At 35.8% G+C, this 144,179-nt stretch overlaps 1 protein-coding gene across 2 annotated transcripts; it reads right to left on the reverse strand.

Moving 5' to 3' along the window:
* Window positions 1–38,262: 38,262 nt before the first annotated feature.
* LOC112048331 (hemicentin-2-like) lies at window positions 38,263–113,807 on the reverse strand. 2 transcript variants are annotated; one of them, XM_024085820.2, is made up of 7 exons: window positions 113,594–113,807; window positions 99,409–99,576; window positions 84,272–84,408; window positions 73,596–73,806; window positions 67,259–67,358; window positions 58,393–58,550; window positions 38,263–44,052 (listed from the first exon to the last, which is right to left on the reverse strand). In XM_024085820.2, exons 2-7 carry the CDS (start codon window positions 99,446–99,448, stop codon window positions 43,790–43,792), a joined length of 909 nt encoding a protein of 302 aa, XP_023941588.2. In that variant the 5' UTR covers window positions 99,449–99,576; window positions 113,594–113,807; the 3' UTR covers window positions 38,263–43,789. The 2 variants fall into 2 exon arrangements, with proteins under 2 accessions (XP_023941588.2, XP_052742627.1); XM_052886667.1 differs by having other exon boundaries at window positions 99,409–99,651.
* Window positions 113,808–144,179: the final 30,372 nt, after the last annotated feature.

Here is a 144,179-nt window from a genome sequence, read left to right on the forward strand (position 1 = left end):
CTTACCTGAGTTAAGAGTAGGTACATAGCCTACATCATCATCATTATCAACCTATATTCGGCTCACTGCTGAGCTCGAGTCTCCTCTCAGAATGAGAGGGGTTAGGCCAATAGTCCACCACGCTGGCCCAATGCGGATTTTCAGACTTCACACACGCAGAGAATTATGAAAATTCTCAGGTATGCAGGTTTTCTTAATATGTTTTCCTTCACCGCTTGAGACACGTGATATTTAAATTCTTAATCAATCAATCAATCAATCAATTTATTTCTTTGCAGATACATGCATTATTTATACAGGTGGTCGGTAGATGTAGATGGTAAATGTATCTTGCCAATTAGGCATGCAAATTATTTATTAAGTATTTAATGATTTAAATGACAATTTCACCATTTAAAATTTACATCTTTTTAATTAAAATATGTATGAAAATAACAATAATATTAACTTAAATACTCATTTACACTGTAGAATGCCTGTTGAGTTAGGTATTTTGTACCACTTTAGTACTATTTGGATACTTATATATTTGGGTTTGAGTAAGGTATGTCGTGTCCCGGGTAGCGGTTATGGGTGATAAATAATAGTAGGCTCCACTGATAAAACACTTATATTGACTATCAGTTACAACGGTTAGGTAACGACTGGCGACAAACCGCCCGTATCGACTTCGTCATAATTACGAAAATGCTTAAGTAGCATTTTCATTTACAATCTATGTGTGTGTGACCACCACATCATTCCACCCCCTTTTTTTTTTTTTTTTTTTACAGAAAACAATGTATAGGTAGTATAGGGGTGTTTCATTCTTAACACTATAAGCACAATGCTGACAAAACGTTTCACGAGGAGCATACACTTGTTACACTTAAACTAATGAACTCTGTAAAGCTAACAACAAAAAAAAAATTTTAAACAAAAAAAAATATATAAATGACAATGTAAAATTTGTATAAGTGTAATATTATGTAAACAATTTTGTAGAACACCTTCAAATACAATTACTTTAAGCAGAATATGGTTTTTACTTTAACATTGCACAACTAATTTCTTAAAATTATAAACATGACGAAACAATTAACAATAATGCAACTAAGCATAACGTGCAGGTACGCGGCTGACGCGACCACTGCTCGTTGTTTTGCATTTTACACCGTTGGTATTATAAGGGACCGTACACACTGTGACTTTCTTTTTTAAAATCGGTTCCGTAGTTTTTGACGACATAGTATTTTGGGGATTATCGTTTTCCTCCAAAATATAAGCTGGTTTCAACCGATCTATAGAAACTATAACCTGACGTGTGGGTAATTGGACCTTAAAAACTTTCTCTGTCCTGCTAATTACTCGGTACGGACCGTCGTAAGGCGCTTGGAGAGGCTTACGCACCGCGTCGTTCCTGATAAATACTTTGTCACAAGTGTGTAAATCCTGGTGAACAAAAATTTTTCTCGAGTCTTTATTGACCCTTTTAACAGGTTTTAAATCATTAATTATACTTTTTAATTTGCTTACATAACTAGAGCTATCTAAAATGTTATCCTTACTTATATCATAAAATTCACCTGGCAGCCTAATACTTGTGCCGTATACCATTTCAGCACAACTAACATTAGTGTCTGCCCGTACAGCGGCTCTTAAACCTAGTAAAACGGTTGGTAGTTCTTCTACCCAACTTTTAGTTGACAGTCTAGCCATAAGTGCTGCTTTTAAAGATCTGTGCCACCGTTCTATCATCCCATTACTCTGCGGGTGATAAGCGGTAGTGCGGATCTTTTCAATACCCATAAGATTCATGAGTTGCTTGAAAAGATTACTCTCGAAACAACGACCTTGATCGGAAGTACACTTAAAAAATACTCCGAAACGCGTTATATAGTTTTCATAAAGAGCTTTGGCTACTACTTCAGCTGTGATTTCTTTAATTGGGACAGCTTCTGGCCAACGCGTACCTCTATCTATCATAGTCAAACAGTATCTATATCCCTCGGGTGATGTATTGAGAGGGCCTATTATGTCAATCATTAAGTGACTAAAACGATCTACTTTCTCGAAAGTACCTAAATCGGATACAGTATGTTTTTGAATCTTAGATCGTTGACATGGGATACAGGCCTTAGCCCATCTTCGGATATCTTTATTCATACCTACCCAAAAGTATCTATCTCTAACCATTTTGTTGGTAGCGCGAATACCCGGGTGACTTAAACTATGAATTGCATCGAAAGCGATACGTCTAAAACTTTCCGGTAAGTATGGTCGGGCCTTATTAGTCGATGTTTCGCAAACAACGCAACTATCGGTGCCTGGCATCACGATGTTTTTGTATTGTATTTTTTTCTTTAGTTCGCTTAACTCTTCGTCATCATTTTGTACACGTGCGAGTTCCGTGAAATCAATGACCGTAGGACAAACAATTTCTTCCACGCGGGACAAAGTGTCAGTTACTATGTTATCTAACCCGCTCACGTGGCGTATGTCCGTAGTGAATTCGCTAATGAACATTATCTGTCTAGCTCGCCTAGGTAGCTCTTTCACGCTACCTATCTTTGAAAAAACATAAATTAGAGGTCTATGGTCAGTATACACAATAAAATTACGACCTTCTATCATATATCGAAAGTGAGCTATCGCCGAATAAATGGCTAATAACTCTCGATCATAGGTACTATATTTCCTTTGTGCTTCCGAGAACTTTTTAGAAAAATAAGCAATAGGTTTCCATACGTTACCTTCTCTTTGCTGTAGAACCGCACCCATGCATGACTCTGAAGCATCCGTCATAAGCGCCAAAGGTTTGTCTATCGCAGGATACGTTAACGTCGCGGCGTCACTTAGGCTCTGTTTACACTGCTCAAACTGAGCGTTTGCTGAATCAGTCCAAGCGATTTTTGACTTATCTTTTTTTTTTGTATTCGTTAAATAGCGATCCAACTCAGACTGCTTTTCAGCGGCACCTGGTATGTGTGATCTATAGAAATTTAACATACCTAAAAATCTCCGGAGTTGGTCCACAGTAGCTGGCCTCGGAAACTCGATGATGGCTTTCACCTTCTCGTCGAGTGGACGAATCCCTTCCGTTGTTACTTCATGACCTAAAAACTCCAATTTTGTCTGTTCGAAACAACACTTTGATATATTCAGAGTAATACCGAACTTCTCTAAGCGACTAAATACTTCCTCTAAATGTTTTCTATGCTCGTCGACGTTGTTACTTGCAATTATTATATCATCTATATACACGAATAAAAAATCTAAGTCTGGGAGTACGCTATGACACATAAAACGCTGAAAACTTTGGCCAGCATTTCGAAGGCCAAAAGGAAGTCTGATGAACTCGAAAGCCCCGAAAGGGGTTGACACAGACGTCTTTTCAATGTCCATCTCGTTAACTGGTATGCAATTGTAAGCCCTGTTTATATCTAACCGTGAAAAAATTTTCTTACCAGCGAGCAAGTACGTGAAATCGCGTAACCTGGGTATAGGGTAACTATCAGGCTTAGTAATAGCATTTAAGCGCCTATAGTCACCACATGGCCTTATCTGCCCATTTTTTTTAAGCACTATATGCAGAGGGCTTGCCCACGCGCTTTTACTGGGTCTGCATATTCCCATTTCACACATTAACCGAAATTCCTCTTTAGCCTTAGCGTATCGGTCTGGCGGTAACGGTCTTGCTCGACATTGAACAGGCGGACCGTTCGTCTCGATGTGATGACAAACGCTATGCTTAGGAACTTCCTTAAAAGATACCGGTTTAGTTAAATCTGGATATTTAGCTAACAAACTATAATGTGGGTGTTGATTATGAATTGTAGTTATTGAACTTTCCATGCACTGTGACATACTAGCAATAACATTAAAATTTGTTACCTGATCCACTAGTTTCCGTTTACTAAAATCTACCACTAACTTATACTTAGTTAAAAAATCGGCTCCTATTATAGGCTGTCTAACGTCAGCAACTATAAATGTCCACCGAAATGCTCTCCTTAACTTTAAATTTAATACTAAACTATGCAACCCAAATGTCTTAATAGGTGTACCGTTCGCGGCATACAGTCTATAGTCCTCGCACGCTCTATTTTTCTCGCGCACTGCCCACCGGGGTAACACCGACACATTAGCACCACTATCTATTAAAAACCGTAATTTACTGTTTTCGTCAGTTATACACAAGCGGTAATTTATCGATGGGTCACAGCCTCCCGCCGCAGACAGGACCGAAGCTAGTTTTCCGCACTGCCAGTAGGTTGGTTCGATGTCTTCCACGTACACGTTTGAACACATTTGTGTGCTCGGGCTCTAAACTTATAGTGGTAGTAGCAAAGCCAGTCTGGATCTGCCGGTGTCCTCTTCCTGCTACCGCTAGTGTTGCGCGTACGTGGCGCGCCGTGTGACCGTGATCGGCTTCTCCCACCGCTACGCTGGGAATTTTCAATTTTTCTTAGTCGTTCGCCTAGCTTGTGGATCTCCGCTATGACATCTGGAGAATCACTCCTTGCACTCCGTACTGCGGCCACCCCCTGTATAGGCATTGCATTTTCTGTCACCTTGTCTGCCATTCTAAATTCCAATGTGTGAGTCGTTACGTGTTGCTACCCGTGCAAAATAACCGCTAATAAAACCGAGTCGGGTCACCACTTTTGTACCACTTTGGTACTATTTGGATACTTATATATTTGGGTTTGAGTAAGGTATGTCGTGTCCCGGGTAGCGGTTATGGGTGATAAATAATAGTAGGCTCCACTGATAAAACACTTATATTGACTATCAGTTACAACGGTTAGGTAACGACTGGCGACAAACCGCCCGTATCGACTTCGTCATAATTACGAAAATGCTTAAGTAGCATTTTCATTTACAATCTATGTGTGTGTGACCACCACAGGTATTTATATAAATTATTTTTAAAGCAATTTATATTCTTTTCTTTCCTAATTTCTTTTGGTAACTTATTAAAATGCACACAACTGAAAAATTGAAGGTGTATGCTCCGGACCGGATTTGAACCCACACCCTCCGGAATCGGAGGCAGAGGTCATATCCACTAGGCTGTCACGACATAGCCAACGCGTATTACAAAATCATGCCAATATTCGCCATAGTAATTAATTAGTCTCCAATATTTGTAGACATGCTCCCCGAGCGGGTAGCTGTAATCGATTTTACTACGGGTTATATTGCATATGGCTGACGAGTTATTTATAGCGATTAATTGCTCAAATTCCGAGCTGGTATAATTAAAACAGTGAACGTTAGAGAAGATTTATTAGTAGATGTTCAGTCATTAATTTCTAGGTAAAATAATTTTGTCCTGTTGCAAGTTAATATGAATTTGCCAAGGATTAACCGAATTCTGAACTATAAATACAGTGATAATAGCGATACAGACTAAACATTATAGATTCTATCCAATCTCTCGTGCTCAGTAGAGTTTACATAATTTATAAAGACAGTTCTACTTGGTTGTATTAGTTCAACACGGATTGCAGTATCATTTTCTGTCAAAGTGGCTGCGTTCTCTCTAATTCCCTATTACTTTTTATATCTATACTAGCAGACACCCGCGACTTCGTCCGCGTGGAATTTAATTTTTCACAAATCCCTCAGGAACCATGTTAATCCATGCTATAATATATCTCGATACCAAATTTCAGCTTATTCGGCTCGGTCGAGGCGTGAAAGAGTAACAAACATTCATGTCATCAAAATCATCAGTTTTCGCAACCCATGGACTTTTTCGAGATAAGAAGTAGCCTATGTGTTAATCCAGAGTAAAATCTATTTCCATTCCAAATTTTAACCAGATCGCGATCAGTAGTAGCGGCGTTAAAGAGTGCCAAACATCCAAACATACATACAAAATTTCGCGTTTATAATATTAGTAGAATAAATAAATAAAATTAAAGTGTCTACTTATAATTTTAAATTAACAACATTTCTCTAAATGCGTATTAATGTAAATACTGTAAAATTAATAAAAATTTGTGTCTATTAGTCTGCTTGTCCCGGCTATTCTTTGAAACGGCAGGACTGATTTTCTTAGTATTTTCACTGGCAAATAGCTAATGTTCTTCACTTCTTCTGGTGATGCATAGACATAGGCGTATATAGGGGGTAGTATTATATAGGGGGGGGGTAAGTTAAATTGAAACACTAGACTTTATACAGCATGTTAATTCTGTAAGCGTATCAGATTCTACGTACCGGTCCTTTGTGCTACTGTTTCGTCAGCTTAAACCGTTCCAGCTACTTATAGGATTATCAAAGTTTGTAACATTAATAAAGAAAATATTTCCAAAATAGTGTTATGACAAACAGAAGAGAACTGAATCTAGTTTTAAGTTGTATTTAATTAAACCTTGCTGTTGGTTCTACAATGGCAACCTCGCTTTGGCAAGCTCAGAGTTGGTCGACTGCCATTAGATGGACCGAGGACATCAAGCGAGTTGCTGGGAGCCGCTGGATTCTGGCGGCTCGAGATCGTTTAGTTTGGAAGTATAGCAAGCAGCCTCTGTCCAGCAGTGGACGGCCATCGGCTGTTTATAATGATGTGATGATGATGAATTAACCCTTTGAGCTTCCGTTTTCCTTATTATAAGCAACGCATTTTCAGTATAAATAAAGTGTAACTACGCATCTTTTGCGCAAGTGCGCTCTACTCGTACTTGTAGTCTGCATTGCCATTTACTATTTATTTGGGTTATAAATAGTTCGAAGAGCCGATGGACGTTGGGGTCCCAAAGTGCTGGAATGGCGACCCTGCACTAGTAAGCGCAGTGTTGGCCGACACCCCACCAGGTGGACTGACGACATAAAGCGAGTCGCAGGGATTCGCTGGATGCGGGTGGCTCGAGATCGTTTTGTTTGGAAGTCCATACAAGCAGCCTCTGTCCAGCAGTGGACATCCATCGGCTGATATGATGATGATGATGATGACGCTTCTTCTGCGCAAGTGCGTTCTACTCGTAGTTGTAGTCTGCATTGTCATTTAATATTTATTTGGGCGTGATTGCACTCAAGCGTTTATCGTTGCATCATCTTAAATAACACTGCACTTTATGTAAATAAAGTCACAGATGTCCGCTAGTCACATCACACTAAGGCGAAAGTTTGTGTGTAACTGTGAATGTGTGTAAGTGTGTGAGTGTGTAAGTATGTTTGTTCCTCTTTTACGCTGCGGCTACTGAAGCGATTTGACTGAAATTTTGAATGGAAATAGATTTTACTCTGGATTAACACATAGGCTACTTTTCATCCCGGAAAAATCTATGGTTCCCGCGGGATTTGTGAAAAACTAAATTCCACGCGGACGTCCGCTACTATAGTAAACTAAATAAAAAATAAAGAAATTATGCAAACTACTTTATTTGCATTTTTTTGGAAAAATTCTTGTGCACTAGTAGTGTTACATACCTATTAAAAATGCATTACTACTTTTCATTAACTTCGCAGTTTTATCTCTGAAATTCCGCCATGTATGAGGTAGTAAATATTAAGGTGCTACATGTTTCGCTGCCGTACATTTCTGCACAACTGTGTCACGGAGTGAATGAATGACGCTTTTCCTGAAACTTTTATGACCGTGTGAATGCTGACCGTTTGTTCTTCACGTTTGTATCCCACCGGTGTAACCACAAAGGTGCAAAACCTAAATTACTTGCGAAAATAGAGAGGAAAGTCAGTGTTTTATTTTATTAGTTGACTAGCTGACGCCGCGCGGTTTCACTCGGTCCTGTAGGAATACGGGGATAATATATAGCCTACACCGAAAAATGGGCTATCTAACACTGAAAGAATTTTCCAAATCGGATCAGTAGTTCCTGAGATTAGCGCGTCTAATCAAACGAACAAACAAACTCTTCAGCTTTATATTATTAGTATAGATACACCTACCTAGTATTAGTATAGATAGTTAAGATTAGTATAGATTGCCATTTTCAACTCTAATATAAAAAACTACACTAATATTATAAACAGAAAAAGTCTATGATATTATAGGGGTAATCTCTGAATCTACTAAACTGATTTGATAGATCATTTACCACTGGAAAGCCAGGTTATTTGTGAGAGTCATAAGCTATATTTTATTTCGATATTCTCACGTAAACGGGATCTACGCGGATGTAACCGCGGGGCATCGGCTAGTCTAAAATAAAATATTCATCCATTTTTCATTTTATTGTATTTATATAATGATATTCCATACTTGAGATGAGGCACTGAACTGAGGCGATCAAATGTGGAAAATTGACTTAATTTCATTTAGTCGCTTATTAAATAACGAACGTTATTTAAACAAATAAAACCTAAATACCGTCTAAAATGTGGAGATGTGTGTTGAGGAAGCTTAACAACTATATTTATAGATAAATATACAATGGAATTAAAGACAAAATTGTGCATGCGTGCTCAGTGGAGTCGCTAAATTCGGATAACTTTTTGCGGTGATTTTGGTGATTTTGTAGGGACGTAACCTATCTATAGTATAAAACTATCATTGATAATAGGTATGACAGCTCGAGACCGTGGTGTTTAGAATTCCAAGCAAATTAAATAGTGTACATCTAGTGGCTGTTAACGATGATGGTGATGATAATTGTGACTTCAAGTTATTTTAGTCTTGCATTCTAACCAAGTTCTGTTGGTATTAAATGTACTATATGTTACATTCAACATATTTTAATTGTTTCTTTTTGGTGATAAAAGTAACTACTAGAATTTTGTTATTTTTTAAACTGAGAGTTTATCAGCTTAAAAAATCACTCCATAGCTCCTTACTTAACCGTGGTAGGTTTTAACGCATGAGCTGACAAATCTTCAACTTTTACAAAGTGACAAAGGTATGACTATCACAGGATCATATAATCTTATCTGACTTAATATCTGTACTAATATAGCTGAAGAGTTTGTTTGTTTAAACGCGCTAATCTCAAGAACTACTGGTTCGATTTGAAAAATTCTTTCAGTGTTAGATAGCCCATTTATCGAGGAAGGCTATAGGCTATATAATTACTCCCATGTTCATTCTGGACATGGGAGTATAACAGGAACCACGCGGGAGAAATCGCGTGGCGTCAGCTAGTTTTAGAATATGAATAGAATTTGCATGTACGCCTCTCACCTTATTTTTAGTGCATTGATAGTAAATAGGTACATTTCTTTGTCTTACTTTTTTACTACATAGTTGTATTTGGTACACTCAGCTAAATAAAACGTTTATTACCATTAAACATATACATTTTATTTTGTAACTTTAGATCGTTCTCTGTAGAGTTATTATGCAGAGCTGACAATTTGACGCTGAATATATCAATGTTTCGATTGTTATTATCGCTACACGTTTTATCGCCCGCGTTCACTTTGTAGTACATACGGTTAAATGATTTACATCCGCGTACGTGATACATGTCTGTTTTTTACGCATATTGGCTTCAATCAAAGCCAATATTTTCTATACAGATTTCAATTTGTTCGCAGTTTTATCCATTGTATAAAAATAAAAAAAACTAGACCTTTTCTGAGAATACATGCTTTAAAGATGTATGAATTTCGATTAAAAACAATTAAATTAGTCGACATGGCAAAAGACATAACTTTTTTTCACTGTGGTAAGGTGGTTGCTAAACACGCCCAACTCTAGCACGCCATTTTTGAGTACGTAGAGTTCGAAAACAAGAAATAGAGCACACGGAAGTGATGAACCCCTATCAAAAAATAACTTGGTTCCATAAATGTTGGCAAGCGAAAGGGCGCTAAAATGCTCCATTGTATTATAGGCAGACGGGTGGGGATGAATAGGAGCAACAACGAAGGAACGATGCCTAAAAGACAACCCCTTTCCGAAGTAATATTCACATCGGTACCGGGAAGGAAGGCCGGTGAATGTTGGAGGTTTTAGTCCGTAGGGCACCGTGTATCGGTTAGGAATTCCGAAATCGAAGCAAGCTAAGAATGCCTAAGCATGTCAGTTACAAAATTATATAAATCAGAAATATCATCTATCAATCTATCAAATACTCGCAAAGAAAATAGCTAATCGTCATTTTTTTTTTCATTTTCACAATATTGTTGTGTATCATGTTTGCTAGTGTAATAACAGGCACATGGTGTTTAACACCCATTATTGGAAAACAGATACTATTGAATGGATTAAGAGAGATTTCTGAGAAAACTAAATGCAAAGTATGCTTCAGATAGTAAGTGGTTTTTAGTTTATTCTTAACTAAAGTTAAACTTTGAAGATACATAAACTTAACCCAAGTAAAGTTACCCTTAAAAGTTTTACAATACTGGTTTCTGTAAAACCAAGGCCGCGGAGCAAGAATAACAAAGAACGAACGGCTACGCGTTGTTTATATTGGAGCCACGCATCTACGACTCCTAGCATACATCGAAGCAATGCTCGTGCAAGTATAGCAAAGAACGCGCGTGCTAAGTGTTGCATATACTAAAACTACATATCTGCATCTCGTAGCGTACATTGAAGCTACGCTCGTGCAAGTATAGCAAGGATTGCGCGTGCTACGTGTTGCTTGTATTAAAGCTACGTATCTGTGACTTGTAGCGTACATCGAAGCTACGCTCGTGCAAGTATAGCAAAGAACGCGCGTGCTAGGTGTTGCATATACTAAAACTACGTATCTGCGACTCGTAGCCTACTTTGAAGCTACGCTCGTGCAAGTATAGCAAAGAACACGCGTACTAGATGTTGCATATAATAAAACTACGTATCTGCGACTCGTAGCGTACATAAAAGCTACGCTCGTGCAAGTATAGCAAGGAATGCGCGTGCTACGCGTTGCTTATATTGAAGCTACGCATCTAAGACTCCTGGCATACATCGAAGCTACGCTCGTGCAAGTATAACAAAGAACGCGCGTGCTACGTGTTGCTTATACTAAAAGCTACGTATCTGCGACTCGTAGCGTAATTCGAAGCTACGCGCGTACTACTCGAATATCAAAGGCACGCGCTTACACGTAGCGTATATTAAAGCTATGTAAGTGCTACTCGTAGCATATATTAAAGCTACGCGCATGCTAGTGTCACTTATGATAAAGCTTCGCTCGTGCTACATGTTTCATTTACGGACGCACGTGCCAAGTGTGCCTTAATTTACACTACGCGTAGTTAAATCGAGTTGATACTTTTATATTAATTGATTATGAAACACGGCTAAAACTCACGTGATTAGGTCGGAGTATGCCTGACTAGTTTCGAACCCATACGGGGCCCTTAGTCATGAGCTGGTCCTTGCTTCGCGGCACGATCCAAACTGCGAAGCGGCTGCGCGACGCGCTGCTGCTCGCATTGCGCGCGCGGAGAGGGGTTGAGTGGTGGGGAGTGAAGGTTCCGTTACACTCTCCGACGGTTCAATAATGTCATCTTCATTAGACTCGTCTTCTTTTAAGCAAACCTCCTGTTTGATACTTTTAAATATAAATGTTACGAATTCAAAATACTTAATAATAAGATAAAAAGTAATCAGAAGCGTTTATATGTGTTCATTGAGGGGAGATAGGATGAAATGGAAAGTTATGAGGATTATCATCATATATGATAATATATGATGACAGTCCTCAATTTATTATTAACAATTGTTACTGTCAGTTTCCTGTCATGATACGTTAATGTACCGACGTCGTATCATGACGTAGTATCATGACTAAATAGGACAAATATTTAAAATTGCTAACAGTATGAAAAGGAGTAAACTCCAATAAACTCCTAAAAGTACGAGTACAGTTTTCTTGCATTTGCAACCGTTTAGGTAAACCTTGTGAGGTAAGCCCTTGCATGTATTGCCTGGAACAAATAAACGTTCACTTCTCTGCGGGGACGGGTGGACGTGTGGCAGGAAGTCATTTGTCATCCGCTAGATATGTCGCTCAGCGTACGTGGTGTTTACCTCTCTCCGACCGATGTTTATTTGTATACTTTGCCCCAAATGGAATACGATTTCAAAATCTTTGTAGATCTCTGAGCTCGGATTCATTTTGATTTTGATGATAAATTTTGTGATGTCACTTCTTTGTTACGTATACTAAAACTAATGTATTATGACGTCTTTATTTATTTATTTTTTTGTGCAAATTCGAGCATATCTATTTATAGGGCATCCATGTGAAATTCAGTTTATTACAAATCTCGCGGAATCCACGGACATTTCCGGGATAAAAAGTAGCCTATGTTTCTCAATAACTTCCTCTATCTACCGTGTTAGCCTAGTGGATATGACCTCTGCCTTCGTATCGGAGAACGTAGGTTCGAATCCGGTCCGGGACATGCACCTCCAATTTTTCAGTTATGTGCATTTTAAGGAATTAAATATCACATGTCTTAAACGGTAAAAGAAAAAACATCGTGAGGGAAAATGCATACCTGAGAATATTCATCATTCTTTAAGTGTGTAAGGTCTGCTTATCCGTATTGGGCCAGCGTGGTGGACTAACCTAACCTAACCCTTTTCATTCTAAGAGGAGACTCGGGATCAACAGTGAGCCGAATATGGGTTGTTAATGATGATGATCTACCAGTAAAAGTTCCGTTTAAATTGGTTCAGCCATTCCGTAGATTAGCCAGACGAATTTCTTTTTTTGTTTTGATCGATTATCGTGAAATTAACTATAAACACAGTTAGGCTTCGGCCGTCACTAGTTACGACATTAGCGGCCAAAGAACTACCGCCAAGGGATTTAGGGCGGAAGGGCGTTATGGTACGATGTCGTATAGAAACCGAAAAGTATGGATTTTCATCCTACAAATTAAGTTGGCTGATGTCTGGTCTGGTGGCTATGACCGTTGCTACATTCGTCGTCGACAACGTTGAAAGCAGATAAAACATTTCACCTCAGGGACCATAACGAATTTGGACTATGCATGAGAGGCGGGCAGAAATTTTAAAGTCCTAAACAATCAATACTTCTGAATCTGGAATGTATGGCTGCACTGAGATATTGCAGTTATTTTGCTATTGTCCCGTATACGAGCTTCAAATTTTTTTTTTTTTTTAAATGTGTGTGTTGAAATAACACTTTCCTATTTCTGACTGTAGTATTTGCGGTTAACTGTTATTAAAATTAGATAGAATAATGTTATCGCTGTGTTACAACGACTTGCGGCTTCAGTGTGCTCTTGGCGTTCGAGCCGTCCACATCTCTTGTTGTGTAAATCTTTATGGGTTACTTGGGATAGGCGGGGAGAGTGACTTGAGTGGAAAAGGGGAGTGTTTGATATCAGTCAAAGGTACCTTTAACCCTACTCACATCGTTCACAAGTACGTGACTTCACTCAAGGTCATTCTCTGCCATTGTATGGTCTTATTTTGGTTACAGTTTGATTTGTTGATTAAGTTGACCTGACCAGTGTTGTCAATCATAACCTTTGTTCGACATCAGTTTTCTTAATTCTAACTCCACTAAAAATAATAATAGAGGATTACATATTTTCACCCTGGCTTTCGTTAGTCCAGTCTGACTTCTTAGTGGGTATGTTTTATAAAACAATGAATGTATGGGATTGTTTTATAAAACAATGAATGTATGAATTCAAATACGATAATGATCATAGACCACGACCACTGTACTCAGAGTGTGACCAGAAGAACTTAATATTTAAACCTGATAATTCAATACAGAGTACGTTGTTTCAGCAAACGTTGCAGAAAACGTTGTTGCAGTAGCAAATATTAAAGTACCTTAGCATTTTAAACTAGCTACAAACGAAGTTATAAATTTCTAGAACAAGTTTCTTTCTCTTTGGGTGAAAAGCCTTTTTTTCACTTCCCGCTGCGTGACTCATCCACTTATCTGCCTACTAAATATGAATATATACAACATGAATAAAATAAGAATAACTCATTTTTATAGTCGTAAATATAACGCGACATTTTTCTGAATATTATCGTATTAATAAGTAACCCGGACATAAATCAAAGTTGCACGCCCGAGCTCAGAACACTTAATTTTTACTTCGAAGTAGTTTTATATCTCAGGCTTAAAATTTAAGCCGAGTTTCTGAAGTTAGTTATAAAGTAGATCTTTATGAGGTAGGACAAAAATTAAGTTGACCACCAACTTCTCTTAAATAATTATGACGTAGCTGGTATCCATATCTTCTCGTATCATCATCATCTCCTTTCCCTTATTCCACTTAAGTGGGGTTAGAAAAATAATCTTAGCAGACTCAGAAGTGATTACAAAAATAAGAAAACTAATGTCGAACAAAGGTCGTCGTCATCAACCCATATTCGGCTCACTGCTGAGCTCGAGTCTCCTCTCAGAATGAGAGGGATAAGGCCAAATAGTCCACCACGCTGGCCCAATGTGGATTGGCAGACTTCACACACGCAGAGAATTGAGATAATTCTCTGGTATGCAGGTTTCCTCACGATGTTTTCCTTCACCGATTGAGACACGTGATATTTAATTTCTTAAAATGCACACAACTGAAGTTGGAGGTGCATGCCCCGGACCGGATTCGAACCCACACCCTCCGGAATCGGAGGCAGAGGTCATATCCACTGGGCTATCACGGCTCTCAAAGGAAAGAAGAACAAAGGTCACTTTGTTTAATTCACAACATTTGTCAGGACAACTTAGCTAACAAATAAAATTGTAACCAAAATAAGATCCTAGAATAGCAGAGAATGAGCTTGAGTGAAATCACGCACTTGTGAACGTTGTGTGTAGGGCTAAAGGCGCCTTTGACTGTTAACAAACACTCCCCTTTTCCACTCAAGTCACTTTCCCCGCCTATCCCAAGTAACCCATAAAGAATTACACAACAAGAGATGTGGACGGCTCGAACGCCACGAGCACACTGAAGCCGTCCGCAAGTCGTTGCAACGTGGCGATAACAATATGTCAATCTTTACAACTTTCGTACAAATGTGTTTGTAAAAAATACATTTTTACACGAACGAAGTCAAGCGCGTCCACTAGTTATACTATAAATGCAAATGTAAGTTTTTTTACAAACAACAAACAATGTTTGTTTCGCTTTCACGGATAAACCGCTGAACCGATTTTCTAAATGCTTTCACCAATATTATCAGCGAGTAACAAAGGTATATTATCCCCGTATTCTCTCGGAATTAGAAAATATGCGGGTAAAACCGCAGGGCTTCTTGTAGAACATAATGTTAGAAGCATGTTTTATATGAATCAATTTAAATCAAACATTGTCGACTGGCACCCTAAGTAAGCAAACTTTGTTATAATAAAACGTGTAAGTTAAAAGGAATTTCATGTAAGTTAATGGTTTAGGTAAAAACAGTGGTTTAGATGAATATAGTAATTAACCGTACATACCGTACCGTCATATGTGTACAGATTATATGTACAATGAGACAACCTCGATAAGTATGTATGTGCTTTGAACGGATCGATTTTTTGATGTTTTTTACAAATGAGCAGAGAATAATTTTCATTGGGATGACTTCCGTATTAGTTTAAGATTTTGTGTAAATTAAGTGAAATAAAACTTTCAACTTTTATTTCTAATATAATTTCCTAAGCCTAAGGCTTTTTTTATTCTTTACAAGTAAACCCTTGACCACAATTTCACCTGATGGTAAGTGATGTGTAATCTAAGATGGTAGCGGGCTAACGTGTTAGTAGTAGGAACACAATCCACACCCCTTTCGGTTTCTACTCGGCATCGCATCGAAACGCTAAATCGCTTAGCGGTACGTCTTTGTCGGTAGGGTGGTAAATAGCCACGGCCGAAGCCTCCCAACCAGCCAGACCTGGACTGATTAAGAAAATCTCAATCGGCCCAGCCGATCGGGATCGAACCCTGGACCTCCGTCTTGTAAATCCACCGCGCATACCACTGCGCCACCGTGTAAATATGTGGTTGCTGCCTACATTTTTTGCAAATATTAGATTCAATATTGATTCAATAAAACGAATTCTTCGAATGATGATGATTAAAATAAAAAGTATTTACTATTTTGATTAAATTTCATCATTCATCATTATCAACCCATATTCGGCTCACTGCTGAGCTCGAGTCTCCTCTCAGAATGAAAAGGCCAATAGTCCACGCTGATTGTTAGATTTCACTCACGCAAAAAATTTAGAAAATTCTCTGGTATGCAGGTTTCCTCACGATGTTTTTCCTTCACCGTTTGAAACACGTGATATTTAATTTTTTAAAATGCACACAGCTGAAAAGTTGGAGGTGCATGCATCGGACCGGATTCGAACCTACACCCTCTGGAATTTTTGTATTTTGAATTTAGCAAAAAGTGAGTATCGTACAAAGCCACAGAAAAAATAAATAAATATGGTAAGCGGTGGGATATACGAGTATTTTGCAGTTTTGATCCATAAAATAACAGTTTCCAATATTGGTACCAACGGCGATTAGTTTTTAAAAAGTTTTCAAAAATTTATGAGTATAACCGGTTATTTAAACGAGTAGTCCATGAAAAATAAAAATGTTCACAGCATTGTTTGAGTAGATCAAAGTTAATATTTAATAGATTGAAACACAGGGTGGTTTAAATTTTAGGGTTCTGTGGCACAAAAAGAAAAAACGGAAGCCTTCCTTCATCACTTTGTTGTCCGTCTCGTGGATGCTTGGAGGTATCGAATTGAAATTTGAACAATATACAGTGGTCTACGGTACTATGAAGTTTTAATAAAGTCAAACTTCTAAGATGGCGTCAAAAATAGATACGGCTGTGCTGTTTATCTAATAAAAAACGCATTTTTCGATACTCTCAAGGGATCATACTCATAGGGCACTTCACATTGACCTAAAACTATAAAATTTGGCAAGTAACATCATTATAGACCAAAAGTACAAGAAATAACCTCAAAACTATAATTGTAAATAAATCTTCGAAAAGTAGTTTGACGGCCTCCGTGGCGCAGTGGTATGCGCGGTGGATTTAATGACAGAGGTCCTGGGTTCGAATCCCGGCTGGACCGATTGAGGTTTTCTTAATTGGTCCAGGTCTAGCTGGAGACGTACCGCCAAGCGATTTAGCGTTCCGGTACGATGTCGTGTAGAAACCGAAAGGACTGTGGATTTTCATCCTCCTCCTAATAAGTTAGCCCGCTTCCATCTTGGATTACATCATCACATACCATCAGGTGAGATTGTAGTCAAGGGCTAACTTGTAAAGAATATTAAAAAAAAATAGTAGTGGGTGTGAATGCTCGACAAAAACTGGCAATTCGATTACTGAACTGTTTCTAATTATCCTACGTACAGAACCCTCAGTGGGCGAGCCCGACTCACACTTGTCCAGCTGTTTTAAGGTTTTTAGGTATTTCAACAAAAAAAAGGTCAAAGACTTTACTCTCTTTTTGATATAATTCCTGTTATACATTTAATGGCTATTAAAATATTTAGTTTAAACAAGCAATCGCGGTACATTGCCAAATTGCGTACGAAGCCATAATAATCCTATTAACAGAACGTGAACGGTTTATTTAAGCTTACAAAGTCACGAAACAAAAAAGGGCAAACCCAAAAGGAAGTTCAATAAAAGAAAAATAATTTCATTCCTTTTATGTACAGGCTTAGCGGAAATTTAACATTTCCGAGAGATCGAAACCAGCATCTTTGATTTATTACTTTGGATTTGTAACATTTGATACATTTTATGATTGACAGCCTCCGTGGCGCAGTGGTGTGCATGGTGGATGTACAAGACGGAGATCCTGGGTTCGATCCCCGGCTGGACCAATTGAGATTTCCTTAATTGGTCCAGGTCTAGCTAGTGGGACGCTTCGACCGTTTCTAGTTACCACTACTGTTAGTTATTGTTAGTTTCTAGTTACTGGCAAAAGACGTACCGCCAAGCGATTTAGTGTTCTGGTACGATGTCGTGTAGAAACCGAAATTACGACCTACGCCTAACAAGTTAGCTCGCTTCCATTTTAGATTGCATCATCAGTTATCATCAAATGATATTTTAGTGAAGATAAGAGCTAACTTGTAAACAATAAAAAAAGATTGTTTTTTTTATTCTTTACAAATTAGCCCTTGAGTACAATCTCACCTGATGGTAAGTGATGATGTAATCTTAGATGAAAGCGGGTTAACTTCTTAGGAGGAGGATGAAACTCTACAATCCTTTTGGTTTCTATCAGGTTTAGTTAATACTTGATTAATTTTGCAATCGAAAAATCTAATAAACGATAACTTTACCCAGATCCGACAAATCCAACGTGCATTTTACCACGAAACCGGAGCATCTTCAGAAGCTGTTGACTTCACAATGTTTAATTGCGCAGTGACGCTTTTATGCACAGACACAGAGGTGTAACATCACCAACTCTTTTATGGATTTTAGAATAGAACAGAACAGAATAGAACAGAATAGAAATCATTTATTTGTTAGCACAACACATAACTGATAATACATTTCGGTTTAAAGATATTTATTTCTCCAAAAAAGAACTTAACTTAGAGTTAACATATCGTCATTTTTGCAGACAGCATGCATTATTGTAATAAAATTTTAATTACATTGTTTTTTCAATATTTTGTCCAAGTTTGCGAGGATGTAGGATTTAATCGATTTCTTGAATGCTTTTATGTTATTTAACTCCTTAATGGAGTTTGGCAGATTGTTATATAACTGAGCACCCTCGCATAATATGTTTTTATTTCCATAGGTTTTTGTCCGTGGTCGCCAAATATTGATTTTATATTTATTCCTGAGATTGAGTTTGTTAGTCCTATGCTTAAATGTTATAGTAGAATGTAGTGTGTTGGTCATGATTTTTTTAATTATGAGACAGGTATTGTATGTGTATAGTTGCGAGATATTAAACAGTTTTGTTTTAGTGTAAAGATCTTTTGTTGGTGTGTAAAAATTGTAATGAAATAGTGTCTTGATTAATTTGTTTTGTGTGCGTTGTAATTTGTTAAGATGTGTCTGTGCAGCAGTTCCCCAAATTTCTATTAAGTATTCCAAATGTGGCTTTGCTACAGCGTTGTAGATAGTTTTTCTTACTTTGTACGTAATGCAATTCGATATTCTTCGTAAGACACCTGTTAGTGATGTTAATTTTGAAATTTGTTGATCAATATGAGAGTCCCAAATCAACTTGTCATCTATTATTAGGCCTAAATATTTTTCTGCATGAGATCTTTGAATTTTAATGTTGTTGATTGTAAGTGGGTTAAAATCTAGAATTTTTTTATTTTTAGCTTTGAATATCATGTAAGATGTTTTAGTAGTGTTGATTGTTAAAAGATTATACAAGAAAAATTGACTTAATTTGTCTAAATCACTTTGAGCTTGTGCAATTGCTTCATGAATAGAGTGTGCAAAGTAAAATAGGCACGTATCGTCTGCATAGAGGGTTAGCTGTCCTGATAGGTTAAGATTTATTATGTTATTAACATATATAAGGAAAAGTAATGGTCCTAAAATCGAGCCCTGAGGAACACCGCAAGTAACTAATTGAGAATTGCTTTTATTTTTAGATATTTGTACTATTTGTTTACGATTATTGAAATAAGAGGCAAAAACGGTTAGTGCAGTCCCAAGAACCCCGATGTTAGCTAGTTTTTGTAAGAGCTTTGGGTGGCTCACAGTATCGAATGCTTTTTTTAGGTCTATAAACACTCCTAAGCACACATGATTTCTATCTATATTAGTTTTTATTTTTGTAACTACGTCAATTGCTGCACATATTGTATTGGATTTTGGCCTAAACCCATATTGCTGTTCAATCAAAAAGTTTTTTTCATTTAAATATTTATTTAGTCTGTTATATATAACTCTTTCAAAAACTTTAGAGACTACGGGCAATACTGATATGGGTCTGTAATTGCTGGGATCGGATTTTGACCCAGCCTTATGGATTGGAGTGACTTTTGCAATTTTCAAGCTATCAGGAAAAACCCCGTCTGTAAGACACTTGTTAATACAATTTGCGAGACTTGAGGCAATTACATTTTTAAGGCATTTCAAGGCTTTTGAGGTGATTCCATCGATACCCGCACTTGTATTGCTGTCTAAGTTGTTGATAATGTTTTTTACTTCATTAGGACTACATGGCTCGAATTCACTTAAAGTTATATCATGATGATAAGATTCTTTGTACATAAGAGTATGAGTTAAATGTGCATGATATTTATGTGGAATGTTGTTAGCTAGTTCTGTACCTACAGTTAAAAAGAAATCATTAAATGTTTGACAAATTTTATCTCCATCTGTAATAATGCCAGATGAAGTGCTCAATTTTGGGGGTGCACAGTTATTTTTTATTTTATTTACAGCTAAAGTATTGATTAAGTCCCACATCTTTTTAGGTTTATTAAAACATTTTTTAAATTCCTCAGTGTAGTAGGTTTTTTGAGAGTCCTTAATCAATTCTTGCACACTTATTTTTTCAAGGTTATATTTGCTTTCATTTTTGCTATTTTCTTTTAGGCTTTTCCAGACAGTATTACGTCGGTCTATCGCTTTAATTATATCTTTATTAATCCAATCCTTCTGTGGCAGATTTAGTACTTTGCTCTTCACTATTTGGTTCTGTTTTACTTGTTGTTTTATATAGTTATCTATACATTCAAAATTTTCATTTATAGGAGGTTTAGTTTCTGAAGAACTCTTTTGTAAGCCATCGTAATCAAGAGCAGTATACTGAGCCCGCTGAAGTTCTTGTGGCGCACATCTGCATACTTCTACGTATAATTGTTTGTGATCGGATAAAGACGATTCTACAATTGACATCGTAAGGGTGTTATTTTTCAAATTAGTACAAACATGATCCAGGATGGTTTTAGTTGTAGATGTTTCACGAGTACAGTATTTTTTATCAATTTTATTTATTATGTCATAACCAGCTTCTTCTATAGTTCTTGTGTAGCTTACAATGTTGGTATTGGTGCTTAAGAGGTCTAGGTTGAAATCGCCAAACAATATTGTTCTGTTACGTTTTTGTAACTGCAAGGAATATGTTTCTAAAAAATTATTTACGTTTGACTCGCCAGGTTTATATATTCCGCCTATATTAAGGGCATATTTAGGTAAGTATATCCAAAGGTAATGATTTCCAGTCTCTGTTAGATTCTCTGTTATGTCATATGTAATGCTATTATGTAGGTATATGGATACCCCTCCGCCTTTACTAGTTGTCCTGTAGTTGTAAATGTGTGTATAGCACGGTAGTTGGATGACAAGCATCTTGGTCAGATCTAAGCCAAGTCTCGGTAAAAACAAGAACATGGAGTGATTTCGGCACTGATTTCAGAATACACTGGATTTCTTCAAACTTGCCTGACTTTCTAATACTTCGTAGGTTAGCATAGAAAAATTTTAATGACTTTGAATTTGCAGGTAAATCTTCATATTTTTGTATTAAATAGTGTGAGACGTAGTTGCTACCTATAGTGGTCGAATACTTCGTTAATTCACAGTGAACAGTACTGATTAATCGTTTTTTGATTTAATAATTTTAGGTACTCCCTGCACATACTTAATAATTAGATCGGTTTCCCCACTTTCTTTTCTTTTTTGCAACTCTAATGAAAGTTGATTCAAAAATGTTTTCTGAGATGGAGTTTGGTCAGCATACATACGAAAGCTGTCGGGCAGTTTCGATTTATTTCGTAGTAACTGTTTTGGAACGGCAGGCGAATCGAAACACACTTTTAGAGGCCGAATCTTCCCAGGGATATATTTTCCAAGACGTATAGTTTTCATAGGTTTAGGGCATTGTTCAGATAAGGTTTTAATAACATTAAATGTCTCGTTGTCATCATGAGTGCGCCGGGCAGCAAAGTTTTTGTTACATATTTCACTAATACCCACAATAATAACATTTTTCTCGCGGTCACAGCGGTCTTTGAGTTCGAGCATAAGGTCTTCGTAGGTAGGAGGAAGCGATTTTTTGCTCATAACGCTATTGGTTGCGGGATCGCCTGTCTGATTTAGTATATTATGTAACACTTTATTCTCCGATTTAATGTTTTCAATTTCTTGCTGTAGTGTGTTATATTTTGAGTTTAAGTTTTCGGTAGTTTTTTTTAAAGATTTTATTTCATTTGTTAGATCTGTAACCTCTTGCCGTATTACCAGCAAACTTTCATTTTGAGTGGCTGCGAATTCTTGAAAAAATTTCATAATTTCTCTGCGAAACTCGGCTAACTCCCTTTGAAGATCGTATTCAGTTGACCGATCCTTTCGTTTTCTAGGTCGCACGGCTTTTTGTGTATCTTCGTCGTCACAGTTTGATAAGTTCGAAGTAGAACCTCCGCCACCTCCTCCGCCGCCGCTTAAGAGATATCCGCTAAGCGTGGTTTGATGTGAACTCATCTTGTAAGCGGCACTCGGCACTCGGGCACACTCGGGTCTCGGTAACGCTCGCTTGCGCTGCTGGTCGTACGCGTCACTGCAGTAAGAGCGAGTCAAAAAATAGGAGCCGCGCTCGTTTACCCGAGGGGGTGAAGAGAGCAGTGTACGAGTGGCACTTCGTACGGAGTTGACAATAGCGTAAAACTATGAGATTCTATTTGCACTTTAAAGTCTATCAACACTAGTATCACTTTAGGCTACAGTAATTAAGTTTGATTTCAAAAATATTTATTAGGGATTTTTGTTTTTAATGCACACGTCCGCGCAGATTGAGCGATCGCGCGTTTTTATATCTTAAATCCCCCCACCAGGACGTGGACTGACGACATCAAGCGAGTCGCAGGGATTCGCTGGATGCAGGTAGCACAGTATCGTGATGTTTGGAAATCCCAACAAAAGGCCTGTCCTGCAGTGGACGTCCATCGTCTGATATGATGATGATGATGATCTTAAAACTATTTAATAGTAATACTAGAATATTATTGTTGTGCCAATAAAATGGACCTGACTCAGCTAATATAGTTGGGAGTACATCAGTACCCACAAAGTTGTTATTATGTGACCCGTATGAAGAAAGAACAGAATATAAACAGTTAGTCAGATATAAATAATTATATCACTAAAAAAATAAATTAAGTAAATTAAAAAAAAAAGAAAGAAAAAATCTTTATTAGAGCATTATGCCACACAACACAATTTAATCTTTAAATCGTCAGGACAATATCCTGTGTTGTGTGGCATAACCCAGTAAAGGGACCCAACTAAGCATAATGCTACTTAATCTTTAAATAAAAAGAGCATGCAGCACTGGTTTTCAGTTGGAACCGTTGACCAGATGCCGCACACAACAACCGTATTGACTAAAATAAACAATACAACTTAAACTTAAAATAATACATTACAGCTATCTAAAGTTAAAAAGGGAAAAACAATAAAACACCATAATAAAAAATAACAACGTGAGAATTAAAAAATTAAAAATAAAATTATATAGTTTATATAGTTTTAATGAAATTCATAACTCAATATGTTCGATACTGATGAATGTTTAAAAAATTTCAATTATGGTAATAAAAATGACGTCACATCTACAATAGTAGATGTGACGTCATACGGTTTAGCTTAGTTTAGTTGACTTGAAATTTTGATGAAAAATTTATCTATCGTTTAGAATCTAAACCACGTATGTAACATAATCGCAGCAAGCAAAACGTGAACGAAATTGAAGCGAACACAGACTCGAAACAAAAAGCAACGGAAATGATATATTGGCAGCAATTTTTGCGGAAATTTAATAGTTCCGTATATATGACCGGCAAAAAATTTCAAACTATTTTGTGTTCGAATATTTTAAATACATTAAGTTTTAGAATACGTTTAGAATTTGTCTATAAAATAACTAAAACAACCAAAACGAGTTGTTATTAGCTAATTATAATTAATTCTAAAATTATTCTTATTTTTATAGCATATTAATTGATTATGAAACACGGCTAAAACTCACGTGATATTAGGTCGGAGTATGCCCGACTAGTTTCGAACCCATACGGGGCCCTTAGTCATGAGCTGGTTCTTGCATCGCGGCACGATCCAAACTGCTGCTGCACGCATTGCGCGCGCGGAGAGGGGTTGAGTGGTGGGGAGTGAAGGTTCCATTACACTCTCCGACGGTTCATTAATGTCCTCTTCATTAGACTCGTCTTCTTGTAAGCAATCCGAACTAACGCTATCTTGTTCCAAGTTTGTTATATGTGGCAATTAAGGAAATAGCGGTTTCCACGCTGTCGGCAGCAACCATCCATGCTCCCGATTAAATTTCGGGTGACGACTAATTTCTATCGCTTCACGTATCTAACGAGGTACTAGAAACTTTTCCCTTGACAATACAGATCAGAGCCTTATCAATATAATGAGTCAGGTTGCAGGGAACCGTTGGATGCAGACGGCTTGAGACCGTAGTATTTGGAAGTTTATGCAAGAGGCCTATGTTCAGGCCTCGACGTGCATCTGCTCTTAATGATGATGCTGATGATTTTATAACGATGTTCTTATAGCTCTACAGAGTAGGTTTTGAATTTGTTTTTATTTCTCATTGCCTATAGTATGGCGTTAGACAGAGAGAATTTCAGACGAATTCAAAACGCATACTGTCGAGATAAGCCATCCTTTTATAGCTACTGATCAAAATATTTCACTGAATCCAGACGATCGTACGTATCGTACGTACGTTATCGTTTTCATAAGATACTGAAATGTACTCTTTCCTCTGCTCGTGTAAAAGGTGTAAAATTGATTAATGGGTATGGCACCCAACCTCTCTGTTTCACAGAGTTTTTAGAATTACAAGGTCAGATAAAAGCTCGTCTTTCCATCCAAATGTGCAAAAGAATTTTTCCTCTGAGATTTTTAGATACTAAAAAATACCTGAGACCTGATTTGAAATCTTTCAAATTAAAATGTATATTAATCAATTTAATCAGCAGACAACAAAAAGTGTAACACAAATACTAAGTAGCTGTCAAAAACTTGTTTGTAGTTTGATAACTTTTTAAAAATACACAGTGTTTTTTACCACATTTTTTTTTTGACCAATATTCCCATTCTCACCCACTTTGTTAAAATATTGTGTTAGTGTGACAATAGTTCAGTAGACTGATGGATTCCATGTCCTCTCGGTTTTGATTCTGTTTCCATTACCGTGGAGCTTTGTTAAAACTGGTAATATTGAAGATCTATTATATTACTAGCTGACGCCGCGCGGTTTCACTTGCGTGGATCCTATCTCCGTAAGAATATGGGAATAATATATAGCCTATAGCGTTCCTCGATAAATGGGCTATCTAACACTGAAAGAATTTTTCAAATCGGACTAGTAGTTCCTGAGATTTGTGCGTTCAATCAAATAAACAAAAAAACTCTTCAGCTTTATAATTATAATATTAGTATAGATTTAAGTAGTGAGTAATTATTATTCTTTTTAAATCAGTTCCATCAACTATTAATATAAAAACATACATACAGCCGAACGTAGAACCTCATCCTTTTTGGAAGTCGGTTAAAAATAATAATTTATGAAAAAAAGAGCTCTTAAGTAGTAATGTTTGAACTTCGAAATAAGCTTTAGCTAATTCTAAATTAAATAGAGTACTTAGCTACTACATTGTTACGAGCTTTTCGTGTTTCGGCACTGCAGTTAGCGTTGCGGTTTCTAATTAGAGACACAGTACTAATGATTTTCGAAAGATACCTATTTATATATTATTCTCTAATATATAAAATTCATTCATTCATTCATTCGAGGAGCCGTGATAGCCCAGTGGACATGACATGTGCCTCCGATTCCGGAGGGTGTGGGTTCGAACCCGGTCCGGGGCATGTACCTCCGACAATGGTGTGCATTTTAAGAAATTAAATATCACGTGTCTCAAACTGTGAAGGAGTGTGGTGAGGAAACCTGCATACCTGAGAATTTTCTTAATTTTCTACGTGTGTGAAGTCTACCTAAACGTATTGGACCAGCGTGGTGAACTATTGGCCTAACCCCTCTCATTCTGAGAGGAGACTCAAGCTCAGCAGTGAGCCGATTAAGGGTTGATAATGAAAAAAATTCAAAATTAAAAATTCATTTATTTTAAGTAGGCTCAGTTTACAAGCATTTTTGATACGTAACTTTTTTTTTGTTTTATTCTATACAAGTTAGCCCTTGACTACAATCTCACCTGATGGTACCTTGGCGGTACGTCTTTGCCGGTAGGTTAGTGACTGGCCACGGCCGAAGCCTCCCACCAGCCAGACCTGGATTTACAATCAAGAAAATCTCAATCTGCCCAGCCGGGGATCGAACCCAGGACCTCCGTCTTCCATCTCCGTCGTTTTACTATTTGTAAAGATTCTACCATCGGTTCGAAAGGCAGGTTCTGCTGAGAAGAAACCGGCAAGAAACTTAACAGTTGCTTTTTTTTTCAAAAATCATACAATGTTATTAAATATTTTTATTTTTAATAGATTATAATATACAATTAATGCCAACATTACAATTTCTTATAGTTTTACTTCCTGTGTGAAGGTGGAAGCTGATCCAACGGCCTCCAAGCAATGATGATGATAACATACTACAACCATGGACAGTCAACTACATAACACTAAAAGTTACTCTTCAAAAAATGGATTACAGTGATGAATATAGGAATGTAGTGAGTCTCAAAAACAGAGCAAAATAGCTAATTGTTCTGAGAGTACAATGGTTTTAATACAAAGAGAACATTGTTTGGTTAGCACTGGGTGTGTTACGGAACTGCAGATACCTACCTACCAGTGCTTCCAATTACATATTCATACTTAAAAGTATAAACATTAATATCTACTTAATTATTTTTACATAGTATAAAAGTCGTGCTCCACGTTTATTTTTATCCGCTAATTAAAGCCTCATTCGCACGAGTTTTTTTAACGGACGTTAAAAGCGTTCAAATACAACAAATGCGACACACAACAGAGTTTATAAAACACGACGCCCATATATCGAGCAGTGTTGCATTTTCAATTTCGGGCGTTAGAAATAGACCATAAATATTATTAGCAAACACTATCTTCACACACACCACACACAACCACACATACCCACACACAATTTACCAACGTTCACCACATACGTTTTAATGTGATTTTTTTATCTCTCTTTTTTATTATTTCCTTTTCTGTAATGTATTTTCAGATTGTGCTTTTTTATACTTGTTCTAACTATGGAAAATCTGTAGTTGGCTGTAACATACAGGAAATATTGTATAATTGTATTCTTGGTAAAGCTGTTGATTTTTCTTAAAAATAAATAAATAAAAATAAAAACGTTATAAAAGCATAAACGCTTGGTTTTAACGTATCGCTTTTTTAAGTCTCGTACGAATGAGGCCTAATCGTCTTGAAGTGGTTTTCGCTATGATAGATCTACTGTCATGTATAATATCAATAAAAAAAATTTAAACCTACGTTCAACTATACTTCCGCAGTAGGTACTACCTATGTTAACGAAATAGCTCAGCCAGGTAAGAAGTTAAAACGGCAATGGGCAGAGTACATAGTATAGCATAGTATGAAAGTCGATGGACATTGCCGGTGCCAAGGTGCTGGAATGACGACCCCGCACTACAAAGCTCGCTGTTGGTGGACCCCATCACTAGGTGGGCCAACGGCATAATTATGGAAATAATTATGCCTTATAGGGAAGTTTTATTACAGTGCTAATGACTATACTAGTATAAATGATAAAAAAAGCTTGGTGTTGAGTTGCACTATACGACTGAGTATTTAGTTCTAGATAACTTTGTAAAATGGTGGTAAACAAAAAAAAAAACCTTGGCTGAGTTTGTTGTGGGCTCTTCTCGGACTAAGGCGCTTTGGAACCCTCAATACTTTAATTTTAAGTTTTCGATTATACTTATCATTAAATCATGACATAACTTAACTTTACGTTTCGAAAGTGCTTGTAAAAAATGAATATTGAATTTTAACTGAATTGACATATATTTTAAGACTGTCTGCCTGAATATAATAGGTATAATTAAATTTAATAATTGTCTACTAAAATACATTTCGATATTACAAAAGAAGTTTCGAAGCGAAACGATATTAATATTATTGTTGTGTTAAGCACATCAAATAAAACTTTATTTATAAGATCTTTTGTAAAGTATCTTGGGAAATCTAAGTTTTATAGACGCTCACATACCTACATAAGTTCGAACCTTAAACACTGTCCAGAGATATATCATATTTCACAAAAAAGTTAACGATAAACGACATGTGAGACAGATGACCGATGATTCTTACTCACACGTCCTTCCATTTACACCAGGGAATTATTCCTGTTCGTTCTTGTTTTGAAAAATATTTTTTTCTTTTAGCATATAAACAGTTAATTGTTTGACCAAATAAAAAGTTATGGATAAAAATAAATTAAAATTTAATTATTTTTTTTTTCTACAAGTTAGCCCTTGACTACAATCTCACCTGTTGGTAAGTGATGATGCAATCTAAGATGGAAGCGGGCTAAGATGTTAGGAGTAGGATGAAATTCATGCTCATTTCGGTCTTCTAACCTCAATCGACCCAGCCGGGAATCGAACCCAGGACCTCCGTCTTATAAATTCACATGCGCCTCTCTGATCTACCAATAAATTGCTCGTATCGTTTCACTCCGAAACCGGAGCATCCTCAGATAATTTTGATTTTACAATGTTCAAAGTCAACAGAAATTGTTGCGAAGTGACTTGTACAAGGCCGGATAATACTAATAATGGAACTTTGTAAGAAAAACAGTTATGAACGGATTTTTAGTGTTTTTTTCCTGTGTTATAATCATTAATAACCTATATTCTGCTCACTGATGAGCACAAGTCTCCCTTCAGAATTAGAAAAGTTAATTATCTTGTGATTTTTTAATACATTTTTAATAGTGATTTTTTTTTGACTGGATTCGAACCTACACCCTCTAAATCGAAGACAGAGGTCTATGGGCAATAACGGCTCTCAAACCATCCTGTCCTGAGTAAAATATATTTAATTTGAGATTATGTTGAGCTGTTTATATTTCGAACCACTAAAATGAGCAACAAAGCAAAAAGCAAAAAGCAACTTAGGTAAAAATGTATACGGAAGATTTTGAAATAAAGCACGAACTTTACACCATAAATAATATCGAAAAGATTACTTTTAAAACTACTATTATGGTAAAAATAAAGTGCTTTCAAGTTGAAGCGCATTTTGATTTATGCGCGGGCACTTACTTGCTTGTTAATGCGAAATTATTATCGAAATTATGGGTCCGGCTACCTGTTTATGACGTTTAATTAATCTCCATAGTGAAGGAAAAACGTTTTCATATCGGCAAAAGCTGTTTTTTTTTATTCTACGAAGTAAGCTCTTGGCCATATGAGAATTTTCTTGGCCATATGAGAATTTTCTTTTATCATAACAATTGTCTGTTTTTGTTATAGTCTCTATCATAAAAGATGAAACTACCTTCCATATGATACCTCTTTCCTATGATTTAGGAAAGAGGATTTACCGTTGCTTTGCAATCCATCACAGTAAGAAAATAAATTACAAACATATTTCTGTTTTGCTAACATTTTTTAATTTACGCCTGTTAAATTCCTGTATTTTCAGTAAATCTAGTATTCTGCTAATACTAGATTTACTGAAAATGCCGCGCGATTTTACCCGCGTGATTCCCGTTCCCGTAGGAATACAGGGATAGTATATAGCATATAGCACTCGGGGATAGTGTAGCTTTCCAACAGTGAAAGAATTTTTCAAATCGGCCAGTAGTTTCAGAGTCTATTCAGTGCAAACAATCAATCAAATATAAAATAAATATAAATTTCTCCTGTCGCGATGTTTGTTATCAAACTCCTCCGAAATGATTTTTTATCAAATTTTGTGTGCATATTGGGTAGCTCAAAGAATCGGCTAACATTTAATTTGTATATATCTCTAAGTGATGAGGGTGGTTCACCCCAAAATTTTTACAAGCCGAAACAACGTCTGTGATTCAGCTAGTATTTTAATAACAACCACAAACAATCTTTCAAAAATAGAAGAGTCAAAAGAGGTAACAAGATAGGAGTATTTAAGTTACCACGATTCCAAAAACCAATTAAGGGTATAATAAATGTCGCGTTAAACGAGTATAAGCGTAAAAGTTAAAGTTCAGATTTGGAAATAGCACTGTATTTATATTTATCGAGTCCGGGGGCGGACGATACCCAGAGAACAAATGTTCGTATATGGGGAAAATATTTCAATGTTCGCTTTTTTTTCTAATTCTGGTTACGGCTCGGCAATATAAATGTATAGGTGATGTAATAATATGGATGATTTAATACGTCATCGAAATATAAAAAAGCTGGTATGTGTGATATGATTACGTCATCGAAATCTATAAATGACGCACGTGGTTACAAACATTTCTTATTGCGTAATGTATAAGTAAAGCATGTTTTTCAATTGTGTCAAAAATTATCACATCTATACTAATATTATAAAGCTGAAGAGTTTGTTTGTTTGTTTGATTGAACGCGCTAATCTCAGGAACTACTGGTCCGATTTTAAAAAAACTTTCAGTGTTAGATAGCCCATTTGTTGAGGATATTATCCCCGTATTCCTACGGGAACGGGAATCACGCAGGTAAAACCGCGCGGCGTCAGCTAGTATTTTATAATAGCCGTTATAATCCAGTGGATATGACCACTATTCTAATTTCGGAGGGTATGGGTTCGAATCAGGTCCGGGCATGCACCTCCAACTTATCAGTTTGTGCATTTCAAGAAATTAAATATCACGTGTCTCAAACGGAGAAGGAAAAACATTGTGAGGAAATCTGCACACCAGAGAATTTTCCTAATTCTCTGCCAATCCGCATTGGGCCAGCGTAGTGGCCTAAACCTGAGAGAAGACTCGAGCTCAGCAGTGAGCCGAATATGGGTTGATAATGATGATGATACCACATATTTGACCACTCAATCATGTCTAAATAGATACTTCCTTACCTTAGCCCAAAATCATGAAAATTGGTATGCAATATTTTATATCGTAAATAACAGGCTATGATGATTATGAATAAAAGTTTTAATTTTTTGGCCCTCTGGGGAACTCAGTTAATGGCAATGAGATTTTCATTAATTAAAAAAACTGTTTGAGTAAATCGTGCAAATGACAAACGCAAATTTTCATTATGACTACGAAGGGCAGAAACAACATGATACTATATCGAATGCCTGTGGGAAATCTACTCAAAATCCCGACATACAATGTTAACAACATTGATGATTCAATGCACCATCACTCGTTTATTAAATTGAATTAATAATTATTTTAGACTAGCGGACGACCGCGACTTCGTCCGCGTGGAAATCAGTGTTTCACTAACCTATTTCCATTTTTCAGCCTTCAGCCAAAAATTTCATTCAGCCAAATTGCTTCAGTAGCCGCTGGATAAAACAAACTTTCGCATTTATATACTAGTGTAATGTGACTAGTTGATGCTTGTAATTTTATCCACATGAAATTCGGATTCGGGTTATTTGTGTCTATTGGATTGTAATGTTCAGTTTATCCCCAATAAAGCTAAATGAAATGCGATTATTACAAGTATACCGGTTAGTTAACGAGTAGTGCGTAAACAGAGAAACATACTGATAAAAAAGAAACAAGCGATTTAGCGTTCCGGTACGATGTCGTGTAGAAACCGAAAGGAGTGTGGATTTTCATCCTCCTCCTAACAAGTTAGCCCGCTTCCATCTAAGATTACATCATCACTTACCATCAGGTGAGATTGTAGTCAAGGACTAACTTGTAAAGAATAAAAAAATAAAAAGAAAAAACAGCTGGTAAAATAACCCCAAATATTTTATTGATACAACTATCTTTTTTTCAAAAATATTTATGTACCCAGAGTTTCCTTTCAATTGTATTACAATTATGATCCTTAAAATGTTCGATCAACTTTTAATGAAAATATAAACTGTAATTGTATTGGGCAAAATAAGGCCCAGTTGTAAGTTACAGTGCCTATTATCTATACTGATGTTACATAGAGGTAAGTTTGTAGTATTGTAGAGGGTAATCTCAAGAACTACTAAACCGATTTTGAAAATTAATTTACCACTAGAAAACCACGTTTATTGTGAGTGTTATTCTACTATCCTACTAATATTATAAACGCGAATGTTTGTATGGATGTTTGGATGTTTGTTACTCTTTAACACCGCTACTACTGAAGCGATTTGGCTCAAATTTGGAATAGAAATGGATTACACATAGGCTACTTTTTATTCCGGAAAAATCCATGGTTCCCGAGAAATTTGTGAAAAACTAAATTCCACGCGGACCAAGTCGCGGGCGTCCGCTAGTCTATACTAATATTATAAAGAGGTAAAGTTTGTAAGTTTGTAAGTTTGTCACATTTTTTAAATGGGGTAATCTTCGGAACTACTGGTCCGATTTTAAAAATTCTTTCACCAGTAGAATGGTACATTATCGGGGAGTGCTATAGGCTATATTTTATATTGGTATCATATATATTAGTCGAGTTATCACAGTTTTTGTCATACAGGTCGGACTGAAAATCCTCCTTAACAGACTTATTCGCATGCGCTGCCTTAACTATTCTGTAAAATTGAAATTAATGTATGGCGACTTTATGTATCTTTAAAAGTTCTACAAAAAAGTCCGCGACACCATATATCTATCTTCTATATATTAGCAGATATAGTACCTTTTGTGTTTTAAAAATTATTAATTTTATATACTTAGGTTTACGTCATTATTTATACAACTAAACTTTAATCCTTATTAAAATAAATTATTTAATAATCACAAGGATATTATGGAGATAAGATTTGCCCTTTACAGTATGTTAATTACTTAAATAGTTTCGGAGATAATACAAAATTTCTAAAAGACGCAGAAATTCCGCTATATGACGCTCGGCGCTTTCATTTACGTAGTTCCCGTTCCCGTGCGAATATGGGGATCAAACATAGCCTATGACACTCGCAAATAACGTAGCTTTCTATTGGTAAAACAATTTTCCAAATCGGTCCAGTAGATCCAGAGGTTACCTCCTACAACCACACAAACTTTACCTCTTTATAATATTAGCATAGAAGTCTCTATTTCTCTTGGTCATACCACCACTCTCGAAGGACTGGACCGATTTTGCTAAGGGTAGGAGTAAGATAGTGAAGTTACAGGATAGGGTAGGGTACGGGTAGGGAAGCGTAGGGGTAGTGTAGGGGTCTACCCTGCCCCTTAGGGCCGGGTTTAGGGTAGTGGTAGGGTAGGGGTAGAGGTAGGGTAGTGGTAGGGTAGAGGTACGGGTAGGATAGGGAAGTGGTAGGGTAGGGGTAGGATAGGCGTGAGATAGGGGTACGGGTGGGATAGGGGTAGGAAAGGGATAGGGTACGGGGAGGGTAGGGGTAGGATGGGGGTAGGGTAGGAGTAGGTTTGGGGTAGGGTAGGGGTAGGGTAGGGGTAGGGTAGGGGTAGGGTAGATGTATGGGTTGGGTAAGGTTGGGGTAGTGGTAGGGTAGGGGTAGGGTAGGGTAGGGGTAGTAGTAAAGTTGACATCGAAATTTACGCGGACGAAGTCGCGGGCGTCCGCTAGTAGGTTATATTTATCTCCCTAGTAACTACGCGAGTGAAACATCAGCTAGTTATTTACTAACTTGATAAAAAATACAGCAATGATATAAGCCTAGATACTCGTATGTAGTTGTGTTAGGTATATATTCTCTCTCATATCACATTAAGCGTTACTTTCGATACATTTTTTATTTGCGGGCCAAAGGCAGGTAATACCGTGTTTCCCTTTCCACTTTTCATTTAGATACGCTTCGATTTCTTTCATCCCCTTTCCTCAATTCCCTTTCCATCTTTTATCCCAATTCCGCCCTACATTACTTAATATAATGATTTTCTTTTGTCTTTGTGTTTCTCTAATGACTGAGATTTGAATTCGTCTTTGTTTGATTTTGCCCACAATATTTTTAATGAGGCCGAATACAGTTTGTGGAATATTTGAGATCCTAATGGCCTTGAGGTTTTAAATTATTACAATATACTTTTTTATGTTGTATAGAGAGTATATGTGTTTGTTCGAATGTATCTGCTTAATGAATTATTTTATTTTACTCTTATTCATTCTTTTCTTTATATTCTACCTATTTATAGTTATTACCTATTATGGGTGTACTCGTTACACGGTTAAGAAACAATTTATTATGATAAAATTTTATACCATTAAACTTTTTTTCTTTAATTTTATACACTACTTAAATTTTTGCCTACACTAGGTAAGAGTCCCTAGGCCTTCAAATGTTATAGACAAAATATAATATTTCTCCAAATGAAATTTAAAATAGAGAAAATTTTGTTGAACAGCTCTAGGGAACACATGGACTTGTCAAAAATGCTTTTATAAACAACTAAAGTTGTAAGCTGCTCGGATTTCTATACAAATAAAATTGTAAGACAACTTGTTTTGATAATGTTGAGATATTTATGCTAGCTAAATTGCCTTCCAAAAAATTTAAATAAAATATAGTTTACATATATAGTCTGGCAAGTTCGTTGATAACACTCCCATGATATGCGGGCGACAGGGGGAAATAGTGCGCGGGTGTGAAATCGTACGTGCGGGAAAGTGACGTGCATCAGTCGTGGGTTTTTTATTCCTCACTACACGCCCCCCTGGCCCGCGCGGAACATCGGGAGTGTTACGAACGAAGTTGCCAAGCTTATGATGCGTTAGTTTATTTACTTACTAGCGGACGCCCGCGACTTCGTCCGCGTAAATTTCGATGTCAACTTTACTACTACCCCTACCCTACCCTACCCCTACCCTACCACTACCCCAACCTTACCCAACCCATACATCTACCCTACCCCTACCCTACCCCTACCCTACCCCTACCCTACCCCAAACCTACTCCTACCCTACCCCCATCCTACCCCTACCCTCCCCGTACCCTATCCCTTTCCTACCCCTATCCCACCCGTACCCCTATCTCACGCCTATCCTACCCCTACCCTACCACTTCCCTATCCTACCCGTACCTCTACCCTACCACTACCCTACCTCTACCCCTACCCTACCACTACCCTAAACCCGGCCCTAAGGGGCAGGGTAGACCCCTACACTACCCCTACGCTTCCCTACCCGTACCCTACCCTATCCTGTAACTTCACTATCTTACTCCTACCCTTAGCAAAATCGGTCCAGTCCTTCGAGAGTGGTGGTATGACCAAGAGAAATAGAGACTTCTATGCTAATATTATAAAGAGGTAAAGTTTGTGTGGTTGTAGGAGGTAACCTCTGGATCTACTGGACCGATTTGGAAAATTGTTTTACCAATAGAAAGCTACGTTATTTGCGAGTGTCATAGGCTATGTTTGATCCCCATATTCGCACGGGAACGGGAACTACGTAAATGAAAGCGCCGAGCGTCATATAGCGGAATTTCTGCGTCTTTTAGAAATTTTGTATTATCTCCGAAACTATTTAAGTAATTAACATACTGTAAAGGGCAAATCTTATCTCCATAATATCCTTGTGATTATTAAATAATTTATTTTAATAAGGATTAAAGTTTAGTTGTATAAATAATGACGTAAACCTAAGTATATAAAATTAATAATTTTTAAAACACAAAAGGTACTATATCTGCTAATATATAGAAGATAGATATATGGTGTCGCGGACTTTTTTGTAGAACTTTTAAAGATACATAAAGTCGCCATACATTAATTTCAATTTTACAGAATAGTTAAGGCAGCGCATGCGAATAAGTCTGTTAAGGAGGATTTTCAGTCCGACCTGTATGACAAAAACTGTGATAACTCGACTAATATATATGATACCAATATAAAATATAGCCTATAGCACTCCCCGATAATGTACCATTCTACTGGTGAAAGAATTTTTAAAATCGGACCAGTAGTTCCGAAGATTACCCCATTTAAAAAATGTGACAAACTTACAAACTTACAAACTTTACCTCTTTATAATATTAGTATAGATTTATAGCTAAGTATAGAAAGATAATCCAGTGAGGAGATTTTTTTTTTCGCACTATCTTTAGTTTTTAGAGTTTACTCGAGCAAAACAAAAAAGAAATTCAATATTATCGACAACAAAAGAAAGTAGTCCGTCAATTGTCATAAATTCCTATTTTCTAATCCACTAAATGTCTTTTTATCTAACCAATTTGTAGGACTGAACTCTTTCCATTTATTCATTAAAATGCGTATAGATAACATCACGAAATAATTTGCGTTAAAAAGGACATTTCGTTTAATTTGAAAGTTTATGGTCACTAAGCCGAACAAAGGGTATTAGATTATTTTGTTTGGGTTAGTTAAAAACTGCCATTAGGCTAGAGGGTAAAGTCACAAAATATGAAACTTTAGTCCCAACTCAATTTATTTATATTAAAGAGACCCGACTTTTACGCCGATATTATTTTTGTTTTTCAGTGTGTTCTAACAAAAATACAACAATTTTTTTACAAGTTAGCCCTTGACTACAATTTCACCTAATGGTTAGTGATGATGCAATTTAAAATGGAAGCAGGCTAACTTGCTAGGAGGAGGATGAAAATCCACACACATCCACCCTCCCACTCACCAAAGGGTGGTAACTAGCCTCGGCCGAAGCCGCCAGCCAGACCTGGACCAATTAAGAAACCTCAATCGGCCCAGCCGGGGATCAAACCCAGTATCTCCATCTTGTAAATTCACAGCGCATAACTAGTTAATAGTTTGTGCAAAACCAAAACTACGAGTCCGATTTTGATGCGAATTTCAGTAATGAATTTGTGGTTGATTCCTGAGAGAATTGTGAGGTAACGTTACGTTACGTTACGGAAGGTAATATTAGCATACTACATATTACAAAAACTCGATAAAGCTTGACCAATAAGTTCTGTAAAGAATAGTTATGTAGAAACACTGTATAAAATCTAAAAAGCAAATTCAAAAATTTTGGAGGAAAAACCCCGCCTGTAATAAGTTAATTGAAAAAGGATAAAACAATTTAAAAATCCCCGACTTAAAGAGACTATCCGTTAGGGTTGCCATTAAATAAATTAACGTTATGCAGGACCTCGTAATCCTTAGCTGAAAAGATTAAAGAACCACTGGACTAATGCAACAGATACCTACGAGCAGTTTAGGTTCCCGTAGGAATACCGAGTCTATGTTATTCGCTGATAATGAAGCTTTGTATTGGTGAAAGAATTTTCGAAATTAGTTTAGCGCTTAGTCTTGACACTTGAGTCACTTCATATTTAAAACTAGCAGACGTTGTTCTCGTTCCCGTAGGAATACGGATATAAATTTAGCCTATAGCACTCGGGGATAGTGTAGCTTCCCAACAATGGAAGACTATTTCAAATCGGTTCAGTAGTTACAGAGGCAATTCAAAACATACAAACAAACAATCAAATCTTTCCCGTTCATAGTATTATTATAGATATAAATATGGATTACGTATTTGGTATAGCAGTGGTATTGTTATGTTCATACTTACCCAATTTCATATCAGAAGGTAAGGTACATATAAAAACTGGGTCACACCACTCGACTCGTCGATTTCTACTCGTAGCTGTAAACTGCAAACTATCGAGTCATTCACTTGACTTAACTGTATCTAAAAGTTTATTAGAATTCAAAAATATTATTACAAATGTATTATCAACCTTCTTCAGTGTGAGTCTATTTTAACGGCCCTTTACAGTGCCAGGTTTTTTTACTTATAGTAGGTATAGGAGAGGAATATGGAGTTTACACCCACCACGTTGCCAAGGCCGTAGTGTGATAATGTTTTGACTATATTTTACCAATCACTATTTGTGTGACTAGTGGAAGTTTTCAATGTTTTCATACTATTGCGTTAACGTAAACGCGAATTTATATAGAATTGAAACAGTTGTGCAGTAGTGCCACTAGATGGCACTGTTTCAATTTCTTAGAAATTCGAATTTAGGTTAACTTGATCGTCACGGTATCAAACTGCCACTAGGCCCTCAGCTGTTAATAATAATGACAGGAAGCGACGGCTTTATCGTACTATCCGAGTCACGAATATAATTATCCAGTAAATATTTCTGTCGTTATGACTGTGCCGTTATCATTGTGAGATTTGTAAGATTTCTATCCCGTTTGATATTGTAGAAACTGCTCAAGCCTAGCTTAAGTGCTTTTTGTTCTGTGTTACAAACACAAGGAAGAAATTCTGAATCAAAGGCACTTCTAGAGGGTTTACTAGTAAGAAAAATATCGTAACTGCAATTAGTTATTTTTTTAAATTAGTCATTAAATAGTATAGTTTATATGAAGATGAATAATAAAGAAAACGAAACTATAATTATTAATATTTTATTTCTATATCATTATCCTTAAAAACAATATGTAACATAGTTAATTACTACTAAATTTGATAGTTTATTACACAACCCTTTTTTTCTACTTGTATTTAAAGACAGCTTCATATTAACATTCAACAGTAAACATTAGAGCCAATGCACAGAAAACAACGCTTTTAAGTATTGCATTTTATGCCGTAGAAAACAATATATTAATTTATAATACACGTATGAAAAACATTATAAAATCTCAGAGGATGTCGCTATTTCGAGACCGGAAATTTCCTTTTTTCCAAACAAACTATACCTTCGTTATACTTTACTGTTTCATTGGAGACAAATATTCTGATGGACCACAGTATAAAAGAGAACAAATATTACAATCTAATAAATTAACTGAAATGGCTATGTGGTTAGTTTGTACTCCGTATAACTGGGTGTGAGTGGATTATCAGCCAAATATCTCTATAACTTGCTTAAAGACCTTTACCTCGGTAGAACTGAGCAAGTTTTATATCAGAACGGGTATCCAAAGCTGCTCTAGGAGCGGAGAACAGAGTGTTAGTTAGTTCTCAAGGATATCCTTAACCCTACACCCATTGGTTACAAGTCCAGGGTCCAGCTTGAAATTTTTCTCTCTGCCAAACGATGAACCCCAAAACCGCATGGTGAATCCATGGATTGCTTTGATATTCGTCTCATAGTTAGCCTATATTTATAGACGTTTCTCAACATCGAACTTAAAGTCCAAGCAACTTGAGATCGTGATTTTGATGTTTAATTAAATGGTGAGGAACTCAATACAGGGAATCATGAACATGCTCTTGAGTTGGGTTTGTGAAGCACTAGCGATAGTTTATTTCTAGTCTCTTATCGCCATATTAGCATAATCTTTTAGCCATAAAGCGAAAACAAAATATAAACGAAAGTTATATTATATTTTCTGTGACATTATTTGCTTGCAGTAGTTGGATGTTTTTATGACCTGACAGTGTGAGCTTTAAAAACGCTTTTCTTGAAAGTTTACTTATAAGGAAAGTGCTTTAATTTTTAATATAGTTATGGTTCTTTTCTAAGCTGTTACAAGAAAATAGAGTAAGTATTACTTAGCTGTTACAAATAAGTAAGCACCAAGTGATAAAAGTCAATCATCAGAGAAAAGTTGAAATTTTGTCGCGCAGTGTAATTATTATAATATATTTGTAATCTTACTGATTTTTAACTTAAATAGACCTCGTATTGCGATACTAGTTTAAGAAATCTTGTACATAAAGCAGCTTGTTAATTTTACTGGTAATCTGAGTAGGTATCCTGTACATTAGCTCTGACTCAGTTGAAGAAAAAATTCATACACTCGTCCTTTAACTCCTAGCTCTCAAAAATGATATAAATATGTTTCAAGCTTATTTACAGTACAATATTTACATACCTTATAATATATTATTTACATTGAACGTAGTCTAAAATTACAATAAGGATTATATTTAAATCTATTCACAATATTACTATTTGTTACAATAGATAATAAACACGTATAAATAAAATTAGGTTACTATTATTTGTCTTTGACAATTCCAACAATATTGAGTCATACGGAAACTTCAACATTTATCAATATCAAGCTTCTATCGCTCGATCGCTTAGAGCGGGGACACACGATGCGTTGCGGCATTTCACTGATTCAGTGAAATCTTTGCGATGCGGCGCCGCAACGCATCGTGTGCCCCTGCTCTTACTTTATTCCCTTCATAAATAAATACAAAAACATTAAAATTAAACTACATTTAGGAAACAATCTAATATTTTTTACTAATAGCGCGAAACTTTAGCGTTACAATGTCATTTTGGTTGTAAAATTACCAACACAAATATTTTTAATAGGTACATCTTTTTCTAATGGATTTTATTAAATGTTAAAACAAAGTCAATTCGTAACTAAATTAAAATATAAAGTACACTACAACTACATTTAAATTAAACCAAGCTTTATAAGTTCTACGGTTAACCGTGATAAAAGCTCTGTATCCCCTTAAAGGGTCGGACTCTATTTCGTAAAGCTTTGAATTTGACCCCTTCCCAATGGTAAATTTTAAGACCTACTTCTAGTACAGACTTTTTGCTTTATTTGTAGAAAAAAATAAAAATTAAGCATGTTTAGACACGGCCAATATTCTATTTTTAATTAAAATATCCATAATTATTGGTAGATTCAATTTCAAAGTTATTAATTAAGCCGTGAATATAAAGTCTCTGCACCAAAAGGCAAAAAAAAAATAAGATTTTGTGCATTGAATAAAGTTTCCATATTTTTGACGCGTCAACGAGATAAAAACGTACTCGTAACGTGAAAAAAAAAACATTACTTAAACTTTCACAATAAAAATTTAGTACTAAAATATCTTTCTTCAGTGAAAAAAATACAGCTATATAAAAAAAAAACATTTTTATGTAGTAAGGACCGAGATTTGCAGACGTGTTTTTCTTTTTCTTCCAAGTCGTTTTACATTGTCTCGTAAATTCACTCGCAGATAGCAAGAGGCAAGGATAAATAAACGGAAAATAAAAGATAGAGCTCGGCTTTTGAGAAAATTCCTAAACAACTGGACTCTATCGACTAGATGTACCGTAGCGTGAGTGCCTTTGCACAGCACTTGAGGGCTGCATATTCACTGTAGAATGTACTTTACTGAGAACGTAACGGCCTATATGATCTAACTTTGCATTTAACAACAAAGTACACAGACTAATAAAGAGTAAAATGAATCGCACAATATTATACACTATATTGGAATAAGATTTTTATAATGTTGAGCTTCGAAGAGCTGATGGCCGTTGGCCCCGCACCAGAAAGCGCAGTGTTGTTCGACCCCCCACTAGGTGGAGTGACGACATCAAGCGAGTCGCAGGTATTCGCTGCCAATCCACATTGGGCCAGCGTCGTGGGCTATTTGGCCTAATCATTTTTATTCTGAGCGGAGATTCGACCACAGCAGTGAGCCGAATATGGGTTGATAACAAAAATGTTGAGGTAGAAATCGAACTCATGCGGGCTGGGTTGTGATGGCTTACGAAACGCTCCCATGGCCCAATCATCAGAGAACGAGTCGGAAGTCGAACACCGTGGGGTTTTAGTCGGTTGAAGTCTCACATAGTCTTGCCTCTTCGTGGCAAGAAGGTTTCCATGATTATTTCTGACATAAGATAAGGAAACAAACCCACGCAAAACAACACACAAAAATTAGAGAAGAATCATATCAAGAATAAGAGAAGAAGTAGAAGATCCACGAAGAAGAAGATCTAATCCTACGCCTAAGGCCTAAGCCCTCTCATTCTGAGAGGAGTTAGGCCAAATAATCACGAGAGAGACTCGAGCTCAGCCGAACATGATTTGTTAATGATGTAATTATTTTAAATATTAGCTCTTTTTCAGTTTCCGTACTGAGCATTTTAAAAATGCATATTTACCCAATTCTGTGGTTTCTTTCAGTTAAAAACGTTTTCAATTTTTTATTAATATCAATTAAAAACTTACCCGAGACTTGTTTGTATAGTGGCCATTAATTATTCAACTTCGTTCAGTCGTTATAAACTACTACACAGTAACAAAAAAGGAAAATTAAACTCAAAGCAGTACTTGCCACTACATGGGCTTTTACAATAATTATTAAAAAAGTAACAGATAAATTAACGAAAGAATTTTCGCTATAATATATAAATTACTAGCGAACGCCAGCGACTTCGTCCGCGTGGAATTCAATATTTCACAAATCCCGCGGGAACCATGGATTTTTATTTTCTTTTTTTTTTTACTGGCTGTGTTTCTATTGCCTTGTGATATAGGCTTGTTTAAACCATAATCTATGCCTTTCAGAGATTTGTTCGGATATTCTATAGTTATAAAACTATAAGTTATCCGATTTTTAACCCCCGACGCAAAAAGAGGGGTGTTTGACGTGTCTGTCTATCTGTCAGTCTGTCTATGGCACCATAGCTCCCAAACGGATGAAGCGATATCAATTTAGTTTTTTTCGTATTAAAGGTGACGTATGTCGAATGTTCTTAGAGATGTTTGATACAAATACATACATTTTTGTATTGTATTGTGTAATTAATAATTTCATGTTATTTATACAAATATGTTAAGATAGATATTTTATCAGATTTAAAGAATTTTGCATTGCAACATTACAATACAAAATTCTCTAAATTTAATAACGCGTCCAAACAAACGGAACGTGATGATTCCGAGTTTTTATTGTTTCCAATCGAGTTATTATGACTAGTCAGATATTTCGCATCCATTCTGTTTACTCAACTCGATGGGAAGGCAAATAACGTGGCAAAGAGTCCGACCGAAGGCTTAGCACGTAACACGTAAACTAAGCTTCTTATATAGAATATCAGCTAACGCCGGATCGGAATAATAGTATTGATTTTCTCTTAATCTTGCTACGGGATTAAGATCGGCGTAGTTTGCTGGAAAAACGAAAGAGAATAGGCGGCGAATAATCGTTTAAAGACTTTAGCCGCCAAAGTAAATGCGTACTAGAACGAGAGCTTGCAATGGTCAGACCTACCTCATTTTAGGAAGGCTGAAAAGTTTGTCAATTATCCTAATTACTTTAATTAATACGGTAGCCAATTAGTTGGACTGACTTTGGGAGGTAGCAGGTTTCAAGGTATAAAGCGTATTTTTTATATTTTCCGCGGAATAATATCAGAAATCATGTCTCTAATCCCCAATTACTGAGGTAAGCAATCTTTCGAAAAACACCATTGAAGTTTTTTTTTAGGACGACATAGTGCTGTGCTATACACCCGTTCTATTTATAGGTTACAGTTAAGCATGCTGTCTGGGTAGGGTACTGTAAATCTTACGTTGGAATACAGTTATTACTTATTTTTATTTTAAACCTGTCTCCAGCGGTTAAGTCTAGTCTAGGTTGCCTCGAAGTTATGGGTTTGTGGACTGGGGGCAAGATCCCTCATATTACCTCGGAAAAAAAATTGAGCAATCAAGGATCTAGACTCTTAAAAGCTACTTCCTTCAAAAGCCACTACGGTGAAAACTCCATATTTAAATCCACTTACTTAAGCTACTCGTTGGTATGCATGGGCCGCCGACAAACTGCTAGCCTCCCTAATAAAGAAATTAATCTGGCTATCGCAGGCCCTCGGTTCGAAATGCGTACCATTTATCTTATCAAAGACACTTATAATCAAAATTAATACCTCGAGCTTTTTAATCAGCTTATTGGGCTATTAGAAATTTCAATTAGTCGAGAACAATGTGTTTTTATTCTTAAAACTCATGTTATCGGAACTAGGTTTCAATTGAAATACGGAATAACTTTAATTAATAATAACGAAATATAATTTTTAATACATTTCATAATTTTACTAGCTATTGAATCGTTGTATTTCAAATACGTTACAAAGATCGTCCTCTTCTATTTATACATAAAGCAGCTTAAACTTATTATATTATTACATTTCTAATAAACCAAGTACTTACCGTGTAATTGGTCATCTCCCAGACCGTGTCCCGAAGTTACTGATGTGCCTAACAATACCTATGATACTTGCGATAAAATATAAGATGCTGTCGGATAATTGAAATATAATTAAGTAAACATTTTTAAGGAGAAAGCTCCGATGTTGATGAACCGAAGTTATGGTGGTAACGGTTGCCCAAAGTGTTGGATCAAATTGAAGCTTCGCTGGGCTGGAACTCTGCATGGCTGCTGGCCGCTCCCCACTCAATACGTGGACGATCACCGACGCAGATTCTGTGTAAAAAAAAGTTACATTAAGATCATCATCATCGACATATTTGAATAGTCCATTAAAGAGACAGTTATGGAGTTGATAGCCCAGGGGATATGACGTCTGCCTTCGATTCAGAGGGCGTGGGTTTTAATTAGGTCCATTGCATGCACCTTCAACGTTTCAGAAGAGCGCATTTTTTAAAAAATAGATATCATATTATGTCTCTAACGGTGGAGAAAAAACATTGTGAGGAAATCTGCATACCAGAAAATTTTTTCTATTCTCTAGGTGGGTGAAGTCTGACAGTCATTATCGGGCCATCGTGGATGACTTTTAGCCTAACCCCTCTTATTCTGACAGGAGACTCGTGCTCAACAGTGAGTCGAATATGTGTTGTTAATGATGAATGCAGGTTGGCAAGCTTTGAGATAATGTTTGACTCAGTGACAATAACTATGTATAAATATTAATATTAATGATAACATCCGGAAACGGCACCTTAATGAGCTCTCCAAAGCATGGTGTGTAACACTACCGACTGCCTAAAGTCAGCCACTGACGATCAAGTAATCTCACATGCCTGCATCGCTAACGGCTTGAAAGCCGATAAAACTGATCGTGTGTTGGTCGTGATGTGCATGACATCATGCCAATCGCGACCAACACACGATCAGTGTTATCAGATGTCAAGCCGTTAGTGCTGTAGGCATGTGAGATTACTTGATCGTCAGTGGCTGACATAACTCCAGTCTGCTACAAAGATTTGTTTTCAACAATATTGTACAATATTTTAAAGCCCGACTCTGAATCCAAACCCAAGCTATCATGATTCGAAGCTACACATACTACTGGACCATCAAGGCTATGTAAAATGTTAACCTTTACAGACTTGTATTTTCTCTTGTATCATAAGTACACTATAATCGTAAAATGAATTTTAATGTCTAAATACGTTAAAGTCTCAGTGGCAGTGGTTGTACTTTTTTATACCTTTACATTAGCCACTCTAACAAATTTGATGGTATCTTGAAATTCTCACAAACGCAACACCTGTGTAAGACGAATTCACTCCAAGTTTAACAAAGACGAAGTCGTATTTTCTATATTACATATATATATCTATATTTTACATGTCTGGCATGCAGTTTTATTAGTAGGCGTTTATCTATAATAATATTTTATTTTTGTATTCTATAAGGCATATTTTAAACTGGAGAATGTAGGGGAGATGTGGAGCATTTTTTTACATCAACATTATAGAAACTTGTAAAACGTTCTGTGACCGTAAGCCGTCATTTTGAAGTTTAACTGACTATAAGTTTCATACAAATAAAGATTAATCGAATATCAGCAAGTTTATTAAAATATTTAATTTTATAGAAAAAAAAATAAATGCTTTAGAATGGTTTATATATTTTACCGTTAAATTGTAAAATACGTTAGTTTTTAATCTCACTCGTGATATTATAATCTGCTGTCATATTGTAAACTGAAAATACTGATTACAATTTAACGTGTTATTTTTCCGTATATTATAATTTATCGGAAGTGAAACAGTTAAATTGTCATTCAGGATAAATTTACAATAGAATTACAAAAATATTACAGCGATCATAATAAAAATAGTAAAAAATTACAATGGAGAAGTTCTCTAATTTTTTTAAACACTGTTCTTCCATTAATAAAATGTTGTCATTGCTATCAATTGTTGTCAATGTTGTCAATCTAATGGTGACATATACACATAATTATCTTAATGTTTTGTGTTCTTATCGGGCGGATTTGGTCGCGCGAGGTTGAGCAGTTGCGCACTTAGGACGTGTCCTCTTTGACACGTTTGTCCAAATGCATAAAAATGCATAGTACGTGCAGCTAAAAACTAAATAAAACTCACAAGCTATATTAACACTAGTATAACGTCGCGGTTTCACCCACGTAGTTTCCGTTCCCGTAGGATTAAGGGATTTAATTATATTTAGCCTATAGGGGACAGTGTAGCTTTCAAACAGTGAAAGAATTTTTCAAATCGGTTCTGTAATTTCGGAGCATATTCGGCAAACAAACAATCAAATCTTTCCTCTTTATATTAGATCCTCAATAGTTCAATGGTAAGAGCGGTCGGACTCATCACTGAAGGGTGGTGGTTCGATCACCACCCACTCCTGATACAGTCTTTCCCGACTAGTTGAAGGGAAATGGGAATATTGGTCATATAAAAAAAAGATTTGTTAAAAAAAAAACTAAATATATGTGTAGATTACCTTGAATATTTCTATTAGATTAAGATTACAGTGATAAGGCTTTCCGAAGATTGTTTCAAAAGTCTCACTAAGACATGTGAGGCTCAATTGAGTCTCAAGTGCAGATAGCGCCGATGAGATACGGCACGTAAGCCTACGTATGCTCGAAATAAATATAAGAAGGCTCTTGTTGGAACAAAACTGTTGGGGATATTATTAAGTAAATATTTCTTTCTCGAATAATATTGCGGGATTTCGCTATTTAGAAATTGTTATTTACTTTACTTAAACATTCATGCAATCCATTTAAGCGATTACCTGATCGTTTTTGTGATTTCACGTCAAATTTATTTTAACCAGATTATATTATTTGGTCTTCGTAAACAGACTATTATACTCGTAGATCAAAAAGATCAATTTCTAAGCAGTACGTTTTTGCTTTTGAATGATTTAAAATAAGTGTTCTGGGCACTTTAAGTCTCAAGAATTCAAGATCTATCTAAAGCGTAGAGGAAATTAATATATATATTATATATTGGAACCCTCGTAACTTTAATTTTAAGTTTTCGAATAATTATTATCACCATTATCTTAAGTTTAATATTATTACCTGACGTTTCGAAAGAGCTTGCAAACTAAGCCTATTTGAAATAAATGAATTTTGACTTTGACTTAGACTTTTGACTTATTAATTTATATTCATTTACATAGATATAAGATCGGTAAATGCGCGTTTTATCTACGTTCTGTGACCTAGAGTCTATTTACCTATATTATAATTAAAAATCATAGACCAAATCCAAATGTGTATATATATAATGTGTGAGTGTGCGTGTGCATAGTTAAGAGTCAAGAGAGTCCTTCCTACCTAAATCCGGTTTTTTAGGATTGAACATTTTTTTTAGATTTACTGTAGGTACCAAATAACCAGAATTTGAGTTCTCTGCCACCTCTTTATATTTAAAAATGAATTTACATAAATTGTTAACCACAGTTGGTAAAGAACAATTTCAGCCAGAATTGTTAGAATATTATAAATTCCTAACTTGAATAGAGCTAGAAATCGAATAGAACAGTACAAACAAAATAATAATAATTATATCTGACCTATATCATTGTTCACAGTAACTCCCATACAAAGCTTTAACGCGATGAACCCGTATATGTATCCCTATTCAAGCTTCAAAGGGCAGGCTTTTATGTGACTTGCCCGAGGGGCTAAAAAAGTATGTTGTTGTGGTTTTGTTTTGCAATGTTTATTCTATATAATGGATGAATTATTTGTTTGAAATCATCAAAATCCGTTCAGAATTTGTTTAGGTAAATGAGTATCATATCCATCCACACATAACATATGTTTCTATGATAACATCATGCTCTTGTTATCGCCGGTCTGCCATTTTAGAACCTAACGGTTTGGCGCGTGACGATGGCAAGAGAACGAACGGCATGTCATATATGCCACGGAAGATGGGTAGGCCTTTGGTGTGGGACGTGACTTGCGTGGACGCTCTTGCGCCTTCACATCTTCCTGGTAATACTGATTCTCTGACCTAAATATAGGCCAGCCTTCTGGTCACGGGAGGCGTCGATTAATCGCTTGAGGGTCTCTGCTGCTGCTTCAGCAGAGACCCTCAAGCGGCGAAAATACAGCAACCTTATCGGAGTTCGTCGAAACGCTAGGTCCGTGGGGTCCGAGTACTCGCTTTCTTTTTAAAGAATTTGCAAAGCGATTAATCGACGCCTCCTGTGACCAGAAGGCTGGCCTATATTTAGGTCAGAGAATCTGTATTGCCATACAATGTGGCAATACTGACAGCCTTCTGGGCACTTTAACAATGATCATCGATTCCAGGAGAATCCTAACGACAGTCTGTAGATATAATTATATATGTCCTTTTATATTATCTTTATAATATTATTAGGTAATTCATTTAGTTAGGTAAATATTACTGTTTTAGTTGGTGTAAATAAGTGTAAAAACTATATAAGATATATTTTGCGAAGAATAACACAATACATCTCACAACCAACCCAACCATTGAATTCACTCGAACAAAGTTTTCACAATATTGAAGAGAATACGGCAATATTAGATTAAAAGCAATGTAATTAAAAATATCCTCTATTGTTTTGCTCGCGTAGGTACATTGACAGAACTATATAAATACTACACCAGCAATATTTCTGCAGTTCCAATGCAGTATCAAAACTGCACGTACAGCGAACTCTCTGTAAATCGTTCAATTAGTACAGTCTGTTCTATTGCGTACTAAACAAAAGGATATCTAAACTAAGTATAACATTATATAGAGGTAATGATTGTGAGGGGATGTGATTGAATTGATGGGCTCCGTGGCGCAGTGATGTGAGCGGTGGATTTCAAAAACGGAGGTCCTGGGTTCGATCACCAGCAGGAACGATTGAGGTTTTCTTAATTGGTCCAGGTCTGGCTGCTTCCGAAACGTCATAAAGTTTGCATCTTACTGGACGTTGGACGTACGTAGGTATTTTATTTTTTTTAAATATTTACTTTGTATATTTATTTGGTGTATAATAATGAAATGAAAAATGCTTTAAAGCACACCATAAAGAAAACAAAAACGCGGCCTTATCGTTAACAAACGATCTCTTACAGACAACCTAACGTAATGAAAGTGTTTTAAAAACAAAGTAGACTCAGTTTGTCATCAAAAACACTCAGACACTACAAACTAAACTAAGTAAAACCATGATTTTCATTTTTGCGATACGATTTTACAAACGCGCTGAGAAATATCGCAAAAGATTTACAGCGCACATTGCGATAATAAAATCACAATCTCGTCCATTTATCAATTCATACAACTTCATACTCTGCAATTTATTTTGCAACAATCGCGTCGTATTTGCGGCAAAACAACACAAATTTTAAAACGGTACTATATCTTCTCGTGTATGTTTTACCGTTAAATTGTAAAATACGTTAGTTTATAATCTCACTCGTGATATTATAATCTACCGTCATATTGTAAACTGAAAATACTGATGACAATTTAACGTGTTATTTTTCGGTACATTATAATCTATCGGAAGTGAAACTTGCCCCTGATTGGTCGGCTTTACAGCAGACCGTTCTGTGTCCATAGAGTTAGGAATAAAATACATATCTCAGTCAAATTAAATACTTCAAGAATTGTGACATCACATATTTATTTATTATGTACTAGCAGATGCCCGCGACTTCGTCCGCGTGAAAATCGATGTACATTTTCGAACCCTTAGCCCCTTCTATTTACATTTTCGAATTTTTTATATATGAAAAATACAAAATCATAACCCCTATACAATAAAGTGCGCTTTTTTTTGCTTGGGTAAAATGCCACGGTCTGTAGTCCCATCATAAGCCCCCGGCCGAAGTTTTTTGTGCTTGGGTAAATTGCCCAGCCTTAGCCACGGTCGGAGGCCCTATTACAAACCCCCGGCCGAAGGCCGGTGTACAATAAAGTGCCCAGCCGAAGGTCGCGCGTTTTTTTCGCTTGGGTGAAATGCCCAGCCATAGCCACGGTCGGAGGCCCTATTACAAACTCCCGGCCGAAGGCTGGACTACAAAACAGTGCGCGGCCGAAGGCCGCGCGTTCCGTGTTTTGTGCATCGGTAAAATACCTAGCCCTAGCCAAGATCAGAGGCCATATCACAAACCCCCGGCCGAAGGCCGGTATACAATAAAGTGCGCGGCCGAAGGCCGCGCGTTCCGTTTTTTGTGCATCGATAAAATGCCCAGCCGAAGCCACGATCAGAGGCCATATCAAAAACCCCCGGCCGAAGGCCGGCGTACAATAAAGTGCGCGGCCGAAGGCCGCGCGTTCCGTTTTTTGTGCATCGATTAAATGCCCAGCCGTAGCCACGAACAGAGGCCATATCACAAACCCCCGGCCGAAGGCCGGTGTCCAATAAAGTGCGCGGCCAAAGGCCGCGCGTTCCGTTTTTTGTGCATCGGTAAAATGCCCAGCCGTAGTGACGATCAGAGGCCATATCACTAACCCCCGGCCGAAGGCCGGTGTACAATAAAGTGCGCGGCCGAAGGCCGCGCGTTCCGTTTTTTGTGCATTGATAAAATGCCCAGCCGTAGCCACGAACAGAGGCCATATCACAAACCCCCGGCCGAAGGCCGGTGTACAATAAAGTGCGCGGCCGAAGGCCGCGCGTTTCGTTTTTTGTGCATCGGTAAAATGCCCAGCCGTAGCCACGATCAGAGGCCATATCACAAACCCCCGGCCGAAGGCCGCGCTTCTTTTTTGTTTGGGTAAAATACCCAGCCGTAGGCACGGTCGAAGGCTGTATCATATACTCCCGGCCGAAGGGCGGGCCACAACACAGTGCGCGGCCGAAGGCCGCGCGTTCCCTTTTTTGTGCTTGGGTAAAATACCCAGCCGTAACCACGGTCGGAGGCCCTATCATAAGCTCCCGGCCGAAGGCCGGTCTATAATAAAGTGCGCGGCCAAAGGCCGAGCGTTTTTTGTTCTTGGGTAAATTGACCAGGAAAAAAGGAGGACTTTTCATACAAACTTTTAAGTTCTATTTCACCGCCTTCACATTTTATTTTCGTTATAAAAAGTATACTTTATCCTGCTCCGTATTATATTCTCATACTGTGCTAAGTTTCATTTGAATTCATTCAGTAGTTTCAGCGTGATGCCCGGTCAACAAAAAATACGGACAGACAGACAGACAAGAAATCAAAATAATATTTTGTATCGATTGTATAATGCCCTCTAATAAAAACTTTTAAAATATCTTCTATGTACAGAATGTACAGAATTTGACAGAAGTATAGATTAGCTATTGCGCCAAATTCGTGCTATTTTTGTTTGTTGGCCGGCACTTTCATAAAGGCCCAAAATGAATGATCTTTTAGGTCAATCTAATATGAAGTTATTGCTTGAAACAGTAAAAAAACTTGCATACCATTATACGATAAAAAGCAGACAATGTAACTATTTAAACACAAAAAGAATTATCCAATTTGAACCTGAACTTTCAAGTAGTTCCTATGATTAGCTTGGCGCGTTCAACCAAATAAACAAACAAATTGGTCCGTTGAGTATAGAATATGTGCCTCAATATCGATATTACACAGTTTTAGTGGAAAACTCGTTTCTCCAAATAACGCCTGCGAATCAATTTGAGCAATCCGGTTTTTTCAAGATAACTTTTTTTCTATCTGTCCGATCTTAATGAAACAAAGCCTATATGTTGCCCTGAACTTTGCTTAATCTATTTGTGAAATCTGCATTAAAATCCGTTCAGTAGAACCAGAGAATAGCGCGAACATACAGACAGAAGGACAGACAGACAGACAGACAAGAAAATTAAAAAAAATATTTTTGTATTCTATTGCTCTTTTCTAATCGCCCTAACTTGATCTTAGTTAAATTTGGCCAAAGTACAGACACTCGATTTCTACTCTTTTATTATAGTATAGATAGATAGATAGATAGAAGATTATACCTAAAGACTGACCTAAGCCGAGTTATCATGGTCTAACTTAACCTAACCTAACTTTAGATTTGAGTGAATTATACTTATAATTAACAATAACAACATTTTACTAATGGAAGAACAGTGTTAAAAAGAATTAGAAAAACACACTGGCCACCCCTCTGATTTTCTTTCTTTTGCGTTTCTTTGATTTGTCCATTGTAATTTTTACTATTTTTATTATGCCTGCTGTAATATTTTTGTTAATCTATGGTAAATTTATCCTGATTGACAATTTAACGGTTTCACTTCCGATAGATTATAATATACCGAAAAATAACACGTTAAATTGTCATCAGTATTTTCAGTTCACAATATGACGGTAGATTATAATATCACAAGTGAGATTATAAACTAACGTATTTTACAATCTAACGGTGACATACGCGTATAGTTACGTTTCTGTAATGTGTATTATTATTATTTATTTTTTTTTTTATTACTTACAAGTTAGCCCTTGACTACAATCTCACCTGATGGTAAGTGATGATGCAGTCTAAGGTGGAAGCGGACTAACTTGTTAGGAGGAGGATGAAAATCCACACCCCTTTCGGTTTCTACACGGCATCGTACCGGAACGCTAAATCGCTTGGCGGTACGTCTTTGCCGGTAGGGTGGTAACTAGCCACGGCCGAAGCCTCCCACCAGCCAGACCTGGACAAATTAAGAAAATCTCAATCTGCCCAGCCGGGGATCGAACCCAGGACCTCCGTCTTGTAAATTCACCGCGCATACCACTGCGCCGCGGAGGCCGTCGAAATCTAATCGTGTGATATAAAATCGTTGTGCGCGCTACATCTTTAACCGACGCCCTGCGGTTTCACCCGCTTAGTTCCCTTTCCCGTGAGATTACGGGGATATAGCCCATGATACTCACAAATAACGTGGCTTTGTAGTAGTAAAAAACTTGCAGTCGTTTCACTAGACCTAATGATTACCTCCCTACAATACCACAAACTTAACCTCTTTATAATATTAGTATAGATTAAGTAAACGATTAACGATTAAATAAACGACAACGTTGCATTTTTAAATATAAATACGTCATTATTATAGGGATGCGTATGGGACTCATTTTAAGATCTATTTACAAAAGAAATATTATTTACTCCGAAAATATTCATTTTAGAACATATGTTCCTTGTACATTTTGAATTAATTTTTTTAAAGAATAGAAACCCTAGAGTTATGGGAAATACTCCCGAAAAACCTGTATATACCTATACGATAATAGTAGAAAAACTTCAGAGTATTTTGTAGTCAGTTAAAAAGTGCTCTGAGCCACTAATAATGAAGTTCTCTTCATGAATGACCAACTAGTTTCTGTAGTAAGGCTCTGAAGTTGACCGTACCGCGCACGTTGTATCTGCATTGCGTTACGAGGTTTCAATTTACTAACGGAATAGGTCAAGTTATCGTCACATGCAAATTACATTCCCGAGTTCCTTCAAATACAGACAAACAAATAACAATAATACCATGCCTATATTTGTTGCAGAATTTCGTACATTGATAGTTTACAGATTTTCAGAGGAAATTGTCTGGGTACATCGATATAAATCGATAGATGGGCCCCTCCATACTAAAGAACGCACAATTTTATGTCATTGCCCAAAGACGTGCACGCACATTTTATCTTAGTACGTAACAAGCGCATGCTGTGTGTGCACGTGGACTTAAAAAAATATTTACTGTTTTTTTTTTATTTTAATTCCTTAATTATGCCTTCGTGTTCATTTTGGAAGTGTAAAAACACACGCCACAACATGAATAAAGAGAAATGTGTTACGAGTGATGACGTACTCAATGTGCGAATCCAATGACAATTCCGCGATACTTTGAGGCCCATCTAACGATCTACGATCGATGTCTGGGTACATATGTTTTCTGTGCTATAAATTAAGTGTTTTTCGGATAGCATGGGTACGGTGACAGTCGCCTGTATGATGTTCATAATACGTAGTCTTATCGTTAATCGCGGAAAACTTTTATGAATGAAACTAGCTGTCACCCGCACAATCCTACATGAAACGATACAGTTCGTTTATTAAATAATTTTCATAAAATATCTGTGTTTTTGGTTTAGGTGCTCTGAGTTCGATTAACTCGGTACAGTTTACGATTTTATACCTTTTAAATTAGCTCAGGTTCGGTCTGGTGGTTATGGGCCTGCTAATGCATGTTTATGCAATTAAAACGCAATGGATTGTTAAAAAGATTTACTCAATCGAGGTTACAAAGACGTTAAAACTTAACTTTAAACTAAAAATTAAAGTTTTCAAAGCGTCTTGGCCCGGCCATATCTTTTCAATATGGCCAATATTCCCATTCTCCTCTAACTAATCGGGAAAGACTGTATTAGGAGCGGGTATGACAATAGACCAACGGGGCGGGGATCGAACCACCACCGACCACAATCCGACCGCTGTTACCGTTGAGCTATTGATGCTCTAATATCCTCTTGATATATAAAGGTATTTCGACTTTATTTCGATATACTTTTAACAAGGGGTGCAAAATAGAATAAATAGTTTCTGTTATTGTTATCAAATAACACAGTCTATTAAAAAATAAAATATTCAATTCGGTGTGTTATTGAATAGGGCTTTGTTTGTTTTGTTAACTAGTAACGACTTGTAAACTCGCGGTTTTCATCATAATAATACTAACATTTTTTTGGGTTAATAAATAGAACGATAACGGTCTGCTATCGGAAATATATATTTTTTTCAAAATATTTTTACTGACTTCGAATTATGCTGTTCTATGCTTGGCTCAATGTATGTTTGACGTGACAACGTCTTATAATTCGATAGAGCCCTCTGCACACTCGAAAAAAGTTGACGTCATGCGTTGTTCTAAGCCAAATCACTTCAGTAGCCGCAGCGTAAAAGAGGAACAAACATACACACTTACACACACACACACACATTTATGCACACAGTTTCGCCTTAATAAGTGTGATAGTGTGATGAAATGCTAAACTGAGCCGAGCTGAGAATTGAATCCAGGATATTTCTGTTGAACACAACACTATTTATTAACAAGCCTTACTTATGTAAAAATCGTGTAATCCAGTATACAAACTTTCACGCAGTTTGCAATATTTCAAACGTTTATGATTACGAGAGGCACTGGATAACACGCTATACCGGTCAGGGTTAATTAAACGTGTTGGACGAACACTACGCCGAGCACTATTCGTGGTGGATTTGGTGGAATTATTCCGTTTGTGACTTTACCAAATCTTGCATTTCGGCATATTGCAACCAATTTCCATTAACTTTGGTTAATAGCTTTCACGTATTTTACAGCTGCTTTACGTAGCAATCACGATGTTAATGGAACTATTGAGCTGGTTGTGAAACAATTAACGCACATGTTTCTAATTATTCATTATCTACCCATAATCGGCTCATATGAGTCTTCTCTCAGTATGAGAGGAGTTAGTCCAATAGTCCACCACGCTGGCCCAATGTGGATTGGCAAACTTCACACGCGCAGATAATTAATAATTATTTATAATATTATTAATAAGAAAAATCTCAGCTATGTAGGTTTCTCACGATGTTTTACTTCACCTTTTGGGACACGTGATATTTAATTTCTTAAAATGCACACAACTGAAAAGTTGGAGGTGCATGCCCCGGACCGGATTCGAACCCACCACCCTCCGGAATCGGAGGCAGAGGTCATATCCACTGGGCTGTCACGTATATCACGAGTATCTTACGAGTATGCACAAGATCCTAATTGATATCTTCTAAAATAATTAGAAACATGCGCGTTAATTGTTCGCTACCCCTTTTTTAAGTATTTTACCTTGTATGGACAGGAATAAATTTGATATATTTAAAGTTAATGTAGCCAACAATAACAATCTTGGTTTACATCCGATATTGGGAGTATTACGAACGAATTTGCCAAGCTAAAGTTATGAAGTTATTAAATTTGCGATGCGAATAATTGTAGTAATAAGCTGATATGAATTAGAGTTAAGTATGTGTACTGATTGTCAGGATAAGGATAAAATTGTGCAAAGTTAAAATAGTCAGGGTTTGCAGAAAAATAAATTAATATTACAATAGAACACGCAATTAATAAACCTTTCATTTCAGAATATCACAAACCAAGTTCCATTAACTTTAGGTAATAGGTTGTGCGTAATTTACAACACCATTATGTGTTGGTGCAAATCATGATGACGTTTATAAGCTAGTCATGAGCTCGTTATGAAACAATTAACGCACATGTTTCTAGTATTTAGCAGAAATTAGAATTGTATGAATGATCTTTATATTAACTAGAGGACGCCCGGGAATTTGTCCGTGTGGAATTCAGTTTTTCACAAATCCCGCGGGAACCACGGAATTTTCCGGGATGAAAGTAGCCTATGTGTTAATCCAGAGTAAAATCTATTTCCATTCCAAATGTACGCCAAATCGCTGCAGTAGCTACAGCACAAAGGAAGAACAAACATACACACTTACACACATACACAAACTTTTGCCTTTATAATATTAGTGTGACTAGAGGACGCCCGCGATTCCGTATTCGTGAAAATTCGAATTCTGACAAATCTCGGGGAAAAAATTACTTTTTCCAGATAAAAAGTATCTGATCCAGGGTACAACCTATCACTATTCCAAATTTTAGGCAAATCGGTTCAGTAGTTGCGGCGTAAAAAACAAACATACACTTACACACAAACATTCGCCTTTATAATATTAGTGGTTATACACACACAAAGTTTTCGTCATTTTCGCCTTTAAAAATTATCAGAAAACGTTAACATGCCTTTCCCGGGCCCTTTGCCTTTAACATATTCCTTGTAACAATTTAAATGTATAATATATTTACGAAAAAAGATAGAATTTACACAGATTTAATTACATAATATACCTAGGTTTCAACTATAACTTGCGTGATCTAAACATACTTGTAAAGTTAAAGGTATTCCACGTTTTTATTCCGAATGTACGTAGTATTTTTATATAACTGCCATGGAAACTCAATGATGAAGATTCATGTAATCAAAAATCAGAGAGCAAAGACACTTGTCACTTCAGCATTGTAAAATCTATTCAGTTTACGATGTAGGTACGAGCACATTTACACACAGCTGGTTCCCCCTTCAGTGAGGTAACTTGTTCAGTTGCTCGCCTTTGTCAATTGTCAGTGACTGCTTTATTCAATTCCCCGCGGGGGCTTCTACAATATGAAGCTGTTTTAAAAACAACTACTGTAAAAGTGAAACGAATATATATGTATATTGAATAACTTATACAAATATAAAAGTCCTGATAGACTTAAGCATTCACTTGTAACAGAACATCGAGCATTCGACGTGTTTATATTTGTCGAACTGAACAACTAGCCGAGCCAAGCGAGTCAAATATTGCTACGAACATCTTGACATTATTCTAGCGAACGCTCTATTCGATGTTTCCATTCCAAGCAAATCTGCTCGCTAGAGTACTCGCCAGAACGCTCAATAGCTCGCTAAAATGTACTCGTATTTTTCTGTGATGTAACATTCGCACGAATGCTTATTACAAGTGAATGCATTCAATGAAGAGACAGGGCGATAAAGAAAGAACCAGAGTAGGTGCCAGAAAACGAAACATTAAACAAAATTTCACGCCGATACAATTGACGGGCTTTTCGTAAACAAGCTAAATAAATATAATGTTCATAGTTCATAAGCTTAGATTTTATAAATTCTTTTACAAATGGAAAGCCTTATAGACATGGGCTATATTTTATCGTCGTATTCCTACGGGATATTTAATTTCTTAAAATGCACACAACTGAAAAGTTGGAGGTGCATGCCCCGGACCGGATTCGAACCCACACCCTCTGGAATCGGAAGCAGAGGTTATATCTATTGGGTTATCACGGCTTAAGAAATAAAATGTCACGTGTCTCAAACGGTGAAGGAAAATATCGTGAGGAAACCTACATACCAGAGAATTTTCTTAATTCTCTGCGTAAGTGAAGTCTGCCAATCCGCATTGGGCCAGCGTGGTGGACTATTGGCCTAGGCCCTCTCATTCTGAGAGGAGACTTGAGCTTAGCAGTGGGTTGCTGAATATGGGTTGATAACGACGATTCCTACGGGAACGAAAACTACGCGGCTGGTCTGCTAGTTCTTGTAGAAAAGAATATAAAAGTATACTCTTTTGACCTGAAGTCCTACGATTGTGTTTTGTGTACTCACTAGAACTGCTCGGTGCGCAAGTATAGTTGCCGGAGTAGTACGAATCAGCGCGCGCTATGTAGTGATGTGTATACTTGTGTAAGTATAAGTATTACCACGGCAACAGGACAACGTGGGTGGTCTGCTAGTTCTCGTAGAAAAGAAGTTTACTCTATTGACATGCAATCCCACGACTTCATTTTGTTTAGCACTCACCAGAATTGCTCGGTGACCAGGCACAGTTGCCAGAGTCGCGCGAAGCAGCGCGCGCTATGTAGTGATGTGTGTATTCTGTAAGTATTACCCCGGGAACGGGAAGTACGCGGGTGGTCTGGTAGTTCTCTTAGAAAAGAAGTATACTCTTTTGACCCGAAGTCCTATGAAAGTATTTGTGTACTCACCAGAACTGCTCGGTGCGCAGGTGTAGTTGCCGGAGTCGTGTGGAGCAGCGCGCGCTATGAGCAGCCTACTGGTGCGCGTCCGCTGCTCCGTCTCTACGCTGATGCCGCCACGCTGCGCGTAGTTGACGACTTGCTCACCCCGATACCAGTATATAAAACTGAAAAAAAAAAAATATTATAATTTTTATTACTCATTAGGTGGACTGACGGCATCAAGCGAGTGGCAGCGATTCGCTGGATGCAGGCGGTTCAGAACTGTGATGTTTGGAAGTCCTTACAAAAGGCCTATGTCCTGCATGATTATGATTATTCTTATATATCTAAGGCCTGAAAATAAATCAGGATTATATTTCACATGCTCATGCCATTAAATCTGAATGGAAGTAACATTTTATTTTTCTTATGACCGAAATTTTGTTTTTTTTTGATTTCATGAATGCACTTTATGACAACCATTCTGGACTAAGAACCAGTTAACCTAAAAGTTTGTTAGCTCAATCTTCTACTATTTATTTAGTTACTTTAGTAATACTTAGTACGGCAACAACTATGGAGTTTGAACCACGATTGTTTTAAAAGAAAACAGACCATCAATTGTCCAAATATAAAACCAAGTTACTGATATTCCGGTTTATTAGTATAATATACCTACTCGTACTAATGTTAGTGACTTTTAATTATCCTTATAGAATAAGAATTGAGTATTGTTTTAGGTTAATGTGATAAACAAATTAAATTCACAGTAAAGAAAATGTCACTTAGTCCTTACAAACTCATTCACTCATTCTGTAATTATTCAAATGATATAGGTACCTAATGAGCTACAAATTATTAAACATGAGAACAATCTCACAAAGGAGAGCCGTAACCTCCTGTCTAACAAGATTAATGTAGTAGACTAACCGTAATTTACTTGGTCATCATCAAAATTTCAACCGTAAAGTGGCTTTAGCAGTAAAACGCCTAAATGTCGAGATTACTCTGATGGGAGATCTTAATACTTATGTCGCAGATATACGAGTATTTAGTGACTTTGTGTGCGTAGTGAGTGCTTAAAATTTTAGTAGTCGTTGTCATTTTAAGTACACCTTTTGTGAAAGCTGGAAATCTTTAATATCTCAGTCACAGGTTGAGTGCTGTAGGTGTAGGTACCTAATTTACAAGTTTCTTGAAGGTAAAGACTAATTTTATGAGGCTTCAAAGCTGTTGGAAGTCGCGTGATATAACTTTTTTTTTGGTTTTTATTGCTATGTACAAGATTTAATAATTTAATTCGTTTGGATTTATTCATATTTTATGTTAGCTATGACGTGACACGGGTCTCAGCTGAAAATCAGCGCCGTGTATGCTTTTACGTAGTTCACGGCATAATTATACTGATCTGTACAGCTTTTCTTTTTAATTATTTGGGTTTTCTTTTTATTTATTAGGGTAGGTGTAACATTAAGATTTGTATAAATTAATTTCCTTTCTTTCTTCTAATATATAACATTTTGGTGTTACGGTGTTTGTTAGCAAATTCCTCCGAAACAGCTGGACCGATTTTTAAATAATTTTGTGTGCATATCGGGTTTGAAAATCGGCCAACATCTATTTTTCATATCCCTAAGTAAATATTTTATACGGTAAAACAATGTTTGCCGAATCAGCTAGTTGTATATAAATTTGTAATGTGCGTGGGCGGCTGAAAAGGTCACAAGAAATGCTATGCGTATAAGACCATTTATAGTTTTTTTTTTTAATTTAAAAATAGAAATCCGTGGCGCAATGGTGTGCGAGGTGGATTTACAAGACGGAGGTCCTGAGTTTGATCCCCAGCTGGGCCGATTGAGGTTTCCTTAATTGGTCCAAGTCTGGCTGGTGGGAGGCTTTGGCCGTAGCTAGTTAGCAACCTACCGACAAATGAGTACTGACAAGCGTTTTAGCGTTCCGGTACGATGTCGTGTAGAAACCGAAAGGGATGTGGATTTTCCTCCTCCTCCTCCTAACAAGTAAGCCCGCTTATATCTTAGATTGCATCATTACTTACCATCAGGTGAAATTGTAGTCAAGGGCTAACTTGTGAAGTAAAAAATCATATTTTATGTTAGCTGTGACTGTAATGTGCGTGGAAAGCTGAAAAGGTCACAAGAAATGCCATGCGTATAAGACTATTTTTAGTTTTTTTTTTCAATAATTTTGAAAATAGAATATCCACAGAGCATAACTGAATAGTTGCACAGTTGGCAGATATCTTTCCCTAATTGCATTAAAAGACTAGAATATTATACTTGAATAGCGGTCCAAAGTTGAACAAATTTGAAGAGACAAAGAGGCACGGCAAACAGTTCTTGTTGAAGCACTCCCATAATCTCATTCATACGAACCTCCTTTGTCTGGAGCCTTTCTACTCATTTGCCTATACATACGTTTAACCCCATTTCAAATACGCAAATGAATTTTGGATGAGACCATTTTCATAATATGAAGTTCATAAAAGAATTTTTAATATTTTTTTATGTGAAACGTATTTAGCCTACTTATTTTAATATTTCTTTTAAGTTAGTTGCGAAATTTAAAAAAATAAATATATTTTTGTCAATTTTTTTTTTATTCACTACAATCTCACCTGATGGTAAGTGATACAATTTTTAGTGAAGTCAAAGTACTAACAATATTTTGACTACTAATATCGTATGTTATGATAATGACCACTACAGACGACGTCCGAATGTGCTATCTGAGGTACGGGAGTATTACAACACCGAATAGCCAACTCCGGCTTGCTATTCAGAATTTCTCAGACGAAAGAATTTAACCGATAAAATTGATCGTGTGTTGTTTGATATTACAATTTTATTCTCCGGAAACGGTGACATATCAGTTTGATTTCAGTCGTCGTCATCAAGCCATATTCGGCTCACTGCTGAGCTCGAGTCTCCTCTCAGAATGAGAGGGGCAAGGCCATTGGTCCACCACGCTGGCCCAATGCGGATTAGTAGACTTCACACACGCAGAGAATTAAGATAATTCTCTGGTATGCAGGTTTCCTCACTATGTTTTCCTTCACCGTTTGAGACACGTGATATTTAATTTCTTAAAACGCACACAACTGAAAAGTTGGAGGTGCATGCCCCGGACCGGATTCGAACCCACATCCTCCGGAATCGGAGGCAGAGGTCATATCCTGGGCTATCACGGCTCTTCTGATTTCAGTATTACACGTAAAAAAATTACAAGTTTTCTATGTTTATGAAAAATAATACATCATGATATGATTAAAATCCAGCCACATATAAAAACCTTACAATAATGTGTCTTGTAAAAGTAATATTGTAATTCGAAAAAAAATAAATCTCACCCGCCATCAATAACGCGAACAGTTTCATTTTACTAAAACCCAATATATTTTTTCACGCAACCTATTTATTCCCGCATCCATAAACATGATAAGCTTATTTTCTGATAAAAGGGTCGGTCGGGGTCCCTAAGTGAGGCATTCTTTGCCTATCAGCATTTAATGGTACCGTGTGCCCGAGATCTTTCAGCGGAGGGACCTTAAATTTGAATATTGATGGGGTGATATGCCCCGTGAGAAACTTTGAAGGTAACTTTTTATTTCGGACACCTCATGATAGACCGGGAGCCTGCGATAGCCTGATATGCCCCATTGCAGGCTGAAAGTTTGTTAACACAATATGCTCCTACCATAGGTAAGTATGGCGTTTGGACCGTCTTGGCTTTGAAAGGTAGCACGTTTCGTGGCTTCCGATCCTCAATACTCTAATAGTAATGTAATTAGTATTGTAATTTTTTATATTATTTACAAGATGTTACAAAGAATCATGTCATCACTGACTTTAGCTTCATGACAATCCTTCGCTTTAAAGTTAAAAAAAACTTTAACGGGGTTTTTCGAAGGGCTGTCGCGAAGCCGTCTTTGTATGACTTAGTGAAGTCGCTGAAGTCGAATGTAAAGTCTTAGAACTAAGTGATCATTTCTCATTATACGCCGAGTAAAATATTAAAAAATACGCTGAATACTTGGATGGTTGAAGGTGTGAGCTCTTGAAACCTGCTATTTTCCAAAGCCACCGCAGTCTTAACTCCATAATTGGATAACTTACTTACCTACTTTACTTCTTGATATGCTAAAAAAACCTTCGGCTTTCCTAAAAATATTAGGTAAGTCAAGCCATCGCAGGCTCTCAGTACACGAGCTATTTACCTGGTTTGAACTATTATATTGAGTTCGTAAATATAAATAAAATAAAGGTAGATACTATCAAAGTGATTATGCTGATTTATTTCTTATTTTATGACAAAATTAATTTCAATAGATTTTACGGCAAAATGTGATTGTTGGTGTAACTTACTGTATTCAAATTGCAGCAAATAAAAAATATTTAGCGTATTATTATGTACCATCATCATTGGTGTCTTTCATTTAGTACCTTGCATACATTCATTATAAAAAATGCATGATTGTAAAGTTCAAACTCAGGGTAGTATTGTTGAAAATTTTTATTCATAAGCAACCAGTGTCTGTGACCCCATTCCGAAAGCTTACAGATTAAATTCCAGGTCATGGGAAATATTTCTCTTTGTGAAGCGCCGAGAGATTTTAAAGCGAATTTTAATTTCCTAATTCCCATTTAATCACTTTTTAAAGTGCTTAAATAAATTAATTAAAAAGCATAATTTTACGGTAGGTAAAACTAGTTCTCTGGTATAGTACGGCTTTACCCACCTTATTATGTATCTCGATGTGCCATTCAAATAATAAATCACTAGGTACAACGTTTTTTTCATCGTATTTTTGTTTATGCAATCATCTGACATCGTATTTTCAATGAAATGACACAAGTATCTTATATAACCCTATGAGGAACCCTAAAATACGAGGTAAGTAATCAGTCTTTCTTTCTTTCGAGATTTTTTTTTTTATTCTTTACAATTATTTTAAGTGATGATGCAATCTAAGATGGAAGCGGGCTTCTTAGGAGGAGGATGAAAATTCAACCCCTTCCGGTTTCTACACGGCATCGTGCCGGAACGCTAAATCGCTAGGCGGTACGTCTTTGCCGGTAGGGTGGTAACTAGCTACGGCTGAAGCTTCCCACCAGCCAATTCTCGGCAAAATTCTGAGCCTAGTGTTGAGCAGTTGATGGTGTAATACAAAGTTATTGTGTCATGTTAAGCAGTCAACTCGGTCATTATTATCATTAACATTTAACTTAAACTAATATTATAAAGCTGAAGAGATTGTTTGTTTCAACGTGCTAATCTCAGGAAAATCTGATCCGATTTGAAAAATTTATTCAGTCTTGGATACTCCTTTTTTGCGGAAGGCTATAGGCTATATATAATCCCCGTATTCCTACGGGAACGGGAACCACGTGGGTGAAACGGCGCGGCGTCAGCTAGTAGTAATAACAAACGTTATCAAGAACGACAAGATGTAAGCTCTTTACTCCACTAGCGGACGCCCGCGACTTCGTCCGCGTGGAATTTAGTTTTTTACAAATCCCTCGGGAAACATGGATTTTTCCGGGATAAAAAGTATCCTATGTGTTAATCCAGGCTATAATATATCTCAATACCAAATTTCAACTAATTCGGTTCAGTAGTCGAGGCGTGAAAGAGTAGCAAACATTCATATCATCAAAACCATCAGTTTTCGCAAATCTCGGGAAATCATGGATTTTTCGGGAAAAGTAGCATATGTGTTATTCTAGAGTAAAATCTATTTCCATTCCAAATTTCAGCCAAGTACTACTACACCTACTTCAATAGTAGCGGCGTTAAAGAGTAATAAACATCCAAACATACATCCAAACATCCATACAAACTTTCGCGTTTATAATGTTAGTAAGATATCTCGCACGGAGTGAGATCTGGTGCCGTAGTTGGCTGTTGAAGTTAATACCTAAAATATTTTAACAACATTTTATTGCAATTCGGCATTGCAAAGATGCTCCCAAAGGCAATGTTCCATTTAAACACGACATGGTAGGTATCTGTTTCGTCCTTTCATTACGCGAAAGCACTATCTGATGCAGGCGCACCCTTTTAGAGTGATGAGATAATTCAACTCATATGTAATCCGATGAGAGGACATGGAATTTGATTTATTAAAAATTCGCATCGTACACGCGACTGAGTTTAATATCCGCACAGTTTTAACGTTTTATTAAAAAAAAATCCATTAATTACTTCTCTTGATTGGGAATTTATTTTTGTTGAATTTTTCTTTAAACGTCAGATCTGTCATCTGTAATTATCAATATGGACTAAGAGCCAGCGGTAGTTAGATATACTTCATTTTATGAAGGCTGAAAGTTTGTAAGATAGGTCCTTTTATAGGTAAGTGCGATAGCCAATTAAAGAGTTTGGGTTGTGGTGGTTTTTAAAGGTTTCAAGGGATCATCAACCGTACAAGTATAAAGAGTATTTTTTCATCACCATCATCATGATTATCATCATCAACATCATCATCATCATCATCATCATTATTATCATCATCATCATCATCATTCGTCATCATATCAGCTGATGGACGTCCACTGCAGGACATAGGACTTTTGTAGGAACTTCACAATCATCACGCTCATAAGCCGCCTGCATCCAGCGAATCCCTGGGACTTGCCTGATGTCGTCAATCCACCTGGTCGGGGGTCGACCAACACTGCTTTTTCTGTTATGCGTATTTTATTTAAAATGAAAATCATGTCGCAGTCGTCAATCAATCATCTTCGCGTAAAACCTTTGAAAAACACCGTTAGAAATCAAAATTTAAGCGTGTCTAGCGAAGGGTTGCCACAAAACTAAGGCTGGTTTAAGAGTCACCCTGACCGGACGCTGACCTTCGGCGCTAACAGACGAAATGTATGAACTGTTAAGGAGCGTTTTAGAATAACACGTAGATATCAGCGCGTGCGGTGGTCGGCGCGCTACTCGCTGAGTTGTCAGGGCCGACGGTCAGCGTCCGGTCAGGGTGACTCTAAAACCAAAATAACGTTTTATACTTGGACAATTGAGGATCTGGACTTTTGAACGCGTGCTTTCTTGCACAGTCATCAGAGTCCGTACTCCATTATGCGCTACCGTACTTGCGCATGGTAGCAGCATGGACTGCCAAAATTATCAGCTTCCAAAAAATGAGGTAATCGTATATCTGGCAATCGCAGGCTGTCAATTTAATATGAAACAGCAAAATCTGTGAAGTATTTTTAATACGGCATGTTACAGAAGATCCAGATACGCTCCATACAAATAATCATTTATGCTGATTGCGATATGCTACAATGTATAACGATGACTATGATTTAATTTTATAAATATTTATTTTTTAAAAAGAGTATATATGTCGGCGAGTGACTTATTTGATCGATTAGCAAAATCTCCTTACCATACGCTATAGTTAATCTTGGTTTACATCTGATAGTATCAGCGCTGTCTTGATCAATATTGTAGTTAGAGGGTAGAACTGTATTAGTAGTGTTACTTTGTGTATTTGTGTTTTCACCTTTGATATATAAAGCTTAGAACCTGCTCTGAGACTAGGGCTTGTCTGAGTCTCCGTCATATATATTTTTTTAAAGTTACATAGGCCTTGCGCTTGACAACAATCAAGTCTGATGAAAGCAATAAGGTCTAAGATGCTTAAAATATGCTTATTCACTATTGAATTGAAGGTGCTTAAATACGTGTCAGGAAGTTTATAAATATTTTTTTTTATTATTTACCAGCTAGCCCTTGACTAGAATCTCACCTGATGGTAAGTGATGATGCAGTCTTAGATGGAAGCGGGCTAACTTAGCTAAGAAGAAGAAAATCTCAATCGGCCCAGCCGGGGATCGAGCCCAGGACCTCCGTCTTGTAAATCCACCGCGCATAACACTGCGTCACGGAGGTCGTCAAAATTATAAATATTTTAAAATACAATTTTATCTGTTGGTACACTATGACTCAAAGCTACTCTATTCAATGTATACTCAGAGGCACAGTTATCCGCCCTCTTTAATATGACACAAGTATATTAAAGTGGGCGGATAATTGTGCCTCTGTGTACATATCATGAAACCACCAGATAACCAAAGACCGTTCTGGTACTACCTACTTAGAAACAGGCCATTGCTATAGATTAAAGAAACTGGACTTCAGCCAAAACGGCTCACTACTCACGGCACCTCAGACGGCGTAGTTACTTAATATTATCAGGTGAGATAACTAAACTAACGCCTTCTTGAGGTTCTAGCTTTCATTTCTAGCTGTATTTACTTTTTTTTTCAATTCTAATGGTAAGACGAAGAGTGAGCTGTGATAACCCAGTGGATATGACTGTGTGTGGGCTCGAATCCGTTTTGGGCATGCACCTTCAACTTTTCAGTCAGTTGTGTGCATTTTAAGAAATTAAATATCACGTGTCTTAAACGGTGAAGGGAAAACATCGTGAGAAAACCTGCATACCAGAGAATTTTCTTAATTATCTGCGTGTGTGAAGTCTACCAATCCGCATTGTGCCAGCGTGGTGGACTATTGGCCTAACCCCTCTCATTCTGAGAGGAGACACGAGCTCAGCAGTGAGCCGAATATGGGCTGATATATTATTATTATTATTTAATGTCTACCATTAGCTCCGAAGTTAGTTCGGAAGGCAGACTAAAAAAACAACGCCAAGTCAAGTAAATGCGTACTCAACTATATTCAAGCCACCAAGCAGAACAAGATGCTCTTTTTCAGTTGAAGAAACCGTTTGAAAAAAAAAAGCATTTAATGCAGCTCTATTATTTGTGAATGCACCTCAAGTTTTTCAGCACCATTCATTATCGTAATGGAAAAGGTATGCCTTTATGCTCTTACATAAATGAAAATGTAAACTCACCTTGGCGGGTCCGGGGCGTGCTTCGCGACGCAAGTGAGATTGATATCCGAGCCCGCTCTCACGAATAGCTCCGGCCCAGATAAAATTTCAGCCTTCGACACTGTTGAAGGTAACACACTTTATTGATATAAACTACCTCCACGGTTATATTAGGATTGAACAGGTTGAAAGCATATTTCGTAAAAGGGTTCTATAAAAAGAATATGTGGTGGTGGTAGAATGGAATTAGATAACTATATTTCATGCGCTGTAGCATGGTGCGGGTGACAGTTCGTTTCACTCTTACAAGTTGCCATGATTCACGATAATAGTTCGTATTATGAATCGAATGAGAAATGAGGAGATCCGCAGAAGAACCAAAGTCACCGACATAGCTCAATATGAGTTGCGAAGTTGAAGTGGCAATGGGCGGGGCACATCGTTCGAAGAGCCGATGAACGTTGGGGTCCCAAAGTGCTGGAATGGCGACCCAGCGCTAGTAAGCGCAGTGTTGGTCGACCTCCCACCAGGTGAACTGACAACATCAAGCGAGTCGCAGGGATTCGCTGGATGCAGGTGGCTCAGTATCGTGATGTTTGGAAGTCACTACAAAAGGCCTATGTCCTGCAGTGGACGTCCATCGGCTGATGATGATGATGATGATGACAATTGTCACCGGCACGATGCTACAGCGTAAATTAATTAATTCACCTCTATCTATCTCTCTCTGTCAAACATGATAAGAAAGAGAAAAATATAGGCGAACTCAAAACTCGCACTTGCGAGTTATACAAAGCATCGTTACAGAATAAATTGATAGTGATCGTTATTGAATTTAACATTATCACTCTAAGCTCGCCAACCCGTACCGCAGCGTGGTGGGTTTTAGCTCCACATCCCTCTCTTTTAAGGGGCCTGGTCCTGTAGTGGGTCTTTAAAATAGGATAATGATGATAATGATTTCATTTTATAGTTTAGTTTAATTACTTAGTTTAACTGTATTTATAGAAATGAAACCTCTAAGGTTTCATTTCTATAAATCTCATTCATGTGTGAATTTCAAGATAAAAAGTAACCTATGCTATGCGTTGTTTTAAACTTTCTTAATGTGCCATGTTTCATCTAAATCTGTACTATCGTTCTGGGATGATTGAGTAACAAGCGTCCATACAAGATTTCGCATTAATAATAAAAATAAGAGTAAAACATTTTACGAAATGTCTCTAACCCAACCAACGGAACCAACTGGCCTATTCACAATTATTTTCGTAACTATGTCGACTAGCATACGTCAAAGATAGTAAATTAGCCGGCTCGTACAATAGTCGTATAGGCTAATTCACTATCAATGTAATAAAAATATTTCTGTAAAAAAGGTTCTATTGTTTTGGTAACTGACAAGATAAAATGTTACAGGTAAACAACGGAAATAAAGAAGATAGGGTATAGATGAAAGACTATGTATGACCTACATAAGCCAATGAAAAGTAAATCATATTTTTCTCACCTTTTTTGTGTTGACGTTGTGATTAAGTTATTATAATTTGACTGACTTACTAACACTGTTCTTGTGCTTTTAGATAAAATTTGCATTCCTCATTGTCTACATGGTTACTGTTAACAAATATCGTATTGAATTAATATTAATAAACATAGGGATACAATCGTTCAATTTGCACTAATATTATTAATTGTCCTCCATTGTAACAGCGAACAGTGTATAATTTCAATTTAATTGAAACGCTAATGTGGCAAATATTGATAAATTAAGCGCATTGTAGTCTCTGGTGGTGACATGGAACGTGATTAAATTTTAATAAATTAGTCCATGTTGCCGCATGTATCTCGAATTAACGCAATCTTGAGCTAGAAGCAAAAGACTATTGCGGCATATTATATCTTAGGCGAGTAAAACTATGTTTGTAGTCGATAGCTTTTTTGCGATTAGTTGCCTTACAATGACAAAACACTACATCTATAAGGGCCTGTGCACACCACGCTTTATAAACAAGATATTTTCTAGCAAGATTTTTTTTTTCGTTTTTATTCTTTAGAAGTTAGCCCCTGACTACAATTTCACCTGTACATTTGTTAGGAGGAGCATGAAAATCCACACTCTTTTCGGTTTCTACACGGCATCGCACCGGAACGCTAAATCGCTTGGCGGTACGTCTTTGCCGGTAGCCTCCCACCAGCCAGACCAATTAAGAAAATCTCAATCTGCCCAGCCGGGAATCGAACCCAGGACCTCCGTTTTGTAAATTCACCGCGCATACCACGGAGGTCACTTTTCTCCTACAGAGCAGTTTGCTGTCGTTTGCATCGATACACGCGCGCATTAGCGTCGCGTTTGTATCGAAGTAGGAACGGTTCGACGCTGTATCGATTCTATCATGTGTTTGAATTTATACAGGTGTGCAAAGGTCTACAGACTCGCGTGCGTATCGCGACTGTATCGCTTCAAACGGGCATCAACGGCGCGTTTAAAAAGCATGGTGTGCACAGACCTTAAAACATCCACATTTGAGAAAATGCAGTTCTGTGTTTTAGTTAATGTTAGTCCTCTACTATTTGCTAGGTACGGTATATTGTATTTATTAGTATTGTTAAGTTTTAAAAAATATTTAAATTCCATTTTAAATACCAACCGCCCGCCAACCGTGTAGCGGGAAGTAGCGTGGTGGTTCTAAGCTTCATATAACCTCATTTATAAGTTTACTACAAAGCACTGTATTTTCAATAAACAAGCAATTAAAAATAGTCTTGTAAAATAAAGATTGAAATAAAAATTGTTAATGTAGAAAGAAGCATGAATTTTAGGTTCATTTCCCTTTAGAAGTCGATATACATTTAATATATTTGACCCGAAAAAGTCATCAAAGAGATTTTTATAATCTCTTTAACACGGAGATACGGTTTTAATAATCCATTTTGCTCCAATTTTATTCGAAAAGGAGATATGAAGTGAGCGTATTTATAACCATGATACGAAGTTTTTTTAAATCGTCATAAATTACACATTTCTTTTAGATATTTAAAGAAAAAAACATTTTTAACGGAAAATATAAGTAATTAATATAAAAACAATAAAGATAATAAATTAACATTTAAGAGAAGTAAAAGTACATACAAGTACAATGATTATAAATAGAATAATAGAAACAATACATGCATCAAATATACTGCTCTGTTATTTTTTATGATTTTTATGTAATGATTCTGTTTTATTTAAATATATTAGCTGTTATTTTATAATACAGTTTTATCCTCGCGGAAGCAATTGCGACTTGCGTAAATCACAATCGTTTTCACCATGAAAAAAAAATATATATAATTTTACATAAACTTAGCCAAATCAATACAAAAAAAAATATTTCATCATATTACTTTTTGTGTGTTTAAATAATAACCAATGAAAAATATTTATAACTAACTAGCGGACGCCCGAAAATTCGTCCGCGTGGAGATTAATGAAAACTTTCAACCCCTATTTCACTACCATAGGGGTTGAGTTTTAAAAATTCTTGAATATCATTATATTTCGTAGTTTTATGATTTATAAATAAATTAAAACTATAACTCTAAAAATGAAGGACTTAAGTACCATACAAACTTTCAACCTCTATTTCTTTGATTTTAGGGTCAAAAAGTACCCTGTAAGTATGTTTTGCTCCAAGGTCCCAATTACCATTATACCAAAATTCATCTTGATCAGTTCAGCCGTTTAACCGTAAAAGGGTAAAAAGGTACTTTCGTATTTATATTACTAGTATAGATGAAACCACGGTTACTAAATAATAAAAAGTAATAGGGATGATGACAGTTTTTTAAATTGTATATAGATTAAGAGTATGCTAATAGTAAAGCAATTTTGTAAAAGTAACAGGGTATCTGCGATCATTACTTTCGAAGCTACAGGCATTTAAAGGGTCAGATTTGCGGCGCTGCCGCGGGTCCCTGAAAAACGCCCCATACAAAATGGTACGAACTTATGACGTCGTAGCAATAAATGATCGTAAGATTTATATTGACGTTTAAACAAAATTACTAATATATATAGTTATTTCTGCGTTTATGTTTATAGGTCATATATTAAAAATTGTCACATTTAATGTAAGGAAGCTAAAACTGTGTGAATTTTCATCTAATTACGATAAAATATTTTTAATAGATTTCGAAATTTTATAATCTTATTTATTTTGCAAATATCCAGTCAATCTTTGCTTTTTATGTATAAATTAGTTAACATTGACCTTATTTACCCGAATGTATCATTAAAATCAATATATTCAAACCTAGTCATCATCCCCATTGCGATAAACTACTGTTCATTATTACTTATTAGATTTAATTCCGCATAATATAATAGCGTATTGTACATTAACCGGTAACAGGGAGCCACAGCGATAAATTATATTAAGCTCGGTACTTGCATTAAGTGTTGATAACAAGTTTAGATTCCATTCCATTAATTTAAATAGCCAAACCGTATCTGCCTAACAACAGTGAGCTGAAATGATAAACTAATACTACGCTTGATAGATACTTGAAGAAGTCTTGATTTCTTGAGTAGTACATTTTCTTGAGTAACTGATAGTATGAATATCTATATTAAAACTATAACAGGTCAAATTCTGTACATTGAAGATATTTTGAAAAATTTAATTGGAACTATATAAGCGATACTGAATATATATTTTTTTTTGTCTGTCTGTCTTTGTTTTTTGTTGACTGGGCATCAACTACTAAAAGAATGCAAACGCAACTTATCATAATTTGAGATTATAATACGGAAAAGGTTATAGGATATTTTTGGTCGTGAAAACAAAATCAGAAGTTGGTGAAAAAGGGGTGTTAAAATTTTGTATGGAAAATGTCTCAGTTTCCAATTTTTACAAAATAAAAAAATTATTAAAATAATGTCATTCAAGAATTTTCAAAGTTCTTTCCCTAAATGGCTAAAAACGGATTTTTTTTAAATGAATCTTTCATGTCTTGAGTCGTATTTATGTAAAAGATAACTATTTATGATAAGACACGCGAAAATATAAATAAAAGGGGGTCAAATCCGGGCATCCGCTAGTATATATTTTAATCATTAATCTAAGCCATCGACGGCAACGAGATGGAATAAAATGATCTTAGAATCAGTAGGGATGAATGAATCAGTAGTGCAATAAGTAGCTTTGGATTTCGTTTAATTGAAATCCTACAATCAAGTTTTTCATTCAACGAGCCGAAATGGCGAACTAAAATTGTCCTTTCACAATCGAAACAAGTGTTGATGACTGGTCTAGATAAATAATTATAATCAAAGCTTGCTAATCGACGACAGTGAAATGAGATGATGAGATGAGAAGTGTTGATAACTTTAGTTTTAAATTGTAGTTAAACGAATACTAACCGATATATTATGCAAATAATAACAATTTTATGTGACTAAATGGAGATAGATTATAACCTGGATACACATAGGCTATTTTTATCCCAAAAAAAAACAAGGCCCCCGCGGGATTTGCGAAAAACTGATAGTATAAATGTTTTTTTTACCACGACTACAGAACTGATTTGGCTGAAATTTAGAATGAAGCTTGATTATATCCTGGATTAACAAATAGATTACATGATATTCTGAACTAATAATATAAATTTGAAAGTTTGTATGGATGTATGGATGGATTTTGTTACTCTTTTCCCCTGCGAATACTTAGTGAACGGTTTAATGATAGTATAGTATGTTTTTTAATCATTCATGCAAAAACTACCGTATAGATTTGGCTCAAATTTGTAACGGAGACAATTAATAAAATTGTTGTTGATTTTGTCTTGAATTTACATTATGAACGCGAAAGTTTGTATGGATGTTTGTTACTGTTTTCCCCTACGACCACTACTACTTAATAAACCGGTTTATTGATGGCATGGTATATTTGATACACACAAAACTATCGAATGGAGTTGGCTAAAATTTGTAATGGAGATAATTTATAAAATTGTTGTTGATTTTGTCCTGAATGTACATTATGAACGCGAAAGTTTGTATGGATGTTTGTTACTGTTTTCCCCTACGATTACTACTACTTACTAAAACGGTTTATTGATGGCATGGTTTATTTGATTCACACAAAACTATCGAATGGATTTGGCTGAAATTTATAATGGAGATTATTTATAAAATTGTTGTTGATTTTGTCCTGAATGTACATTATGAACGCGAAAGTTTGTATGGATATTTGTTACTCTTTTCCCCTACGACTGAAACGGTTTGATGACGGTAGTTATTGTATGTTTGTTACTCATTCACGCAAAAATACAGAGACTATTATTGGAAAAGTTAATTGAAAAAGCTGATACTAACCAACAACAGTGAGCCGAAACGATAAACTAATCTTAGGCTCAGTGGACACTTGGCATTCGTAGACGCCGGAGTCGCGCGGTTGGGCGGGCGCCACTCGCAGCGTCCACTCGTCCGAGCCGTCCGCATGCAGCGCCGCAAACCGCGCGTCGCTGCTGTACGTGTGGACACCCACCGTTAGTATGTGCAGGTCTCGTTTGCGGATCCAGGACACCTGCAGACAAAAAATTTAAATAATATAAAACTATTTAATAAATAATAATCGATCTAGGGAGCTAATTGCTTACTCGTAAAAAATATTATTACTCTACTGCGTGAGAAGGAGGGTAATGTTTTAGAAATTGTTATCAAAGTTACGTTTTTTTTTTATTCTCTACAAGTTAGCCCATGACTACAATCTCACCTGATGGTAAGTGATAATGCAATCTAAGATGGAAACGGGCTAACTTGTTAGGAGAAGGATGAAATCCACACTCCTATCGGTTTCTACACGACATTGTACCGGAACGCTAAATCGCTAGGCCGTACGTCTTTGTCGGTAGGGTGGTAGCTAGCCACGGCCGAAGCCTCCCAACAGCCAAACATACATAAAATAATGCATATGTATGTAATGTGCATCGATGTTTATTGAATTTATTAATGACTCGACTGACGCCCTTTTTCACCCGCGTAGTTCCCGTTACTGTAGGAATACGGGGTGAAACTATAGCCTATTACACTCACGAATAAAATAGCTGTCTATTGGTAAAGATCAAATTTTCCCAGGGAAGACCTTTAACCTCTGAAACTTACCTCTTTATAACATTAATTTACGAGTATAAGTAGGTAATTGATCGACACTCATAGTTTTTTTTCTATATTTTATATTTATTTTTTTCATTTTTAGGTACGTACAATAAAAACTAAATAAGTAAATGTAAATATGATGCCTATAATCGATCGAGTATTTACTGAATTTATTAATGTAACAAATACAGAGCAAGAATTGGAGTCACGGTACATAGAGAACACTAAATCTAAAAGCTGTAATAGTAAATATCTGTAATAGCTATATACATATACAATAGCTTTCAATCTTTTCTTTGTAATCTTTCCAATAGTAGTCAATTGGACCGGCTTTTATCGTTCTACAAGAAAAAGAAGAAAATATTTTTTTGTACAGATAATGAATAGATATTGTAAATAATGATGAAAAACTATTTATTGCCGGTTCTTCTTATTTTAAATTGAATGACCCCAGTAAGGAATACAATAAAAAAGTGGATTACAATTCGGATCGGATACAAACAAGTTAAAGCTTGTAAAAATACTTCGTAATGCTCGGTTATTTTCGGCTGTGTTAGTCAAAATAAACAATGTATGTCAAACAGTTTATTGTCAAAACACGCACAAGAGCATTAGCATTGTAATAGAAACAAAAACAATTTTGACAGTATTAATTTAATGGTATTATTTATAGTTCAACTATGAATACTAAACATTTAGTTATTTACTAGAGGACTTCGTCCGCGTGGAAATCAATGTAAACTTTCAAGCCCTATTTCGCCACTTTTGTGTTTGAATTAAAAAAAAAATTTGAATCCTATTATATTTTGTATTTTTTTATGATTATTAACAAATTTTTAAAACTGTAATTTTAAACATGAAGGAATTTCCATACAAACCTTCAACTCCTATTTCACCCCCTTCTTATTTTATTTACGCAATAAAAAGTATCTTCTCTGCTTAAGCCGTGCCAAGTTTCATTTGAGTTAATTCAGTTGTTTAAGCGTGATGCCCGAATAACAAAATAACACGGACAGACAGACAGACAGACAAAAAATCGAAAAAAACATATTTTTAGCTTCAGTATCCATTATATTATATAATATTATAGGACTCAAAGGTGATTACAAATATAAGAAAACTAATGTCGAACAAAGGTTACGATTTACAACACTTGTCAGGACAACTTAATTAACAAAACAAACCAAAATAAGACCCTAGAATGGCAGAGAATGACCTTGAGTGGAGTCACGTACTTGTGAACGATGTGTGTAGGGTTAAAGGCGCCTTTTACTGATATCAAACACTCCCTTTTCTTTTTTTTTTTTTCTTTCTAACTTTTCCACTCAAGTCACTCTCCCCGCCTATCCCAAGTAACCCATAAAGAATTACACAACAAGAGATGTGGACGGTATCGAACGCCACGAGCACACTGAAGCCGACACTAGATCGAGTGACGTCATATCTGTCACAGACTACTATTTCCTACACTATTTATTAACAACATGTAAATTTAAAAGCGGCAAACGCGGCGATAACAATAATGCCCCCCAATAATTTTTCTCAAAATATCTTCAATGTACAAAATGTTCAAAATGTATTCTCCGTTAACGTATTGCTTTACTAATGTATACATGTGTACAAGCAATGACAAAAGCCTGCAAAATTGCTGCGAATCGAATGCCTTAAAATATCCGCCGGCACAAAGTACATATTTATCCAAAAGAATACAGAAGATAAACATATTGAATGTTAAAGACAAGCTAGACGTTTTACAAAAGTCCAGTATGAGCAAAAACTGGTAAGAGTCGAGAGCCACTAATTAGCTATACTTATAAAGTTGTATAAAGCCTTAAAGCACCTTAAAATCTGGAACAGTTACGACGGGACTTGGATATCGTACAATGGAATTAGTCCGCGGATAGAAACTTTCTCGTGAAACGATATAAAGAGAACTCTAAATGTTTTAATTGGATAAAACCCGATGAAACGAATTTGACAAGAAAGCAGCTGAACTAGCCAAGTTAATTAAAAATTTGTTACCACTGGCTTGAGAACGAGTACCTATCTATATATACTTATTACAGATATAGAAAATAAAAAGAATAGATTTATTTTGAAAAAGTTTGTACCTACGCGCTTCCAAGTTCGCTCAGTGCACCTAGTGTTAGTTTCAATATTTTCATACTGTTACTATCGCGTTAAAGTAAACGCGGATTTATATGGAATTGAAACAGTTATGTTCAGTAGTGCCACTAGATTGCGGTGTTTCAATTCCTAAGAAATTCGCGTTTACGTTAACGCGATCGTCATAGTATCAAACTGCCACTAGGCCCTCTGGTCATGAAGCGTCTGAACAGCTTTGAGCGTTTAGTATACCCGACTACTGAAGAAAACTGTTACAATCGGGGCTTACAAAGTTTTTATTTTTTATTCTCTACAAGTTAGCCTTTGACTACAATCTCACCTGATGGTAAGTGATGATGCAATCTAAGATGGAAGCGGGCTAACACGTTAGAAGTAGGATGAAATCCACACTTCTTTCGGTTTCTACACGACATCGTACCGGAACGCTAAATCGCTTGGCGGCACGTCTTTTTCGGTAGGGTGGTAACTAGCCACGGCCAAAGTCTCCCACCAGCCAGACCCAATTAAAAAAACCTCAATCGGGCCAGCCGGGGATCTAACCTAGGACCTCCATTTTGCAAATCCACCGCGCTTATCACTGCGCCACAGAGGCCGTCAAATTAGGTTAAATACTATACTTCTATTGCTGGAGTCGGAAAAACTTTAGCTTAATAATTATGTTACCCGGGTTATTATAACGAATTCTTTGATGATTTTTCATCAAAATAGGATGAATTATTTAAGCGTTCCAGAGAAATACACTTAGATACATAGAATGTTGCTAAAATCACAACTGTTCGTTTTGGCTTTGCTGTGGTCGGGTAAAAAAAAACAAATTTTTATTTGAAATTATAATATTTGCCGTTGTAGAGCGTTAGTCTGAGATAAATTCGTATCTTGTGCGAAAATGGCTGTTCAGTCAGCCGAGAAAAAGGATTACATTGAATAAGCATGATTGATTCGTAGAACAAATACATACATGTATAAAATGTAAACATTGGCGTTGATCAGCTAAAGCCTATCTATACTAATATTATAAAGCTGAAAAGTTTGTTTGTTTTTTATTTGATTGAACACGCTAATCTCAGGAACTACTGGTCCGATTTGAAAAATTCTTTCTGTGTTAGATAGCCCATTTATCGAGGAAGGCTATAGGCTATGTATTATTCCCGTATTCCTACGGGAACGGGAACCACGCGGGTAAAACCGCGCGGCGTCAGCTAGTAATATATAATATAGAAAATAGTTAACTAATTTCTGTAAACATTTCTGTTTTTCACCAGAATCACTCCATTGATTTTGATGCAGAAACCGTTTAGTAGGTTAGTCATATTTTAGTAAAACACCTACTTTAAAGTTTTTCAGAAATTTATATAAAATGACTTAAAGGACAAATTTTTTAGCCAGTTATTATGCTATTATTCAATAAACAGTTGATTTCATATTTTTAAACCCGTTATCTTTTAAAGGTTCAGTACTGATAAAGAAATATAACCACAGCAATTTTTTTTCTATCAAATGAACTTGTCATTTTCTAGAGAATAAACTGTCAGGTAACAAGTCATCAGTCAAGCTGTTGGAGACCATGACTGGTAAATTGTAACAGCAGTATAACATTTTTATTTTATTACTGACAAAATTGTGTTTTATATTCACTGGCGAATAAAATTGGGCAGGCAGCTAAAAATTTCACCAAGCGAACCATATGCACATAACTCGTAATATCAAATTTTCACGACTCTATAACCAGCTTCGGTACGAGATGTAAATAAAATTATACATTCGGAACGAAAAATTGTATTTATTTTACGAGGTGCACCGTAAAACAATTTGGGGCCTATTTTTAAAGTAGACTTGGAAAATTATGATAAAATAGCTGACGCCACGCAGTTTTACACGCGTGGTTCCCGTTCCCATAGGAATATGGAGATAATATATAGTCTATAGCCTTCCTCGATAAATGGGCTATCTAACACTGAAAGAATTTTTCAAATCGGATCAGCAGTTCCTGAGATTAGCGCGTTCAATCAAACTAACAAACAAACTCTTCAGTTTTATAATATTAGTATAGATAATAATTTTTTTTAACAAGCAATTCAACCGACTTCAAAATCACGAAACTAAAAAGCGAAAAAACATCGTATGTGCTACATTCTAATCACTTTGTAGGCGGTGCCAAGCCAGTGACGTATTAATTAAAGCCGTTTTAGAAAGAATCATGGGAAAGAACTGTCATTAAATCTTAAAACATCATGATTTAATCGACTTCAGTTAATGCATCACTATGTTGACACCGCCTTCAAAGTGGGGAACACATACGATGTTATTTTTCGCTTTTGTAGTTTTGTGATTTTGAAGTCGAAAACATTGCTTATGTTACTACCTGATAATGTAGCAATTTATTGGTAAAAGAATTTTTAAAATCGGTTCACTAATTTTCAAGTTTATTCATTACATACAAAAATAAAAATCTTTCCTGTTTAAAATATTAGTGCAGATATGAATTAAAATATAGTTTATATATTCACCATCCAGATACTAGTTTTGTCGGTTTAAATATATAAAGTTTGATAGAATCAGTGACTGAAAGTTAGAATAATTATCTATAGTGGTTTCGCAAATAAATACAAACTATTTCAGATACATTTACATACTCGAAGAAACCATTTATAAAGTTGTGGAATATCTTACCCGGTGTCCCTCTTTACTGTCACCTAAAAATTTGGAAAGACATGCGATACAGGGGACAAACATTTAACTTAATTTCTGTTTGATTTTCTGCTTAGGAAAAAGTTTAGTAAGGGAAAACAATAAATAAACTGGTTGAAGTAGTTTTGTACTGTGCTCTCTAAACTGTGCAAAACGAAGAAGAGAATGAATAAATATTATTGGATAATACTTGACAAAATGAAGATGACTAACATTTAACTATCGTTGGAACTTGTTGTCGCAGACTTACATAGACACATATTATATACATTTCACACTTGTATTAACACAATTTATCTATTAAATTTATAATACAGAATTATTTATATATCTATCCTATCAAAATATAAGTGTGAAAATGGAAGTCAAAGTCAATATCACAAATGTGTGTCGTTATCGATTACGCCAACAAAATAAATGATTTAACAAGATTTGACTTGGCTAATTTTTGCATTTAAGTATCTTTAACTGGCGGACGCCCGCGACCTCGTCTGCGTGGAATTCAGTTTTTCCAGGATGAAAACTAGCCTATGTGTTAATTCAAAGTAAAATCTATTTCCATTCCTAATTTCAGCCAAATCGCTTTAGTAGCCGCAGCGTATAAGAGGAACAAACATACTTACACACTTACACACCAACATCGTTATGAAATTATTTTTGTTATGTGCACATTGCACGTACTATTTATACTACATTTATGCTGTTTATACTATATGTTTAACTCATATTGTTCTAAGGATTTAATTTGCTGGTAAAAACTAGCCAATTCAAATCTTAATTTTAATATCTCATCAGCTATTTGAGCTGTAGTTATGAAATTTGGTATTCAAGATAAGCTTACGGTATTACGGTAGATTGCATCATCACTTACCATCAGGAGAGATTGTAGTCAAGGGCTAATCAAAAAGGCCTAAAGGCGGATGAAGTCACAGGCATCCACCAGTGTTAAATATTTTAGTATAAGTGTCGACAATTCAACGCTATTGGGGAATTAAATTCGAATTTGTATTCGTCGCGTTTCGCCCGGCGGTTTTAAAAGTTTCTTCGCACCGCGTTTAAAAGCATCGCGGCAACGGGATTGAACTAACTATAACTGCATATTCACAAACTATTCTTTCGCTCCGTGCTAAACTTTTTATGGGTCAGGCCCGGATCAAGTGGTGTTGAAACTCACTCTGAAAAAACGTGGCAATAGTGACGATATTGCATTGCTTCTTATTTCACAGTTCGATCGTTCGACGTAAAAAGCAAAATTTGGTATCAGTGAAGTTACGACTGGTAATACTAAGTTCCTCAACTCTAATACTATACAATACACTTATTATTAGCAGGTTTTCGCGTTTTTGTATAAAGTTGATTTTTTATTGGAACGAAGTCCTTGTGGCTTACAGAAGAGTAAACTGGCATCATCACTTACCGTCAGGTGAGATGGTCGAAGGTTAACTTGTAAAGAATAAAAAAAAAATCTAAAACTGTGTTAGAATAGTTATTTTTGTACAGGGTGCTGAGGAGTAATTCCCATAAGTTTGGGGTTATATTCTTTTTAAATTAATCATAAATGTTTAAGGAAGATGACGTGTTGTAAAATTAAAATTATTATAAATTTCGGGGTAAATAATATTCCTTTTGTAAACAGATCTTAAAGTGTGTCCCTCATACGCATCCTTATAATTATTACGTAGCCAAGTTTTACGTATTTTAAAATGCAAGGATATAGTTTTAGAACAGAAACATTTTTTTTTATTTAAAAAAATATTAGTTATGCAGTTCTGCTCCAATAAGTGGACTCGTCAACACCTTAAAGTTAAGGAAAATACTCCCGAGCATCCTGTATATCAGCCTGGTGTCGGGATGTTAGAAGTGTCACAACCCTCATAGAGCTAGACAGACACTAGCATTTAAAAAAAAGTCAGTTTTTTTTTTTTATTCTTTACAAGTTAGCCCTTGACTACAATCTCACTTGATGGTAAGTGATGATGCAGTCTAAGATGGAAGCGGGCTAAATTGTTAGGAGGAGGATGAAAATCCACACCCCTTTCGGTTTCTACACGGCATCGTACCGGAACGCTAAATCGCTTGGCGGTATGTCTTTGCCGGTAGGGTGGTAACTAGCCACGGCCGATGCCTCCCACCAGCCAGACCTGAACAAATTAAGAAAATCTCAATCTGCCCAGCCGGGGATCGAACCCAGGACCTCCGTTTTGTAAATCCACCGCGCATACTGTCAGTTAACATAGCCTGATAGATTTTAATGTTAAGTGTTCTTACGAGTCCCATCCAACATATTTCTGCAATTTTTTGAATACTTAAAAATACTACTACTAAGTTTGAAAAGTATAACCAGTACACAAATAATACTAAAAAGCACATTTTATATAACATAAGCCATTGCTCAAATACGTTAGTCGAAAAACATGGATAGCTGCACTGCTGTGAATCGAAGCAATCTGCGAACCGAATGAGTCAGCCAGCTAAAGCCCTTCAATAGACAATTTGGGTGCCATTCACTCGCTGCTCACACCGGAAACCATGTAAGAGATTATCCATTCTACTGAATATATTCCGGCCTGGTTTGCGCAATAGCCAAAATACATACTACATAAGTAAAAAAACATAAGCGCACTCTACTGAATGGAAGACTAATCGTGATATTTTCAATAAATGAACTGAAAACGTCTAGCGCATATGTAGCGCATATGTTTTTTGTTTAAATTAAAGCTATTTAAGAAATCTAAAAACATAAGCCCGCTCTCGGCTGAATTGACATCTAATTGGGCTTTTCCAATAAATGTACAGAAAAATGTGTCAAGCACAGAAGTTTTACAGGGCACCTAAACGTTTGGTTCAAATTTTAATTAAAGCTTTTTATTTAAGAAATCTAAAACATAAGCCCGTTCTCTGCTGAATTGACGCCTAATTGTGCTATTTTCAACAAATGCACGGAAAAATGTGTCTAGCACAGAAGTTTAACAGGGCACCTAAACTTTTGGTTCAAATTTTAATTAAAGCCATGTATATATGAAATCTAAAAACATAAGCCCGCTCTCTGCTGAATTGATACCTAATTGTGCTATTTTCAATAAATGCACGGAAAAATATGTCTAACACAGAGTTTTACAGGGCACCCAAACTTTTGGTTCAAAGATGAATGGCTACCAGCCCATATAACGCCGGCCCATGGAACCTAGGTATACCCGCGTATAAAAGTATACGGAGATGATAATATGATGTATGTAAGTATGTTTCTTAAAGAAAAATACATTTTTTTATCACTATTCTAGGGCAAATTGTTCGCTGGTGCACCAAAGTGGCGAAGTAACATTCGAAGCTGTATTATATTTTTTTCTGTGTTAACCAACAAGCTTAACAAACAAGAAAACGAACAAACAAATCAATCATATGTCATCAAAAAATATTGTAAAGCTCAGTATGTATGGTCTACGACCTTAGCCTGTGTACAAAATAAAGATGAATTAAAAATATCGTAAAATCTTGTAGCAAACTTTTTTTTAATAAAGTAATGATTTCATTAATAAAGTAAAATTATCAAGATTTTTTTAGATATAATCAAACTGCCGGGTGGTTATGGTAGGTCTGGGCCATTCCCCTTTAAAGTTAAGTTAAAGCTATTTACGAATCCTTTTGCTCCTGATTTGGTTCAGATTTAGCTGGTTATAAAAAACTGCATTTACTGATTTAGCTACGTTAGATAGAGATATATTTTGCAGTTTTATATTGCAACGCATCGCTTGTAAAATATAAAACAGAGCGGGTTAAAAACTCATTCCACTTACAGAAAATGGGCTTTGTGCCGACAACAACCTCATTTTGCTAGTGACCCCAATTTGGGAACAGGGATATTAACAGCCCAGTTTTGCTTTTCTTGCAAAGAAAAAGTTTTTGGACGCCGCATAACTAAGTTTTTGTTCACATGCGTGTAAGGGTCGACAATACCGACCCCTTTTAAATTGGTTTCTTTATCTGAATGTTTAATAGGCATAATTACAAAGTTATGTTGCCTATATATTGTGTTGGTGTTGATTATTTGCGGACTTTAACAAATGGTTAGTAATCGTGACTTTGGGCGGTTAACTTGCGAGCTTTCAGAGCTTTTTGTAGATAATGGCGCTAGAAATAAAGTTTCGTTGTGTTATTTTTGCACGAATTCACTTAGCGATTTAGTGATGATTATTTTCAATAAAACAGAACGTTCTATGGATTATAATAATGTAAATAGTAATACGAATATTTTACTGGAATGTTTTAATATTTCTGAATGTGAAGGCTTTCTTTAAAAGGTTATGAGAGGTTGAGGTTTATTGATTAGCTATGTAACATTTTAAAGCATCCCCCTCAAATTCGTTGGTATACAATAATTATTAGGCACTAGTACATTGATGGCCATACGACAGTAAATCTTTGAATTTTTAATATTTGAACGTTATTGAAGCTCTGTAGATCAATAATCTGGTAATAGTCCAAAAGTCAGCAATAGCCCAGAGATTTATAGTCAAAGATCCGGCATTAAAAATATATACCCTTATATACGTTACGTTACGTAACGTATATAAGGGTATGTGTTAATATGTTATTTATTAGTGATAAGAAATAAATGATTGATAATATTCACAGAGATACATTTTAAATAGTTCGCCTAGGTAAATTGCGGCCAGACACATTTTTCATTTAAAATCTAGGAAACTATAAACTAGATCAAAGGATACAGTTAAATTGAGCATAAAATAAGCTTTTACTTGATATAGAATAAATAAGCCCAGCCCAGTGGATATGACCTCTGCCTCCGATTCCGAAAGGTGTGGGTTCGAATCCTGTCCGGGGCATGCACCTCCAACTTTTCAGTTATGTGCATTTTAAGAAATTAAACATCACGTGTCTCAAACGGTGAAGGAAAACATCGTGAGGAAACCTACATACCAGAGAATTTTCTTAATTCTCTGCGTGTGTTCTGCCAATCCGCATTGGGCCAGCGTGGTGGACTATTAGCGTAATCCCTCTCATTCTGAGAGGAGAATCATGCTCAGCAGTTGATAAGGAACGAATGGAAGAGAATTTCTAACCGCTCTATCAGCTAAGTTTCTGACTCTGCAGTGAAGGTACGCAGGCTGGCCCACGGCGGCGGTGGCCTCGCGCTTCGTGCTGTTGTCGAAGTACGGCTGCCCCAGGGGCTCCCAGCCTCCGCCGCCGGCTGTTGCACCTGCAACCAAATAAACACCCTATTGTTAGGTAACAAAACTCAAAATACTTATCTCTGTAATAGGACTCAAAATTACAAAAATAAGAAAACTAATGTCGAACAAAGGTTATGATTCACAACACTTGTTAATAAATTAAAATGTAACCAAAATAAGACCCTAAAATGGCTGACCATGACCTTTAGTGAAGTCACGTACTTGTGAACGATGTGTGTAGGGTTAAAAGATCCTTTGATAGTCGACTAACACTCCCCTTTTCCACTCAAGTCACTCTCCCCGCCTATCCCAAGTAACCCATAAAGAATTACACAACAAGAGATGTGGACGGCTCGAACGTCACGAGCACACTGAACCCGTCCGTACCGCAAGTCGTTGCAAAGTGGCGATAACGTTTCCCTCTTTCTCCTGTCCTTTGGTCCTAACAGGGGTTTATTACTTGACTTTTTTCCGGGACTTTTGAAAACGGGTAAATAGATGGAGGTGCTTGCTCTTTTCCAATTTTGATTTTAACACCTAGCATTTTAGCCGTTGCGAAAATGAAAATTCTAAAAGAGCACTATCTATAAAATTACCACTTTTGATAAAGTTGCGGGTAGTAGAATAAAATTCAAGATATTTCTAAGATACGAGTAGTTCATAGAATACCATTAATTAGGCCATAGTCTGCAAATGCAGCTATTCACAAACTTCGCGTATCGTATTCAACCGACTCAAAAGAAAAGAGGAGTTTCTTAATTTTAGAGAGTTTATCTTAAACAATATTAGTGAGTACTGTACACTTATTAAAGCTACTTGCGAGATTGCAAGTAGGTTTCCATTTTGTCTTAAAACGCTTTGATATACCCTGAAAACCGACACCGCTCGATAAAGTGCAATCCTTTGCGCACTAATTTCAACAAAGACTCAAAGTCCCGTGCCAGACTAAGTTTCATTCAAGTGCTTAAATGTTTGAAGCTACATGTAACCGATTGTTTACAAGTAGAACCACTCGTTTGATGTGCAAATAGTTATTTTGTAATTGAATTAATATTCTTGTGAGATGGTAATTCCATCGATTCCTATCAATGATATTTCTATCTCTGATATTTCAATCGATTTCTATCAGTGTTGTTACAATTCGGTTTGTTTTATTTCGATTTATTTGCTCTGCAACAAATAGGTTAGCTTATTAATAATGCAAGAAGGTTTATGTTTTTCGCGCGTATCTTGTATGTATGTAAGTATGTAAGTATGTAAGTATGTATGTATGTAGATATGTAATATTCTTTATTACCTCATATCTTTCAAACCGCTGAACGGATTTACGTGATTAAGATATCGTTAGATTTGTCTTAATAATCTAAGTGTTCTTAGATAGATGAAATTAAAAAAAAACCAACATTAAAAAAAATATTATTATCGTATTCTGTCTATTCATTACTTTGCTGATACAAGCATATTGCTAGGTACAGGTGAGAGGAACATGTTCCCAATTTGTGTAGCTACACTACTGTACCAGACTGTACTCGTACCATGCCAAATTGGTATGTAATTAAACGGCATTACTAGCAGATGCCCACAACTTCGTACGCGTTCTGTTCTATTATGTTTATTTGGTCGTACTGTTGTTGAATTGGTCCAATCATTTCATATCAATTTCCTTCCTATTGCTTACTAGCAGACCTCCGTGGCGCAGTGGTATGCGCGGTGGATTTACAAGAAAGTTTTCTGAATCAGTCTAGGTCTGGCTGGTGGGAGGCTTTGGCCGTGGCTAGTTAACACCCTACCGGCAAAGATATATCGCCAAGCGATGTGACGCTCCGGTACAATGTCGTGTAGAAACTGAAAGAGTTTACTCCTCCTCCTAACAAGTTAGCCCGCTTTCATCTTAGATTTTATCATAACTTACCTTTTATTGTGATATTACTTACTATTGTACTTAAAGAGAATAAAAAAAGACCTCCTTGTGGCTTTACCCGCGTACTTCCAATTCTTGAGGAAATATGGGGACACAATGTAGTCTATTTTACTCGCTGATAATCTGGCATTTGTAAAAGATTTTTTTTTAATCGGTCCAGCACGATTTTCGGACCCTCTTTGTAATAAACAAGCAAATAAAAATAATATCTTAATGTAGATACTATCATCCTTTTAATGGTTCCATCTAAAATTTCGATTATTTTATCCATTATACGAAATTTTCCACTCTTATTTAGACTATTACTAAAAGATATCACATTATTGCTAACTTCACTTTTAACAATTTTTAATCAATTACTTATTCCGGCTATTGGATTATTTGGATTCCGAGTAATTCTCTTTATAATCATTTCCAAGAATCCTATAACGATGTTGTCGTTTCTATTAATATTTTTCCGTTGGTCCGTGGATATGACCTCTGCTTCCGTTTCCGGAGGGTGCCGGTTCGAATCCGGTCCGGGGCATGCACCTCCAACTTTTCAGTTGTGTGCATTTTAGCCCCTCTCATTCTGAGAGGAGATTCGAGCTCAGCAGTGAGCCCAATATGGCTTAATAATAATGATAATGATATTGGTCCGGCTATTGGTTTTTTGTACTTTGAGTTGGTAGATCTCACAATTTAAACTAATTATTTTTTATTACGGACAGGTCCCAAAACAACTGGACATATTTTTAAGTCTTTTGCTAATGGAAAGCTACGTTATCAGTAAGGATATTTAATTCTCATATTTTAATAGGGAAGGGAACAACGCGAGTGAAACCGCAGGTAGTCTGCTAGGGCTAACATAATTTCCAAGAAAACTTTAAATATCACATCTACGAAATGTCTTAGCGACACGGCATATCTGTCCATCATACTGTCCATAGAAAGGATACCAGCAGGTACCGTGAGTCCGTGACATGATTTATACTAGAGCCCTTGGGAACGCAGCATGTGTCATGTCTCATACTACAGGCTTCGAGTCGGGGTCGGTGAATCATCTTGTCTGTCAATATAAAGCTTCCATTACAGATGTTGCCAGTCGCACACTATTGACATGGATTTATGTAACTGATGCTCTCAACTTTGTTCTTGTGGATTTAGGTTTTCAATGTTTACTGAAGTAATAAAGTTGTTTGATTAACTCTTATGTTTGGAACTATCAGTAAATTAGAATATTTGTGTATGTAGATTGTAGATTTGTAAGTATAGATAGGCTTTTAAAATTCAGGAAATTCTACCTCTTTGAGTTATAATAAGCCTAAAACGATTCCGTCCCGTTGACCGCCTTTACAAGTTCACGATTATTCGTCGATGTGACGTCACACCAAAGCATTTAATATGAGGCATTATAATTTGTTTAATATACAGTGATCATTGCAGAAAATTGCTCTACTATTAGCATACTTTAAAATCTGTTTTCGATCTATTTATACCTACTATGATAAGGACTCATTAATTTAGGAGGTCGGACGTATAGAAAAATGTTATGTTATTCAAACCGAATTCCACGTACTGGTTACAAGGCGTTCCTAATATAAGGAGAATTACACGGGTGAAACCATGGGGCGTTGGCTAATCACACAGCACACTAATATTATAAAGGAGAAACTGTTTGTGTTTGTGTGGAAATACATTGTTTCATTCCGGAAAAAATCATGGTTCGCGGGATTTGTGAAAAACTGACACGCGGACAAAGTCGCTGGCGTCGGCTAGTATACAATACAAATAAATTATTTTATTAATAACAAAAGTATGTACTAGTAAAGGAATTCAACTGTTTTACCTTATACCCAGTGCTGTGACAGCCCAGTGGATATGACCTCTGCCTCTGATTCCGGAGGGTGTGTGTTCGAATCCGGTCCGGGGCATGAACCTCCAACTTTACAGTTGTGTGCATTTTAAGAAATTAAATATCACATGTCTCAATCGGTGAAGGAAAACATCGTGAGGAAACCTGCACACCACAGATTTATCTTAATTCTCTGCGTGTGTGAAGTCTGCCAATCCGCATTGGGCCAGCGTGGTGGACTTTGGCCTAACCCCTCTCATTCTGAGAGGAGACTCGAGCTCAGAATATGGGTTGATGACGACCTTATGCATGTCAATTCAATTAGCATTTGTGGGTCTATAAAAGGAGGGAGATTTGAGTATGCAGTGGGCAGTTCAAATAGCCTGATAATGATATAACACAATCCAGAAAGTAGGGCACAAACATAAAACCGGTATTTAATTGCTTTATTATCATTAATGACGAGTTTGTAAGGATTATGTAATTCCACGACAATTATTATCGGTTGTTCACGGTTCCCGCAATAATTATATTGTACACTGCAATTCTTATTGCCACATAATGCGTCGAGTTTCCAGATTATTTATTTACAACCAATAATTATTTTATAAAGTTTACTGCAATTAATACTTTATGTATAATATTTACTGTTAAATAATTGTTTATTTATCGTATTTAATGCTATACTGTTATCAGGAACATAACATTTTACAACGGTATTTTTAAATGCTGAGAAATATTTAAAATATTTACCTTATTCTTATGTATAAAAGTTTTTTTAGCACACGGTATTTTGCACCAATAAAATATTTGCAAAACAATCATTAAAGTTGGATATTTAAATAAATTTTAGGATTTTTTGTTTTTACTTTAAGTTTCTAAACTTTGTTGGTGAACATAAAATTTAAAACATTTTATATTGTAAGACGGCCTCCGTGGCGCAGTGGTATGCGCGGTGGATTTACAAGACGGAGGTCCTGGATTCGATCCCCGGCTGGGCCAATTGAGGTTTTCTTAATTGGGCCAGGTCTGGCTGGTGGGAGGCTCCGGCCGTGGCTAGTTACCCTACCGACAAAGACGTACCGCCAAGCGATTTAGCGTTCCGGTACGATGTCGTGTAGAAACCGAAAGGGGTGTGGATTTCATCCTACTCCGACAACAACAAGTTAGCCTTCATCTTAGATTGCATCATCACTTACCATCAGGTGAAATTGTAGTCAAGGGCTAACTTGTAGAGAATAAAAAAAAAAGTAGATATAAAACTCTCATTGACTTATATTGATACCGAATACTACTGCTAGAGGCGATACAATTTTGTTGTGGTTAGCCATAAATACTTAAATCCAACCCCAACCTCCAATAAAAATTACACTGCGCAGCTAACTTCCGTCACCGTGATTTATGGCAACATTAAGAAAATATTTACAACTTACTAAATATTATGTGGGCCGTGATAACCCAGTGGATACGACCTTTGCTATTCTGAGAGGAGACTCGTGCTCAACAGTGAGCTGAATATGGGTTGTTAATGATGATGAGGAAGACGATGTGGGTAGTAAGTATGTGGGTAGTGTTAAGTCAGCCATTGTGGTAAATCGTCTTCTACAACTCTATAAGATTCATCATTACCAATTTCAGCGGCACACAAAGCCAGGCTTAACAGGAGTAGGGATATGGAACTTAGACTCATCATGCTGTTCCAATACGGATTGGTGGGCATAGGATGACAATGTTACAGTCACAAGCAGTCTAACCACTGAATAAATTACTACTTAGGAAAAACATCGTGACGAACAAGTCTTCACACACGCAGAGAATTAAAAAAAACTCTCTGTATAGGTATCCTCACGTTTGAGACACGTGATATTTATTTTTTTAAAATGCACACAACTGAAAAGTTGGAGGTGCATGCCCCGACCAGATTCGAACACACACCCTCCGAAATCGGAGGCAGAGGTCATATCCACTGGACTATCACGACTCTCCCTCTCTCCTGATCATAACTGTTACAAAACTTGATACAATACTTGAGCTTGCCAAGCTACATGGTTAGTAGTCACGAGAATACATTACTTTGTAGTAATTTGACTCTAAAGTATTACCTACTTTGAAACTAACATGAATTACAGGGCGATTTATGAGTCGACCGCTTAAACACACCCCAGCGTCATACGACCATAACTTATTTACAATGTGCCTTGTGGACTGCGAGCCTGTGGTAGTCACACATACCTCATTTAAGAAAGCTGAAATTTGTCATATACAAAACTTTAAAAAAAAAAATCTTTATTCATTAACTAAGTCTCACAAACAAGTATTTCATATGCTCCTAACAGGTAAATACGGTACTGTATAATTGACTAGCACCGCCCCGTGGTTTCAGCCGCATAGTTCCCGTTCCCGTAAGAACACAGGGAGATAATATAGCCTATGACACTCACAAATAATTTAAATGGTAAAAAAATAATTCAATATCGGTTTAGTAGATCCCGAGATTACCCCCTACAATACCAGAGACTTTACCTCTTTATAATATTAGAAAAAAAGGTAAACGACCGCTCAAGTGTATAGCAAATTTTTTCAAAATATTTTTTCGGCATCATCTCCTTAGTTGCCACTGTGATTTTTTTTTTAAGGTTTCTAGCTAAGGCTTGCCATGAAGCTAAGAGTCTAACAGCTGGAGACAATCATAATATGAGGATCTGACTTTCCAAAACATAATGGCCCAGTATCAAAATTTGTTGGGGGGCCCAATAGACGAGCGGCAAATTCCGAAAAATCTCTTTTGTTTTCGATTTACTCTACCCTAACTTTCTTACCACAAAGTATCGTTTTTTTGTAACTTTTGTCACTTTCACAATTTTTTGTTCCCGGAAGCACCACCAGATTAAGTAATATTGTAGATTACTTTTACAAATTTTCGCTTTCACACGTAAGGGGCCCTTGAAGTCTGGGGGCTCCATATCATTGATACGGTGGATACGGCGGTAGCTACGCCAATGAATTGGATACCATACTTACGTATAGTAGAAGCATAGCCTGACAAACTTTCAGCCATAAGAAAATGAGGTATGTGTGACTATAACAGGCTCTTGTTGTATTACTGTTATTTTCAATTTCACTCACCAACCGTAAAAGCTTATTCAAATTCATAATACGGCTTCTACGAGACAAAAATAGACATTGAACGTAAAAAAGACAGTCTTACCTCATTATTTATGTACAGTCATAACAAGAATATTGTTTTTAGTTTAACAAGCTTCAAACAAAATGTTGCAAATGTTTATCTTTGTTGAATGTCTTTATACAGGAATGACACACTAAGCGCAGTTGTTACGTGAATCCCTTTGTTTGCGAAAGTGGCCGCTGATGGCACGTCGAGCATACTTTATTAATTATTCGACTACCTACATTACATTTGAAAAGTAAGTACCTACATCCTACTTCCTACTATAATATTATAAACGCGAAAGTTTGGATGTATGTTTGAATGTTTGTTACTCTTTAACGCCGCTACTACTGAAGCGATTTGGCTAAAATTTGGAATGGAAATGGATTTTACTCCGGATTAACACATAGGTTACTTTTTATCCCGAAAAATCCATGGTTTCCCGAGATTTGCGAAAACTGATGATTTTAATGATATAAATGTATGTTACTCTTTCATGCCTCGACTCTTAACCGAATTAGCTGAATTATATTATAGCATGGATTAACATAGGCTACTTTTTATCCCGGAAAAATCCATGGCTCCCGAGAGATTTGTGAAAAACTAAATTCCACGCGGACGAAGTCGTGGGCGTTCGCTAGTAATTAAAATATTATTTTCTATAAATAGTTAGATACTAATTTTATAAAGAGGTACAGTTTGTGGTATTGTAGGGGTAATCTCTGGATCTACTGAACCGATTTTAAAAATTCTTTTACTCTTCTAGAAAGCTACGTTATTTGTGAGTTTCTCATGCTACATTTTATGCCCGTATTGTTAAAGGAACAGAAACTAGGAGTGTGAAACCGCGAGGCGTCGGCCAGTCTTCACCAATGATATCTCGAAAATGACTTTTTTACAGGAGGCTATTTTTTTAAGTGTCAAAAAAACTATCGTTTCGGAACTAACATGTTTTTCAAGTATTATAAAAAAAACTTAAATTTAAAACTGCGACTGCATACATGTAGTTATTTGTAACTAGAAGGTCTGTTATTTACTTACGAAGAGACCATTTCAGGACATTCTGGAGAAGACTTTTTATTGTGTCTTTTAAACTTAATGTTTATATATTTAAAAAGGACATTTACTGGGTAGATATGAAATATATTTAATTTTTCGCTCGCGGTTTCTGAAATCATTTTAGACATACGCCGCAGAATTGCGGTTTTGTTTATTATTTATTATATTTTTAAATTTAACATATTTTAACATTTATGGTATGTATAAAAGTCTTAATTATTTTATACCCACAAATGTCTACATGAAATGAAATGAAATGTGGGGACACAGATAATTTAAAGCGTATGACACTCACAAATAATGTTAAAATATGTTCAAAATCTCTAAGTAAATCCACAGAACTGATTTTCCCCTTCAACCGCACAAACTTACGAAAAAAAATAACCATTATAAGAAAACACACACAGTCTATGAGTGTCATGTCATCATAGATGTTAATTGTCTAATAAAATAAACATACAGAAAAATAGAGTAGTGTAGCTTAAACGAATAAACATGCCTGTATCTAGATGTCACCGTTAAATTGTAAAATATGGTAGTTTATAATCTCACTCGTGTTATTAATAATCTGTCGATATATTGTGAACTGAACATTTAACGATTACAATTTAACGTGTTACTTTTCGGTATATTATAATCTATCGAAGTGAAACCGTTAGATAGATAGATAGATTAGGTAAATAACATAATAAGTTTGATAGATTACCGTTAAATAGATTAGGTAGATATCATAATAAGTTTGCCTAAGTTATGCTGATTCGCAATTAGCAATATGGCAAATAACGTAGCTTTCTTATGGTATAAAAGTTTTAAAATCGGTTAAGTAGACCCTACAACCACAAACACTAGGTAACAAAAAAATGCCATGCCAGAATAAAAATCTTTTAGCAAACCTTAACTATGAATGTCTATTATTGTAATATTTCATAGATGTTTATCTGTTTTTGTCTAATAAACATATATAGAACTAAAGCAATGTAGCGTTAACGAATAAACATGTCCTATGTAGATATCATAAGAAGTTTCCCTTAGTCATGCTGATTCACGAAGCCGCTCCGTATCAGCCCAGTACGTTCGCAACACAGTCCCTAATAGCGATCCCTCGACGATAAAATTGTACTTTGTTTCCTGTCACGTTCCGTTATTTTTTTACTCCCTTATTCCTAAAGCGTTAACTTAGGTATTTTGTAAATATTCTCAAAGAGTGTTTTTCGAAATGAATTGCTTTGTGTAAGCAGATATTTAAGAAAAAAATCCAGCTTTGGTAGATATTGATGTTGAAATCCCTCGTCCGTTTATTAACCTACACGGTTTCGAATGAGGTGTTGGGTTTGAATCTTGGGTAGAGTTTGAAATTTTCGAGTTTATCTTCGCTTTGAGAAATTCTCAGAAGCTGCTTTGAGTCGGCGGTGTAATCATTAAAGTATCTCAGAAAGGAGATTATTAGATCGGTCATAGTAATTTACATTAATATCTGATAGAGTGCGATTGGCGGCGCAATTATGTTGGTAGCTTTAGTGATCTCTTTTACCCGTTAAAAGAGATAGATAGGCTTTTGATTAGTTCCGATTTTGACCACACGCAAACTTATCGTGCGCCCACTCTAGCTACAGAATTAAACATAAATTAAATCTTAAGCCCACCAACCTGCAATGTGGTTCGAAAACTTCGACTCTTATACAAATAATAATTATTTATTTATAAAGGTATTTTGAAAATAAATGCTATTAATGTGCGTCATCATCGTCAATTTTTTTTTAATGGCTTCGTACTGGACCAGTGGCCTGGCCTATTCACTCATTTGTTCTTTATTATAAACCAATTAAAAAAACATTAAATTAGCTGAGAAATATCATCTACTGTATGATATCCACGACGGGTTGTCAGTAGGCACCGGATGACATTTGTTACATAGAATCTCATATTCGTTGTCTACTAACATACGTCAAAGTTAGTGAATTAACCTGCAGGTCTCCCTCTTTATATAAGAAGCGATATAGAGCTTGCTTACGGTGAAGGAAAACATCGTGAGGAAACCTACCCACCAGAGAATTTTCTTGATTCTCTGCGTGTGGCCTAACCCCACTCATTCTGAGAGGAGACCCGAGCTCAGCAGTGAGCCGAATATGGGTAGAAAATGAGATGATATAGAGCTTAGACTCCACCATTTTCCTCCAATGCGGGTTGGTAGACAGTCTTTCATTACACTATTACGTAATTAAATGTTATTTGTTTGTTACTAAATAAAACAGTCTCCAAATTGGGACTGAACAAAAATGGGCATACAATTCTCTAAGCAACTATTAGGTTCTGTCAAACGGCCGGCTTTTAAGGGTAGAATCGTTATTATCCCCTTTGCAGGAGCGTTTACAAAAGCCTTTATCTTCTAATAGTAAAAGTTTATTTGTATTTGCCCGTCGGGTTACATTACTTTTGTAGGAAAGATAGTTTAGCTTGGTTATTACTTTTGAACGGCATCGCCATTTTCTTACTACCGTAATAACATATCGTGTTTTGAATGCTTAGGTACCGCTTTATCGTTAAAAATATAAAGCCTTTCAATCGACCAAGGTTATGACTTATTTATTACTAATTCTGTTCAGTTAATCTTAACATATGTTGTTTGTAAGTCCCTACAGTAAGCCTTTATCCTGCAATGAACGTCCATTGGCTGACATTTATTGACTATATTTTATTTATTGACTATATTTATTTATTGACTATATTTATAGACTAGCTGATGCCACATGGTTTAACCATGGGTTTGGACGCCGCGTGGTTCCCGTTCCCGTAGGAATACGGAAATAAAATATAGCCTATAACCTTCCTCGATGCTGCTAGTAAGAGATAAAAGATAGAGAATAATTCGAAATCACAATGTCAAATAATATAATACCGTTACTGGATATCAATCAATCAATCAATCAATCTTTATTTTGCCAGAATAAAGTACATTTCATCGTCATCAACCCATATTCGGCTCACTGCTGAGCTCGAGTCTCCTCTCAAAATGAGAGGGGTTAGGCCAATAGTCCACCACGCTGGCCCAATGCGGATTGGCAAACTTCACACACGCACAGAATTAAGATAATACTCTGGTATGCAGGCTTCCTCACGATGTTTTCCTTCACCGATTGAGACACGTGATATTTAATTTCTTAAAATGCAAACACTGAAAAGTTGGGAGGTGCATGCCCCGGACCGGATTCAAACCCACACCCTCCGGAATCGGAGGCAGAGGTCATATCCACTGGGCTATCACGGCTCGATATACATTTCATACAACATACATATCGCTGCTTTTAATATCAATGTTGTACTTATTATTTTTAATCTTCTTATTCTACTTGTTTTCGATTCAACGCGTTTACTCGTATATCGAGAATTTAAAAGTGTTTTATATTTCAACGTCCCTTTTAAATTTAATTTCTGTATTCCCAGTTACAAACGAAAATATTTGAATATACACTTTTAAGCTTTACAACTTGCAGCCGAATCAAGTTTGTTAAATTTTGTAACGTGTAACCCAATAAACGTTACAACTGTTAACAAACTCCAAATTGGATTTTGTTTTTCACGTTGTTTTTGTATTGCTCGAGACCTTAAAAAATATTTTAGAGAGATGTTGTTGTGTTTGAAAAAAGTTAAAGTGCTTGACTGCTATCTCATCTTATCTCGTGTGAACTCTTTTATAACAGCAAGGTTAATGGTAGGGTATATAATCATAACAGCTATGTAGGATAGTTAATTATGCATATAGTAACCATACTGTATTATTAAAATAATTATAGTTATTATTGGAAATCTTTGGGAAAAACCTGTCCCTGTGGGCGATAGCTGATACTTTTTGCCTGAGATTTACTGTATCGTATATATATATCATATTACCAATACGTATAATGTTAAAAAAACGCTTAATGTTAAAAAAAAGATGCTTTTAAACATTAATAAAAAAAATTATTTGGGTATTGGCTTTATTGTTGATAAATTTCTAATTATCTGCTAGGGATACATTTGTCCCCGCTGTCATCAAAGGGTTAAGTGACAATGCTGTCACTTGTGACAGTGACATCTTAACTTATGATATACTCTGGCAATTGAAAGTATTTTGATCAATAACCTCAATAGCTCAGCGGTAAAACGGTCGATCTCCTCACCGGGGGCGGTGGTTCCATCCCCGATCCATTGGACTTATTGTCGTACCCACTCCTAATACAGTATTTCCCGGAGAGGAATTGCAATATTGGTCATAAAAAAGATATGGAAAATATTCTTTTTAAAAGAAAAAAGACGAACCGCCAAGCGATTTAGCGTTCCAGTACGATACGTTGTAGAATCCGTCAGAGGTAAATGAACTTTTACCTCTTCCAAGTAAGCCTTCAAAAATCAGGGCCTGTAGCCTGTGGTACGTCAATTCTTTTTCTACGATCGCAAACACTTTGAAAAGTATAAAAATGTATGAGAATGACAGATCCGATCGATAACTTTTTCACGTGACCTGTCGATAGCAAATGTCATTCCCATACATTTTATTAATTTCGAAGCGTTTGTGATCGTAGAAAGAAAATCGACGTGCCACATGGCTACAGTCCCTGGTGAGATCTTAGTCACGAGCTAACTTGTCATTGAATAAAAACCATCTAGTGGTTCTGTTTATGACTTTGAAACCAACACGACACACGTTACATGGGTTGGTGGGCATAGGATAGTAACACCAACTTCCCAACTTCGACAAGATACTGAGAATATGTTGGAAAAAAACGCCTAATATTTAATATATAGCTTGATCCAAGACTCAAACTCAAAATTTAATGATCCATAGCAGCTAAAGTGTTTTTAAGATAGCATGGGTACGGTGACGGTGGCCTGTATAACGTTCATAATACGTACTATTATCGTGTATCGCGGCAAACTTTCAAGAGTGAAACGAACTGTCACCCGCATCATCCTACATGAAACGAACTACAGAATCTTATAGTTATCGAACGGTATTATTTGAATAAATATAATTTCAATTTGAATTCATTGAATTGAAATTTGACATTATCTGACAAATTGAAAAACCAGCACTAAATTGGAATACGCATAACAATTTAATGATATCTTTAGTAAAGCGGATTACCACGCAATTCCAATAACCGCTAACAATATAAAATATCGTTATATTTATCAGTGGAGGATTTACCAGTAGGCCGTAGAGCGGCAGATTCTGCGGGGGCGGCAAATATGGCCCTAAACATTGTGTCTAATAGAAAATCAAAATCAAAAAATCAAAATCAAAAATCATTTATTTCAAGTAGGCTCAGTTTACAAGCACTTTTGACACGTCAGTTGACTATTTGTAAAGATTCTACCACCGGTTCGGAAGGCAGGTTCTGCTGAGAAGATACCGGCAAGAAACTCAACAGTTGCTCTTTTGAAAAAGTCATACAGTATTATAATTTACAATTAATAACAATTACTGTTTACATTTTTTATAGTTTTACTTTCTGTGTGAAGGTGGAAGCTGATCCAACGACCTCCAAGCATCTTTATCATTAAGGAACTCATCAATGTTGTAGTACCCTCGACTAAGTAGATGTTTTTTAACACATTGCTTAAAGCTATGCATTGGCAGGTCCATCACAGTCTTGGGGATCTTATTATAGAAGAGTACACCCAAACCTACAAAAGATTTTTTTACTCTTTGGAGACGATATGCAGAAATAACTAACTTATGCCCGTGTCTAGTAAGACGTGGGTTTAAATCTCCTTTTCGTTTGTACAAATTAATATTTTGTCTTACATATACTATACTGTTATATATATATTGACAGGCTACTGTTAGTATACCTATTTCTTTAAACTTTTGACGAAGGGACTCGCGTGATTTTAATTGATATATTGCTCGAATTGCTCTTTTTTGAAGAACAAATATAGATTGTATATCGGCAGCCTTGCCCCACAATAAAATACCGTAAGACATTACGCTGTGAAAGTACGCAAAATAAACAAGCCTAGCTGTATCAACATCAGTAAACTGTCTTATTTTTCTCACGGCAAATGCCGCTGAGCTAAGTTAGTAGTAGAAATAAAGAAAACCATCTCAAAATACTTACATAGAAAAAATGAGTATTGATAATTCAACTAATATTCTAGAACTGTATGTAGTAAAATACTAACATTTGAGTGACATTTTATTATCTGGGCTCAATGATGTTAGAAGAAAAAAGAGGTGCGGACCGCAATTGCCACGCTAAAACTATGCTAATTAGCAAACCTGAGCTCATTCGCTGCACTGTCATCGCGCTGTTGACAACTTCGCTGAAATAATGTGTTTGCCAGTTGTAAACATCAAATGTGGATTATGTAACCTATCTACTACCTCTATTTTTGTTCTAACATCATTGTCTGTGTTAAACTGTTATAACCTGAATACTCTCATCTGTCAATATATGAAAAGTGGGAGTAGGGTAGCGAATTTTAGATATCAGTAGGAGGCAAATATTTAACAGCCTACAGGCGGAAAGTTTGTAAATCCGCCACTGATATTTATAATAGCGGCATAGATAAGCTAGCCATTAACGATCAAGTATAACCACGTTTCTGCAGTCCCCACGACTATAACTAATCGTGTATTGGGAGCTGCGTGCATGAGGGCTCGACTTGACGCATTCATAAAACGTCTTCGCTGCGGGCAGCGCTGCAGAAACGTGGGTATACTTGATGGTCAATGGCTAGCATTACTGCCGACCATAATGCGAATTTTAGATATCAGTAGGCGACAAATGTTTAACAGCCTACTGGCGGCAAGTTTGTAAATTCGCCACTGATAATTATTATAGCTGCGCTATTACTGCCGACCAGAATATAAGAGTCCCCGCTCACTTACAACTTTTAGTTGGCCGATTTAATCGGCCAATTAAAGAACAGGTATAGCGATGTATGACAGCCCGCACATCTGTCCAACTAAATCACGCACAATTAAAAAGTCGTCCAACTATCGGCCAACTAAAAATTGTCAGTGAGCGGCCACCCTAAAAGATTATAACAATTATACTCACCGAATAATATGAAAATACAGCTTAACTCCGCCGCCCACATCGCGAAAGCTTCTCACATTGTGTCCACTCTAATAAATACCACTTCACTGTAACACCAGTCACACAGGCTTGCCATGTTATTTTAAACGTTCAGTTTTTGCATTTTATTGACTTACTTCTATTTTATTACTGGTTTTACACACGAATAATAATTTTAACTATTAAGTATTAGATAAATATATATTATCTTTACTTATAATAAATCTGTAGAGAGGTTAATTCTGTATATGAAATATATTTCCGAAATAACTATCAGGGGGTGATTAGTGATCGATACTGATGCTAAAAATGCAATCACTAAAATGTTTGTCTGTCTGTATGTTCGTTATAGAAACAAAAGCTACTTCACGGATTTTAAGGAAACTTGTTACAATTATTCTTCATACTCCTGGGCAGGTTATTGTATACTTTTCATCACGCTACGATCAATATGAGCAGAGCAGTGAAGGGAAATGTTGGGAAAACTGGAGAAGTTACTTCGTTTTTACAGCGATACTACTGTGAGGACTGGATTAAAGAGGTCTAAGGGCGGACGAAGTCGCGGGCGTCCGCTAGTTTATTATAATGTCATAGTTTCTTGGATATTTTTATATAAATTAAAAAAGAAATGAAAAACATTTATTTTCAATAATTGTGCCAAAGTTAACATTTTAATACTGTTGTAGTTTCTGGTACCTCGACCACTTGGGAAAATCAAAATCCAAAAGTAGTTTGGCATCAGAACACGTGTCATGATTGGCACAACCTTGAAAAAGGTGTTAGCTCAGTATTATGCAGGATGTTCCACGCAAAATATTAAGCATTAAAGATTACAACCTACAAGTATATTTTATTTTATACTAGCGGACGCCCGCGACTTCGTCCGCGTAAATTTCGATGTCAACTTTACTACTACCCCTACCCTACCCTACCCTACCCTACCCCTACCCTACCACTACCCCAACCCTTCCCTACCCAACCCCTACATCTACCCTACCCCTACCCTACCCCTACCCTACCCCAAACCTACCCCTACCCTACCCCTACCTTATCTACACCCTACCCCATCCTACCCCTACCCCCATCCTACCCCTATACTCCCCGTACCCTATCCCTTTCCTACCCCTATCCTACCCGTACCCCTATCTCACGCCTATCCTACCCCTACCCTACCACTTCCCTATCCTACCCGTACCTCTACCCTACCACTACCCTACCTCTACCCCTACCCTACCACTACCCTAAACCCGGCCCTAAACCTACCCTACCCCTACACTACCCCTACGCTTCCCTACTCGTACCCTACCCTAACCTGTAACTTTTCTATCTTACTCCTACCCTTAGCAAAATCGGTCCAGTCCTTCGAGAGTGGTGGTATTACCAAGAGAAATAGAGACTTCTATGCTAATAATATAAAGAGGTAAAGTTCGTGTGGTTGTAGGAGGTAATCTCTGGATCTAATGGACCGATTTGGAAAATTGTTTTACCAATAGAAAGCTACGTTATTTGCGAGTGTCATAGGCTATGTTTGATCCCCATATTCACACGGGAACGGGAACTACGTAAATGAAAGCGCCGGGCGTCATACAGCGGAATGTCTGCGTCTTTTAGAAATTTTGTATTATCTCCGAAACTATTTAAGTAATTAACATACTGTGAAGGGCAAATCTTATCTCCATAATATCCTTGTGATTATTAAATAATTTATTTTAATAAGGATTAAAGTTTAGTTGTATAAATAATGACGTAAACCTAAGTAAATAAAATTAATAATTTTTAAAACACAAAAGGTACTATATCTGCTAATATATAGAAGATAGATATATGGTGTCGCGGACTTTTTTGTAGAACTTTTAAAGATACATTAATTTCAATTTTACACAATAGTTAAGGCAGCGTATGCGAATAAGTCTGTTTAAGAGGATTTTCAGTCCGACCTGTATGACAAAAACTGTGATAACTCGGCTAATATATATGATACCAATATAAAATATAGCCTATAGCACTCCCCGATAATGTAGCATTCTACTGGTGAAAGAATTTTTAAAATCGGACCAGTAGTTCCGAAGATTACCCCATTTAAAAAATGTGACAAACTTACAAACTTACAAACTTTACCTCTTTATAATATTAGTATAGATTAGTATAGATAAGCACCCGAGTTCTGTTTGATCAAAAATAGCTTCACAAATACTCCATATGTTGATATGATCAACAATAGAATTTTATAAGATAAAATATACTACCGCAATCATTTTAGAGCTCATTACGACAGGCACACACAATATTTTGAAGCTACTTTACAATTTCAGCAGCGCACACTAAGCTCTCAAGAGGTACACGTTTTTTATTAAAGTACTTTCTAGTTGACAAAGTCATGAATATAGCAGATTAAAAATTTATGTAGCCTGTAGAGATGAAGATCTTAGCATTCCAAGGATTCACCGTGCAGGTGCCGGATCCATCGCGTGGTAGAAAGAAAAACTCCAAGCAGAGTCCTGGACTTGTGACTAACAGAATGTAAGGTTAAGGAATTCCTTGACAATCAATAAACACTCCCCTTCTCCGCTCGTGTTGTTTTCCCTGCCTATTATACCATTCAAATACTCTAAATCTATACTTCTATACTAATATATAAAGCTGAAGAGTTTGTTTGTTTATTTGATTGAACGCGCTAATCTCAGGAACTACTCCGTCCGATTGAAAAATTATTTCAGTGTTAGATAGCCCATTTATCGAGGAAGGCTATAGGCCATATATTTTCCCCGTATTCCTACGGGAACGAGAACCACGCGGCGTTAGCTAGTTTCTTAATACATCGGTTGCAACGATTACCGTTTACATACATTCATATAATTTTCCAAAGATGTCTTTTATTTACAACATTAACTAAGTACATATTTATTAGTATAAACAAGAAAATTTCAATCGAGTCTTATAATTTTATTTCACAATTTCATTTAATAATTTCTTACGTAAAGGTTTTCCAATGTAATAAATGTAAATTGTTAAAAAACGGTAAGACAAATTGGAAAAATGTCTCTCTCATATTATTAATTACGTATATTTTTATAAAATATAAGTTCATTAACTTTTATGCACTCACACGATATAAAAATAAATTAACGCTATCCTTCATTGAATCGTTACGTTGTAGTTAGCAGTAAAAATAATTAATGTACGTGTGTATTAAAATTTTATACACAGTCATGCCGGAGAATCAATTAGCTGGCCAATATTTCTCAAAAACTGACTGAGCAATTTGCAGATAAGGCTTAATGAGTTTGTTATTAATACCACTTCCAGTAATGGCAAAATGAAATGTTTATATTAAGCCCGCCGTGTTTTTGTCATGTACTTTAATGGAAAAGTATTGCTGAAAGCTTCGGTACGACTACAAAGGGCATTTATGAAGCTATAATATTTGAAATGATTCACCGAAAAGCGTTTACTGATAGGTTTATAAAATAAAGAAACGTAGAAAATTACGAGCGAGCTAGAATTATTTTATAATTTTAAGTAAGACATTTTTCTTTATTGACTGAAAAATCCAATAATAATTATGAATATTAGAAGTTAACCATTCGCTGCCCGCGAGTATTAAAGAAGGCGATAGTCAGGGAATGCGGTTTTAGTCTACCGTTGTGAGCTATTTAAAAAATCTTTATATTTCTCTATCGCGCGGAGCATGATACCGTGCTCGCCTATTGCCCTTAGTGGGTTTTATATTTTTTTACATGTCACGTAACGGATACGATGGATGACCGGTCGTTCATTTAGGAGTCAAATAGTATCTTTTTACCAAAAACCGCACTATTTAGCAGATCGCTCAACAATTCGTATTCAATGTTATAATCATCGCCTACAACAGAAAATCGTACTTTAGATGGCAAGAATGCAAGGAACATGGCCTTAATTTTGTGCCTAAACTTCTTTCTTTTCGTTGTCTATATACGGCTACTAGATGACGCCGCGCGGTTTCACTACATGGTTCCCGTTCCCGTAGGAATACGGGGATAATATATTGCTTATAGCCTTCCCCGATAAATGGGCTGTCTAACACTGAAAGAATTATATAAATCGAACCAGTAGTTCTTGAGATTAGCGCGTTCAAACAAACCAACTCTTCAGCTTTATAATATTAGTATAGATAAGAGCCATACTTTGAACTTTATTTTTAATTGGAATTGGAATTTATATTTTATTATCCGGCTGTTAGATCCAAGCGATTCGACTTATCATGGCAAGAAGAGAAGAGTTACCATAAAACGTACCAGCCTAGAACTATAAAGGTGCAAAATATTGCAAAAGCCATTTCAAATTCAAGAAAACGTACGTACAATTCTTACATAGAAAATGCGCATGGAATTTCAAACACAATGCGGAGAATGAAATGAGAAGTCCTGGAGCTGTGAGGTGTGAAAAGTGTGCTTTACGGGCTTATTATTTATGAATTGGACGTTCAAGCAAAGACCACAGACACTCTCTCGCTAGTGACATTCTTTCATGGCGGACGAAAGATGTGGGTACGAGTATATCTGAGAAACGTCACTCATGACTGTCACTTGAAAACAGACCTTTGCCTGTAAATTAAAAAAAAAAATATCTATCTCGGTGTACGATTCAAAACATATCATGTCACGTTGTTTACAAGCACTTTTGAACGTCAGGTTATTAGATAAAGGTGATAATTAAAGCCGAAAGCTTAACATGAGCCTACTACATCGTAATTGCGTGCGGTCGTGATCACGATCATCTAATATTGTTTTTAACGAAATGACATAATTATCGTCATTTTATTTAAAAGTGGCAATAACATCTAGTGGTAATCCCAATATACATGGTAAAGCAAAAAAAGAGCAAAGTCTAAGCTGACGATACAGTATAAGTTGAGAATTACATGAATAACACTATCAAAACACTCTCAACAAAGTCCACAAAACAAGCAATTCGAAAGTGTGTACAAAAAATAACACTCGGATATATTCTCCCAAGAGTATGAGAGGCTTTTAACGTCGAGCACCGCCCGTTTTTATCGGGTTTGAATATTTTGTTTTTTTTTTTATCAAATAACAGCGTTAGCTAACTTCGTTTAATATGTGCTATGTTATGTTTAGATTTTTTCGAGCAATTTTAATTGAAACAAAATATTTAGTAGACCCCGCACTAGTAAGCGCAGTGTTGGCCGACCCCCCACCAGGTGGAGTGATGACATCAAGCGAGTCGCAGGGATTCGCTGGATGCAGGTGGCTCAGTATCGTGATGTTTGGAAGTCCCTACAAAAGGCCTATGTCCTGCACTGGACGTCCATCGGCTGATATGATGATGATGATTTAGTAGTAGCTGAAAAAATGTCGCAATAAATCAAAGAGTTATAAGTGATATTGCATTATATGATGATACGCGCAAATGTGAAAGTTCTAACCACAGAACATAGAAAAATTTTAATAAAAAAATACAACCGACTTCAAAACCTAAAAACGTACCCGCTAAACTAAAAAGTGAAAAATAACATCATAATATGTTCTACCTGCTGATCAGTATGAAGGCGGTGCTAAGCCGGTGATGTATTAATTCAAGCCAGGTGAGAATATCTTGTAGATTTAGATTTTGCAGACAGTGTTGTTTCATGTGGTCCTGTCAGAAATGGCTTTAATTAAGACAACACCGGCTAAGCACCGCCTTCATACTGATCAGCAGGTAGAACATATTATGATGTTATTTTTCACTTTTTAGTTTAGCGGGTACGTTTTTAGGTTTTGAAGTCGGTTGTATTTTTTTATTAAAATTTTTATTATTTTTCCATTTTTAGTGTAAAAATTCATCTCAAACGAATACATCAGACCCCTAATGACAGTCACAACCCATCTTGTTACAAAATTCTCAGCAATACAAATTAATCAAGCCCAAGCACAAGGTAGCTACCGTAAACCGTTAAGGAGTTCCCTTAATTGACCTTGGTCTTCATCATCAGACCCCTAATAACAGACACAACTCATACAGGTAGAAAGTTCTCAGCAATACGAATTAATCAAGGCCAAACACAAGGTAGTTACTGTAAACTGTTAAGGAGTTCCCTTAATTGTCCTTGGTCTTCATCACCAAACCCCTAAATGACAGTCACAACCTATCTATGTGGAAAGTTCTCATTAATACAAATTAATCAAGCCCAAACACAAGGTAACTGCTGTGAATCGCCGAGGAGTTCCCTCGTCTGTTTTATGGCTCCATCATCAGATCGACTTTAAACCTTCATGAAATTATAGTACTTAAAAGTACTAAATGGAAAAATATACGAACACACTAGACACCCATATAATTTTCGAAAGTTCCCCTCAATTTCTCCAGGATTCCACCATCAGATCTTGACATGATGGCAATGGGACCAAATGGGGGCTATACCGTTTCAAACAAAAAAAAAATTTTTGAAATCGGTCCAGGCGTCTTTGAGTAATCGGTGTACATACATAAAAAAAAAAAAAAAAAAATACCGACCGAATTGAGAACCTCCTCCTTTTTGAAGTCGGTTAAAAAATCGATAAAACTAGCGCTTATATCCTTGGGGTCAACGATATTTTATACTATACATATGTTACGTGCCTAAAAAACCGCAAAAAGTGATCCCAATTTAGCTACTCCATTTAGCGCACACGTGTATAATTTTGTGTTTAATTCAATTTTAAATTTATATGTATATTATGTAATGTTTAATCAGTTTTTATTATAGTTCTTGAACACACAATATTTAGGTATTATTTATTTAAATAATTTTCGTTATTTAACAGCAACGTTATTTAACAGTTCACCTCAGTTTTGACGCGCTAGTCACATTAGAAAATCTTTACAATAGGTAAAAAAATTATGTAAATAATTAATAATTAAATTATTAATTCCTATTTCTACGTAACGTCATAGAAGAAGCCTTATCTTTAGGGAGGTCACGTGTCATAGTTAAACTGGGTACCATCAGGGCAATTCATTAACTTTGACGTAGGACATATAACAACATAGGAACACATACAGGTAAAATAGTACCTATACATAGTAGTTCTTAGAAATTATCAAGTCATGTGATTTCATATTCTCCATTGATTTTGATGCTTACTGATTAAAATTGACATTATAGATAAAAAAATGTCATCCGGTGCCTACGGACAACCATTCGTGGATATCATACAGTAGGTACGTGAGATTGCCCAGTTGTCATTGTGATTTTGTTTATGCTTTACTGAGTACAAAGCTGCAGTGGTTATTAATTTGATGTTAATTATATAGACACCATACGTCAAAGTTCGTGAATTGGCCGGCTGGTATATTACGAGTATGTACTGCTGGCAGATTCACTATTTTGGTCTTTATTATCAACCGATTAAAATAAACATCAATTGCGAAATGTCATTTACATTCTGTATGGTATCCACCAGTAGGCACCGGGTGACATTTGTTACATAGAATCTCAATTTCGTATATGTCAACTAGTATACGTCAAAGATAGTGAATTAGCCTGCTGGTATGTAGAACTATACATCGTCGGTATCAACCCATATACGGCTCACTGCTGAGCTCGAGTCTCCTCTCAGAATGAGAGGGGTTAGGCCAATAGTCCACCACGCTGGCCCAATGCGGATTGGCAGACTTCACACACGCAGAGAATTAAGAAATTCTCTGGTATGCAGGTTTCCTCACGATGTTTTCCTTCACTGGTTGAGACACGTGATATTTAATTTCTTAAAATACACACAACTGAAAAGTTGGAGGTGCATGCCCCGGACCGGATTCGAACCCACACCCTCCGAAATCGGAGGCAGAGATCATGTCCACTGAGCTATCACGGCTCTCAACTATACATCGTTATAATGTTATTTCAATAAACTAAGTTAATAACCGTGCATTGAGTAAATGCGGGTAGATAAGCGCCTACATAACACAATGCCACCAAATTATTACATCAATTTCTAACTCCCTAACTCTGTAGATGTGAACAAACGATTGAGCAATTTCCACCAAATTAATCAAACGTACGGTTCGTTTGATGCTGGCATTGAATGAACGGTCTTTCAGTAAATATCACAATGCTATTGTTTCCCTTTATAATTTATTTTTTTAATATTTCGTATCGCCGCTCTCATATTTGAGAATTGCAAAGAAAGCAACTTGTATTTGACTAGGCCGTTGGACGTTTGTTCACAATCAATATCATTGATTGTCTATTGCGGTCGACGACCAAAATCGTTGATCGCGATCACAATTGATCATGTGCAGAGGCAATCGATGCATGTGATCAATTGTAAAATAGACTCCGCGCCACGAAAGACGTACCACGGCTAAAATCTGAACTAAATTGACAGTGCCACAAACAAATGACAGTAAGCCCGCCATTAAAGTGTTTTTGTACGGTGATAGTTGCCTTATGAGTTTATAATATGTACTATTATCGTAAATCGTAACAGACTTTCAATAGTGAACGAACTGTCACTGTACACATGCTATCTGTAAAACACTATAAGACATTAGCGCCGCGTCCACGGGACTTGTTTCTTGGTGCGGAGTATACTGTGGTGGCATTGTGTAATCTGTGATCGTGATTAGATCTCTATTAACATTAAAATAAATTATAGAATGCGGTAATGAGACACAAGATATCCGATTGTATCGCGAAGTTCGTTGGACTACAACCAATGTTTATAATTATTTTATTTTCTTGAGACCTACTTTGTCCGTCATTTTCAACTATGTAAATTATGTTAAGTGACAAACTAAGTAAATAAATTTCCAGCGTATTGCTACAAAATCATTGTGAGTTTTGCCCAAGGCTCGAGCCAGGGAACTAAGTGGCTCTTTCATTAAAATAACTATTTCTGTATTCCACTTCAAGTCAGTTTCCTCCTCCTTTCATGAACTAAGCTTTTTTGTTAAAAAGGAAACAACTGTCTACCTATATTTTATCTGATTGTCCTCTGTAGATTAACTTTTTAACTATTAAGTTGGCAAGGAAGCCATTTTTAGTCTTTGTACAATAGTGCACCTACCGCGAAGTTAGTTTTTATGGAGCAACGTTTAAAAATTGTTACTGGGCAATAACGGATAATAAAAACTTTTTTATGTCGCCGTGTCTAACAGCATTAAGTTATTGAAAGTCATTTTTATATGTAGTCATGTTGCAAAATGTTGCACTACAGAAAAATAACTTTGATGACTTCGGTGTATTAGCTTGTTTCTATTTTCTGACTTCAATTTATGTTATCCCTCTATTATGAATTTACCCTTTATGCTTGAGTATCTGTTTATAACTTTGTTGTTCATCTCCTAAATTGATTGACTTGATTGATAGATGATTTTTTTTTATTCTTTACAAGTTAGCCCTAGACTACAATCTCACCTGAAGGTAAGTGATGATGCAACCTAAGATGGAAGCGAGCTAATTTGTTAGAAGGAGGATGAAAATCGACATCCCTTTCGGTTTCAACACGACATCGCACCGGAACGCCAAACGCTTGGCGGTACGTGTTTGGCGGTAGGGTGGTAACTAGCCACGGCCGAAGCCTCCCCCCAGCAAACCTGGACCAATTAAGAAAACTTCAATCGGTCCAGCCGGGGATCGAACCCAGGACTCAAAAAATATTAAACGGATTTTTGGGAGAAAGCTTTGTACGGCAAAGATGTATGATGATGAATATTTATGGTGTTTTAGCAGCGTACATAGCGGCTACGAGAGAGACTGCGAGACACTATTGAGGCGACCAAATGTCTCCTCATAAGCTGCTTGAATAGTAATAGTAATAATAGGCAGTCCCGTCGTGACCACGATCCATGCAACTAGGTCGAAATATCGACAATAAAAAATCTCGTCGTTTTATCGTGGTATGTACTCGTTTAAATAACATTCATAATGCTTGAATAGTGTTATTTCTCTAGTAATGCGAGTAAATGCAGAACATAAATAAAAGCTGCAGCGTAGCAAGCGACTTGGTAGGATATTACCCTAACGCCATCAGGGGACTTCAACTCAAAATGTATTGATACTAGTAAGTACTGGTATTATATGATAAAAAAATTACTTATTTTTCATCAACATCACTTCATGCCATCCTTGAATCGAAGTTTGGCAATATGCGAAAATCTTTTCTATATTTCACGGCTCGCTTCTATTGAGTCCGATCCACACTTTTTCGTCTAACCATACTTTCTTTACACATATTCTATACTGATATCATAAAAAGGGTAAAGTTTGTAGTACTGCAGAGGTTATCTAGGGGGTACTCTATGGGAATATAAAAAAATATCAGTAGATCCAGAGAGTAAAAGAATTATTTTACCACTAGAAAGCTATGCTATATGAGTGTTTATATAGGCTTTATTTTATTTCCGTATTCTCATTGGTACGGGAACTACGCAGGACGTCAGGTAATTTTAAATAGCTACTTATAAAAACAACACATTGTAAAATATATAAATTACCCAAATAAAAAGTTTAATACTTACATTTCAGAATACCTTTAAAATTCAACTCTTTGTGTAGGAAAACTGTATAAATAAGATAATTGAAATTTATTTGTTTTATGTACAAACATTAAGCTACTACGTATTGCCAGTTAAAGCACGACCGCACTCTATTTGCCGGGGGTGTAATTGCATTTCACTATAGTGTAGAGGGATGTATGGTTAGAGAGAAAATGCGAACGCCCTAAGGATTTCATGCAAATACCGAGACTTGGCAGGTTCGTGGTCTCCTTGTTTGAACGAGTATTTTGTGAGTAAATATAGTAGAGTGCTTTTTATGTATTTTATTACTTTAGATTAGAATATTTATGTGTGAAAAGTGTTTACCATCAGTGTGAGAACCAAAAGTAAGTAGTCGAGGTAGTTAAATATATCGATGCTATCCTGCCCCCCTAGCCAAGTGGCGCGTCGATTCTCTTTCTACGATCGCTAACGCTTTGAAAACTAGAAATATGTATGGGAATTATATTTCGACAGGTCACGTGATCAAGATCTGTCATTCTTATACATTTTTGTAGTTTTCGGAGCGTTAGCGATCGTAGAAAGAGAATCGACGTGCCACTTGGCTAGGGGGGCTCGTATCTGGCCATAGATCAGACTGCAGGTTCAGTATATATCTTTACCTGGTCCATTGTGTGTTTGCGAATATGCTGAATTTCATAATTTTTCACTTTCATTGACTGAATGTCCAAAATAATGAAGCTGTCTTGATATTAATACATCAAAAATAATAATGATCATTAAATAATCGCAAAATATTTCTTAGGGTTTCGTACCTCAAAAGGAAAAAACGGAACCTTAAAAGATCATTTTGTTGTCAAATGTATCAAGTTGAAATTTAAGCCGTATACTCAATTACTCAGGTCAACGGTACTTAGTAAGTGCTAGTGAGTAGGTAAGTAATGGTAAGTTGCGAAAATATTAAACTTCCAAGTTTACAATACTGTCAAGGGAATCAAAACCCATTGGACATTTGCCGTTTACCTATGACTATGAAATGTGACAAGTAGCACCATTATAGACCACAAATATACTAGGAAAAATATCAAAACTATAAGCTTTTAATTAATCTTAAAAAAACAGAGGGTCTGATATTTTCAGAAAAGCTCGCCATAAACTACGTTATTCGATTCCTGAGCTATTTATAATGATCCTGAGTAAGGAACCCTCAGTAAACGAGTGCGACTCGCACTTGTCCGTTTTTTTACCAAATTGTGGTCTATATTTTTGTAAGCGACGAGAATGTGCATAAGTTCATGTTAAAACGCTAGTGTAATATGCATACAGGGACCCGTTTATCTAGATTCTAGAGTAAAGTTGAAAAGTAAGAGAAAAAGCTTTGGCTTTGAGCAAAGTATAAGACCTGCTTTTAACGCGGGAAGGTAATTTTTTATCCTTGTAACACTGAAGAAAAGAAACTCTACTCGAGAACTCTTTTGAGAGTTCAATTCGCAGATACTTTTTAGACTTCTACCTATAAAAGTAAAAGAGGTTACCCTCAATCTAAAGCATTGGTGTATTTGATCGATATTCTTGATGTAATGTAGGTATGTAGGTTTATATCTTTTTAAGTTAAGAGTGTCCTTTTATTTACCGTATTGTTAGCAAATCCCATCAATACATTCATAAATTTGAATTAAGGTGACATCATATTATTTCTGGTATTTTTCTCGGAAAACCTTTTTAAATTGATATCTATGTCTCTTTGTGACAGAACTACTACCGCCATGCTTATTCTGCTTCCAGGCAGCATTACTGTATTCCATACTAGCTGCCGAGGGCACATAGTTCAAAGAGCCGATGGACGTTGGGGTCCCAAAGTGCTAGAATGGCGACCCCGCACTAGAAGGCGCAGGGTTGGCTGACCCCCTACCAGGTGGAATGACGACATCAAGCGAGTCACATCGATTCGCTGGAGGCAGGTGGCTCAGTATCGTGATGTTTGGAAGTCCTTACAAAAGGCCTGTGTCCTGCAGTGGACGTTAATCGCCTGATATGATGATGATGATTATGATACTGCGCGGTTTCACCCGCGTGGATTCCATTCCCGTAGGAATACGGGGATAGTATAGCCTATAGCCTTCCTCAATTAATGGGCTATCTAACACTGAAAGAATTTAACAAATCGGACCAGAAGTTCCAGAGATTAGCGCGTTCAGGCAAACAGACAAATTCATCAGCTTTATAATATTAATATAGATAGAAGGGTGTGGTTGTCCTGTAATTACAGGTACCTGAAAGTTCATTATACATTTTAGATGGTTCAGAGCGGCGCATTGTCGGACATGTACCTTGCATGTTTTGCATCTGTTATAGGCGATGACTTACCATGCCCAACCAATATCAGGTGGGTCCATCAACTTGTTACGTCATTAATTAACATAAAATAGGGGTGAAGTTTTCTGAATCTATTCCTATAAATGGTTTTACGTAGTTTTTTAATTTATTAATACTTGTAGAGCTTAATGTGCCGTGGAAGACTAACATTCCGAAGGACCACAGTATAAAAGTGAATAAATATGACCTAACAAATGAACTAACTAATAATGGCTATGTAGTTAGTCTATACGCCGTAGAAGTGCGAGAGGATTACCATCAAAATGCTCTAATAGGATCTTACCAAATTTGGCTAGGCAGGGAGAACAACACGAGCAGAGAACGGTGAGTGTTGATCGATCGTCAAGGAATTCCTTAACCCTACATCTTGTAGTCACAAGTTCAAGACTCTGCTCGGAGTTTTTCTCTCTACCAAGCGATGGACCCGGCTCCCGCACTGTAAATCCATGGAATGCTAAGATATTAGTCTCAAAGCTAAGTTTCCGTGATGATACCCCAATTTCTTGTTTTACAAAAATCCTCCATTGAAATAGCTAATGGGTAGGAAACTTTGTTAAAATTGATTAATTTCAAACTAATTTTCCTTCATCTAGATGAAACAGCTAAAATCTCAATTTTAAAAGCTAACAGGGATAGCTTATAACTACCCTATCCTATACCTAATAATTTAATAGCATAGCTGGTACATTATGTACTACGTAGGACAATGTAGCTATCAAATTATATAAGTAGTTGTAAGGTGAGAGTCTCACCAGCTAGCCATGAAAAATTAGCTTATCAGTAATCCATTGTAAAAAAGTTTAGTGGATCTTGGTATATCTTGCTAACTAATTAACAAATTAAAAAAATCTCTATTAAAAAAAATCAGACCTAAGAGCTTCCAGTTACAAACCAAAAGCATTTAAAATCGGCTAGAAAAGACGATGTACTACCATATGTACTACGTAAAAAATGCTAGTTACGCCAGTAGCATTTCCTTTTGATTTCACCACCTTTAGCTTACACCATGCGATATTGCGTAAACGGTAAACCTCTGTATTCTGTATTTTTAATGTTAAAATATTGATGTGAGCGAAGTTATTTAATTATTTAATGATGATGAAATATGGAATAATAATAATATTTAATACCTAATTAATGTTTAGTGAAATATAAAAAAATTCGAGGTTAAAAGTTTATATTAACTTTTTACAAAAATCGGTAATCTATGTGTTTGCTTGCTACTTGCTAAAATGTTTAAAAGTAGATAGTAAATAGAACGTTAAATAGATTTTTTTTTAAAATACCTATTAATTACTTTAAATAATAAAAAATAAGCAAATTTTTAAACCTCCACTAAGTTAGCCAACCACTTAATTATTACTATAATTTTTTTCTATTTAAATTTAAGCATCGTATTAATCCACTTCACTATAAAGTTGTTATAAAAACTCTTTGGTAAACTTTTTGCACTGATCTGTCACTAATCCATTGCACTTTTGAAAATGGAATGTTTACAACGCAGTCGTGTTTAGGCCACGGTCGGGGACACAACGCGTGCCAGAGTTACGCGCGGACTGGAGTGGCGTGGCGTAGGCCAGCCGGCGGGCGACATAGAGCGAACGAACATGCGCACTTAGTACTTACAATCCTTTGGTTTAAGCCCCATTGTGAAATTTGCCGCTGTAAGCGTTCCCGCATTGGTTGAAGATAAATTTAACGATATACCGTAAATTCCTTTTTTAAAATCCGGATATCGTTTATATCATTCACTGGCTGACGAAAATTTTGAATGTTAAAATTTTTATTTGAAATAAAACAACGATTTAAACAGTTGGGATTTTAAATTAATATTACAATAGCGGACGCCTGCGTAAAATTTAGTTTTTCACAAATCCCTCGGGAATCATGGATTTTTCTGGGATGAAAAGTAGCATGTGTGTTAATCCAGAGTAAAATATATTTTCATTCCAAATTTCAGCCAAATCGGTTCTGTAGTTGCGGCGTTAAAGAGTAACAAACATCCAAACAAACATCCACACAAACTTTCGCCTTTATAATATTAGTAGGATTAATGGTTGCCTCCATAACAATACTTATTTTAAAGCACGCTTACCATGACTCTTTTAAAGTTGCGTTCTTTATTCTAACTAATCACAAGGCAACTAGACTTACCCATTTCAAAATGTTAATCAATTAAATGAAATTAACGTGAATGTATGTACTGCAGCTAAAAATATATTTCCAGAGTAAAATATATTTCCATTCCAAATTTCAGCCAAATCGGTTCTGTAGTTGCGGCGTTAAATAGTAACAAACATCCATACAAACTTTCGCTTTCATAATATTAGTAGGATTAATGGTTGCCTCCATAACAATACTTATTTTAAAGCACGCTTACCATGACTCTTTTAAAGTTGCGTTCTTTATTCTAACTAATCACAAGGCAATTAGACTTACCCATTTCAAAATATTAATCAATTAAATGAAATTAACGTGAATGTATGTACTGCAGCTAAAATGTATGACTATTATTATGTATATTATTTTTATACGTCGAAATAAGTAATTTATTGGCAAATGAGAAAAATTTTGATGATGTCAGATTACTTCCGCGTGACTTTAACGACAAATATTCTACGTGCCTCTTATAATTTTGTAGAATTAGTATCGTTCTTACTTGGAAATTATTTTCCGTAGCAAGTAGGTAATATTGCTAACAAGACAGCCTTTGGAAAAAATAACTTAAATTATTATTTGATATTTAGTTTGACGGTGACGATTTTGTTGTGGTAGTTGTGATTAGATCAAAACAGGCACGTTTATGTGTCGTTTTTGTATGGAACAAATTTTTATTCTCTTTAAATAGCTTATTATATAGTATTGTAATGTTAATTAAAACTTATTTATTATCTGCGATAAGTCAAACACGTCCAGAACTCAAAGGAAATGCCATGGGACCTACCCACACCTTCTTGCCTCAAAATCTCCAAATATTATATACCCTCTATACTTATTATATGTCGAAATAATCAATGGATCTCTACCGCGTCTTTACAACACATTTTAGTACATATTTCCTCCTCAATAACTTGAAAAAATAAATTCGACTTTTATACATCGAACACAGCAAAAACATATCATAATTTGTATTTTGAATCTATTCTCTATCATTTTAAATGTAAAAATTATAGTTACCTCTAAAACTATAGATTTTGTAACTCAAAACTAGTTACAACGAATCTCAACCTACAAGTAATAGTTGTTACAAAGTTTGCCTAGTCAAAATCTCATTAGGTAAGTCCAAAAATCTATAAATCGGATTTTTGGTGACTCCCTTGAAGTGCGATTTACAAAGTTTATACTGCATTTGTTGATAATTAACATTTTGTATCTTTTTAAGTACTAAGATAGTCCATGAAGATATATATACCTTCGATTTCGGGCGTAGGTTTGAATCCGATCTGGGGACCTCCGTGTTTTTGGTTATGTGCAATGTGCTTTTGAAGAAATTAAATATCACTTATCTCAAACGTGAAGGAAACCTGAATAAACTGTATGTATGAGTATTTTCTTAATTCTCTACGTATGTAAAGTGTTTAATTGTCCGCATTGGGCCAGCTTGGTGGACTATTAGCCTAATCCCTCTAAGAGATGACTCGTGCTCAAAATTGAGACGAATATTGCTAATAATGATGATAAAAGTACATTTATTTCAGTCAAGCCATAGGGCGCGGTTTTATTGGCGTTAAGTTTCATGCCTTCAAAACGAATTCGCGTGCCTAAGCGTACTTAAACATGCAATCGTTCGTACGTGGCGAGCCTTCCCAGCTCTTCTCACTATTTTCGATTCGTAGAAATAGACAACACGAACAAACATTTCGTGAACAAATAGAGGAGTATTTGCTAAGGAAGTTCGTCAAAGTAACTACTTACCAGAGGCGATGGTTTCGAACAACCTGACTCCTATCGGATTACCTTTTAAAAAACCATGAGCTTTGCGGACGTCAATAATAATTTTGACGTACTTAACCAAAAGACATTTAGACTAAAAAACATGAATGGGTTACCTAACAGAAAATTTCAATCTTCGCTGCTGCTACTTACTTTAACAATATCATTATTTCATAAGTGAGAACTCTACCGAAATAGATCAAGCTCACGACTTCCTTTCCGTAAGATTTAGTTATTATTTATACATTATGTTAACTTTTATTGATGAATCTTAACGAAACAATGCATTTATGTAAGATGGTATACGTTGAGGTTTGTCTTCCATCAGAAATAAGTCCTCTGGTTAGTAGACGGCCTTGTGTTCCCAATACACCTTTTAAGAGTCAGATTTAAAAAAAAAAAAGAAAGATGTTTATTGTGAACTAATGCCATATATCACAATATTAATTTCTAAATTAAGAAAGAATGCCCTGTAATATGTGGCATAACCAAGAAAAAGGCCCCAAATCATAGCATCTTGCAAATCAAGCATTTTGCCACATACATCCTATACAAAAAAAAAGTATGCTGCACTGATTTTCAGTTAGGGGTTTTTAGAACCCTAGCGGAGGTTTCCTGGTGCAATTGGCTGGGTTGGGGTGTGTTAGGGTGGATAACTAGATGACGAAGTAGAACAACATGGGATTTTAGAGTCCAATTTAATCCTTCCCTCTGGTAGCGTCCTTCCTCTCCGTGGTGCAAAGATATCTTCCAGTCTATGTAAAAAACTCATGTAAATAATAAATAATTTCATTGGTCGATCATAATACCTTCGCATCCAGACTCAAATCTGACAAGACTACTATGGTTCATCTAATCTCAAAATAGGACATAATACTTAAATATCTACAACATAAACCATAATGAACAAAAGATCATTTTATTTAAATATAAAGACAAAAACTATTTTTTTTAGAAAAAAGTTCACCGAAGTGACAAAAAATAAATACATGTAGCCCCTGAAAACATTTCATAAAAGTTTTCAACAAAGCTGACATCCACAGTCGCCTTTTTCCTTTTCCACTCGTATTATCTGAAATGTTTGTTGAATTTTTTATTTTTCACGCCTTTTGACTGTCCGATAAAATAAACATCTATATATTTTAGATAGGTATCATAATCATAAATGTTGAAGAAGTCAATTTTGGATCAATATAGATGTTGGATTTTTATAAATCGATTTATTTTTTAAATTACTGTACTGCTGAAAAACCCGCACTGAAAACAGAATCGAAATCGGACTAGTAGTTTTGGATTTCAATAGCAACATTGATTTGCACAAAATTCCTCACACTCCAAACGCATTATACATAATATATAAACTCCGCACCGTCGTGAGTAACATACTCGTATATAGTAATATAGTTATATATGTTACTGTCATGTAATGAAGGCCATTATAGCACGAGTGTTTTTTTTGCAATGAGGCAAAGCTGAATTACACAATAGACAGCATGAGTGCTACAATGGCTAATTACATACAATGGAATACCATACATTTTCTACGGCCATGATACAAGAAATAAAAGAAATAAACAAGTCTCGGTGCGGCCTCCTAGATTTTGTCTCTTTTAAGGAAACCTGAATTTTTACGTGCTGCAATGTTTTTTTTTTATTTATTTAAAATTAAAAAAATAAATCATTGTAGCACATTACCCTGAGACCTGTAAGAATGAATAGCTTAGTTAAACGATTTGAGGTTTTATATTGAGTAGATTACGATTAGAGAGTACAAAAATATCATTATCAAGACGCTTCTAAATCTTTATTTAGTTTATCAATTATACCAAACCATTTTGTTTCAACCCCCAGTTTCATAGACTTTGATGTCAAAGAATTATAGGCATGACCATTAAAGGCGGTGTTTTTCATGTCATTACTCTACGAGCACCTAAAGCCGATTTATTTTTTTACATCAAAAATATTCCCCAAAAAATAAAAATAAACATAAAGTAACTTGAAGAGTGACGCAAATCCTAAGAAAATCTCTTGTTTATGTTACTGTTCCAACATTTTTGCGTTGATATAATTTTCATTTTTTATTTTGTAACGCTTAATATATTTTGTTTTTTGATTTTAATCTTAAATTGGTCCTCTTAGTTCGAGGGCATCGTTGAATGCGGTAATCAATAGGAGTAATCACCATGGTACGAAAACTACTAAATCTTGAAAATTATTTTATCAATGAAAAGCTTATTAGCGACTAACACAGGATATACTATATGCCCGTATTTATACGGAAACAAGAACTAAACGGGACAAACCGAGGGGTCCGCTACTATAATAATATAAACATCAAAATGTTATTGTTAATATATATAATATAAACATCAAAATGTTATTGTTAATATATATAATATAAACATCAAAATGTTATTGTTTATATCTATCCTTTATCATTATCATTAACAGCCGATTGATGGCCATTGCTATAGTAGGGAAGCCCACGATGCTAAATTTACAGTTACTATAGCGTCATTGAAAACAATTATATTTGGTAGATGATAGAAATAATAAATGAATAAATACTTTTCTCGCTTTCAGCAGTGGGGAAAAAAAACTACAGACTTTAAAGACAATTTTCGAGCGATTATTCAGGAGATTATCTCGTTCAAAATAAGTAAAAAATTAAACAGAAATATAAGGGTTTTATTTCGTAAATTTGGAACAATCCCATTCCATTACGTTATGGTCAAATCGTCAGATTTTCGAAATGGACAGAATTACCTTTTAGCTATCAACTTACCTACCTTATCTTAATCTGACGTACTGGTTGAGTATTTCTGAAGTTAGTTTTTTTTGGTTACACTGATCGTACCCACCAATATTATCATACTTGGCGGAGCTACTGAACAACGTTCAAGGTATATGTTCATTTGCCGCGCTCAAGTAACTGCAAAAATCCTCTCTTCAGCTCCCCTACTACTTGAAATAGCCACCGCCAACATCCAGCGGTTCTCTGTAACCCGTGTCCTCGTTCCACTTAGGGGGTCAAGTGTAATAAATAAAATAATACGTAAATATAAACAAACACTTTGTCCTCAGACGGTAACTGTGTGAGCTCTCACATCGAGACCGATAAATCGGACGGCGCTATATAAAAGACTTTGTAAAGCGAGTTTATTTTGGCTTAGTTCGATAGGAACGAAACTGCGCCGTGTTCGACTTGTAGTTTCCTTGTCGGGCTGTAAAGTATTGCGGGAAAACCTCATTTTCTATATTTGGATGTTAAAAAAAAAGTAGGAGTCACTAGAAACTTTACTATTTAGTTCTTACCTATTTTTGTTTAATTTTACTGTAAACAAAGACTTGAATATGTAAGACAGTACCAAAACAGTACACAGTTTTTTTTTTATAAAATAAAAAAGTATAACAATAGTTTTAGTGTTCCAGTAAATGCATGTATCTCCTTTCAGAACGAGAAGAGTTAGTTCAGTTTTTCACTACATTGTTTAAGTATGGGTTGTCGTATTTTACACAACTTGGAACTTAATTGAAATCTGAAATATTTTCCTTCATCGTTAATAGTAAATAAGTTTAAAAACAAAATATAAAGGGCTAAATCCCGATTTAAAACCTCCCGAACGAAATCGTCTATTATCGCTACATGAAGTTGCAGTACATAACTATTATCAGTCCACAGTTGGGCCTCGCTTATACAAGAGGTGATATTAATATATTGCGTCTCAAAGTCTCTAATCTAGTTTACCAGGCTAATTCACTATCTTTGACGTATGCTAGTTGTCATATACGTAAGATTCTATGTGCCAAATGTCACAGTAGGTAAATGATATTTCGTCAATTGATTTCATGTTTATTTTGATAGGTTGATAATAAAGAAAATAGTGAATAGGCCAGCTGATTATATACATATTCACAAAAAAAAAAAACATTATAGATCGATCATGATTTCTGTCGATAACACCGGGAACTGCTACTGTTTTACAGCCTCGTAAAGCTTGTCTATTTATGATTATTGATGATCATTCTCAATATCTTGTTGTGCGGCGTAATAAAATTATTATTGCGACGACGGAGCGAGGTGGGAGGCGGCGGTTATTTTCATTAGAGCATTAAGTCAAGCTGCTGGGAGGATGCCGGCATTAATCTGTTTATGAAGTATCTTGGTTAGGTAACAGGTCTACGTGCGTTTATCTTGTGGAGAGGTTTTTGTTATTTTTTTTAATACAGAGATTTTCCATTCCTGTTATTACCCAGAGGAGATAATAATAATGGAAAAGCAACATATAAAAATACAGACAACTCTTCACTACATCCACCTCCACCATAATTGTAACAGCTTGTAGCATTTATCGTAGCTATTACAATAAAAAAATGCTATTAAAATTCCAGACAATTTGAGAATAAATTAAATTCTTTTCTCAATTGGTCCAGGTCTGGCTGGTGGGAGGCTTCGGCCGTGGTTACCACCCTACCGGCAAAGACGTATCGTCAGCGATTGAGCGTTCCGGCACGATATCGTGTACCGAAGGAGTGTGGATTTGCATCCTCCACCTAACAAGTTAGTCCGATTTCATCTTAGATTGCATCATCACTTACCATGAGGAGATTGTAGTCAAGGGCAAAACTTGTAAAGAGTAAAAAGAAAATACTAGAAAACTGTAATAAACCAGAACAATACATAGGTTATCATACTAGATTTGATGAATAAACCGCATGAACCGTTACAATGTTTAAATTGGAGTCGTTTATTAACTAAACAACAAAGTGACACATCGGATAATAGCCAGTACCTTAGGTATTCTCCAACTAAGAACAAGGTTTTAATACTGGTAGGTCATTTAAAGCAAAATAATATGCAATTATATCTCATTCGGTAGGTAGTAAATATAAGGGATGACCAAACTTTGCTTCGGTTTTAAGTGGATTTTGACGTAGCTGTGAAATATGTACAAAGTCTGGCTTACAGTGGAGGAAGTTTTAGCCGCATCCACTTATTTGAGACAACGCTGTCTCGAACTGAAAATCCTATTATAAATTCATGTTAGATAGTTATAATGATAAACTTGGTATTTTTGTTATATTCAACAGGTTGCAATATAACATCAAATAAACCTGTCTTTATTTAGTTTCGCTTGGTAAAATTGAGATGCAGAATAAATTAACTTTATGTCAATGCATGCATGTAAATAATAATTTATAAGTATTTTTTCTTCATCATAGGTCTCTTTTAAGGATTTCCAAACAACGCAGTTTTGACCCGCCTAATTTTATTTTAAATTAATTATTGAGGTTATGTTTTACGAGAAAAGATCAATTTTAGAAAGTATAAATCATAAATATTATTGCAATACAAATTGAATTACAGAAAAAAACTTCAAAATAAATAGCTTTACTTGTGTTAACGTCGTTTTTGGCAATGCTATTCTACTTTATATAATCTAATGTAATGTTTAACAATAAAAATATAGAGTAATGTATTCGTTGTTTTATCTGTACTTTCATTTATTTGTGTCTTTCGCCGAAAAGTTATTATACCGAAATATCATGTCAAGAACATAATAATTTATTTGAAAATAATATCGTGAATTAATAAAATGTCATATATTTTTAATTCATAATTAAAGATTTGTGACCTAAGACGAGACAACTAAAAGGTTAATATAACAATTACAATTACAAGTTAATATAAAATAACGAGCTGTGATAGCCCAGTGGATATGACCTCTGCCTCCGATTCCGGAGAGTGTGGGTTCGAATCCGGTCCGGGGCATGCACCTCCAACTTTTCAGTTGTGTGCATTTTAGGAAATTAAATATCACATGTCTCAAGCGGTGAAGGAAAACATCGTGAGGAAACCTGCACACCAGAGAATTTCTTAATTCTCTGCGTGTGTGAAGTCTGCCAATCCGCAGTTAGGCCAGCGTGGTGGACTATTGGCCTAACCTCTCTCATTCTGAGAGGAGACTCGAGCTCAGCAGTGAGCCGAATATGGGTTGATAACGACGATAAAATAATGTAAAAGATAGTTAATTATGTTTTTTATAAAACATAAAAAATAACTTCCTTGAAATAGCCTTGTAGTATTACTGTCATCGCCAGAACTCCTTACGAGCTGATGATGCTTTTACACTTTATCTAATCTTATGCAATAGGCAATCATAAGGCTATAGAGTAAAGTATCCACAGTTTTATTGGTACCACAATTACTGAAATATCATGTGAATAAAATAATTTATTTCAAAATAATGTCGTTGAATAATATTATGTCATATATTTTTTTATTCATAATAGAATATTTGTGATATGATATATAAACAAAGGAAATAAAAACATAAAATTAACGCACTACAAATTGGTTACCTAAAAAACGTAAAAAATAAATAGCCTTGTAGTATCATTGTCATCGATGAGACTCATTAAAAGCTGGTTAATGATGCTACTCGTACTATTCTTTATCTACTGCAATAGTTAACATATAAATCTATACAGTAATTTATCCACAGGTCTATCTTTACCATAACAGCCGAAAAGTTATTTTACAAAACTATCACATTGTCTAGAAAATAATAATTTATTTCAGAATAATGTCGTTGAATTAAATTATGCTTTTTATTTTGTTTCATAATTCAGGATTTGTGACCTGAAAGTAAATAAATAAAAGGAAATAAAAAAAAAACATGAAAATTAACACAATACAAATTGGGTTACCTAAAAAACCTTCAAAAGAAATAGCCTTGTAGTATCATTGTCATCGCCGGGGCTCATTACGAGCCGGTTAATGATGCAGCTGCTTGTTAGCGCTCTTGTGCCGGCACCTCGTAAAAAGCTTTCGTTACGTTGTTCTGTATTTAACTGACGTAGCTGGAGCGCTTAGTGCTTCTTTTTTTGTATTTGGTGAGTATTGCTGTTGATCTCTCGAGTGCCACTGGGAGAATCATTTTTAATTTTGCAGTTTGGGTCGCTGTGAGAGCACTACGGTTTCGTAGAGAGATTTGTTTTTGTTAATAAAAAAATGTACCGTCATTATTAGCTTTTATCGTTATACCAGGGAAAATTTATATCTTTTTATATATCTTTATCTATATATAACTTTATTCTTATCTTTGGTAATAAGTTTTGTAGATCTACATTCCACATATTACGAGTACCTATATACATATGGTGTATATTTGAATTAATGATAAAAATAAATGATGAATGAAATAACTTAATTATTATTTATTATCAGATGTTAGTGATAATGACCGAATTGTACGAATTTTTGAGCTCCAAAACCCGTTGCATTTCATCTTGGAATTTTTGTAGGAATGAAAACCTGAAAAACTTATACATTGAAAGACTTATAGACAGAAACATTTTATAAAGTATCAAAAACCAGAATCACGTATGGCATGTTTTAATTCTGGACCCATCGGACAACATTTTTAAATAACAAAAGAAATTTGAAAATGTATAAAAAATTAATAAGTGAATGTCTTAATGTATCTATCTATCTATAGATACTTATAATAAAACTGCAACATGTCCAATTCTCTACCATTAAATAATCGGTACTGAAGCTTTTTTTGTTGACCGTACATCACGCTACAAATGAATTACTACAGGGTTGTTTTTATATAGATACTAGAAAGATTAAGATTTATATTGTAACCAATAAACAGATGAAGTTGGTAAATAAAGCAACTTAACTAATGTTATAAAGCATAAAGAAAATAATTAATAATTTCACAATTACTTTGGTTAATTTAATTACAAAATAATGCCTTAATAAAAGCAATTTTAACCGTTTAAATCTGATAATATGAAACCATTAATTAAGCGTCAACATAGTTTGAAGCTTTCAGTAATTTCTAAACAAATATTTGTCTGCAAAATGGTTTTAAAAGCTTCGTCAATCATACTTTATTTAGCATCCAATCCAATGGTAATCAATTAAAACATAATGACCTTGTTATTAATTTGACAGCTTGTAATTGATTACATTTTATTTAATCTTTTCAGTTTAACTGTATAATTATTTGCTGTACTTAGTTAAATATACTAAATATTTATATGTCTATGGATTACTTAAAATTAAAAGAGATTAAGTTTGTTAGATTGTTTGAACACCAATTTTGATAAATATTTTACCCACAGAATAGAAAACTAACGCTTCCAATAGAAAACTATAACTTCGTTGAGTAACATAGTTTATGTTAAGTAAGAGGATAACATTTTTATCCTCGTATTTCTACGTGAAAGGAAATTACGCGGTTGAAACCTTGGGGCGTCTTTTTTTTTATACTTTACAAGTTAGTCCTTGACTCTTGACTTGACTTAACTTGAATCTCACCTGATGGTAAGTGATGATGCAATCTAAGATGGAAGCGTAACTTATTAGAAGCAGAATAAAAATCTACACCCCTTTTGGTTTCTACACGACATCGTACCGGAACCCTTAATCGTTTAGCGGTCCGTCATTGCCGGTAGGGTGGTAACTAGCCACTTCCGAAGCCGCCCACCAGTCAGACCTGAACCAATTAAAAAAACCTCAATCGGCCCAGCCAGGGATCGCACCCAGGACCTCCGTCTTGTAAATCCACCGAGCATACCTCTGCGCCACGGAGACCGTCTGCTGTGTTAATAAAATCATTTAGGCGAGCAACATTTTTCTACAAACCCTTTCCTAAACATTTTATCTTAACGGTTAAGAGCCATGATAGCCCTGTGGATATGACCTCTGCTTCCGATTCCGGGGGGTGTAGATTTGAATCCGGACCGGGGAATACACCTCCAACTTTTCAGTTATGTGCATTTTAAGAAATTAATTAATTATCACGGGTCTCAAACGGTGAAGGAAAACATCGTGAGGAAACCTGCATACCAAAGAATTATCTTAATTCTCTGCGTGTGTGAAGTCTGCCAATCCGCATTAGGCCAGCGTGGTGGACTATTGGCTTAACCCCTCTCATTCTGAGAGGAGACTCAAGCTCAGCAATGAGTCGAATATGGGTTGATAACGAACGAAAAAGCCTATAACTTTGTTTGTCCTGATTCCATAACTCAAATCAGGCCTTATGATCCATATCTGAAATACAAACCACAATATCTATGAAAGTAAGACATACTAGCAAAATAAGATATAATACTTCGTCCTATTTCTATCGTCTTTTCTGCATAGCTCTATTTATCCTTCGTCGACATTTTCACTGACTTATTTAAATATCTGAGGGAGTGTGAAATCTGTTGGCAACCAAATATTTGCTGCACTCCATTTTGTATGCTACGGAAATTTAATAAAGATATATTGAGCTAGAATATTATTTACAGTATATTACATTTATTCGAACATTTGAATGTTGAACATAGATAATAGTTATGCACTTCTAAAATATACCAATCCCTGCAATTCAGTTGTTCTACCGTAAAAAGTTGTGAGATCCATATAATACCAAGTCGGTTACTTTAGTCCGTCCGCAATTATGGGACCTTTTGTCTCAAGTTATTACATAATTAGATAACCGAACAATATTATATAGTGACCTATCAGTATTAAGAATCTTTTATATTTAAAATAACAAATACTTTCGCGATTTAAAGTAACTACCCTATAACCTTCTTCGAATAATGGCCTCTAATCGTGCTAAGTTTCATTAAAACTCATTTATTAGTTGCAGCGCGATGCCCGGTAACCAAAATCACGGACAGACAGACAGACAAAAAATTAAAAAAAAATATTTATGACCTTAGAATCGATTATATAATGCCCCCAAGAAAATTTTTCAAAAATCTTTTCTGTACATTTTGTACATTCTGTACATTGAAGATGTTTTGAAAATTTCTGTTGGGGGCATTATATAATCGATACTGAAGCTAAAAATATTTTTTTCGATTTTTTGTCTGTGTCCGTGGATTTTTATTATTCACGCTGAAACTACTGAATGTATTCGAATGAAACTTGGCACGGTTTAAGACCATAACACGGAGAAGGTTATAGGATACTTTGTATTGCAAAAATAAAATAAAAAGGGGGGTGAAATAGGGATTGAAAGTTTGTATGGAAAGTCCTTCATTTTTAGAGTTACAAATTTAAAAATTTGTTCATAAATCATAATAATAAAAGAAATATAATGAAATTCAAAAATTTTTTAAATTCTTACTCTAAAGTCGTGAAATAGGGCTTGAAAGTTTACATCGATTTCCACGCGGACGAAGTTGCGGGTGTCCGCTAGTTGACAATATAGGTACCAGCGGCGAAGACTCCATACAAGACAATTCACGCCGTGTTACCTTTTAAAATTCCATACATACATAATACATATTCATAATTGTTATGAAAATATATGTATGGGTGTATGAAAAATCGGAGTTTATATCAAGCAGTATGAATTTCCTTTTCTTTGGGACGGCTTACCCTCGTGAAGATTCTATCCGTCGCCACTGATAGGTACCGAATGTATTGCAGGATTACTAAAGTTATTACAAATAGATTCATCTTAATTTAATTCAGTTAAATTATCAAGAATGTCAGCATCTCACCAACATTGTGATGAAATGTGTTTTCGTGCACTACCGCTTTATATATCAGATAGTCGATAGTCGATAGTCGACAACACCAATAAGCTAAAAGTTCGATTTCGAATACGGTTAATGATCGAGTTAACGTAATAGCTGAAAGCACTCGATGCTTACAAAGTCGTGCCGGTCTCTTTATCGGAACACTAGACTGTTAACTTCCCACTTTGTGCCACAGGAAATTCGTTTCCAAGGAAAATATTGTCCGTTTCCGACGAACTTTTGTTTTATTTCTTCGCACACGATTCCCTTCTTACTTTATTGTGTTGTTTTCAAGCGATTGAGGGCGATTGTGTTGAATTGGGATTATGAAATTCTGTTTGCTGTGCAGACAGTGATGTTATGAGATATTATTAGTAGCAGAACCCTGTTTCACTCGTGTAGTTTCTTTTGAAAAATGGGGATATAATGGGGTCTATGCTATCTGCTGATAATGTTGTTTTTCATTGGTAAAATGATTTTTCAAGTCGGTCCAGTAGCTTGAGAGCGTGTTTTATGTAATAAAACAAACTATCAAATCTCTTTGTAATTGTATTAATAAATTTACCTAACTTGAAATTATAGTTGACCTATTTTTAACCAGGAGACCTCCCGCGGTTTCAACCACGTTGTATCACGTGTGTTTTTGTTACCGTGGGAATACGGGGATAGCATAGGGCGTGTGTTACTCACCGATAATGTAGCTTTTTATAAGAAAGATTTTTAAAATATTTTAGTAGTTTACATTGAAACTGCCTTCGCCCGCCATTCATGCATTCTTCCTGATGCTTTAAAGCAGGTTTTAAAGCATCAGGAAAGAGTTGATTGACTCGAAAACTCAACTTGCAGAACATGAACTTGGAACATGAGGCTTAGGCCCAGTAGGCCCGGGCCTAGAGCGACCAGATGTTAGGGGCGGCCATTCGTGATAAAAATATGGGAATGAAAAATAAAAAAATTTCACAAATTACAGTAATTTCTAATTTTATCACTTTCTTTTGACTTAACACTTAAAACAATTTGAATGTTTAACTTAAATGTGCAATTATCACAAAATCAATTAATTTAAAGGGTAAAAGGTAAAAAAATTATATGATGGATACTGAGAAAGGGGCGGTTAGTACTTATGGGCCTAGGGCGGCCAAAATTACAAATCCTGGCTGCTAAACACAACATTCGTGATAGGTGTAGGAAAAAAGTAAATACCCGGAAATCCGCATCGAGAGACACTTTCTGCGAAAGACCGTGTCAACTTAAGCCTTTTCGACGTAAGACAAATTCCTTTTCCCAACAAAAATTTCTGTTATTTTTAATACAATGACCTTGTTGATCTCTAGCTCACTGAATATATCTCTTCGATGTATACTTTTAGAATACTCCTTAACACGCTTAGGATTTTGACGGCCTCCGTGGCGCAGTAGTATGCGCGGTGAATTTACAAGACGGTAGTCCAAGGTTCGATCCCTGGCTGGACCGAATGAGTTTTCTTAATTGATCCAGGTCTAGCTGGTGGGAGGCTTCGGCCGTGGCTAGTTATCTCCCTACCGTCAAAGAAATAAGAAAGCGATTTAGCGTACCGGTATGATGTCGTGTAGAAACCGAAACGGGTGTGGATTTTCATCCTCCTGGTAATAAGTTATCCCGCTTCCATCTTAGATTGCATCTTCACTTACCATCAGGTGAGATTGTAGTCATGGGCTAACATGTAAAGAATAAAAAAAGAAGGATCCAATTCATATAAGTTTAATTTAATTCTGTATTTCATAAAACCTACTTGCCAATAGACTCCTTTTTAGTGTTCCCTTATGAGATGTTTGAAAGAGATCTCTTTTTTTTTTCTTGAAGATAAGATCACCTATACCTATTGTAGTGTTCGTGTATATATACACCGGTAGTGGGGTAGTGTTCGTGTATATATACACCGGTAGTGGGCGAGAGCGGCCAGTCTATGACTGGCATCGAGAGGAGGCGGACGTGTGCAGCTGGCCATTATAGTGTAGTGGTGAGACGGTGACTTACTGCTATTACGGTAAGGACAAGGGACCTTACAAGTGGCGACGAGGTGAAAAAAAAAAAAAAAAGTAATAATTATTATCCGTAAATTGTTGTGTTCTGTTACTTGGTAATTGGCAAAATCGCTTGCCCAGACTACGGACCCGGTTCTTGCCTGCCGGTCTGGTTTGCAGCGATTGAGCTTAAACTAAGTCGCTGTGTAGACTATGGTCTAGGTTACAGCGACTAAAAATAAAAAAAAAGAAAGAGAATACGTAAAAAAAAGTAAAATGAATACAGCAATGCGGTTTGTCAGCTTTATTTTTGAAAAGGCCAGAAGGTCGAAGTAATAATTATTCTTTTAATACTGTTGAATAAATTTAATGTTGTTTATCAAGACATTGTGTGATGATAGATAATCAAATGACATGGCATTTTATGAGTGTACAAGTGATAGACATGTCGTAGCGTGGCAATTTCGTTAAGTGAGCAAGTGATAAGCCAAATAGCTAAATAAGTTGCCTTCGTTGAGTCGAGCGATCCGTAAGCCGGGACAGTATCCCGCAGCGATTAGCTGGAATAGACATATTCCGTTTTGTGGAGTACGCCTTGCCGATTTGCCAGCTAGACTGTCAAGTTCACTATACCTAAGAGTTGTTGTGTTGTTTGCCAGTTGGAGTGACGGTCTTACATACATTACGTATTTACTAAATGACGTATACAGGAATTTAAATTTATTTATCGTCACATCAAGTATTACCCTCAAAATTAAAGTTTAATGGGTATCGATATTCGTTGCAGGTATCACATTGTACAAACTTTATGATAAACGTCGGGTATGGCCATAGTAGTTGTAGTGTGAATAAGCGTTTGAATAAGCGATAGCCTTGTCTCAACGTTTTATGATGAGGAAGGCGGTATTCGTGAGCTTCAACGTTATTTAATGGTGGTGTTAAGAGTCCAGTATTACAGCGATAGCAATACGGTGCTACAGTACACAATTAAGTGAAAGTAATTAATTGAGGAACAAATTAGTGATTAGGTGAATCGCTAGTGTGTGCGTGTACATTACATTGACATAGCCGATTTCTGCTTGCTGGTCTGGCTTTTACTGATTAAGCTAAACTCTAAAAAAAAAAAAAAAGACGAAGAGAATACTGAAAAGTAGTAAAATTAATAAAATAAGGAGTCGGTTGTGCCATTTAACGGCGGTCAATCTCGGACTGATTTATTAATGTTTTATGGTTGTCCTCATAATATTTCAGCTAATACATTACAAACGTGATCTAAATCTAAAACCATGGTTGATGGTTTGTATAATTTGAAAAGGGATAGAAGTGATAAACGTTAAATGGTCAAATGTAACTTTTACGATGTTTACATAATTTTGATGTTTATCAAACCTTGGTGTTCTGTGTCAAGCGCATAAGTCGCCCGCGTCGATAAACATTGGCATACTGCAATTTGCGCACGGGTTTGTGCGTGAATTGAATCTATCGTGTGAAGTGTGATAACAAAATATTGTGGGTGCGGTGTGTAAATGGATATGTAGTGTTGGTATGTAAGTATGTATGTAAGTGTGACGATGGTGTGGAAAATATTAAATTAAATATTTCAAATAATAATAATATTATAAATAAATAAAATAAATAAATAATGTATATAACCTACTCGTACATCGATCTTTGAGATAAGAAGGAGATTTGATGACAAAAGGTTGTGTAAGTTTTACTAGTGAAAGATAAGAATAATCGAGAGATTTAATTGGGATTTAGGTTGAGCAAAGCTAGTAATTAAATAAAATGTTGGTATGGGGAGTGTTGTGAGGTTGTTGTAGTTGTGTCGTGGTCAAAGGGGTCACTCCACTGCGTCGTGGGTGTTGGTCCTGAGCATGACATGGGCTATGCTGTGATAGAAGGGGATGTTCAACTTGTGGTTAAGGTGGTGAAGTGTTGTGAACGCAAAATGGTGTAAAGGATCTCATAGTAAGAGACCATTCTGAACGAATGTGGACATGGAGATGTCACTAAGAGTTGCTGCTCGATGGTGAGGTGGTGCAGAATTGTTCTGTCATCGTGCAGGTGACACTCAAATAATAATTAATTGTCATCGTATTAGGGTATTAATACTAAATCACTGTGTTAGTTTGAAGTTATAAATAGCCAAGGAACATCCGAAGTCAGGCGGCGTGTTATGTGAGCAACATTGAGGGAGTCGCTAAATCATTCGATTAAAGATTTGATGTTGAACGTTGAATTGAAATTTGTTGTCGTTTCACCCTTATGTGTGTGTTATGGGGTATTTGATAGACTTCTTAATTGATCAAGCAGATGCCATTGTTTAACCTGCAAGTTTGTACAACTTGATGAAATTTAGTTTTCTTATTTTCAAAGGGTTTTTATGATGGTGCTCGCAATGTTGTGAAGTGAAATTGCACAGGATCATCATTTGGTCGGATTACAACAAGCTATAATTATTGATTAGTCATTTTGCAATGTAGGTTGGTGGAAATACTTTCATCAAGACCTAGGGCAGTTAAATTTAAGTTTTGACGCAATTTAACTATGTATAGGTGCATGATTGAGTTTAGCAGGTGTTAGCAGTGGACTGTGAATGGCAGGGAGAACAGTCCTATATATATATATATATATATTAGAATGAGAAACAATAGCCATTGGTTTGAAGTCAAACAACATTGAGGCTAACAACGAATGAGCGGGTCAGCGTAAGTTTCAATTTTACAAAACTATTTGTTACAATTAAATATTATAACAAAGTAAGAGCATTGCGGCAAAGTTAGAATTATCTGTCAATTATTGTGACCGCTTTTGACGGGTACTTAATAATACTTGATTAATGAAAACTGACATTTGTGACAGGTTCAACCAAACGAATGTTCGAAATATCATCAGCTTTGCTTTATATGTTGTCTTCTGCACCAAAAAAATTACAGAAAGATAGTCAAAATGTAAGATTTTGCATAAAAGAGAGGAACTGTTGAATTCTCAGTCATCATTGCTTCCAAAGTAATAGTATTAGAAGTGCCGTTCAGTGTATTGATAAATCTGACTGTATTAGTGTCACTTGTGGAGCAGGGGGTTCAATTAGTGGTCGATCCTACGATGCTTACAGACTTTCTTAGGAGTGTCATCTGTAATACGGAAATTAGTAAAAACAAAAGGTTCTTACAATGTTTGAGAGTGACTTACTAATAAAGCTATAAAATAGCGATTGCACAAATACAGATTATACAAGTGTACAATTTATTTTAGCATAATAAGCTGTGTGAACTCCCGGTGAACTTGGAAACGTCAGCAATACAAATAAAGTAACTTTCAACAGTCTACCACACACGTTTGCAACAAAAGTATATTGAATTTGAATAAGGAACTCTTAAAGTATAAAACTGTCATCTGGTTTAAAAAAGTTGAGTTCCTACACAGCTTTTGCCTTAACTGGAACTATGTGGTACGGACATCTCTAAAACCAAACAAAAGGATGTTCTTATTTTGTGATGTTAGTAAACATACTGAAATTGTAACTTATGCCTGGTTGATAGTTACGTTCCGTTATGCGAAAATCGCTATCTTAGCGATGTCTCATAATGCTCAACAGACTATTTAAGGCGGTGATGGCGTAATTAATTTTATTAAGTTGCAGATAAACATGTGTGATGGTGCGTGCTCATGCAGACGCATGCTCGTGCAGGCGAGTGCTCATGAAGGCAATGCTGCAGAAGTTTATGCAGAGCGCGGAGGACCGTGTTGTTCGCAGTGGCTCTGGTACATGCTGTGGCACTGGATTACAATGGGCGTGATGAACTCCAGACGTATGCGATTTATCTATTTTTGCAGTAGGCAGTTCTCTGCCCAATGATCACACAGTTAACTGATTTGCCAGTTCAGTCCAAAAGTCAAGTCGGGCCAAAAGAAGAAGGAATCGGAAGAAGAAAAATGTATTTGGAACTTCGGAATTTCATTAAATTGAAATTGGGTTAAAAGCTTCGGAATTCCATTAAATTGGAATTTGCTTCGGAATTCCTTTAAATGGGGATTGGCTTCGGAATTCCATTAGATTGGGATTAGGTTAAAGACTTCGGAATTTCGTTTAATTGAAATTGGGTAAATAAAACTTCGGAATCCCATTAGATTGGAATTAGCTTTGGAATTCCATTAAATTGGAATTGGCTTCGGAATTCCATTAGATTGGGATTAGGTTAAAGGTTTCGGAATTTAATTTAATTGAAATTGGGTTAATACAACTTTGGAATTACATTAGATTGGAATTAGCTTCGAAATTCCATTAAATTAAAATTGGGTTAATAAAACTTCGGAATCCCATTAGATTGGAATTAGCTTCGGAATTCCATTAAATTGAAATTGGGTTAATAAAACTTCGGAATTCCATTAGATTGGTATTAGGTTAAAGGCTTCGGAATTTAATTTAATTGAAATTGGGTTAATACAACTTTGGAATTACATTAGATTGGAATTAGTTTCGGAATTCCATTAAATTGAAAATGGGTTAATAAAACTTCGGAATTCCATTAGATTGGAATTAGCTTTAGAATTCCATTAAATTGGAATTGGCTTCGGAATTCCATTAAATTGAAATTGGGTTAATAAAACTTCGGAATTCCATTAGACTGGAATTAGCTTTAGAATTCCATTAAATTGGAATTGGCTTCGGAATTCCATTAGATTGGAATTAGGTTAAAGGTTTCGGAATTTCATTAAATTGAAAATAAAACTTCGGAATTCCATTAGATTGGAATTGGCTTTGGAATTGCATTAGATTGGGAATAGGTTAAAAGCTTCGGAATTTCATATATGGAAATAGAGTTAAAAACTTCGGAAAGGAAAAAAAGAGGGAGAGTATTGGAAGAAAGTGGAAGATACTTTCGACTACTTTAATCCTGAACCACATGTGGTTGGAAATCAATAGGTGGAGAGTATGGTAGGAGTAAAGGAAATATAACAATAATTAAATTTGTTAAATAGGAAGGGATGTAGTGTTCGTGTATATATACACCGGTAGTGGGGTAGTGTTCGTGTATATATACACCGGTAGTGGGCGAGAGCGGCCAGTCTATGACTGGCATCGAGAGGAGGCGGACGTGTGCAGCTGGCCATTATAGTGTAGTGGTGAGACGGTGACTTACTGCTATTACGGTAAGGACAAGGGACCTTACACCTATCTACGTACTTACATTTTAATGTATTCATTGTGTAATTTATTTTACCCTTTTCTCTAGTGTTCAATACTTTTCACTCCGAAAGTATATAATACTACAGAGTAAGTATATCTTATAAAATTTAATGTGGGCAGGTTGCGGGCTACTACTATAATGAATTCAGTAGCTCTTTGAAAACAAATAATGTAAGTAATCTATACTTGTAATAAATCTGTAGAGAGGTCAATTCTGTACATGAAATATATTTCCAAAATAACTTTCAGGCGATGATCGATACTGATGAACCAAAAATGCAATCAGTAAATTTTTTGTCTGTCTGTATGCACTCGTCATCAACCCATATTCGGCTCACTGCTGAGCTCGAGTCTCCTCTCAGAATGAGAGGGGTTAGGCCAATAGTCCACCACGCTGGCCCAATGCAGATTGGCATACTTCACACACGCAGAGAATGAAGATAATTCTCTGGTATGCAGGTTTCCTCACGATGTTTTCCTTCACCGATTGAGACACGTGATATTTAATTTCTTAATTCTGTATGTACTATGATAACATAATAATATGTCCAACTTTAATATTTACGAATAAGCTACAATAACGAAAAGTTTATTTAAAACAAAAGTGTCTTATATGCCAATAAATATTTTTAAAGTACATAGTTACCAATAGAAACTCCGCTCCATAGTTACAAAGTTTCACACGAACAAAACTGCTCATTAACATATAAAAAATATTCACTTAAGCACCAAATCGGTAGCGCCAAGCAACAAACACAGTTCCATTTCAAATTTTACTACAAAGCCTTTGTTTCGAATAAAATGGAATAAAAAAAAGAAGTTTTTTCCACAGTGAGATTGTTCTATTCACACTAGAACGTGATTAACATTCAGCCGCGCGCTGGCGATGGTCTTTAATGGCTTCAATTGTGAAGAAAATTTTATTGCATTCAATGATTCTGCGAAGAGTTTTGCCCAGAATGAAATCTTTTGAATCGCGCCATTCTTGGGTTCGTTAGAGCAAATGGAACAACTAATGGATACATTAATTGATATTCATCATTATCTACCCATATTCGGCTCACAGCTGAGCACAAGTCTCCTCTCAGAATAAGAGCCTTACCAGTCCACCACGCTGGCCAAATGCGTATTGGCAGACTTCAGACACGTAGACAAATAAGAAAATTCTCAGGTATGCACATTTCATCATGATATTTTTCCTAAGCGAGTTATATTCAATATCCTAAAATTGTCCATAAATTCACACACAACTGAAAAGTTGGAGGTGCATGCCCCGAACCGGATTCGAACACACACCCTCCGGAATCGAAGGCAGAGGTCATATCAGTGGATATGACGATGGTCTTTAATGGCTTCAAAATCAGAAATTATTACAATACCAAAGGACGCCCGCGACTACGTTCGCGTGAATTTCGGTTTTTCACAAATTCTGCGGGAACCATGAACCATGGTTGAATCTAGGGTGTAATCTATTTGTATCCCAAATTTCAGGCAAATCGGTTCAGTAGTAACAAAACTGCCTTTATAATATTGATGTGATATCTACTATACGAAGCAATCAATACGAATTAATTAAGCCAATAAAACACATGGCGGCATGTACGGAACCTACGTAAGACGAGATTATTAAAACGATATATGTATTAGGAGGAACGTAGATATTTCTCAGACGAGTTGCAGTGCGGTAAACCGTTCCATCCGCTTCCATCTTGTTTTACATACCTATGACATCCATATACCATAATTGCATAATATTGCATCTAAATACCGGTGATATTATTGTTATCGTCTTAAGGAAAATTATGTTTATATACTCAGCCTCTACTTAACATTAGAAGTTCACTTGATAACAAGTGACGATGTAAAAGAGTTCATTCAAATGTTTTGATCATTGTAAAATGCTAAAATAACATCGTATGTGCTACCTTCTGATCACTTCGAAGGCGTTGCCAAGCTAGTGACGTATTAACTAAAGCCGTTTCTGAAAGAACCACGTTTATGATTTAATCGGCTGTTAAGTAAAATTAATTAATTAGTTAATGCATCACTGTGTTGGCACCGCTTCAAAGTGATCAGTAGGTAGCACATACGATGTTATTTTTCGCTTTTTAGTTTATTTTTGTGATTTTGAAGTCGGTTATATTTTTTGATAAAAAGATTTTATTTTCCTATTGTGTGGCCTATTGCATTACGTGTGCGCATTTAATTTTCATAAAAATTAAATAATTAAATGGTCCCATTTAATTTTAATGAAATATTATCTGGAAGTATACTCTTTCAAATAAAATTAATAAACACCAAAACGGCTAGCAATTAATAAACACCATTACACCACATTGCTTCCGATCTTTTATGATCGTCACTGATCAGATCCCTCCCCCCCTGTGTTTCCTGTGGACACTATCTGAAATGTTCTACAATATCGAATTACTATTAAGACAAGCGAAACCGCGAGCAACAGTTTTTCATAAATCACAATTAAAATGTGAAATTAATAAATGGAAACGATTTGTCGACGCCAAGGGTTTTCAATTAAAGGCCTATTCACGAGCCGAGCGAAAGTTTAAATCCAACGAGCCATCGGAATATTTTACTATTTTAATTCGAGAGGAAAGCAATTAATATTCGTTTCGTTTTAGTGATACCTATTTGAGTTTTCATGTTTACATAATAACCTATATAAATAAACAGAAAACGTTAATAACTCTATTTACCTAGGTACGATTAGTCCAATATATATGACCTCTGCCAACGAATCATTCATAACATTTTAAGAAATTAAATATCACGTGTCTCAAACGGTGAAGGAATAAACATAGTTATGAAACCTTACAATTTCCCAGCATACCTGAGAATTTTCTTAATTCTTTGCGTATGTGAAGTCTGCTAATCCGCATTGGGCGTGGCGGCCTATACCCTCTCATTCTGAGAGGAGACTCGAGCTCAGCAAAGTCAAATAGGAGTTGATAATGATGACCTAGGTACGTGCGTATTAAAAAAAAATCATGTTTTCAAATTTTCTCGGACATATATCAATTACTAGCGGACATCCGCGACCTAGTCGGTTTAAAATTCAGTTTATTAACAAATTCCCTGGAAACCGTGGATTTTTTGCTATTAATTTTGCTCAATAACCTCCTCTATCTTCCAATGAAAGTCTCATGAAAATCGGTTCAGTTGTTCTAGTGTCATGGTTTTCGGAAAGTATCTATTGAACCTATTTGAAAAATTAAAAATAAATTGTAATTATTCTAAACAAAAATTGAAATAGAGAATGTCATTCATCTTTTGTTATTAATATTCAAAAATCTATAAAAGAGAACCGTGTGTGGTCTTAAGAGCTTTTTACTATCTCGGACTCCTGATATGTTTTTGGTGGAAGTTTGGCTGTTGTGTAAATCAAATACATGTTATTTAACGCAGTTTCTGTTACGAACCTGTAAGCACAGAGGTTTGAATTGGTGAGCTATTGTTCAATTTATTATTGTGATTAGGCTAAAACGGTTAAGATTAATGATGAGTTTACGGATAAGGTTGTAAAGTAAAATAAGGAAATAAAATATTTAATGTGTTGGTCTTAAGTATTTTCATTCCACTAGTTATTAGCCTGGACAAACAGACAGATAGGCAAGAGTTCTTTCCGTTTTATTATCATAGTAACTTGAGGATAGTAGTGAAGGTCCCAGGTCTGGCTGGTGGGAGGCTTCAGCCGTGGCTAGTTACCACCCTACCGGCAAAGACGTACCGCCAAGCGATTTAGCGTTCCGGTACGATGCCGTGTAGAAACCGAAAGGGGTGTGGATTTTCATCCTCCTCCTAACAAGTTAGCCCGCTTCCATCTTAGACTGCATCATCACTTACCATCAGGTGAGATTGTAGTCAAGGGCTAACTTGTAAAGAATAATAAAAAAAAAAAAAAAAAAAAAAAAAAAAAAAAGAATAAAAGAGTAGCTACAGTTTCGTGGCCCAAGCAAGTCTCGTTAGTAGCTTGTTAATCCAGCAGCTTGTTAGTGCAATCATTCTCGCACCTCAGTAGAATGTTTTTATTTGTATAACTCTTTAGTATAATTAGACTTTAAATATCTGTGTCTGTTCAATGTACATCTCAAAGCTACGCTTAACCCTGCATGTAATTACCATCATCATTATCATTATTATCATCATTATCTTCTGATCTGATGAGTGGACGTTCACTGCTGGATAAAGGCCTCTTGCATAAAATTCAAAATTCAAAATTCATTTATTTCAATTAAGCTTAGTTTACAAGCACTTTTGAAATATCAGGATTATGTCATAATGTAATCTAATCTAATGGTGGTAATAATAGTCGAAAACTTAAAATCAAAATAACGAGGGTTCCAAAGGCGCCTTGGTCCGAGAAGAACCCACAATAAACTCAGCCAAGGTTTATTTTGTTTTTGTTTACCACCATTTTACAAACTTATTTAAAACTAAGCACACAGTCGTATAATACAGTTTAACACTACGCTTTTTTATCATTTATATAATCATTAACACTATAATAAGACTTTCCCAAAAGCCTGCGTCTAATAAACACTTTGAACTTTTTGAGAGACATTCCAGTGGCTTCATGTGATATTATAAAAACGTATACCCTGAAAAGATTCACAATTTTTTTGTAACCTAGTGTGGTGTGCAACAATTTTATTTATATTTCTGATATTAATGTTATTACAATCACACCTTCTTTTAAAATTGTATATGTTTTTATGTATATATACTAAATTCTCATATATATATTGATAGACTCATAGACTTCCAAACACCACCACTTGCTTGCTGTTTCGTTCCACTTCAGCAGAGTTTCTATGTTGAATTTCCCTCCTTAATTAATCGTCGTTATTTTAGCATTTTTTATTTAATATTTAAGACTTTTTGTCTTACTTTTCCGGATCAATATCTAGTAATATACCGATATTACTAAAGTAAATAAAACCACCTAAGTGCGTGTAAGCATCCGTAGATTAAATTAGCACTATATAGCCTTATTTCATGCACAAAAATACCCAAAACTATATCCAACACCACGGGATAGAGTCGAGAGTTCCCCAAACTTTTTTGTGTCGTAGACCTCTTGCCATGTTTTTCCGTGTTGGGTAGACCCCCTACTTACCTGATATTGATTTCCTGGAAATTTCCAACTGTAGTGAAGTTTAGTGTTAAAAACTTAAAATAAAAACACATGTTAATTTATACATTTATTAATTGAATTTAAATTAAAACTACTCAAAATCAAATATTGTATCTGTTAAGTAAAATATACGTAACATTAAATAAACATAAAATAAACTATAAATAAAATAACATAAGCAATAACTCAATATTTTTAATGAGAAGGATGAACCTTATGATTTAATAATAAAGATATGAGATAGTATGATGTAAGTAAATAGGTACTATCAGTGTTAAGATCCACTATCGTGGACCCCCATTTTCATTTCAATATAGGCTCTAAATCCTTTTCATGAAAATGGAAATTATATTTCCATGGAGTATAAAAAATCGGCTCTTTGTACACGTAATGTATATCAATCACTTATTATTCCTTATAAAAATTGGCCCTTTAATATTACGCAAGATTTTTTCTTTTTTAATATTAGAGACGTTTCATATATTACATCTCAGCATGATAAAAGTTTTTCCCTATCAACCTTGATCCGAAATTCACAGAGCGGAAAATAGAGTGATGGAGTTTCCGTTGAATCTCACTAATCCGCTTGGAGCGTGACAGTTTCTACGCAGAACCTGTCAGTTCTCGAGTCTATTGCGTTATGTAAGACACAAAAAATATAGACCATACAATAAATGAATCAATAAGAAACTTTTTTAAAATGGCCTTAAGTTGTATTTTATTGATATGTGACATGAAAATTTTAATTTTTAAATGTTGTTTTGACAATACGAGCCAAAACGCCTGTCAGCCATGATAATATTTAGACTGTTTCATGACGTCATGTTAACAAATCCCTTACAAACGGAGTCTTTGACAAAAAATATTATAACAATTATTTTGACGTTGAGACATTGTGACGTCACAAAATGGACAGCGTTTATGACGTCTGGGAAATTAAATTAAGAAATACTTAACTTTTATTCATTAATATCGATACATTTCGGACGCTTATTCCATGTACTACACGAAATTAATTTTGTTTATATTAAATTTGATATGAGTCAACTACCCTATTTTAATTTACGTACTTTATAATTTACATTATTTTTATTACGTAGGTTATATAGGTAGTCAATAGTAAATAAGTAGTTTTAAAAAATAATTTTATTAATTGTAAAATTTTATCATTTTCTTGTGATTACAATAGGTAGGTAATAAATTTTTATTAATACGTCACTTGGCACCGCCTTCAAATTGATCAGAAGAAAGCACATACGAAGCTTTTTATCGAATTTTTCATTTACTTTTGTGATTTTGAAGTCGTTTAAATTTTCTTGATAAAAAGATTTTATGCAATAATTTTTTTGAAAGGCCCTAATTTTTTTTTTCAAATTATGGCTTTCATGTATTCTAAGTTTTATAATCTATAGAATTTGGCACCCACTTAGATATCCCTTCTTTTGTCGGCAAAATTCATAACAACACACATTTGAAATATTGAATTTTGCTCCCATTTTCACATTGTTGTAATTTTAAATTTGATAAAAAAGAAACAAAAGCTAAACTCAATATGACAAGTTATAAGAATACATGACATCACGTTCCGCGGTTTGTTGAGAATACGTTTAGATAGCCTTAGGAAGTACGTGAAGACTGTGGAAAGACATTGCATGGTACATAAATGGAAATAATAAAAACATACCATTTTGAACCTTCAGGAAACACACATACGGTTGTAATTTGCTTTAAATATTCCTGCAAATTATTATAAAGGAACTTAAAAGTCAGTAACGTTGGTAGTTACGTTGAATTTGATAAATATCCGTTCACAAGTTTTGATAAACTTTAAACTTAAAGCTGAAGAGTTTGTTTGTTTGTTTGCTTGAACGCGCTAATCTCAGGAACTAATGGTCCTATTTGAACAATTATTTCAGTGATAGAGTAGATAGCCCGTTTATCGAGGAAGTCTAGAGGCTAATGTTATCTCCGTATTCCTACGGGACGGGAACCACGCGAAACCGTGCGGCGTCAGCTAGTTTAGTTTAGTTTTAGTTTATTATTAATGCAAAAGTATGTCTGTCAGTACCTTGCATTTTTCTATACCGCTTTTAATGAATTTTGATATTGATAGATTACCAGTTAGAACCAAAATATTTTAAAATCATGATTTTTATAATAACACCTAATACTGTTAATAAAACTCATACTTTTACTGTGCGTAATAATTAAACAAGCAATAGTTTCTCCAATCTAACTGATTAATTTGTTCCATCATACGAACAACACAAAGAATGGTAATATTTGCAAGTATCAACAGATAATCTCTGAAATAAATTGCGCATCTCGCCTAAGTGCACGTTCTAAGAAATTCAAGTCGCTTCACCCCAATGTCCATTCTATTAAAGTGATTTATTATGAGATTCTTACTAAAATAAGTTTTACTTGAAAACTTTTCGTAGAATTTAGATTTACTCGTGTGTCCTAGTTTCGAACCCTCGTAACTTTAATTTTAAGTTTTCGACTAATTATTAACCTGACATTTCGAAAGTGCTTGTACCTAAACTAAGCCTAATTGTAATAAATGGATTTTGACTTTTCTATATTCTACCTGACGAATAAAATTTCTCTTACAAATGGCGAAAATAAAATATTTACGTATAAAAAAAAATTTTAGAGTTGAGATTTGTCAAAGGAAAATGTTGACTGTTTGTTTACGTTAGGGTCAATAGTGTTATGTAAATTGAGGATGTTTTATAGAAGAAGGGCAAGTTGCAGGGAGCCGCCAGCATCCAGCGGCTCCCTGCAACCCGCTTGATATCCTCGGTCCATCTAGTGGGGTCACCAACATTGCGCTTTCAGGTGCGAGGTCGCCATTCCAGCACCTTGGGCCCCCAACGTCCATCGGCTCTACGAACTATGTGGCCCGCCCATTGCCACTTCAGCTTCGCGACTCGTTGAGCTATGTCAGTGACTTTGGTTCGTCTGCGGATCTCCTCATTTCTGATTCGATCAGAAACTGAAACTTTTTTTTTTTGTTTTAGCTTTGTTTCAATTTCTAGTTTATGGTTGCAAAGGAAAATAAAAGTAAGTTATGAAGTTTAACTGCTCCTCAGCGCTGCTCTAAGATTCTGTTTTAGCGATTACCACGAACAAACTAATTAAATGAAATAATTTATATGTTTTGCATTCATCCAGATGAATCGACTTATTAGAGTGCCAAACTTCATATAATCAGTTTTTGGGGAGGCTTCGGCCGTGGCTAGTTACCACCCTACCGACAAAGACGTACCGCCAAGCGATTTAGCGTTCCGGTACGATGTCGTGTACAAACCGAAAGGGGTATGGGTTTTCATCCCCCTCCTAATAAGTTAGCCCACTTCCATCATCACTTACCATCAGGTGAGATCGTAAGCAAGGGCTAACTTGTAAAGAATAAAAACGAAAAAAAAAGAAAAAAAAAGCTGTTTTCGCGTAATTGCTTATCAAACATTCAAACAGGATAACTTTTCCATAATACTAGTAGGATAAAAGCAGAAATAAAAAACTTCCCTTCAACGCTTATAAAAAAATAACCTATTAACGACAAAACGGCTTTTAGAAGGGACGTAAAAAGTGTCATCCTCGCTAAGGGTGCTTTAAAAATGATGGACTCAAAATCGTAATGACTTCTTTTACATTTTAAATTCACCGACGTTTTATCATTTATTAAATACAACTTTTTATAGAATTTCGTAATAAAATAACTTAATTTTTTTTTAATAAGTTTTAATCTATACTAATATTTTAGAGTTTGTTTGATTGAACGAGCTAATCTCAGGAACTTCAGGTACGATTTGAAAAATTCTATCAGTGTTTGATAGCCCATTTATCGAGGAAGGCTATATATTATCCCCGTATTCCTATGGGAACGGGAACCACGGGTGAAATCGCGCGGCATCAGCTAGTTTTAAGATAAGTAATATAATACCTAAGGTTGTTCAGTATGTTTTAAAAATTAACTTTATAAATATTTTTGTCCGATAGAAGTATGAATTTTATAAACTAATCCTTGCAATAAAACCAACTGTATTTACAATGTCCCAATCAAAATATTAGCAACACTCAAAATGTTGTTAATATTTTCACTACCTATTTTTTATATGGGTCTTAATATATCGGCATTATGATCCTTCTTCGACTTTAATTCCATATATAAACCGTTGTACGTTTGGCATGAAATTGTATGTACTTATAAATTACTACTTTAACAATAATTAAAATATTTTATTCCAAATGATTATTTGCACATACAAAATCATAAGTTTAAAGTCAAAACTGAAATGTTTTTGAAATAGCTGCGTGCTGCCCGAAAGCATTTCACTATTATTAAAGGAACGTTAATGAGCCTTGGACGCGCTCTTGAATTTTTTTCTTTCCTCTGCTTAACATCAAAAGTTTCCCTTTGCAAAGTGCTAATGAGAATTCTCATGTTAATTGCCTTCCGTTGCTTGAATATATAATTATATAGCTTATTGTTTCTCTCATTTCTACGGCGGGGATAATGAGATCTCATGATTGTTAATCCTTTAGATATAGCAATTTTAGTGAGAGTTAAAATAAAATATCTCAAATTTGCATCTTGTAAAAGTCGAAGTGAAAATCATTTGTTTTAATTAGGTAATGTTATTAGATTTATGGTGATAACTTTTTTTTCTGAGAAGAGCCCACAACAAATTAAGCCAGGGTTATTCTTTAATTATCACTATTTAACTATATTTATGAACAGTTAAAGCTTCTTTCGTGCTTCCTTTATTCGCGTTTTCACTATTCACGGATTAAAAAATTGTGACCCACTTCCTTTATTCGCGGTTAAAGATTTTGTTATTCACGGATCTAACTGCCAAAATAGACGTGAATTCTGCAAATTTAAACTTTAATTTGCAAATTATTAATTATTAAATATAATACGAATTTATTTATAGCTGACGTAGTTAAATTAAGATTCAAGAAGTTAAGTGTGCCACTGCCGAAAGCTTTCAAAAACTTTCAAGCAAGAAAAAATTACAATATTTGGTCATCCGATTATCTTCATTTTATCACCCAAGAACGTATCCCCTATAATTCCATATAAAAT

Source organism: Bicyclus anynana, chromosome 17, assembly GCF_947172395.1.
Source record: "Bicyclus anynana chromosome 17, ilBicAnyn1.1, whole genome shotgun sequence".
Classification (NCBI taxonomy): domain Eukaryota; kingdom Metazoa; phylum Arthropoda; class Insecta; order Lepidoptera; family Nymphalidae; genus Bicyclus; species Bicyclus anynana.

Bases quoted from the DNA above. Each gene is read 5' to 3' on its own strand.
- LOC112048331 (XM_024085820.2), bottom strand. From the start codon at position 99,448: ATGTGGGCGGCGGAGTTAAGCTGTATTTTCATATTATTCG. The intron at 67,359-73,595 runs GTTAGTATCAGC...TACCTTCAACAG, and splicing joins GTTTCGGCTCACTGTTGTTG to TGTCGAAGGCTGAAATTTTA. The intron at 44,053-58,392 runs GTGAGTACACAA...TTTTTTACACAG, and splicing joins CTGCGCACCGAGCAGTTCTG to AATCTGCGTCGGTGATCGTC.